Below are 132,168 nucleotides of genomic sequence, written 5' to 3'. Positions count from 1 at the left end.
ATTAGAAAGTATGCAGTTTTAGACAGGCCTCCGGGGGTAGTAGTTGTACATGCTGGGGGCAATGATCTTGGGAAGCACTCCATGAAGGAGCTCATTTGGGATATTCAATTGGATTTCTTGAGGTTGCGGATTGAGTTCCCTGGGCTAGTGGTGGTTTGTTCTGACATCATAGCCAGGACTTGTTGGAAGGGGACCCGGTCGATAGAGAAGGTTAACAAGGCTAGAATAAAGATTAACAGAGAGGTTGGCAGATTTATTGCTAGAAGTGATACGGCATAAGGAGTTTGAGGAGGAGACCTGCTGGTACCTGAGGCAGGACGGGGTACATTTGAATGCAGTTGGCACAGACTTATGGTGCCTTGGACTTCAAGATGGTGTGCAACGAGCCCTGAGAGTTTGGAGGGGCCCCCAGGTGTAAGGTGTCACGTCTGATCGCTGTGGCGGTTGGGGTTTTAGAAGGCAGGAATCCTGGCCATGAAAGACCCTGTTAGTGCTTAGAGGGATTCTCTGTGGTAGGGTCCCTCTTTAAGTGGTATGATGGTTATGGCTCCTGAGACCTGCTGGGTGGCTAGGAACCAAGGTGGTGTGGTTTGTTTTGGAATTATGGTGGTGTACAGGCTATGCCTTCTGAGACCTGCAACCTGGTTGTTAATGTTTAATTTTTTAAGGTTGCAAGTTAAATTAGGGTGTTCATTTTGGGGGGTATATGGATATGTTTGTTTATATAATTTAGGTTGTTCTCTCCTTATATTTTATTGTTGGGTATTTATATGTTATGCTATGGTTATTTATGGTTATGTAATTATTTATTTGGCAAATCAATGGCTGCTTCCCAGCCAATTTAAACGCTGTTGGAGTGCGCAACATGGGTGGCATGACATTAGCACTCATATTCAAACTAGCTGTTGGTGGAACTTGATGGGGGTTGACTCTGAAAAGCCTCTGGGAATGAAAATAACAGAATGATTACAGTGGGAGGTTGATACCAAGCAATGACAAAAGAGATAATATCTCTGTGAGCAGGAAAATTCTGCTAGGTGTGTAAACATCGCTGAAGAAGCCAGGACCAACTAGTCAGCTGAGTCAAAGGACTTGCCCTCAATAAAACAGCACCACCTACTGGAGAATATCAGCGGACACCTGGGAGAAGGTTGTTTCCGGAGTTGGGAGGACACCTGAGTAAGGGGTGGATGCATGGGTGTAGCTGGATGTGGCCAGGGGTCCTGGATATGTATAAAAAGGGACAACAGCCACAAATTGCTCTCCTATATGCCTTTATACATCGAGTGCCTCTTCTCCCAAATCTCCTATTCTCTTATATACATCCTATGCCTCTTAGACCTCTCTTTCTCTTACTTACTCTCATTTTCTGTCAAAGGTGTAGGGTACAGAGGACGGACCCTTTGCGTAAAGTATCATTTTACTTTGTCTGTGTGATTATTATTTAGCTTAATTGGAATAATTGGTGATAACTTGTTAATTCTGTTCTTTGTTAATAAATATCTTGTTATTTAAAATCTATGGGATTATTAAGCTAAAATAGACTTATTGAAGATACTGTCTTTCAAGAAAACAGATAATTTTTCTTACAAACGCAGATGGGAGTCGGTGTGTTTTTGGAGGGGAATGGTTGGTAAGCAGGTTGGGGGAGTGGGGAGGGGGTTAACTGGTTAATGTGTGCAGGGGTATGATGGGCTCGGAGGTCCGAGCTACCCCAGACATGGAGTGAATCATTTCTCGGTCTTTAGGATCAAACATTTCATGCTCAAATTTATTAAGTGAATCACCATTTTTAAAAACTAATTCGGAGAGATTTTCTGTATAATATAAACAGCAGCAATTATTGTTATGACAGAACTTGTACTTCACTCCCTTGTAGTTCCTGAACTTCTTCATACAAGATTTATAAGGAAGATTGTAAGCTCTTCGGGGCAGGGTCCTCTCCTCCTCCTGTGTCACTGTCTGTATCTGTCTGACATATGCAACCCCTATTTAATGTACAGCACTACATAATGTGTTGGCGCTATATAAATCCTGTTTATTATTATTAATATTAAAAATAATAATAATAATGAGTGTGAAATATCTGAAAGAAACTGCAGAAATAGCAGCTGGGAGTTTTCAGTAGTCTACACAAATGTCATATGAATGGAGTAAAATAGTAAAATCCTTGTTCAAGTTCAGCCGTTATAAAAATTTCACATTTTCTATTTTATTGAATAAAAATCTATTGAAATTAAATTGTAAACTAAATAAATTCATTGTCCAAAACACACACTATATATCACTGTATATATATTTGCAATAATGAAAGACACAACAATGAAAGTAAGAGACATTTTATTTGTGTGAATAAAGCTTTTAGAAAGGACTTTAAAGTTATCTCCAATACATTAAACAAAATTAAAAAATGAATAAAAATGCAAGTTCCCTTATTAAAAAAATAATAAACATTTTACCACAGTACATTCATTTAAAGCAAAATAATGTTTAGAAGAAATCACCATCAGTTTTGAGATGTTATAATCATACTTTCCTCTCTCCATTACTTTACCGAATAAAAATCAATCACAGCATAGGTAGTGGCATATTACATAATCTTTGTATATATATATAAATCTAATGTACTTTGGTAAATATTATTTGTCATTCATTGTTTAATTACTTAAGTTATTAACATTTTTTAAATTTGCTTTATTAGAGATGCATTTAAAGTCCATTCTAAAACCTTTTCCCACACATTTATTCCTGGGATATAATGGGATAATCCGCATAAATTATGTGTGAGTGTCAACCAGATCTATAATGATCTAATTAAATATTATGTCTCAAAGAAAAAAAAGTGATGTTAGATGCATTCAAGGAACTGGAGAGAAACATGATCACTGGTCACTGTGTGAAAAGGTAGAATTACTTCTTAGCTTCTGATGAAGGGTCTTCTTTCTAGAGGACAAAGGAAATATATGAAAACACAATACCCAATAAGTAGTGTTTACACAATTAATGATTTAGTGACAATATAGTATTGATGAGTTTTTGTAGTAAGACATAGGTATAAATGAATATAAATATACCGTAGTGTACCTCAAGACATTATGCTAAATGATGGACAAATGGTATCATTAGATGTTAGAGGCTGGGACTGAGGCTTGTGCTGTTTCCATCTACATGTGTGATGCACTTCATTACATTTTATTCAGTTCTTATAATTTGCTGCACAGGTTGTCTGAGTCTATAAAAAAACAAATTATTCGCTTTCTTGGATTATAAAACATTTTTTTTCAAATAACAACAGGTGTAATTTTTCCTAGGTTTGCTCACTGTACACACAGATCACAAAACCTCTTGACTCCATCAGGAAGGAAGCCCTAAACCCCTGGTGATGTTATACTCTATAAGAAAGGGGGGGACACTACAGCATCTACATTACTACTATACAAATCTGTTTTGAGAGGTAAAAAGCAAACCACTCATTGGGCTTCCATTCTCCATACTAACATTTTGACACAGGTGTCCTCTCCACGGTTTTCCTTTTTTGTATGTGAGCTCAGAACTACTATTAACAGATCCAAGCCAGAGAGTGGTGGGGAATCCATAAACTCAAGATGACTGATCTCTTTGGTGAATTCAGTCAGAAGTGCCCAACTCAAAACACTTCCGGCTTTAAACCCTCTTGACTAGGGTAGCTCGGATCCTTGCCCCCTTTCACTCCACACCACTTGACAAAGCTTTCCTTCCCCTCCCAAATTTTTCATTAAACATTTCCCACTTAAAACATTTCCCGCACTTAACTAATTTTTTTTTTTCAACTTTTCCCGCACCCAACGTTCACTATGCCTAACCTCCCAATTCTCTCCACCCTCTCACCAGCCATCCCTCCTCCCTCTCCAAAAAACACAGACACCTGTTTGGGATTGAAATGGCTGGCAAGCAGCTGTTTATTTATTTAACAAATATAAATTCTTTAATTAAACAATAAATAACCATATTAAATAACATACATTACCATAATTGAACATACAAATGTAACATTGTATGTAACCATAATTGAACATACAAATGTAACATTATCATAACATTAACATAACATAACATTAGCATAATAATACACCAATAATATTTCTGAATTGTTAAACATATAAAACTTTCTTTAAACAATTATAACTAAGTCTGTAAATAGTGTTGGTCGAATAGCTCACTATTCGATTCGACAGGTTTTCGATCAAATAGTGAGAAATTCTCCGGATAATCAAATGCCGAATTCGAACACCATTGAAGTCTTTGGTGCGAGAATTCAGGTTTTTTTAAGGGCTGCAAGAGCAATCAGATTGCTCTTGCAGCCCTTTACTAGTTGTATGTGTTGTTGGAGAAAGTTACTCTATCCAAAAACACATAGTACAGCGCTGCAACAGCAATGGCTGTTGCCACACTGTGCTTTTACTATGTTTTCTTAGATTGGATACTATGTTTTCTTGGAATTTCCCTATCCAAAAATACAGGGCACTACAGGTGATGAATGGGGACAAGTCTATCCAAGAATCCAAGATAGAGAAACTCAATCCAAGAATACATAGTAGAAGCACAGCGATTGCTTTTGCGATTGCGACTTTCTCTATCCAACAACACAGGGCACTACAGGTGATGAATAGGGACATTCATCACCTGTAGTGCCTGTACTTTGTAGTTGAACTGCAGATGAGGTAGAATGTACAACTGGAACCTTCTAGATTCCCACCACCAATGTAAACCAGCCTCCTAGTGTCCAGGGTCCTTTTTCCTTTCCTATAACCTTTAATAGCCTATTTCACAAAAAATGTTTTTTTAAGATCCCTCTCCCCTTTTAACAAAAATGCCACAATCACCAATTTCTTGTTAATCCCCGCAACCGACACGTCTCGAGCAAAATCTTGCGCTAACCAAAACAAAAGTAGGTGCACCAACTCCTCTCCTGACCTCCTACCTCCAAACTGCCTGCATAACTGATCCCACTCGCTCCAGACCCCAGCATAAGTATTCCATGTGCGCTCACTCAACGACCGCTGTATCATCTCACTAATTAGTCCAATGCAAGTCCCCACAACTCCTCCGGACAAGGCTCCCCTCGCTGCTTGCTGTCCCACTGAAAACAAGACAGTGTATCAGGCACAACATTTCTAACCCCCGGGATATGTCGCGCAAACAGATAGATGTTATGCTGCAAACATCTCAGCACTAAATGCCTCAACAGCTGCACTGCTGGCCCTGACGTTACAGACAAACTATTGATGGCCTGAACACCTAGGTTATCACAATGAAACCTAACCTTTTTGTTCACCAAATCCTTTCCCCACAGCTCAACCGCCACCACTATGGGGAACAGTTCCAGCACCACCAAGTTCTTTACCAGCTCCGCCTCCACCCACTCTTGAGGCCAGGCCCTTGCACACCATATACCCTGAAAATAGGCACCACAACCTGTAGATCCCGCCGCATCCGTGTAAAACTCCAAATCCACCGCCATGATAGGCCCTTCCAACCATATAGCCTTTCCATTGAATGAACCCAAAAACATTTTCCACACCTTTAAATCCGCATTCACCTCCTTAAACAAGCACACAAAGTGTGACGGCAATTTAACTCCAGCCGTCGCAGCAGCCAACCTTCTACGGATTATCCTACCCATCCTCACCTCCCTACATGCAAAATTCAAATTACCCATCAAAGACTGTACCTCTCTCAAACGCATCTTTTTTCTGTCACAAGCCCCAACCACTTACGTCCTCAGTGCCACCAGCTTGTCCTGCGGCAACCTACTCTCCATAGCAATGGAATCTGACTCAATTCCCAAAAATGTAATTACTGACCCTGGCCCTTTGTTTTTTTCCGCCGCTAGCGGCACTCCAAAATGATCTGCCTCATGCTGCACCATTCCCAACAAAACCCTACAAACCGAACTATCCTTCTTGGGGACCAAGCCAAACGGTGAGACCACCAGGCCGTCTATTGTCGGCACCTCAAAAGGGCTGCTCATCCTCCCTAGCCCCACTCTTTTGCCAATTTCTCTGCCACTACCTCTGGATGCTGTAACACCGTCCTCAAATTTTTGGGTTCCCTTGGAATAACATTCAATTTTTAGGGAATCCAAAACCCTTCTGCAAAACCCTCCTCCAATATCCTAGCCGCCACCCGGTCAGGATACCTACTTAGAAAAGGGCTCATCCTTGCGATGATCACTGGCGTCATTCCGAAGACCAGCGTCTCCCCCCCTCCACAGGCCCAGTGTTTAAAACACCTGGGAACCCCGTGGTTACCTCCACATCTGGATCACTCATGGCGGAAACAGCAGCTCCCACTGAATTTGCACATGCCCTCGTTGAACAATCAGCACACTCCAAAGTTCTTTCCGGCCGGCGATCCAACTCCTTGTGGCCCTACCATGTTCTACCTGGCAGATCTGCTCCTCTGGATCCTGCCTTCCTCACCGCTGCCGGTTTCCGGCCCGCCTCTTCTTCATCACCTGACATGGTGATTTCCCCTTCTGATCTGGGCACTTCTAGTGACGGACCCATTCTCACGTTACTTCCGGGAATCCCAGGTGATGCGTCGTGGCTCCTCCTTGCGTCACTTCCGCTAGCCATCTTGGAATGACACCAGCGGGACGCCTGGAGGACCTCCCAGGGCCCGATCGGCTCCCAATGGCCACCGGAGCCGAAGCCCCAGCTTAGCCGCAGAAGCCCCCCAGCCCTAGAAGCCTCTGTAGCCGCACCCTGAACCAGGCCGGCCAACCCACGCTTCCGGCGGCCACAGCCCCCCTTTTGTTCCTTCCTTTTCTGGTCCCCTGGTGGCCCAACTTCAGGTGAGGCCTCTCCTCTCAAGGCCTTACCTGCTGGAAAGAGGAGACTGCACTCCCTGGCAGCCGCAGCCCCCTCTGAAGAGCTCCGCCGGCGAAGGTGATTCCTCCCTACCCTTTGCCCGACCTGGACCTTACTTTGTTCAGCCTGCAAGATTGAAGGGTCCCTCTGGGGGCTCCCAAAACGGCGCTGAGCTCTGGAAAACGGTTCAGGGCTCAGACGCACCGGAGGCCTATGCCTTTGAGACCGCAGCCCACCTATTCTACCTATTCTACCTGCCTGGGGCTCACTAGCAGCCTCCCTAAAGATTTAGCCACCCTCTCCTGCAACCAGACCTCACCTTGTGAGGCGGCTGCAGCCCTAAGCTGCTCCATCAGAGTGTCAAAAGACGCCATGCTGAGGTCACCTACCTAAAATTTCCTTCCCGCAAAAATTCTGTCCCTCACTTCCAATGTACCCTCTACTCTCCTCCCCTATACTTCTGACCCAGCCTCTACCTAATCCCACTTCTCTCTCCTCAATTTACCATTAACCCCTAACACACCTGCAGGGGGCTGCCCTCCCATCCCAATCATGCGGGCCCTGCTCATAGTCCCAGCTGCTGGCCTCCCTTTAGAATCCCCTCACATCAGGCAGACATGCTGCTGATCAGAAACTGTTTTTTCTTGAGGTAAATGAATATATAAATTATAATTATAGATATATTAAGAAAAACTGGACTCACCAGCAAACATGATGAATAAGGAACATGTACGAGGCATTGTATATCTGGCTGGGGGCCAGGGGGTCATTTGTCTCTCAATTAGGTACTTATAAAATATGATGGACTTGTGGCTCTGAATGCAGTAGTTTATTATTGAGACATCAAACAGATTGGCACCTGCAGTCAGTGACACATGCTGGGCATTATAAAGATACATGCCCCCCATTCAGACCTGTAATCACAGATTCTGGCAGAAGGAGATACTGCAGCACTGATTTCCTTATTAGCTCTGAGATGCCACTCAGCTGATTGCTGAGTCTCACCAAGGTAGCCCATGCTGAAAGATACAAAACGGTGTAATACAATAAGCTGTTTTTTAGGAACACCCACTTTTCAATATCACTGTCATTATCGTGAGCCACCATGGCACACTATGCATGGTAAACATTCTTATACCCATAGGAATCTGTTCTTGCTAAAAAAAGGTGCTAAATGACTGTTTGTTCAAAGACCAAATATTCCCAACTATTCCCTGAGCTAAACTATAAACAACACAGAAACAGCTGTCTGGCATTTGAACTCACAAAGTGCTCAATATTTTCACCCTATGGCCATAATGTGCAATCCTTAATGTGAAGAGCTATTGGGTTCCTGGCGTTCAGGTTGTGGTGATCTTTGGGTACCCTCAAAAATTTACACACCATACCAACAGAGGAAATTTGGAAAAGTAAAAATCATGCCTTAACTGTTTTGTTGTTATTATCTTAGTTTATGTAAAAGTCAGTCTATACCTATACTAATGCTATAAAAGTAAAACTATTCTTTCCAGCCTTGGAGAAATTTAATAAATCAGGCCTATAGAGTAAAAGTCACCATAGTAGAAAGGTTGTACCATCCTCAAGACAATAGCAATGGTAGAATTCACCCATCACAGCATTTGGGGACACCTCGTTTCATGGCCCACACTTTAAACAATGAGATTGCACATGGATGGCCCCATCAATGTTCCGCAACTCTTTCATTGTCAATTTCAGTTTGTTGAATCACTCATTAGATTCTTAAGAGTGTCAAGGTGATGATGAGATTTTCCCATAGCAATCTGTGTCTCGGCCTCTCCCACAAATCATAAAGGAATGTGTCACTCTCTCACATCAGGATGGTTTGTTTACATGATGACATTTTTGTGTATGTGAGGCAATAATCTGGCTTTATATACAGTAAAAGGAGAATTATAAGGAACACAATGCATATCTTACTGCATGATGGGCAGCATGGTGGCTCAGGGGTTAGTACTCCAGCCTTTGCAGCACTAGGTCCTAAGTTCAAATCCCAGCCAGGACATCTGCATGGAGTTTGCAGGTTCTTCCTGTGTCTGTGTGGGTTTCCCCCCCACATCCCAAAAACATGCAGTTAGTTTAATTGGCTTCCCCCTAAATTGACCTTAGACTACATTATCACATATGACTATAGTAGGGACATTGTGAGCCCCTTAGAGTGACAGCTAGTGACATGACCATTGACTTTGTACAGCGCTGCGTAATATGATGGTGCTATATAAATACTGTGTAATAATAATAATGATAAATACCAGCATGTGATTTACTTTGTCAGCAACCACACAATAATGAAAAAAAATGTTGATGAAATGTTCTTTTAACTTTGCAGTATTTTTATGCTGATCTTTGTAGACAGTATAGGACTGTAACGTGTTTGTGATATAGCTGTCTTATTTGTTTCATTTGAAATCATATGTGGCAACCTTTTTGCCTAAATATTTGGGCAGCATTTTGTTTCAAGGGTAGGAAGTTTGCATGACTAGAAATGCCCACATTGGCCCAGGTGTTCTCTGTTTAACTTGATGTGAATATCATTCCCAGTTTGACAAATAGAATGCATCAGTGGAATCTTCGGGTCAATAATTTTAAGCTATTTCTCTGCGGCTCATAAATTAAGATCTGGTCTTCTGAGGAATGCTGGCATGCTTTACTGTTAAAACCGTCAGAATGATCTAAATATCATGCCACAGGTAGATTAGGCTACTTGTTGTCAATATTCAGCACATTATTGTCAATCACGTTGTCAGTAATAGTTGAAGAGCTAAATGTCAACAAATTGTTGATGCAGGTATGTTCTTGGTGTTTCTTAGAATTAAAACTTCAAAGATTGGAGAGAGGCTTGTACATTTTTGTATAAATACGTTCTAAAATGGCTCTGAATGAAATGTGTTTGATTACCAACAGTTTACCATTGACAACCCAAGCTGAATGAATCTGGGGCAATCAGTATTACTGACAATCTGTACCTGCATGTGTAAAAAATAGAAGAATTGGAAAGAAGTTTTTTCTATCCAAAAATTTTTGAACTTTTAACTTTCTTATTTTTTCTGTTGCTGCGGGTGATTTCACCTAACTTCTTGTCCTGGTTGCAGCATTACATTGCATGTTGCTGCTTTCTCCCGTCATTGAAATCAGTAGCATGGAACACTTTAGGCAGGATCTGTTAGAAGATTTTCGGACATAAGAAGTGAGAGGTGACCACTTTGAACTAGACTGGTGTTGTGTAGTTCAGGAAGGGTTTGGGGAGCTTCATTTTTATTATTAACTGCCTTTGCCTGTCAGATGAGAATTATGGTAACCTACAGTGACCTTTATTTATGGTAAGATTTAATATACAAAGTGGCACAGATTAAAAAAAAATGGGAATCTTGGAAAGGCTGTGTGATTACCAGCCTAGGGCAGTCTACAATAACGATAGTATTATTGGTATTGTCAGAGTCAAATTAAAAATATTTATCAAACAAAACTAAGTCTCCTGACCTTGGTTTAGTTATAAAATCAATAAGTTATTCACAGCTTCTATCTACTATTCCTGATCCTGTCTGGAGAGTCCAGAACAAAATATAGCTAACTCAACCATTCCTTCAGTTGTTCAGGCTCCTCTGGTGCACTAAAATAGAATTATCATTTTTTCCAGTGTTACATAGAACCTTTAGCTTTTTTGTACCTTTCTGCCTTGTTTATTTATTGGGTTTCAAACATTGCAGTCATCACAAGTCACTGTTAACTAAGATAGTCTTCATATGTCTAAAAATGATAACAATGTAACATAATATTTTACTCTCAATATTTCTACATTCTCAGTAGAAATAACCAGCCAAATAAATAATAAAAATATCCACAGTTTAAACAAGTGTGTCTTGTTTAAGTGTCAAAGCACTTAAATGTGATCTTAGCAATTTAGTCCCAAAAGAAAGAATTTGAATTTGTGGACAGAAAACGATAGGGCTTAGTACATACTGCACAAAAGCACATACCAGGGTTACAAGTGTACAAGTGGGTTCCATAGCTGTACTAAACAACCATAAAAGTGACAAAACAGGCACATATTGAATAAAAATAGTCTGATTAAAAAACCTGGCTCTTTCTGCCACAGTGACCAGCATTGCTATGGCTGCTCAACTTCCTATTACCCTTACTACCCTACTAAATGGATGGACAAATGGATGGACTCAGTATGGTACAAGTAAGAGCAAGACATGGCACAACAAGGGCAGCTTTTGTTCCTGTTTAGTCACCTGCATTGTTGGTGGTTTCAGGTTGCTATGGAAAAAAATCATGTATTAGCAGCAATAACCTGCAGTTCATAATAGCATCAAAATTAAAGTCTTGAACCCTCAGCTATGACCCAAAATGACAGCTCAGAGACTGAAAGCACCCAACTATAGCTCTTGAATATGTGAGCTCTATCACAAACTGAAACATGTTGCCTTGCTGGGACCTACATTTGTTGGTTCTAACAAATTTACTTCGACTTAAGCATAAGCATCGGTTTATGTTTGCTGTATCACAGAAAGGCTCACCTGTTTGATCTTGGCCAAACAGTAACAGAACCTTTACCATCTATGTTAGCCATAAATAAACATTAACAACTGCTCGGTATGCCAGATATATCACAGGATAAAGCATTCTTCCATCCCCTGCCTTTTTTGTTACTTTTTTTAATACAAAAGTTATATAGTTATAAACATATAAACACAATGTTTTTCACTTTTATTGTTCTCCTCTGCCACTGCTGACAACACAACAAACACTTTTTTTTAGTATACCTGGGAATTTTAAAAATATGTTTTAACTGAGCCATAGACAATCAAATAAACAATATATTGGATTTTATCCACTAAAAGTTTTGTAATTTTACAGTAAGTCTTGTGATCCAAATAACACTCCAAGACAGCCTAGACAAATGCTAAACAAAGACCAAGAATGAGCAAGGGTCAACAATATCTCTTTAAACTTAAAGCAACTTTCATATAAAATTGTGCAGAGTTCTCTTCATAAACAGTTGAAGCCTGGGACCTATTTAGCCTGCATAATAACTATTCAGGAAGGGCCTGCTTTTTATAAAAACTTTGGCAAGGATAATATAAGTCCTGGATGTATTGCAATAATCTATCACTGATATGAGCTAGCTGCAATATAAACAGACCAAAATTAAACACTTAACATACAAAACTGATTTCACTTTCATTTGCCAAAATACACAACACACCTTCAAAGTACATATAAATTACCTTTTTCAATAGCCACCTATTGATAAATGTTTACTCAATCAATATAAAATAAGTAGGAACATGCTGTATTTAATCTATTAAGGTCACTGCAAATCATTTACCATGGCAACAAGACAGAAAAGGGTCATTAGTGACATAGAACATATGTCATAGAGTAATATATATTATAATATAATATATTATATTATATTCTCCTTGTAATCCTGCCAGGACATAGGGAAGGGATATGAGGGGACTGAGAACAATGTCACTGATAGTTCTAGTACAGCACAGAAAGGTAAAACTCAAGCTGAAACTTTATTTTTTACTTTTGGGGAAGCTGTATCAAGTTTTTAACGTCTCGGTTAATCATCTCTTCTGTTTGTCATGGTTACCATTACCACTGGACAGAAAGTAATAGAAAATGCAAATCTTACAGCTGCCAAAAAGCAGGAGGTGTGGGTTCATTTTCCAATGAGGACATCTGTTCTAGTTAGAGATTTAATTTCTCATTTTCTGTCTTTTGGCTGTGGGGGAAATCTTCCCGATAGAGATACAGATAGATGCAAATGTTACAGCTGTCACCAAACAAGAGGTGAGGGAGATTTTCCAATTGGGACAACTGTTCAGGTTAGGAATTAGCTTTAATTTTGCCACTGTAGCCGATTACCAAATGACGTCAGGAACTTAACCTGAGCAGATTCACTTGTTCCTAATCTTGGCAAACATACAGGATATATTGTCAGAACACTCATCATATCAAATCCTAAAATCTAATCACTATGACTGTGGAACTTTATCAAAGAGGTACGTCTCAGGAATCTCCAGAATGTCAGGCATTTCATGCAGAAATTATTACCATAGTTACTGGAGTGCATTATGGTGATAAAGATATCTGAAGATTTTGGCATATTCTCACTTTGTTATATTTCATGGTATTATTAATAATAATAAACAGTATTTATATAGCGCCAACATATTACGTAGTGCTGTACATTAAATAAGGGGTTTCAAGTGGCAGATATTGACAGAGACGTAGGACGAGGAGAGGACCCAGCACTGAAGAGTTTACAGTCTAAAAGGTGGGGGAAGCAGCACAAAATAGACATGTAACTCATTTTCTCAGGAACTGTTTAACTTCACTACGTATCACCAGCTCGGCACAACTTCCTGTTCTCTAAATTATATAGTGAACTGAAACTTTTTTTTATTTAACATGTTTGCAGTAAATCTTTGTGTTCATTCTAATTCACTGGAAAAAAAAAACATTTTAAAGTAAATTCTGAAAAATGACTAGGGAACAACTTATGTTAGGAGATAGCTGTGTGGAAATGTTGTGTAAGTCCATGACTTGCTTATTCATCTTAATCTGCAAAATGAAGATAAGGCCAATGTCCTCAAATAGAGGAGTAAATGTTAGAAAGCTGGAAGCAACAGCAACAATATTCTTCCAGAACACTTACAAGCTTCCTGGCAAACTGAAATGGAAAAAGTTAGCTTTTTGACAATGTAGAAAGAGGAATTTATTAGTGATTTCAGGCGTGTCAGGCTGTTTTCTGTTACTTTCTTGTGGACCTCAGCAGTTTAAAATTGTAAATTGAATGGAGCTCCAGCTATTCTCCAGCTGAATACTGTGAAACTATAAATGCTTTAGAAAACCACTAGATACACCACATGTAAGACAGCTGTTTTAGCCTCTTATATTTCTGTCCACCCAACTCTGAGATTTGCAATGCAAAAAAACAGGATCAGAAAGAAGGAGAGAAATAAATGTCCTGTGAGAGCTCTGTGTGACTGTAACATAAGTGTATAAGCCAATGTGAGAACTACAATTAGAAATGGATTCCAACATCTGGGTGGGATCAAGAAACTCAATGTATAAATCATGTAGAATTTGTAAATATATCGGTCTCTGCACCTTATGTGATAATTCTCTTCTAAACATATGTCCCAGATGATTTTGCTGTAGATGGTATTTGGTTCCTGGTTGGTGATGTAGATCAGAAAAGATGTCATAAGAAAAAAACATTTCAATGGTGGCTATTTATTTTGGTCATACAGAAATAAAACTATCAATGCAATGTGATGGCAAGGTAACAAAAATACATTTTGCAATAACTTATACCAATCAAAAATAAACCATAAGAGACTGGCCACAGACACTGGGAGTCTTATCACATTGGCCTAGACTTACAGTTTTGTTGGTTTACTGTGTTGGCTCATCGCCATGTTCTGCAGTGCAGAGGGCATACTAGTGATGATGAGGATAACAAATCCATCACATGACTGCCTGAAATATACAGGGATTTAGGGTATACTACATAAATTCTTTAATATATAGGACAAGCATATAGGAAGTGGGATATATGGGAAAATTCCAATTAGGCACATGAGATTTTAACAATTTTATATATATATATATATATATATATATATATATATATATTCTGAAATTTTTTGTGTTACTGGGGGTGTGGCGGTGTGTGTCACTAGAGTAGTAAAGGGGTGCACTATGATAACCTATTAGAGTGGGATGAAACTTCTGCCAGTTCGGCACTGTGTAGAGTCTCCAGTGTGTCCATTTCACCTTCCCTTCCCTTTCTCCACTGTCTTACTCTTTTTTCCATAACAGCTGGATTATCTACTCCTTACAAAACGCTGCCTCCACAGTTCAAGAACATACAAGAGGCATTAAAAATAAAAGTTTGCTGTCTATTTAAAGATGTTTACAAGTAAGTAGGGTGATTGATCTGTTCTGCCTTTATTATTTATTTCTTTAACTTTTATAAACACTAAATTGTTAAATATACAGTATATGGAACAAAACATCTGTAAAGCTTTGGTCTCAGAGAATTAATATTATTATTAATATTATTATTATTATTATTATTATTAATAAACAGGATTTATATAGCACCAACAGTTTACGCAGCACTGAAGAATGAACTCTCATTGATTTCCTTTCATTTAATATTATTGAATAAAATGATTTCACAGTTTAAAAATGTCTATTTTCTGAGCAGGAACAGGAATATTTTTCTGTCCAGTAGACGCTTCAAACAAAGACTGACACAGGTCTAAAGTTTGTTTTTAACTTAAGTTTGAATATTTGCCTGATTTCTGTGACATGGTACTTTGTTTAAGGACTAGAACGACCTCTAGTGACAATTTTCTGGTATTACAAACAAGAAAATATAATGGCCTGTCCTTGAAGACAGTTTATAGAAACTTAATTGTGCTATCACTCCATAAATGTCATTGAGAAACATTGAATTTAATTCTTTTTATTGTCTATCCAAAAGCACAATTTCTAGATAATTTTCCTAGATACTTTAGTTATACCACAGTCCATTCTTATATGCAGGATAAGATATGCAGTGCAGGGCATTCTAAATAACCATTCACAATTTTGGTCATGTAATCCTAGGCCTTTAGTTGTGTGATTGGTGCTAGCTGCATTCTAGACATTTCAACAGGAATATTAATATATTGTATTACAATAACATGTATTGTTCCCTTTAAAGGTCTGTTACAAGCCTGGTATACATTTCCCTTTGGTGTCCTAATTCTAGTGTAACTACGTTGTCAGGTTTTTCTATCATCCTGTTTTCTTATGCCCAGGATTAATTTATCAATACCACAATTAGCAGGTGCCTATAGGCAGCAGAGACAATAACTATCTGTAGCAAAACAGCTATTTTATATGTACTTAATAATGGTCACAATATTGTAAATGGGTTAAGGATCAGTAAAACAACAAACGTTCAGTTAAAAGAGGTGATCCCAGCATTGATCTCCAAATGATGGCCTTGGGCAGAGTACTATTATCCCTGGTTAGTTTACCTGACACCAAGGATCTTTTTGGTCATTTGTAAGGCTAACATTCTTCCCACTGGTAAGCAGGCATTCTTCCTACTGACCACCACACAATGTGAATATAATATGCCTAAGAAGATTTATCTGAAATCAATATGGAAACTGATCTGTTTGTAAAAGGTCTAATAATTTATATGTTGATTTTGAGATATGTAGGATGATAAAACCACTATAGGAACATGTATGAAAGTCTGTTTACTGAGTCTAAAAGAATTAATATAAGAAAAATGATATACTTTGCATTGCTATCCCTCATCAAATAGCTACTTTTTTATGTATTTATTTATAAATATATTCTGTGAAGGTAGGTAGTACTTTTTGACAAGAGAGACATTGCATGCCAAAATTACTAACTACCTGGCTCCTGGTGGCTTTCTGTTTAAGCTTGAAACTACACGGTAAATGCGCCATTTAGTTTGTGCTGTGCATACTTGTAGATTATGATAGAAGCTCACCACGAACCAATGAGTTTAGCTCTGCTTTAAAGCAGTAGTGCTGCCCTAGCAAAATTGGGACATTTGGGAATTATGGTAATTGTAGATAAAACAAAAGTACATTTAAAGCTCTTTTTTTTCTTTAACAATGCATCCAAAAGCACAATGTAGATTTGTGGTCATTTTCATATGGCTCCTACATCAGAGCATTCTGTTTATTCTTACATTTCAGATGCTCTTTAATTCTTACTTCTGATAACACCAAATGACATGCAGATATACACAGACATAGGCCAAATATTGCAGAATCATAACCTTTCAGAACCCTGGTGCCCAGTCTGCATCCAGTTCCTATGTGTTTTACAGACCTCAAAACCCAACAGTAGTCAGTTTTTCCTTTATAGGTGCTTACTAAGACCAGTAACAAAAAATTGTTTTTTCTTGAGTATGATTTTTCTGACCTGAACTTCCCCTCCTTGTGTTTCTAGTTTACCCCCCCTATAAGCAAAATAACTTGAGTTTGAGATATAGTTTTGCACTAACATACTTTATTACATGCTGTCCGTATTGTCACGCACAGAGAGACAGGACCACTAGGGGGCACTACAGCTTGCACGGAGGTGGTTGCGGTTTTTGGGCACACCAAGGTGGGCAAAACATGGTACCAAATCACAATGCAAAAGGATAGTCAAGGAAAGCCAGGGTCGAGGCAGACAGCAAACAAGAGAGGTCAGGTCACACACCAGGGGTGAATTGCCAGGGATCCAGGAGACAGACACCAGTGACCCAGGGGCCACTGCGAGCACAGGGAACACAGGAGACACTGGAGGCACAGGTGACACAGGAATATCCACAGACAGACAGGATACTGGAACAGCACAGGGAAGTTGGCTGGGAACCAACAGACTGGACAAAAAGGGTTTAACACAGGAGCTGGACAGAGGAAACACTGGATTAGGCACCAGGGGGACAGGAACTAGCTCAAAGAGCTATGGGCTCGGCACTAGTAAAGACTTGTTGCACGAACACTTAGTGCAGTCCGTGAGCCAGCTAAATAGCCAGGGCTGATCAGCCAGTGAATTGGACATAATTAATAAAGCTTGGAAACAGTGACACGCCCAGTGTCAGAACTGCCCACATGTGCAGGAGAGAGGCATCTGAGGTTTGGAGGGGAAGCAGAAGTGTGACACGTATGATTAATGTAAAAGTGCACATTGTGATTTGTTTGACCAATTTATGTAATTTAATTTCAGTCACGATATTGAAAAAATTGAAGGTGACCAAGATTTTCTTTCACATTTTTTAATTTATTTCTGAGCTGTTTATTCTGTTTTTCTCTTTTGTTTTGTATAATTTTCTCTGATATTTTATAATAAACCTTGTTGTAGGGAAAATTGAATATTGTTGCCGTAATTGATAATGATTGTAAAGGATGACAACAATCTCCAGTTGTATCACTTGTTATGTCTGTATTTTAATTATTTGAACATGTATCTATTACCTGTTGTCTATGACTATCTCCTGTAACATGCCCAGAGTGTCCTACTATCTCTGTTAGCATGTTCATGGACCATGTTTATCTCCGGTCACATGCCCACAGTCTCTGAGCATCTAAGGTAGTATGTCCACAGTCTCCAACAGTTTGTTGCATTATGGTCACCATTATGTGTAGTCCTTTCGTAAATTCAAAGGCCATGCCCTGTATGTAATTTGTTCACCACCACTGCTTTTACACCTTTCCCCTTTATTGTCCCAGATACTTCTGATCTAGCTTATGGAACACTAAAAATGATATTTTTACCCAAAATAATTTTATTGTTGCTGTTGCTTCTGATACAAAAAAAACATCAGTTACGAAAACTTGTACAAAATTATCATATGTGCCTAACAACAAACATAACAACAAATACAGCACACTGTTTGAAATGCAGTAAAAAAATGTATCAGACCACATTGGAAAGATAGAGAAAAAAAATCCCCCCTCCAAAAATAATACTTTTGGCTCAACACAAGACTGGAAAAAAAAAGATTTTCACAATGACATGATTTTCTGTAGCACCGTCTAGAAAACAGTTATATTTCACAACATCTCGTATTTTGCAAAGCTAGCATCTTTTTCAAGTTTATGATTTTATTTTGCCAACAATTACAGTATTCACACATATTATCAAAAAGTGGCTGTTGTTGGGAATTTAAAATACAAAAACAAAAAAAAAAAACAAAAAAACAAAACTAAAACAACATGTATCAAATAAAATATATTTACTACAAGAATATGAAATTACAAAAAAATGATCAACAGTTTACAGTTGTGGTTATATATAAATATTTGTTCTTAAAAAAAAAAGGACGTACAGTGCAGTAACCGAGCCGTTTGAAGCACTGGATAGGTAAAGCACCATTGTGGGATGGATACAGTATAGCGTCAGGTAGTAGTGTGTGTTTTTCATACCATAATCTATATTAGCACCATCCTTTCTGCTAACTTCTCTAAATTTTATTAAAAAGGTAAGGAAGCCGATGTCAGCAAAAGATTATTGACAAATAAAGTCCTTTTTGCAATAGTTGATACTCCTAAAAATAACTTTGTGTTCACGTTTCAGTAAGTAACAAGCCAGTTGGAGCAAGAGGCTCCTAAGTCGATTACGAGTTGTTTTCTGGACCCTGCAATTGTGGGTTAACAAAATCCTTTCCATTTTTAATGTGTACAGTAACCACTGTCAAATGCGAATTACTCAGTTTATGAACAAATCACTGGTACACCATCAATGAACGAAATCTGCTTCAGTCCGGTAATGGAGACCCTATTTGCCCACTGCTGGGTGCTGCGATCTTGCCTCTCACACTGCATAGAGAAGATGAAACTAGACTATTGTACTGTGATAATCACTAATTATGGAGTTGGCATTTATCAGTGGGTGGGGGATTGGTTAGAGATGAAAATGGGGACTTTTCTAATAAAAAAATAAAAACTTGCACAATGGTAGCAGAATGATTGAGTCTGCCTTGATAGCACATGTTGGGACAATTGGGTATATTCGAAATTTGACCAGATTTTAAGGATATCACGTTGCTCACATGCTTGGGTAACCAGATTGTTTATAGGCCGTTCTTTTGAATAATTTGCTTTATTTTGGTGCTATTATCAGACACAAGTTTGTGCTCCATAGAAATTATTTGTCAAGTCCATGCTGGCACAAAAAGCTAAGCAAACAACACTACACTATACTGTATTAAATGTACCACCTCTTTGCATCCTGAGGTAAGAGGCCTACAGTAAATCGATCCAAAAAGGCAATTTTTGTGATGGCTTTGATACGTTTAAATATGGTTTGAATGAACTTGGTAATAATACTTAAAGGGGTTCTTCCTGAACAAGAAAATTGTGTTTAGAGTGTCATTAAATATCTTAAACCTTCAAAGCACTATTTGTATCCATCTATATTAAACATGGAATATATATTCTGCAGTTTATAAATTAACATCACAATGCTATTACCTATCAATTATTTGTTACGTTTTTTTCCATATATAACAAAGCAAGGCTTCTGCATGAAGCATAAGTGATGTGCCTGGTTCATTTGCCTTGCTTGGACAGAAGCAGTGTACTCTGAGTGGTCCCTAGGAGAAAGTTGACTGTTTATTCCTTTTTGGTGGAAGGAATTATTTTAATGGTAAACTACAGTTTGCTGGATAAACAGCATAAAGGCTATGCATGATGAGAATAGAGAGCTAAGGCTGTGAATAAAAACTATTTATATTTGCTCCCATCTCTGGCTGCCTACACCTGCTAGTAGCAGAACACTGTTGTTATTACAGTACAAAGATTCAATTCTTTAAAACAAAAAGATTTTAAAATTACAAAAACATTCATCATAATTATTTAGGAGTTCCAGTGACCACTCTTACAGTTCACTATGTATTATGAACTTCTTTTAGAAGCACCAAATACACAGTATTGTAGCACTCAGGTAAAAAAAGAAAGCTTCTGCTGCAACACTGCTGTTTTCTTAAAGACACTTGTAAGGCACAATTAAGGCACTAGAGTCATTCCTGTCATTGGCATCCTTGTTAGAGCTTTTGGTGAAAATAAAGGAGGGCATTTGAAAAGTTTGCCCTCCATCTGCTTATACATCTGTAGCTTTGATCAGGGCATCCGATGCATCATATCCATTGAACACTTTGCCCGTCTGTCACTCATATCCCTCCCATTTTTACATAACAAAAATTCTATGAAAATAATTCCAAAATACATATGAACATTGGTCACAGCTGAACTCATATTCCACATTTCCCATCAATCTTATGCCTTAGTGCTGAGGTTCTGACACAAAAGCTTGCTAATTAAAGAGAAGACAGAAAAAGACTTTCTCTAGAAATGTAAAGTTCAGATCTTGTGAAGGCCACGTGAAGATTGTTTCTGTTCTTAATAAAGTTGGATCTGAAGTTTCATCTTAAGTGTTTGGCCTATTTCACCATTGAGGTAGTTGAAGTCTTTCTCATCCTCTAATTTCTGCAGTTCCTTCTTGCGGTATAGAGACATGCTGGTAATCTCTAGGTTATATACACCTGGAGTTACCTTTTTACGGCCAAGATGTAAGAAACTTTGACCTTCCTTTTGATGAATACGGAAGTTGTTATCCTCATTACCCTGAGTGATGACATAGCGTACATGGTTCATCAGTGGCTGCACAGCTGGCATTAAATCCATGATATGTTCTTTGCTTGTCAGGTGGGAAATGTTAAAGCTCATCTTTATTGGTTCATCTATGTCAAGGCTAGCCATGCTGTGATTCTACAAAAATCAAAGTTAGAAAAACACATTAATACATGCATAATAATCTAATCAATAAAGAAGCAAAATATCACTACAATAAAGTAGTACAATATGGCATCAAAACCTGATAAAATGTATGATATATGCCCTAATATTTGCTCTTCTTCTTAGGAATTAGATAGTTATTGCAATTATTATCAAACTAACAGCTGGGTCTTAACAATTACACTTATAGAGTGGGGAAAAAGACTTGATCATATGAAATACACCCAAGGTATGTAAATTAGGTTTCTTTTGGTGTACCTGAAAAGCCCATGGTTTATGACCATAACTCTAGAGTTTAAAGTATTAATTTAACCATGCATAATATCTCTGACCTAACTAAGCTTCACAAGGTTAAAATGCCCAGAGGTTTTGGAAACAATCTACTTTTACAGGTACCTTTACTTTTACAAAGGTTCTCTGCCTACATACATCAACATCATTCAGGACTTTTAAAAATCTTTTCTGGAAAGTACCTTCCATAGCAAGCCCTCCACCTTTTTGGTCAGACATGGTTTATCTATCCAATGCACTCCAGAATTTCAACGATTCATAAATGTTAAGCAGAGCTGTCATTGTGCATTAAACTGGTCCTTACACATAGGGTATTATCTAACACTGCAGGTCCAAGAAAGCTTAAGGGGGTTTTCCTAAAATATAGATTTTTACATTATGTCCAAATTTTTTCAGGGAAGATGATGATTTCACATAATCTTACAGCCACTGGAATGTGATATTAGAATTCTGTTTAGTTTTTAGTAAATTAGGGTAAGATTTGTAGTGACAATATTACAGTATACATGCGTTCAGAAATGAGATAGAAAACCACTGCAATATAACTTAAGAGTCTAAGCATGCCATTATACCTTAATATTAAAACTTGAATATCTCTTACCTCATGTTCAGCTGTGGAGTTAGTGCTACGTCGCTGCCTTCCTCTCTTTGGATACCCGTTAATCTTGCACTCGTAGCAATTTTCTGGGGACAAGATGTTTTCCTCATCTTCTTCCACAGGAGCTTGTAGATAAGAGCCCTTGCCAAATCCTAAGCCAGACACACAATGCCTGCAATACAACACATGTATATATCAAGAGAAAGCCACCTGATTAAAACAAAATACAAACTACTTACTGCTACAAAAGGTAAATTGGAACCTCTTTTTTTAGGAAATGCTACTTTTGTGGCCAAAATACTAATTCCCAGCTTTAGTATCCTGTCAAGCCACTAACCTGACTGAGGCAAGCATATCAATAAAGTCAGAACTGCATATCCACTGAATCAATACATTTAATTGAGCGTGTCAACATGACAATCAGGCAACTAGCAATAGCAGCCTCTGTGCTTTTCTATTATTAGCTTTCCTTTAAACCAAATATTAAAAGGTTTTTTGATACAGGTATAGCAGCATGTGTGTATATTTCCCTCATAGTCATAAAGATGACAGCAGAATGTGCAGCAGATTCCTCCTTAATACACAAAGAAAGCTGTGTTGTGTTGGGAACTGCAGTGATGAGCAAATTTATGGGATATGAGTATGTGTTTATTAGTCTGCCAAGGATATGGGTGTGCTCAGTGTGACATCAAACTGCGCCGCTGTGGTCACAACTTGCAAACTTACAAACTTATTTTACATAATCATTTTTGCTGTATTCAGTGTTGAAATATTCTCAATATTTTATTAACATGATTTGGAATTGTACAATGGTTCAGATTAGTCTGGAAGAAAGCTTGGTCACAGGACCTGTCCAACACTGTATTACTTCACAAACTTCACAGATTACAAATTTCTAATAAAATGTAGGAATAGTGTGGAGTTATTTCTGTGGTATCGAGTAGATAACAGCATCTACACTACATTTTAGATAATTATACTTAATGTCAAAGTAAATTTAGGAGTAATAGTTACAAGGCAATCATCCCAATCCACTCATACTTACCCTTGGCCAGCTCGTAAAAATCCTCCAGGGCATCCACAAAGGTAGCCACCATCAGTGTTGTAACAACCGTAGCTACAAGGGCTTCCTCCAGCAGAACATTCATTAACATCCTGACACCCTCCAAACGACTGATCATAATCAAATCCAGAAGGACATATGCACTTGAAACTTCCTAAAGTGTTGTAGCAGGAGGCAGAGCCGCAGGTGGACTGGCTGGAACATTCATTCTCATCTAGAGGCAAAAAATTAGAGGCAATTAAATAATGTCTTTTGGGTGAAATCCTTAGTAAAAAAATGGTGTAACCGTCTGAAGTTTAGACCAATGGCTTGCACTAAATTTCACCTGAATTTCCTAACTAAGATTCTATCTTGGGGAACAGGCAGATGAACAGATGGTCTAACAGTATGCTAATAAATTTGTATTTTATTCTGCAAATTTGCATTTTGTATTCTGCAATAAAATTTGTATACTGTGCATGCATCTTACCTCACCAGCAATATAAAATTGCTGGACAGACTTAGGTTTCAAATACTTCAAAAATATTATTACAATATGTATAGGGTCAATTGAGTAGATTAGTGCAAACATGAACATTATTTCTAAATAAGCTTGGCAAACGTAATTAAAAATGAACAGGTAAGTTTATAAGCCAGGAAAATCAAAACCAATCAAATATGCATGAGCTTAAAAAAATGTCAGGTAAAGGTGCGTTTTCTCATATGTACTCACCAACACACTGGTTCCACTGATAATGCTGAACATAGCCTTGTGGGCAGCCACAGCGATATCCTCCAAGGACGTTCTGGCAGCCGTGTTGACAGCGGTGGTTACCATCACACTCATCCACATCTGAAAAATAATTTGTTACCTGCTGTTTAGCTTTCATTTTCTTCATTATGTCAGCTAGATGAAATTTTTTTTGAAATGTTGTTTTGTAGGGTATCTTCTCTTACCTTCACAATTGCTTCCAGTGTTATCCAGTGTAAATCCTTTCTGGCACTCACAAGTGTAGCTACCGGGGTTGTTCTGGCATGTACCACGGCCACCACACAAAGTTGGTTGAGCACTGCACTCATTGTTATCTGACAATGAATAAAATATCAGTATAATGTATGTCATTTGTAAATATTCTAAATGATCCAAAAAGTATATGTTTTAATACAGATTACATAAAAGGGAAATATGGAGTTTTCTTACCAATGCAAGAGGACTGATGCTGAGTAAAGCCAGGTGGACATTTGCAGTTGAAGCTTCCAATTGTGTTAACACACAGGAATTGGCAGTTGTGCTGCTTGGTGGAACATTCATCCAAATCTGCAAAAGCAGAAAATGCTTTATATTATACTATATGCAAGCTGTACAACTCCACCATAGGTATTTAAAAGTCTAGAAATTTTCGTTTTTAGAAGTGAGTTGGGCCAAAAAAAGATGGTGTATTATTGATGTAGTTTCATTGAGTTATTGCACATCATTGCTTTATCAACCAAACAAAATAATCACTGATCTACTGCACCTTTTCAGGTCTTGCCATCTTCTTGCAAGATGTAGCCTCTTGGACAAGAACACTGGTAGCTGCCCTCAGTATTCTTGCATATAAAGTTGCAAGGTTTAGGAGACTGGGAGCATTCATCCAGATCTGCAAAATAAAGCAAACAAAAATGTATTATATCTCTATATACTTTACATATAACAACATTTTGTATTCTGCAATATAATTTTATGAATTTGTTTCCAATAATTGTAAGATATCTTACCGACACAAGTTGTTCCAGTAATGTCTGTGGTGTAGCCCAAATTGCAATGACAACGGAAGGACCCAATTGTATTTATGCATTGTCCATTTTTGCACAGGTTAGGAAGCACTTTACACTCATCAATATCTAAAACAAATGTACAAAAAAGGTTTTATTCTATAGAAGTCATAAGATTTCCATGATATAATACTTGGACAAAATTTCTTTGCCTTTACCTCTGCCATCTGTAGTGAAGCCAGGGCCATGTGGACACATTTTCTTAAATGCTGCAGTTCCAGGAAGAGGACAGAGTTCACACTGGTTACCCCAGCCTCTTCCTCCATTACAACAGCATTCTGACTTGGTGACCATGTTGCGATTTGTAGATGAAAGTTGGCACATTGTTTGTAGCACTTCAGTGAAACATGAGCCTTGGCGTGTGTCTAAGAACAACAATAAAAAATTGAATTTACCAAATGCTAGGTATAATTTATTTACTAACAAGTCACAAACCACTTTAGTTAAAATGTATTTGAGTTACTTTTTTAGGTTTTATATACTTTTCTTGTAGATCAATCGATATAATTTGATTGTTCCTCTTACACTTACCTACTTTAATTGCTTTTGCTATACCAGTGGATTGGCTGGGGGATTTTCAACTTAGAACAAATAGACCAATACACCATTTTAACAATAAAAAGGAAATCGTATCACTGAATGAAGGCTTCAATGAAGGTATAATTTTACATACTTCCTCCATTCTATTGTTACTCTGTACAAGGTAATATTCTAATTTCAGATTTATGTCTTAAATTGTATGCACTTTTAGAATTCAAGTTAAGAGATATTCATAAAAAAAGCAAAACTCACCAATACATTCTGTTCCAGAGTCGCTAACCTGGAAGCCTTCATTGCAATCACACCTGTAACTTCCAATAGTATTCACACAGCGTCCATTAGGGCAGATTCCAGGCTTTGTACGACATTCATTTTCATCTATTTAAACAGGACAATATAAAGCATTATACTAGTAAAATATTTACAAAAGAAGATAACAAACTGTTATAGCAGCAATAAAACTGACAAAATATATAAAACAAATAGATAAAACTAGATAGATAATATAAGATATAGATAAGAAAACGTGCAGTAAATTCAGTTATTTCCTCTAACTTTACATAGAATATTACAAGTAATTTTAAAGTACAGTATTTTATTCTGTTTTCAATTTTTTTTTTGTCTTTGACTTACCCATGCAACCTTCTCCATCTGGACGTCGCTGCATGCCTGGTGGACAGATACACATGAATGTACCAATCAGGTTCTTGCACATCATTCCTCGGGATTCACAGTCATGTAGACCTTCTGCACATTCATCCAAATCTGCAAAACAAAAAGGGCTACATAAGCTATGGGGTAATACATTTGAAAAATAACTGGCAGAAAACAAAGCAAACAATTGGCTAAATTAACTGGTCTATGGTATTAGTTTTAACACAGATCACCAGGGAAATAATATTAATGAAATTGCCCAGTAAAGTGCCATACCTTTGCACATTCTGCGGTCTTCTCTTAAGGTATATCCAGATGGACATGTGCATTCATAGGATCCAAAAGTGTTTATGCAGCGGAAAGCACACAGAAGTGGGTTTGTGCATTCATTGATATCTAAAAACAATAAATTGTGTAAGATATAAACAAAGTTTCAATGGGTACTTCAACCATCTTCCATAAAAACCAGAGCATTGTAACCATAAGTCTTTGCAAAGGCGTTAAGCATTGTTACAAAGAGTGGCTCTGCTACTTTTTCGAGCCATAGAATAAATAACTGAATCTACTATGAAGTTTAAATTACTGAACAAATACAATTTCATTAATTTGAAACTTTCACTAAGAAACTGAATCTATGACAGTAATTTGTAAATTACAGTCTGTGGCTTTTACACTTATTTAGAAATCACTGAAAATATATGCAACTTAATCAAAATAGCATAGTGATAGGAATGTAAAAAGTGTATTGCATTGTTTCAGTTACTTTACACTATAACTTAATGCTTCTTTATAGTTGTGGCATTACTTTTCTTTATATTTAATCTACACAGCATACCCTCCTAAACAATACAAATCTGTGACCTGCCATGCCTTGATCAACCCATGGCTTGAGCACCAGAACTTGGCTGGTGCTTAAAAACAGGAGCTCTGAAAAACTGGAACCCTTTCAAAACTCCACACTGGTGTTAATGAGTATCATGGGTGTATTTTTTTTTAACTTTAGCTTTCATGACATAAATGGCTATGAGATAGTGGTGGTGGAAGTAAAAGTGAAGTATGCATAACTGGATTTCCCTGCAACTATGATATGGTACTGATTAAAATATCCACAAAAACACAAAATTTTGAATTTTTTTATAATATAATATATATATAAAAAAAGGGGGTATTAGAAATAAGAAATGAAAAGTAAAATTTCTATACTACTCATTTTTATAGTATCCACACATAAAACTGAATAGATTCCTGTTACCTTCACAAGTCATCATTGGCCCTGGTTCGAAACCTTCATCACAAGCACATTCGAATCCTCCAACCACGTTGGAACATGTTCCATTTCCACATGGGTTTCCAATAGAGCACTCATCCGTATCTGCATAAAGCAAAATATATTTTATTTTCCATTGTGCATTCTTGACAAGTATAAACTCTATCCATGAAATCTTGTTTGTTTTACTTACCAACACAGTTAACACCTGTGTAGTCTAGATTGTATCCAAATGGACATTCGCATCGGAAAGAGCCATCCGTGTTAATACAGACTCCATTGACACAAATTCCAGGGTTTTCAGCACATTCATTGACATCTAAAAAGACAAGAGAGAAAAAAATGAGGCTAGAATAAAAGTAGAAAAATGATAACATTCCGCTAATTTATAATTTTTACAGTATGTAAGAAGATTTGTGATATTGTAAAATATTTTACTCCTATACTAGCTCTTTGGGTCACTGACCTTCTCTGGTATCTCCGATGTTAGGGATGGAGCCCAAACCATATGGACAGAGTTCCCGGAAAGCCACTGAACAGAAAAGATAGATAATACATTAATAAATCATAAAAGGTGCAAAGCCAACAGCTCATAAATAACTTATTGCATCAATAAGGCAGATAAAGCAGGTGAGAGCCAAAATAATGGCAATTCAAATGTATAATTTGAATATTAAATCAAATGTGACCAAAACTGGTATAATAATGTACTCAAGGTCTACATTGACTACTGAAAGTATGTTGATTGCCTTTAAATGCACATTTATATGTTTGGCTAAATGAAATACATTGCCAAAAATCACAATAGATTTTTTATATTTCAGTGTTTGTGCAGTACTTACCAGTTCCTTCCTGTGGACAGAGCTCACAAGGATCTCCCCAGCCCTCGCCAGCCATTGTACTGCAGCAGCACTTTGATTTTGTAGTGTTAAAGGCTTTAGGCACTGAGCATTTTCCATTATCAAACTGAGTGAAGCAGAAACTCTGGCGAGTATCTGTTAAAGAAAAGAAATGTATAACCATTACACTCTGTATAAACCTATATCTTTAGTAGTTAAAGTGCATGTATAGCCAAAACTTTTTTTTAGTTTTGAATATAGTAGGGAAAAGTTAAAACCAGTGTTGAGATATTTTGTTCTGTCCGTGTTCCTTTAGCAAATGTTCTGTTCCAAAAACACAATAGGAAGCTAAAGGAAAGTGATGGCGAATTCCCTCCTAGGCTGTTGTCTCATTGATATAAATTGTTAAGTGGACAATTTTAAAATTTTGGAATTCTCTTTCTTGGTGACAGTGGCAACCAGTTCAAAACAGGGGAACAGTTCCCTAATGAGGACAAAAATAGAAACCTGCCATAGTATCTAAACCTTTCCTACTTCATCCAAAACTTAATTTAGTAACACAGAATGTAAAGCAAAAACTAACAACCTATACCTTTTTGTTTTGGGGTGGAATGTTAAAAATAATGTTGTTAGTACATTTTTGCACCTGGAAATGACACCTCTTTTCAAAGTTCTTTTTTTAGTTCTTCATAAAGACTAAAGCTATGTTCTAGAAGCAGAAGGTCTCTGTACACCTGTGCACAGAGCAATGTGCCAGCTGGGTAAAGGGAGGATGGGATTAGGTTGGGAAAAAGGGCTTTGCCATTTCTGCTTACACAAATACTAAGGAAGTGGAGGAATCACCTTAGAAAGAAAGTAGGCACATATAGTAAAAAATATGGGAGAAGGTCACAAGTTACCTGGTGATTACAATTGCTGTTATTTCATGGAGGATAGGAAATATCATTGAACTTGCCTGGAGATTGGCTTTTACTTAATAAACATATAATTTAAAGATACCTGTATATTCTAGTCTTTTATAAATCCTTAAGGTGCAATGCATGTTTGCAAACAGCTACATCTATTATAGAGGATGTAAACTGTGATATGCATCATTCATGTGCAGCTTTATATTACTAATATATTAGTGCAATAATACTTATAATTAATACATTTTGGATTAATGTAAGAACAATTAGCTAGTGGATATTGTGTTTAGTCATGTGATGACCAAAATGTATTTCTTGATTCATATTTGTTTGTTACTGTTAGTATTATCACTCGCTGATATCTATTCCTGTAGCAGTTCTGATATAGCAGCTGTTTTAAACCAAATATTAATACCACATATGCGACATTTTGTTGGTTAGAGATATACTTCTATGAGTATTTATGATTATGTTAATTTATCATCATCTCACCAAAGCAACGACGCCCATTATCAGACAAGACAAATCCTGGTGGACAAACACACTGGAAGCTGCCAGGAGTGTTAGTACAGGTTCCAAAGAGACAGATGTTGGGCTCTTCATCACATTCATTAATATCTGTAAAGAAAAAATATTCATTAGAGTACTTTTCGTGTAAATAAAATCTGTATCTATGTAATGTTACTATTCATAAAATCGGCTGACATAGTTGCCACATTTATGAAGAGTTGCCAGTTTTCAAATGAGGGTTGTGATCATAGTTATATTACTACTAACCACCACTTCTTTATAAACAAACCTATTTATGTTTATTGCCATAAATATCAAGCACATTTAATAAGAACTCTTATTATGTTCTATCTGCAAAACCAACTGGATCAGCAGAATATTGTACACATACCGGAAATGTTTTAGATATTTTTACCAATTGATTACTGATCAGTACATCGAATAGACCAGTATGTCGAGAATAACATTTTCACAGAAGAATATTTTATATTCTTAAGCCAACAGACAAAACACTCCCTAATTTTGACTGTATCTAGCTACAGAATAACCATTAGCTTTAATGGCAGTAGTGATTTCCCCTGAGCTCATATTTCCCCATGCACTACCAAGATATACAGTACAATATTACTTACCAATACAGTTGTCATTCTGTACTGCATAACCTGGAGGGCAGATACAGCGGAAAGATCCTTCCAGATTTTGACATGTGCCTGGAGCGCAGGTACCAGGTAAGCTAACACACTCATTAATATCTAAAAAAGAAAACAGAACATGCTCATAACACTGGTTGAAAATCCCCAGACCCATCAAATTTTTGAAATGGATTATTATTACTGCGATAAAATCTGGGAAAGCATTTGTTTTTATTATGTTTCTGGTTGGATCATTACAATGTGAAAAAATTGTGCAATGTGGTTTTTCATAATATTGTTGCAATGATCTAACCCAACTATGACCTGTTCACTAGTTACTTATTTTAGCACTTACCAACACAATTTTTTCCATCTGGAGTGATTTCATAGCCTTCATGACATAGACACTGGAAGGAGCCAATATTGTTGATGCACTGTCCATTTCGGCATACTTGTCCCACAAGGGAAGAGCATTCATCTATGTCTGTGTGATGAGTCAATCACAAAATGAGCACAATGATTGCAAAGCTATCGCTTTCTACTTGTAACATTAAAACAATATATTAGATAAGAAGAGCACAAAGAAAACATACCCATGCAGTCATTGTTGTGAGTCAGTTCAAAGCCGGGGAAGCAGAGGCAGTTATAAGAGCCCACGGTGTTCTTGCAAGTACCATTGCCGCAAGGCTGGCGATCACACTCATCAATATCTACAATATAATCATAAAGCAAACTTAACATTGTATATTTGATTCTACAAAAGAATTGCTTAACTGCAAAAGACCTTTAGGTTGTTTGAAGTGTAATCACTTACCCATGCACATGGTTTGGTCAGCACTTGCTTTGAATCCATTGTGACATATGCATATGTAGCTTCCTGTTGTGTCCATACATGTTCCATGGCTGCATACATTTGGGATCTCATTACATTCATTTCGGCCTATAAAAGCATATAATTAAGATTTAATTTGTCGAACTGGAACTGTGACCAAGGTCATCATACTATAAACTAAGCTATATATAGACTTACCAACACAGGCTCCACTAGGTGACAGCTTGTATCCACTTGAACATTCACAGCGGTATGAGCCTGGGATGTTAATGCAATCTGCATTTATCTGGCACAGGTTTTCTCCACTGCTGCACTCATCAATATCTGCAAACAGAAGAGCATCACTTAATACAATTTTTGACACATTTACATTGCATAATGTTTGTCCTTTAGCTTGTGTATATGCTCTTTTTGGGCAAAAGTTTAGCACAAAGATAGAATGAAATGCAGTCCTGAGTACCTGAGGGGCTAATCAATTTGTATTTCATTATAAAATAATAAATGTATTATTGTACAGTAGTTTATTGTTTTTCTGATGGAATCAACAAACCTTCACAGATGAGAAGAATGTTATTGTAGCTGAATCCCATAGGACATTCACAGCGGAAGCTTCCAATCTGGTTGATGCAGACTCCATTGGTGCAGATTGCTGGAATTTCACTGCACTCATCAATATCTGAAAAAAATATACATATGTATATATAGATCAGTTGTTATTCTAGCACCATCCATCACAGTCTGAAACATAATTCTAGCAAATGCAGCTGACTTACCCATAGGTTTTCCAGTTCGGATATCAATAATAAAACCGGGTGCCTGGTTTCCACAAAGAACCTGGTATTCGGCTAAATGGAATACAAATATGCAGGTAATGAATATCAAGAGATGTGTAATTTGGATATGTAAAGAAATTAAACTGTGAACACTTGATGTTGTAAGTAGGCTTATAAAAAGTTTAAGGAATACTGAGGACTTACGACTGGCTGGCACAGGACATGGCTCACAAGGTTTGTTCCAGGCTTTACCAATGTTGTAGGAACAGCAGCACATTTTCTTTGTCATGTTGGTGGACAGTTCATTTTCACATGTATCATTGTAGTTACGGTAACACACACTCTTTCTCATATCTGCAATGAAAGGGGGCAGCAGATCATCAGTAGGGTAAGTATGGGTCACATTATTGTTATTTTAGTAAAAGTTTAGGCAATTAGTGTATAAAGCTGGTGACAGTTTATTCAGGGTGGAAATAAATGCAGAGAGTAAATATTTACTGTGTTATAAGAAACATCTAAAATGTTAATTGTCCATAAGCAATAGCCTGAAAGATGTTTATTTTGTCTGGAGTTCCTGAAGAAGACATCAATGCATTTCCTGGTATGTGAATGTATCTAGGCTGTTATTGATAGTGATCATTAGTCACCTCTACAGAGAGGCATGATGCAGAACAAGGTACAGAGAAAGATTGGCTGCAGGATGACCATAACCATGACCATATAAGCATGAAGTCCCAGCAATATAATCCATTGACTGTATATTCAGACAGGATGAGTTTTTCACTAAAATATTCTTAATACGTGTTGTTGATTTTTATTAGATCAGATCTAAGAGCTTTAGAGTGTTAGTGTAACATCTGTCTTTAAACACTGTATAGTCTACTCACAGATAGGTATATACTACATGATTCAATAAAAAAGAATATCAAAGTGTTAAACATCTGCTAACACTTTGCAAATGCTTGCCAATCAACTCATTCCCTAATGAACGTCATTAAGCATTAGTAAGATTTCCAGTTTTTGTGCCCAGCTAAAATAAAACACTTTAGCTTTTTGCTTTTAGCAAAAACACCAGCTCATACTTGTTGTATTCACTTAATTTTTAAATCACCTTGCCAAGTTCAGTATTAATTCCATATTTAATTAGACATTATAATATTAAATTGTGAAAGTTTTAAAGTAGTGGATTTAGGCTTGGACACATTGTTATGGAATACTTCAGGGATATTATTATATATATATATATATTGTACTTAGGAAAAACTTAACACATCAAATGTGATTGTTAGTAACAACACAGAACTTACAAAAAGAAACATTTTCTACATATATTAAAATAAAAAACACATACCCATGCAGTTGTTTCCTCCATTGACTTGCATATACTCTGGTGGGCAAACACAGGTGTAGTTTCCAAGTGTGTTATAACAAGTACCAGGTCCACAGATTCCAATGTGAGCAGAGCACTCATCAATGTCTGAAAAAGGTGAAATATTTCCGATGCAGTAATTAATAAAGGCTGTTAAACTAACATAAAACAATACTCTCCTAATGTTTTTCTTTTTCAGATTGTCTACATGTGAAAGTATTCGAAAAACAGGTTATATTTAGCTTTTAAAATGCATCCATTTCATACCTTCACAAATGCGGGTTTCCTCATTCAGGTAGTAGCCAAGTGGACATTCACACTGGAAACTTCCAAAAGTGTTCACACAGTTGCCACCCTGACACAGGCCTGGGAGTTCCTGGCATTCATCAATATCTTTATGGATAATAACATACATCAAGTGGTTAAAAATGTTATAAATATCCAGCAAAATAGAGCTATAGCACATTGGGCAAAGCATAATTGCAAACAAGGAACATGTTGGCAGTATATATGAATTATTATTTTCCCTACAGCGGTGATTTCCACTTTCTGCTCAGCTCCCTGTAAATGGAAATTCAAACTATACCTAAGTGCTCATGCTGGCAAAAGACATATGACCACAGAAGTACAGAAACACACAGATGACCAAATGTCATCTCGGCATCTGTCTGTATGCTTCCATTTAGTATGAACTGCAAAGTTGTAGAAACCGCATATACAGTGCTAATGGAGCAACAATCAAAAGAAAAGGATTATAGCCCATGAGTATGCTAGCAGTGGGCATGTGGAACAACAACATGTGGAATAACAAAAGCTATTAAGGGGTACTCACCTAATAAGTTTGCATTTCATTTACCAATGCAAAGGTATTAATAAAAATATGCACTTTATGATACATTTGTGAAAGAGACATAATTTGGTAATTGTAATTTATTTTAAAGCATTATTGGATAAAGAATATATTTTGGATAAAAAAATAAATTTTAATCAGTAAAATCTGCTTTTTGAAATGTCCATTAGTTTCTCAAATATAAACCTATATTCTTTAATGCTAAGCTTCAGAACACGGGTTGTTAGAGACAACTATGCAGAATATTGAATCAACAGCTTGTTTGGATTGACATTCCCTGATTAATATGTCACTTTTGCTTATCCAGAATGTTGGCATAAGGGTAGTGTTTCTGCAGCCCCCGTATCATGTGATCCTAGGAAATTACTGCAGCATGGATGATATATAGGGTGCCATGAAGATCAAGCACTATATAATGATGGAGAACAAACAGACCTTCTAGCCAAGCAGAACACAAAAAGCTGGCTTACCTTCTAAAATGACTGTTATAGGATTTGGTCTAAATCCTTCTCCTCCAGGGCAGAGTGTTTTATATTCAGCTGAAACATGATACATAAAAAAACTTTAGTTTGGTGAACTATGATCTGTCTTTTTAAATTGGGAATTAGTTACTTTAGAAACAGCAAACTAAACAGAGTATACTCTTAAAGAACTAAAATGTTAAAAAAAGTTCTTTCACATAAAAATGTACACACTTAAATAAGTCTCAACTTACTAGAGTTGGCAAGAGGGCAGCTTTCACAAGGGTTGCCCCAGGCACGTCCCAGAGAGCAACAGCAAGATGCTCGTGTAACACCAACTCCTATCTCAGCACTGCAGGCAAGGCTGGCATCTCCTCTTGTCAGTGTTTCCAAGTAGCAGTTTCCAACACGAGTATCTGTGGATTGAGGAAAAGAACATAATTCATGATTAAAAGGCATTACATTAATAATCATTTTTGATCACAGAGAACATTCACTTACCAACACAACCAACTCCGGTGGGATTTAATTCAAAGTCCTGTGGGCAGTTGCACAAGTAACTTCCGGGAGTGTTCACACACAGACCATTGATACAGTTCACCGGGTCAGCACATTCATTCACATCTAAAGGTTAGAAACATGGGTTATAATTTAGAAAGTATAAATATATAAGTATAAATATAAATTGTGGTGTAATATAAATTGTTGCTTCTAGTTGTAAATTAAAAAAAAACTGTGGTTTGCCACTCCTAAAAAACTGTTAGGAGTGGCAAACCACACAGTTTTTGACTGCATGTCTGGAATTGGTCTAATATGAAGCAAACAAGACACAAACAATAATCCCGTAGAAGTATTTAGTAATAAGCAGCATGGTAATGGGCAGCACAGTGGCTCAGTGCTTAGCACTCTGGCCTTAGCAGTGCTAGGTCCCAGGTTTGAATCTAGGCTACTGCACTATCTGCATGGAGTTTGCAGGTTCTACCCGTGTCTGTGTGGATTTCCTCCCACATCCGAAAAACATACAGTTAGGTTAATTGGCTTCCTCCCCCAAAAAATTGACCTTACACTACATTAATGACATATGACTATGGTAGGGACATTAGATTGTGAGGCCCTATGAAGAACAGTTAGTGCCATGACTATGGACTTTGTACAGCGCTGCGTAATATGATAGTGCTATATAAATACTGTGTAATAATAATAACAAGATGACTAATGGTTAAACATGCGAAGGACCTAAAGAAGCCAATGTCATTTAAAGATTATTTATTTTGTCCATGCATAGTTTCCACAAAAGTCGCATTGGTTACTCATCCAAAATGCCCACCAAACACACCCAAGATGCTTGAACTGAAAGGGTGTAATCCTCTGTAAAGTGAGTGAAAGGGTGTAATCCTCTGTAAAGTTAGTGAGGCCCAATATGTTGTTACATGTTCGGAGGAATGGTGCCTACAGCAATATCAAATGAAGAATATGCAGCTAAGCTGGCACAGGAAATTTAAAGAATAAAGATTTGTATTCCTTACTCTAGACCATAACTTCAGGACTCTGTGACATGTTGTATTTAATGGGCAAATGCCTTTTTCATGGTAGTTAATTATTTAACTACAAACGGATAATATAAGACATATGAACTTTTGTAAATGATGCCCTTAAAACTTTAGTGTTTTTTGTTTGAGAAATAATATTATATATAATTTATGATAATATCTTACCAGTACAGTTAATATTATATATAATTTATGATAATATCTTACCAGTACAGTTGCCTCCACTTCTGTCAAGCTCATAGCCATCATCACAGACACAGCGGAACATTCCTGGCAGATTCTGGCATGTTCCAAAGACACAAATATTCTGGAATGTGCACTCATCAATATCTAAAATAAATAAGCGGAGAGGAAAGGTAATGAAGTGACTAAAAATGCATTCAAGTGATTGAAAAAGATTTCAGGTTATTCAAAGCTTCATTTCATAAAAAATGCTGTTTAATGGTAAAATGTTAGAATTATAACTTTCCCACACACCTTGACAAGCCCTGCTGTCCTCAGAAGGAGTGAATCCCATTTCACACTCACAGCGGTACCCTCCAGGAGCATTTAGGCAATGGCCATTTTCACACAGGTTTACATTGTCTGCACACTCATCAACATCTGCAAATGAAAGCAAAATCATCAAGCAATGCAAAGATAACATAAATACAAAGTACATTTAGAGCAAATAAGAGCAAGCTATTACAACTGGAATAATAGTATTGGTTAAATAACAATAAGCTATATAGATAGTCTTAAAGGAATAAGTGTTTAATTAACATTATTCTATATAATTTCAATCACTTATTTAGTTTTAGTGGCAGACAAATAGACAAATTAAACATGATATAAAATTAGTTTTCCTGTACCTGAGCAAGTAAAGCCATCTCCATTGAATCCTTCATTGCAGGCACATCTGTAAGAGCCAGGAGTGTTTACACAGTTGGCATTTGCGTTACAGTTGTGGTCCTCTGTAGTACATTCATCCAGATCTAAAACAAACAAAATCATAGTTATTTTAATTTCTTTGAATTGATATGCAAGGACAAATTTAAAGATATATTTCTATTTTTTAATCTTCTAAATGTAAAATATTGCACATGGATTTTTTGATCTAAGCAAATATATTCAGTAGTTAAATAAGGTTGTACAGGGACTTAAAACCACTGGTAATTTATTAAGTTAGGAATAAAAATAAAAAGGGGGTAGAAATTTTAGCAATTTTTTCTTCTTAGGATTACAAGATCTGCTGCTGCCATACACAGCAAAATGGTTTCTTACCTAATGACCTAATTCATATTTTTTGTATTTTCTATTACATAATATATACAGTATATCTAATATAGTAAATCTAATATAATATAGTAAATATATACATTATTGCAAATGTAATCCAGTCTGTTTCATGGCAATCCAGCAAATCAGAAAACCACACCTTTTAAGACCAGTCCCTAAACAGATACTGTATTTATCTTCTTTGCATGACACATGAAATCTGTTTACAACCATTCAACAATAGTGTCTCAAATATAAATGCATAAAAATACTTTACCATTTTAAAACATGCAGTTTACAGGCTTAAAATGTTACCTACCAACACATTTAAGGCCATCTCCAACCCAACCGGGTCGACATTTGCATTTAAAGTTTCCGGGTACATTGATGCAAGATGCATGCACATCACAGTTGTGTGCACCTATTTCACATTCATCGACATCTAAATTAAAAAAATTACGGGAACGTTACGCAGTTGTATAATACATTCAATAAACAAACATTACCTACTTTTAGCTTGAACAACTCCCTGTCATTTTCACAGCCAACATATTAAAGAGACTCTGCCTTTCTGAGCAAAGCTAACTGTCAGGTCTGAGCACTGTCAAGTATGGGGTTCTTAATTCTATGTATGCTCTACCCCAGACCCCATCCAGAGATTACACAAGGATTTTGCCAGATGGACTCTGGCAGGTTAATGGAACAGAGAAAAAAATATCAGATTTATTATCAGGTGGCTTATCCAGCTAACTTGATACTTTTGTACAGGTTCACTTTAAGGGTTTGCAAGTAAAAGGTAAATAATGTCCTAATAAAAACCAGAACTAATTAATAAAATTGGAACTGTTAGACATTGCTTAGATTAACTAGCTGATAATTTATCATATTTTATATATAATAATAAAAAAACAAAAAGCCTAATATGTGCCTGTGTGCATTCTGCTTGCTACTACATGTTGGCTGAAATTAAAGCTCGCTAAAGCAAAGCAGGATAGCATCTACACCTTCATAGGATCCAATGTTTTCAACTTTTGTAACCTAAATAGGTATGGTGTGTGGAGATATTGCCATAAAGGCAAACATTAATATATATATATATATATATATATATATATATATATATATATATATATACAGGTTCACTTTTTTCTTTTTTTAAGACTAATTCTGCTAAGGAATGTAAAAATGGAGAATTTAGAAGTGGATTAGTACAACACACTATAGTGCAATAGATTTTTAAACAATATCGAGGCAGAATTGTCTTGTACCTGTGCATCCTGTGGTTCCCTTCTTCACAAAGTAACCCATCTCACAGTGACAGATGAAAGAACCTTTAGTGTTTTCACACTCTCCGTGCAGGCAGATGTTTGGGTTCAGGTCACACTCATTAACATCTAAAAAGCAGGAAAAAAATGGGAGGTTGATAGTACAACCAAATGAGACCTCCTGTAAACTATTCTACACAATTATCAAATCATACACAAGCAGAAAGTAAAGTAGCTGTAGTGATGGTTTTCTTACCTACACATGTCTTCATGTCTAGAGAAGCCATAAAGCCATCAAAGCACAAGCAACGATACTCTCCTGGGATATTGGTACACTGTCCTCCATCACAAATGTCTGGGTTGTCCTCACATTCATCAATATCTGAAAGGATAAATATAGATTAGTTAAAACATCATATATAAAGATGTTTCATATAAAAGATCACTATTTGTCAGTTAGAACATAAACCAAAATTCTAAATATTAAAATATATTCCTACATTTACAGCAAAATTTCTACTGTCCTACTTATATGTAATGGCTTAGCGGTAGTGAGCAATGCAATATCATTCAGTCTCCAAAATACTTCTGGTTTATAGAAGTAAATGTCATCAGAATATTGAAAGTAAGGATATTTAACCACTGCACCGCATGGTGGGAGCCTATCAGGAAATCTGTAGTAGTTGTGGCAACCGGACTATAACTCAGCTACGTGGTAGAAAACAGCCCTCTTACTAGAATATAGTTAAAGAGAATGTACAGTGTTTTGCATATATTTTCTTTTTGTATTTAATATGGTCAGAAGTAAAGCATAAATCCCTTTGAAAAATGTTTAATTTTAAAGCCATTTTATTTATTATTATTAAATTATTGCAAATTACTATTTCATATATACCTATTTCCTGTAAGCTAATGGTACTCCTTTGTATGCACCTAATACCTGTAAGCTAATGGTGCCCCTTTTTACGTTTAGCAGGGTAATCATGCCAAAAAAAAGCTTTTTGTTTAAGTGTTCCATAGTTTGAATTACACACATTGACTTCCCTACCCCTTCCCCCTGCAGTGTATAGCTCTGTTCAGACTGTGTTGAGTCTAAAAGCAAAAAGCTTCAACCAGGTTTGTTCTAGAAAGGCGTTAGTGCTTGATGGCACCAATACCATGGGTACAATATGTATTAAACATTCATTTTAAAAAAAAAGTTTTTATATAAACAGGAATGAATAAATATAAACTATGTAGAGAAAAAAAGAAGAAGGAATTATACTGTACAAAAGTTACTGAACTATAAAAAGTTTTACCTGCACAGGATCTCATGTCTGGCATCAGTGCATATCCCTCACTACAGCTGCACTCATAACTACCCTCTGAATTGGTACATTGTGTGTCACATCCTCCGTTCATGATGGAACATTCGTCAATGTCTGAAAGAAAAGGAAGTGATATATTTCAGTTACAAACAAGTAATTCTGTTGGAACTTCATTGGAGCCACGCTCCAATGTAATAATGAGAAAGGAGGTAGACAAACCTAATGTAAAAAAAGTTGAGAAAATTTGGCCTAAACATGTTTTATAAAAAAAGAAATATTTTAGAAAGATACTATTTTTGTTCCATGTTTCTGGAACATTTCTGTTCCCTAGAATAGAAAGTACTAAAATGAGGGTCAACATGAAATCACTCATTTTTTAGAAAACATGATTTATTGTGAATTAAAGCCAAAAGGATATCTGACTATTCAGAATGCCAAGGAACATCATGTAAGTCCGGGAGGGATTACAACCCTTCCTAGGATTCAGGAGAAAATGATATGCACAGAATAAGCCCTAACACAACTTTAAAGGGCAGAGATGTAATGTAATGGTGGCTATGACATAATGACATAATGCATGCCTTTTACACATACATCTGCTAGTCAACCACATTATCCAGATTTATTTATCCAGATTCTCATGGGAGTGATACGTCCAATCATAGGCACACAAAATAGTAGCCTGGGGCTGTGACTGTGGATTGGATGCGATACTCTCATTCTATCTTTCACTATCACAAATAGAATAGGACACGTCAGCTGGCCCCAGCCCAGGTTCCTTCGGGGACAGGGGCCCAAAATGCTCACCCCTCCCCTCAGGGATGTATATTGCATACTGCCAAATAGGGAACTGAAAATCTAACTTGCATACAGATGTTTTTAGTTTAGTAGAACTTTTCTGTTCAAGATGTGGTACAATGGCTTTTATTGTGAACACCCTTTAAGGTTATGGAAAGGTAAGTAAAAAACGAGTGAAGGAACCATTTATCATGATGCATGCAATACCCTATTTCTTAGAATCAGATGCTGAATCACCACCAAGAATAATTTGCTACATGTGTATGTCATAGAAACTTGATACATGCTTGTCATATAGACTGCATATAATCATTTGTAAAATACCATAGAAGGAACGCAAGGAGAACACTTAGATTAAACAATGTGTGCTCTGTGCTTCTTTCCAAGGTGTTTATTGAAAGAACTCTTGAATGAGGTCATTTCCTTTGTCCCTATGAATCCCAATATATCTAATTTATTTTACATTTTCAGAAAGAGAAAACTAACTGACTTTTGCAAGAAAAAAGTATGATATATCAATTATAATATACAAATTTCATAATGACACTCTGGCATCAGCAAATTACTCACCCATACAACCCTGTCGGTCAGGTGTTGACTGGAAGCCAGAATCACAAGAACACTGGTATGTTCCAATCATGTTCACACAGCGTCCATTCTTGCACAGGTTATCACTCAAGGAACATTCATTTATATCTGAGGAAAAGGGATTTTAAAGACAATATATTATAACACATATGGCTTTGCGCTCTGACACAATCAGATATACCTTTTTTTGAAGGCAAACTATGATAATAAAGGTAAACATTTCATACCCACACAGGCGTTTCCTTCTGTATTCAGCTCATGACCAGGTGGACATATACATTCGTAGCTGCCATCGGTGTTAATACATGTTCCTCCTCTGCACAACAGTGGGTCTCTTTCACACTCATCAATGTCTGAAAATACATGAACATATTAGTTATATTAATCAATATATTAAATATGTGCTATGATAAATGCAAAAAAGTTATCAATTCCAAAGGTCTTTCTAGTTTTTTTTTTTTAACCTAAAACTTTTAACTTTTAAATTTTAACTGAACTACTAAGGTAAATCATGCAATTTAAAGAAAACTGACGCTTTCAGGAATCTGTAAGTAAGATTTTCAACAATTTGTTTCACCAGGAAGATTTAAACCTATTTATAATATAAGTTTATATAAAATATAGACTTTTCTCTAGATTTTTTTACGCTATTGCAAACTTACAGGCTTTATTTTTTTTTTACAAAAGTAAAAAGTGCAATACTTTTAGTGATAGTATTTATTGATTATTTTAGATATAGGACCCCTATCTAGATACATTGCTGAAAAAAGTAACTAAAGGCAATGGCTTCTCATGTTGAAATGCTTAAAAAAACTCTGAAAGAAACTTATCAGGTCACATTTAGGTTAAAATTCTGGGAAAGAAAAAGCATCATTTTTATACTCACCCATGCAGTTTTTCATCATCATGAAGCCACTCTCATAACCATCAAAGCATTCGCATTCAAAGCTCCCAGGTGTGTTAACACAAGTTCCATGTCCACAAAGATCAGGAGAAATTCGGCATTCATCTATGTCTGTAATGAAAGCAGAAATGATAGAACTTAGTTCCGTTAAAGCTTACAGAGTGGTAATAATGTTGCCACTTGTTTTACAAAGTGATATTTTATTACTTACCGGTACAGTTTCTTTCTTCGGCATCCAAAGCAAAACCACTGTCACAGATACACCTGAAGCTTCCAATGCTGTTACGACATGTTCCATGAGTACAAAGGCTGTTGAAGACCTTACACTCATTCACATCTGTTATAAAAACAAAACAGTATAACTGAGTAAAAAAGCAGTACTGGATTTAATGCAAGTAAGTATTTAAGTACTGGATTTAATGCAAGTAAGTAAGGGGGGGGGGGGGTCCTTGAGCCAATATCTCCCAATTGTCATATTGTCAAAGCTTCTAATTGTCATTTAAGGTGCAAGATAGGATCAGAATAAAGATAGCTTAGTTAAAGTTGTGAATGACTGCAACTATTACCATAAGGTAAAAGATAGGCAAACCTTAGTTTCAATATTCAATGACTAAATGATTTAATTATAAAATCTCTTATCATCTAGTAAAGTGCGTTGATTAAACTTTCAAATAGTCCATATGTACTGGCAACATTGTCAAATAGGTACAGCAGCAGGGTTTGATTGGAATATTTGCAGGCTATTCTAAGTATTTCTATTTTATGGAAATGGGGCAACTGATCCTCGCACCACAGTCCATTTCAATGTTTACCTAAACATAACTGACTGTTTGATAAATGCCAGAGACATCATGCCGACAGCAGAAACTGCCTATACTTATCTTAAATATGAACCTGATGTGATTTAATTCAAAGGACACTGGGGGTCAATTCCTCAAGGTATAAGACATGCATTCTCTACCATAACAATCAGTGCATTAAGCTCTCACTGTGTTTCTCACAATAATCATTTCTGTGGCAAAAAAACATCTGTTACAGAACTGAGCCTACTTCATCTCAAAATTAAAAAAAATGTAAGGATAAACATTACCTTTGTAGAATGGACGGCCAGAAAGAACATCTCCTCTGTTAGCAAAGCCAGGTCCTCTTGGACAGATGTTCTTATATTCGTCACTTCCAGGTTTAGGGCATTCTTCACAGTCAAAACCCCAGGCAGCACCAACAGAGCAGCAGCACATATCCATCCTGTATTTACCAGGTAAAGGAGCTGTACACTCATCCTCATCCCATTTCATGTAGCACTGTTCAGCACGTATATCTGCACAAGACAAAAAACACACTGGTATGCAAAGGATGTACTAATCTAAACATAAACCAAGCTAATTCTCTTTAAATAAAAAAATACATATATTTAAGACCTACATATGTACTGTTGCCAAAAATGATGTACAGTTGCCTATTCAACAATTTCAATGCAATGCACAAGAAATTAATAGGAAAAAGTAACTTGTGACATTTTATAGACTACCATTTTTGGCTTTTATTCATTCTCACTAAACTACATAATGTATGAATTTATCTACAGAATATGTTTTTGCTTTTTGTTCCAGCCTGAAAACATATGTGATATGGGAGTATAAAACTCAATGATGTATCCTAAATGCATATTCTGTCTGGTGGAATTTTGTGATACTGAATGTAAGTTTCAGTTAACTGTCTCTCTGATGTCAATAGGTGGCAAATATAAGTTCATCTTAGCATGACATTGCTTTGGAAAAATGGTTTATGCCAATTGTGTTAAAAAACAACCTTGCATTTATAAAGAAATTTCAAGCATGAATTGAAAAAGTAATCTAAACTGGTTTCTAATGCTGTTCTGGTAAAAAGTCCAACATGCCTTTTGGATACGGTAGTTCTTTGGCTTATATGCTACCTACTCATACTTATACAGACATATTTATATATAATGACTTTTAAAAACTTGCCTACATGTTTAGATTTACCGGTATTTATCTGAATACTTATGACTGCCATGATAAGGGCCACAGTAGGAGAGAAAAGTAGCTCTAGTTTATAGCACCCATCTGCTCATGCTAAAATACATTACCTAGTCTTATCCTGTATTGTAAGCCAAATATGATTATGTACTAGCTCAAATTTGTTGTAGGACCAAACTGCAGAATATACATTCAAATTTAGCTCAAATGAACTTCAATGGCAAAATGCAACAAACTTGCAGGTTCAATCTGATCGCAATCATATGTTAAGAAAACAAATATTATGTAGGTTAAGGAACCTACAGACATGAGATGGGAGTTGCCTGACTGTTTCAATGTGCTGCAATCCAGACCCATATTTACTGCAAGATACTGCAAGTTAGATGTCAATAGCTAATAGACCTGAAAGGGAATAGCAATAATTTTAAGCTGAAATTATTACCATTCTTTCTACCCAAATTTGTAATCAGTAAGCATTTTTAGTAGCACTTTTCTCTCCAGAGCATATATATACTTGGTAAAAACTGTATGTAAAGATTCTGTATGATAATTTTCAAATTTCTATGGGCCACCTTTAAGCAGCCCAATCCTCCCCTCCGAAAAAGCTAATGAATGACTAATTGGCAAGAAATGTATTTCCAGGAAAATTAAATCTATGAAGCATACCACTGTACCAGTTGCCTAATGCAGTAATTTGAATTATATGGTATAAATATTTTGTCTTACCAACACAGGTTCTGCCTGAGCTGTCCAAGATCAGCCCTTCAGGACACTCGCATTTAAAGGAACCAGCAGTATTTACACATCGCCCATTGGGACAAACTCCAGGGAAGACTTCACACTCATTCACATCTTAAAAATAACAATAATAGGTGTATTAATAATAGATTGGATAATGAAAATTTCATATCAATAAATATATACAATACAGTATATCTTCAAAACAACATTGCATTTATAAAGAAATTACAAACTCAATTATACCGTTTTAAACCACAACAAGTATCACTTTGTGTATAGTTTCTAGACTTACCTTCACAAGCAACCCCCTTCTTCCTGGAATATCCTCTTGGACAAGCAGGGTCTATATAAGACAAAGTTCAAAGTTTGTATATTTTAGATGTATATGTGAGTGTGTATTTATATTTATATAGTCATATTATTTGGTTCTTACCAATCTCACAACGCTCACAAGGGCTGCCCCAAGCAGCTCCTAAGGTTGCACAGCATTCTGACTTAAGAGTGGCTCCATTGATGTTCACCTCACATCGACCATCTTGGATGTTTAACCAACAGGTTCCCTTCATGCTGTCTGCATTTTAAAGAGAAGCACATAAAGTTGATGAGAGATAGCATAAAATATTGCATAGACACACTTTAAAAGAATACATTTGGCAAATAAACTGAAATTATTTTAGCACGGGCATTGGGAATACTTGGTTACTCCTTATTTTTTTTATACATAATTGCATTCTAATTTTTTTGATCACAACCATAAACGTCATTAGCAATTCTCTTTTTTGTTGTTGTTGTTGTTGTGTCTACCTGCATGCTCATTCATGGTTTATATATATGTTTGATTCTTGAAAGCAAGGCTTATGTAAGCAGCCCCTCCCTGGTTCCTGGAAAAGTCAAGGAACCCAAATATCATGGGACAATGCTCATGCACAGTGCTGGAGCAAATTCCTGCAAGATTTGGATTCTGCAAAGTTCCCATAATTCTGAAAGACAGCTGAGTGATATCATCTATGCTTACACTAAAGAGATGGAATCTCGGGTTTAAGATTAGTTACACTTCATGTTTAACTGTGCATGTTTTCAATGGGAAGGTGGTCTAAAAGATGACTTACCCTTGATATAAGGTGCATTTTATACTTTTTTTCTTTTCTTTCCAAATCTTCTAATTTTAAAATACAGCTGCAAAGAGCAGCTTATAGAGAGTTTTAGTAAACCCTATAGATAATGCAGCTGTGTGTCTTTATGACCACATGCACTACAAATCATTGTGCAAGGATGGGCAAGATGTCAATACCTAATGAATAAAGAGTCAGATTTTACAAACCTTTGAGACCAAGTTTACACCTTCACTTCTTGAAAGTATTGTGAAGATGTAAATCTACTTTTCACACCAAACTCCTGAAGTTCCCCCAAAAAAGTTCTGTAATGTTTAGATCTAGTAAGTGGCCTGTGGTTAGCCTAGTGTTCAGTAAATGACTTCTAAATTTGTTTGGAGGTGTATATGAAGGCATTATAATCCTAGAATAAAGGATGCATAAAGTGAAAAGCATTTGTGCCATGAAGTACACCTGCGTTTCACAGATAACTTTGCTTCTTCAGGAAAGAAGGGGGGAGAAAAAGGACAGAAATATCTTATTCCTGCAGCACAAACAGCCTCACCTGGAACAGGTAAGGACCCACAAAAGCAGCAGCGTCTTAGCACTTTATTTCTATCAGTAAAGATTGGTTGTCATGTTCACAGTGAACCCAGTACTCTTTCTTCCTATTTAACCTCACACTCTTTCATGGTCCACAATGGACTCTAGTTTTTTTTTTCAATGTTGCCCACCGGGAGTAGCCGGGTCTCCGGAGGAGGGAGGTTAAGTTCAGTGTATTCCTGAAGTGGCTCAGATATAACTTTAAATCCAATAAAGTTATAATTTTTTGATACAAATTTGTTGAGATAGGAATGTTGGCCCTCAAAGTCTCGTTTCTGAACTAACCCTAAGATTCTCCTTTCTTTGTAATTTTTTTTATATATTAAAGCTTACAAGATATTTTAGTGATTGTTTTTTGGTATCATTTTAATGATATGCCGTGCATGTTCATGTTGATACAATTTAACAAGCTTTGCAGTAACAATCTACAGTGAGCAGTATATAAACTATTTCATGTTTATCTGATCAAAGTGAAAAATGAGGTTTTGATGTAGGCATATGCATATTGATAAATATTAACTCCTACAATGATCATTACCATCACTAATATTAAAAAATTATCAAGAAATCTGGCTGTAACAGTAATGGAGACAGTTTTCATAATATAAAGAAAAATGTAAAGGCCATCCAACATTTTGAATAGTCCTATACATAACTGAAGTAAGTCTGTCATCTATTTCCATAAAAACAGTGTGACCTCTAGGAAACCAGAAGAATTTTAATAACACTCACCCACACAAATTGTCCCAGTAGGATCAAGTTTGCTTCCGAATGAACACTCGCATACAAAGGAGCCAGCATTGTTCCTGCAGACCCCATTAACACAGGGGTTGGATGCACATTCATTGATATCTAAAAGTTGGAACAAAATATTTCAGTACAGCTGTAGTGCAGTTCAGCTTCTAGGGAGAAAAACTAAAGTTCTCACAGTAAACTAGCATACACATAAAACAACAAGTGTCAATGTCCATAATGTCTAGGCATTTCTTCTTATTAACCAAACTGGTGCTGAACTGCGTGTGTGTGCTTTACCAGAACTAATTTTTTTATTCTAGCTTATAACAAACACCAGACCTTGTCATTGTTTTTCTATATTTAAGCTACGTACACATGTCCAGCGGTTCTTGCCCGATAATCGTCTCAGGGCTGATATCGGACGAGAATCTGGCGTGTGTACAGTGCCTGTCATCTGTCTCCTGAACGACCATCCTGGTGGATCCACGCACGACGAACGATCCTAATGCAAGGGAAGGCGGAGAGTGCACAGCAGGGAGCTCTATGTCGTTCTCTCTCTCCCCTCTCCATAGAGCAAAACAGTGATGTATGTACATGCATTTTCCAGTCCTTTGTCATTGGAAAGGATCGTGAAGGATCCTTTCCAACGACAATAATTGCACGTGTGTATGTAGTTTTGGATGAGCAAAGATTTATCTATAACATGTATGTATCAGCAGTGCTCAGAAATATTCAATAGGAACCCTTATCGCTCGTTCTTATTCTCCATAAGAACAGCCCATCAAACAGCCAGTCTGCCCCCACAGCGCTGAACACCCACCTTCACAGGTTTCTGATTCGGGTTTGAAGACGTAACCTTTAGGGCAGGTACATGTGTAGCTGCCAGGAGTGTTCCTGCACAGGCCATTGTCGCAAAGCAAGCGGTTCACAGCACATTCATCAACATCTGTAAGAGAATAGCACAGAGGTTGAAACCACAAAATTAAACAGAATACTACTGTAGGGATTATTTAATCTGTCCCTTGTACACCATCGAAGAAAAAAACAATGAAAACAAATATGGAGTGCCAGTTATATAAAAGTTTGCTATGCCATAACCCTATCCAAAAGGTTGCTACCCTATCATCAAGAAAAAACTAATAGTAAATGGGAATAAATAAAACTACACACCTGAAGAAAGTATATTATGCAAATACAGTTTAGAAAAGATTTAAAAAAATGCCTAACATAAATCACTTTCTCATTCCTCCTTATGAAAGTTATAGGTATTTGGTGTAATGCAATATAATGTCCAATCCTAAGTTTGTAATAAAGATTTATATACATTTTTTAATTTCTGATTTAATCAGCATATATCACAAACAGCATATAACTGGGCAGAAATGTTTAGAGATAATAAAGAAAAACAACAAAAAACATGATAACCAACTTACCTACGCAGTTCTTTCCACTGGCATCAGATTCATAGCCCACATTACATATACAGCGATAGCTGCCACGCAAATTTTCACAAATGCCATTGGGACAGATTTCAGAGTTCAGGGCACATTCATTAATATCTGAATTAACAGGCAGAAAAATATATCCATATTTATTTGAATTTATCTTAACATTTTAATGTTCCAACTATCTGTACAACATTTAAAAAAGCAAACGCTCACACTAATATTTTAGATAGATTTTGTATTTCCATGAGTTCAGTAACCCAGCAGAAGCAGCATGTTGCCAGCAGCTGTCTGTTAAAGTGATGTTTTGCCTGAGTGTATCTGTATAATTCCAGAGCAGTCATCATTTGATAAATTAGTTTGCTGCCGGCATAGGGCATGGATTATCAGTGTCTTAGGTAAATATGTCACTGTACATCAGTACTGGAAGAGTTTTTTTGTTATATTATCCTACTGACACTAAGGCTGGGGAAATTCTTTATTACTACACAATACTGATGTACACTGCTGTTAAGACTTACAGGAGATAATATATTAAATATATATTAAATTAAATGGAATAGAAACTGTTCACTTTACAATGTCAAGATTTAGTTAGCTTAGAAAAGAAAAACTACCCATTTGATTGGGTAGTGAAAGTGAACGCAGCTTCATATTATTTACTTTCACCTAGCTAATGGAACAGCTGCTACTCAGTTAGTAAAATAACCCCTTAGACATATGCAAAGGAACAGTAAAGGACAACCACTGTCTAACACTTAGTAGGAAGCAGAGCCTGCATATGTATTGAAATTATATAACTATTCTGATTTAGTCACAAACCAAACACTTATTTTTCAAATATATAAAAATGTGTATGTAAAAATATATGCAAAGGACAATACATTGGCTTTAATAAGAATTACAGAATACAATGTAACGAATTATAAAAAAGTAAAAAAAATATGGTTACGGTAAGTATAAATGATTCTGTAATGAGGCAGAAATTTCAACATGATCCAAAATCAAACACCCACCTCTTCCATCTGCAGTGATTCCAATCCCACTGCTACAAAGAGCCTGGAATTCAGCTGCAAGAAAACAAAGCATTTTGGTAAATGAGGTCATCCTTCTTATGAAATGTTTTTCACTATATCACTTAGAACATAGAGATGTGACTGTGTACAGGTAAAAACATGTTAAAATTATCCAAATGTATAAGTATAATATCAGTAATATGTTATATAACGTATTAGTTTTGGTTGTTGTGCATACTTCACAGTATATTTGCTAGTGTTGTTTCTATTAAAGTACTAAAGGGTTTTCTGGAGGCAAAATTGGATATATAAAGGGCTGACTATAACCAGTAAATTGTTTGACCTGAATGTGTCACATAATAAAGACATTGAATATAAATGAACATCCTATATATAATGAGCAACACAAAGAATAAATAGTTTTACTTATAATTTAATACATCTTGTTTCTGACTGCCATTTTATTTGGTGAATTTGAAATAGTTCTCAATATAAATATTAATTATGTGAAAAGCAGAGAAATAGGTAGTAGTAATTTATTACATTTTACCAGAGTTGTTCGGTAATTATAAAACATAACAGAACAAGTCTAGTTTACAATAAATAACTACTGCTATCTATACCATGACTTTAATTGATGAGAACATTCACAGACAAAGCAGAGAACAGATGCCACCTAAATGTTCAGCTTGATTGTCACAAATGGATCATATACTTACCAGAATTTTTGGCAGGGCAAGGCTGGCAGGGTTCTCCAAATCCATGGTCAGGGTTAGCACAGCAGCATTCTGATTTAGTGACAGCGCCAGGGAATGGGCGGGCACAGGTGCCCTTTTTAATACCTCCATAGCAGGTACTTCGCATGTGGGTATCCACACATACTCGGCCATCAATGCCAATTGTCAGACCACCAAGGCACTCACAACGGAAAGAACCCTCTGTGTTTATGCAGCGTCCATTCATACAGATTCCTGGTGTTTGGCATTCATCCACATCTATAAAAAAAGAAGAAACCCTCTAGCAAATGTGTATTATTACATGAGACAGTTCAAACATTTTTGAAAAGGTGTACCATAGCTGAGCCCAGAACAGGATGACAGCGAGAGAATACATTTATGACAAGACTAAACGTGTTTTATTGTTGGGACATCTGGGAGAAAATCCCCACAGATTGACACTTCTTTGAAACCTGTAACAGTAGCATCTGGGTCAGGGCCAAATTCTTATTTACTTTCTATGAAATTATCCAAAAAAAATTCACATAATCTTGCTGGTACGTGCAGGCTTTCTAAAGTCTTTAAAAATGTTTACCTGGAAACTATTATTTGTATGACCTGAAATTGTGTTTTTTTTTTGTAGTCTGACATGTCTCAGACATACCCCTTTTCAACTGGCATGTCTGTTCTATTAAAGTGGGGTTTTATATTCAATTTTACATACAAAAAAATAACAGAAACAGACTAAGTGCTGCTGCATTAAAAAACAGCATACCAACAAATATGACCAATATGACAAAAATGACAATTTTGAGCTACAAAAACAGACAATTGAGAATGTAAATTCACAAAACATTCACATACTGCTTTTTACATTAAACAGTAAATCTACCTTTTGGTAAAAAATAAGTGCATATTAATTTTATTTAAGAAGCTACAAAACAGAAGAATAAAAGCTTTGCTGTGTTCACTGAAGTAGTAGCTTAGAGCATCTTGAAGCCATCTTGTTAAAAGTGATACCATGTAGTATAGTAGTATATTACAAACAACTCCTTACCCTACTTAAATATGTAACAAGTAAATTTAAATGTATTTTCTTGCAAAAAAAAAAAAAGCTTAATAATTTAGGAAAAATTAGTAAATGTTTTCATTCTCCACTCATGTGAGTAATGGTTGTTAAGAACAACCCCTTTTTTATTTAAAATCATTTACATACTGACCAGTTCATGAGTATGATATCTAACTCTCAGATGATGAAAAACTGTCAGTAATTGTTAAACATTTATTTAGAAGTATCTTAGACGGAAGTAAGTAGACTTACCAACACAGTAGCGTCCATTGGGTGCCAGCACAAAGCCGGGTTTACAGATGCACTTAAAACTGCCATCTTCATTAATGCACATGCCATTCAAGCACATGTTTGTGGTTGCACACTCATCATGATCTGCAAAAAAAGATAACATTAAACTGCTGTGAGGTGCTTAAGAATGTGAAGCTTAGAAAGAGAGTTTACTTTATGATGACCTTATATATGTGAGTACTAAAGACTGATTTGGAAAAAATACATTTTTGATCCCGTTCCTTTGATCTCAGTTTTGGCATCAATAAATACAATTTTACATAGTCATACAAATATATCAGACCTCTGATTAAGGTTTACATTATTGTTGCTTAAAAATTTTTGATCAACTCACCTACACAATTCTTTCCATCAGGAGTAGTCTCAAAGCCAGCGTTACAGATACACTGGAAGCTGCCCTCTGTGTTCACACACCGCCCGTTTCTGCACATCACTCCGTTCATTATACATTCATCAATGTCTAGTAACAATAAATAAGAAATTTAACATATTTTCATGTAAAAATGTTATTTAAGCTGGATAGTATGCAAAAATACTGCTACTAAGGCAGAAAATAAATAATACCAACATGAACAAAATACAACATGGAACACGTTAGTCTAAATAAAATGTTAAGCCACAATAGATAGATCAATGCTATACACTTTTTTAAGTAAACCTATTTTATTTGCGATAAAATAGGTAATAAATGTTACGTACCAATGCATGCTTGTTTGGTGGGATTGCTTTGGAACCCCTCATGGCATCTGCAGTGGTATGATCCTTGAGTGTTCACACAGTCTCCGTGAATACATGGACTGCTGGCACATTCATCTACATCTGTAAATCACAATAGTCTGTTGAAGATCTCAAGTGTATACAAAATTACTTTCATGTAAACTTAAATTTTGACTTCAACTATAAATCTAATTTTTGCTGAATTAAGTGATAGTAGTAGATATGAGAGCAGTACAGAGGAGAACCAGAAGCAGAGCAGAGTAGAGATGAATGCAAAGAAAGCATTGGGACTGTGCAGAAGGGAGAAAGAGAAGACCGAGAACTAAATATATGAGTGTAGATATTAGAGTGGGAGAGCACAGTGGAAATGACAAGACACTAAATAGGAAGACGAAATGGCAGCATGACTATTAATGATATGCTACATAAGTGTGTCCCACTGTCCCACAGATCCCACTGTCTACTTTAGTCCTGGCAATTAATATTGCATATCATATAGAGAAGGGAATGATCAGCTTTGGGTGTAAAGTACTTGAATGGGTTCCCTAAATCCCTAAAATAAATATAGAAAACCTACTCTGCATATAGCATCTATTTTAATCTGACTTAAGTCTGATGGTGTCCATTTTATTGCCTTACCTATACATTCCAGTCGGCTGTCCTGTTTGTAACCCATGTTGCATTCACACCGATAACTATTTGGTGTAGGGATGCAGCGTCCATTTTGGCACAAGTTGGTGAAGTGCTTACAGATATCTCCAGTCTGATTCAATGTAGCGGTTCCTTAAATGTAAAAAAAAGAAATACAAGTTTGTAACGGATTTCAAAACACATTTACAGTTTTCCATAACCATGTTTAAAAGTTACTGCACTATTGTGTGTAGAATAATAAGTAATGTCCAACACCAGTCTGTAGATATCTAGGTAATCTTTACTCATGATTGTTGTATTTATGAGTGCTAGATTGCAGCCAGCGAGTAGTCAGCATATTCTCTGCAGTGATAGCTAAAAGCCACCAGATGGAGCATAGTGATTTAAAACACTAAACAGCCATGTCGAATAGTAATTACACTTGAAATATAGAGATAGTAAAGAACACAACTGTGATACAAGTTATTGAAAAAAATAAAGTCTAGCTTAGAAGTTTATTGTAATTACATGGAAACATATGCTATAAAAGTAAAGGGGAACTTCTGGGTAGAGAAGACATTGTAATGACCTAATGTGATTATGTGATAACTGCTCAATCATGCTATAGCATGGCTTAGAGTAAATGCTTGCTACTGATTATGTTTATTGTAACCACCCACAAATCAAGATGATTAACTTCTCCACAATTCTTACCAATCTCTGTACCCACACTAGGTAAGCCAATAGTTCCTTGCCCATTTGGTCCAACTCCAATCGGACCGTATCCATTAGGTCCAATACCTCCTGGTCCAATTCCACCAGGGCCAACTCCTCCAGGTCCAATACCACCAGGCCCATGAGGATAAGTTCCTGGGTATGAAGGCCCTAAGGGCAGGCTTTCAATGCAAAGTCTTCGGTATTCATCTGTGGATACAAGCAACATTACAAATATGTCTTCAATTTGAGAAAATGTCTAAAATCAACATCCTTTTCCTTTTTAGATAAGGTTTCTAAACTTTGTAAACCATTCCTTTTCGTATGGCTGAAACTTTATTTATTATTTAATACATAGTTACAACATGATTTATTTTTTATGTTAAGATATCAAATTATACACACAAAGAACTAAACAACATATTTCCAGTCTACAGATGTGCATAACAAATCATTTGCTTAACTGGAAGCAATATGTCTCAATGTTAGGATGTTTGAACTTGCAGGTTACATTTCCAATATAATGTGTGTTAACGGGTATAAAACTTATGAAACTACTGGCATTTGAACAAAACTGAATACACTGAGTACTTACCAGACCCCCTGACTGGACACATTTCTGGGGTTTGACCTATGGCCCAGCATCGCCCAGTATCACAGCAGCATTGTCCTTTTGTGTACTGGCCAGGAAGTTCCCCAGCACATCGGCCCCCAATTAAAGCAGAGAAACAGCTGCCAGCCCTCTGATCTGGAAATAAAGACAGGAAATCACAAATAGGCAGCCAACTCAATTTCAGATTTTATCAGGAAATAAACTGGCAGGCAAAAAATGAAGTATTTATAAACTGTACTGTACTCACTATGTGTTGTCTATACAAGGAATGCAAAACAAAGCCAAACAGAACATTTTCTGTTTTTCTTCAGAAAGAATGCAACAAAACCACTCCTTAAATGTAACTCTCAATGGGCTCAATTTACAAAAGCATAATGCAGGTGTTATTTCTATCACTGTATATGTAATTGCTTTGATTTTGAGATATTTAAACTACTGTCAATTCACAAAAATAATTATATGGGTTAACGCTTATTAAATAGCTTTAGGTGATAACTAAGTTTTAATGAGGTGTCCATAAGGGCAGCAGAAAAATAAACTGTTTTAGATGATGATATATTAATTTGAGAGACCTGTGTTCTGGTAACACCCACTAAATATTATTATATGCCGAGGCAAGCACTTGACTTGACTGAATTTTCAACTTTTAGGCAGTTGCAATAATTTAACATATGATTTGCAATTAACCAACCTTACTCTTCGAGGGAAACCTGACATAGAACAGGCATGGAGCTGCTATTGTTTTTTTTGGAAATTCTAGTTCCTAGGCTATCATACTAACTCTTTGGCTTAAATAGGTCAATGAACTTTGAACAAGTATATAAATGACTAGTCACCGATAATTGTTATCTCTGTATAAAGAACATAACATGGAGGGTCAAGATAGGAGCAAAACTATTTACTTGTTCAAGAAAACAGAGATGTTTCCCAAATGACTTCAGAGTATAAAGAGAAACATTATTTACCAATAGGGAGAGCAAAGTTGAGAAGGTGAATTACCGCCCACCCATAACACCTGTGAACCCAGTTTCATGTAATAGGGTAACACTGATTTTCAGGGTATCAAGACTCTTTACTACTGAAGGGTATGGCACAGGGTTATTTTAAGTTTTTTCCAACTAATTAAGTACTTTAGGGAGCTAGGAGCTAAAAGCTTTGACATTTTCTAAAGTGGATCTAGATCATATGTTCCTAAGAAACATAATTTTACTGAGAATATATTATAATCTAAAATCACTCTTCATTAATATAAGGACCAATATTATCCCCATATCTTACAGAAAGCTAGAGTATACATTTCTTTCTAGGAAAAAAGTCAGGATTTAAAGAATTTAATAGGTGTATGGTATGCAGTCCTAATTGGCGTGTCTTTACTTGCCTTCGCTGCCACTAAGTTATGGTATTCTGGGGGAAATGTTAACAGGGACCAGGTGTTTAGGAATGTAAAAAATGTATGCAGACCAATTTAAAGTGTAGTTAAAAATCCAGAATTAACTGTTCAGAAACTATTATCAATAATGTCCATAATCAATGTGGTTCCCCTTTCCAATTTTTGGTCACCCTTTAAAATAGTTGGACATGGATGGTTTCATTTCATACCATGACTTGTATCATTTTTAAAAACTGGCTACATGCTTGTGGTTCTCTTGATGTATTGAATATATTACTCTGCAAGTATTTGAAAAGAACAACTTTCATACTGATCCTGATCTTTTTCTATCGCCAACTGGTATAAAACGTAGCTAACTATCAAACTGACTTGAAAACCCAGCATGAGACACCATTATTATTATTTTTTTCTTGGAGACCATAGTTGTCATTTAGCAAATTCAGATTGGCTTCCTTCATACTGCTCATGTGAGTGCTTCCACCTATCTATTCAACAGGTTATAATCACACTAGTAAAAGACTAAGTTTTTATAGGCCACTGTACAACTTCTTCAGCCAGCCTTTTTTTACTGGCCTCTAGATTTTTAACAATCTTTTTTTTGCAGTTCCAATAGATACCACGCAAGGAAGCTTTCATGAAATATTTGTAATAACAGTAATCTATAATGATAATAATAATAATAATAGGAATAGTAATAATCTAATTATCAATACATTTAGGTTTTACCCAAGATTCACACAACTGTAGTACATGATTCAGTTAGAAAAAAGTAACCCTGGATGAAAGGTCTGTAAATCCTGGATAAAAACATCAATACCAAGTCCTTAGAAATTTATTTTTGCCTTTTCATAAAATGTGTGAACCTTGAGTGAAAACTGACCCCGTAAAGCGGAACTAATTTATTAAAACAAAAACAAAAAAAATTGCACTGCAAGTAAATTGTGTCATTACATGACATTACATTGATTTCTGTCCTGGCCAATCAAGATGGCTGAAGACCTGAACCTGGAAGATGTTGGTGCTGACGATAGAACAATGTGAAATTAGTAAGGTTAGCTTTTATAGAAATCCCCTTTGTAAAATACACTTATGGGGTTCTTTTTTCTACACAAAGGGATGCTTTTAGGTTACAGAGATCTGACACTGTACTTTTCTAACCAGCAGACATCAATTATGTGCACACATTTAAAAAAAATAATCCCCAGCAAGTCTGACTCTTTATTTTCTGTATTTTAACAATAAATTATTACGGGTAAAGGTCAAAATTAATCCAGCTTCCAACCGCTAAGAACATCATCTAACTGCCAGAACAATGACATGTTTTTTAAGTGTAATTGGAAATAATTGCAGTGGGATTTTCTTTTAATTGTTTCTTAGTCACACAGACTAATCAAGTTTTATATTTTTTTCTTGTGTGTTGATTTTTGCTTTAAACAGAATTCTGTTGAAAATCTGAAAGATTGTGCTTTAAACCTCTGATATGTGAGCCACTGATTTACTGATGACTGTGAAGTGCACATGTATTTATTTTCTGAGCTTTTTCTGCATTAGGTGGGCAATTTTTAAAATGTAAAGAAATGTAAAGAGTAGTGTGCATAGTAATTCATCAGCATTCATTTTAACTAAAATAATTTCTGATATAACATTTCCACAGGCAAATGAAAAAGAAGTAAAGTGAAAGAACCCGAGTCCAACTTGAACATCCAATTACATACATGAAAAGATCAAACTAATCATCTAAATATTCTTCTCTCCTCTGAAATATATACTTCTACCACAAATGCATGATGTATAGAGAACCAGTAGGCTGTAATCCGTACTAAATAACCAATGAATATATCCTTATTTAAGGCAGTTTATTACAGAATGGTAATGTTTAGGTGAGTTTGGCCATTATATGAGTTTTAAAAGTTAAGTTGGTGTAAAAGTGTACATGAATTTCAATGGATGAAGAATGGTTTTACCAATAGAAACACTTACCAATGCAGCGAGATCCATCAGAGCTTGTGGTAAACCCTCTAGGACACACGCATACATAGCTTCCAGCTGTATTGGTGCATTCCCCACCATCACACACATTAGGTATTGTACTGCACTCATCAATATCTGTTGGGATAATGGGTAAAATTATACTCTGAAACAGTCAAACCTACATCTCTTACATGTTCATAATAAAAGGCATATGGTGATGATCATCAGCACAATTCTGTACAATGGGATTCCTGCCAGTGTTTCACAAAGAAGTTAGTCTTATCCAAGGCCAATACCAATAACAGAACACTCACTGGCAGCAAAAGGGTTAGCTGTGAGATCAGACACTCAGACAAACTTTTGTGTGTAAGGCAGACGTGTTTTATGGTCGTCTAGTATGGATACCACCTTCTGTTTCCTAGATCAACCCAGTTCTGAATAGCAGCCAAAGTCATTAAGCTGTTCATAGGCTCTTCCCATCAAATGGGAAAAGCAGTTTTCAGTAGCCAGAACTGATGGTTATGTGGATCAGTGTAGGAAACAAGATTGAAGTGATGTCATATTATCTAGAAAAAATATGTATGACTTTAATATGAAATTGCACGAGAGGCCAAAGAGAGCCACCGAAAGAAGTGTTATTGGATAAACAGAAGTATGCAAATATGGGTGCTTTAAGTAAGTGTACAGTACAGTAATAAAATCAGTGGCACATAAAAAGAAACTGATAAAAAGTAGTACTTGATTTTTATTTTTATAAAGTGAGAGAGTAAAATATGTCTATTTAAATATAGTGAACAATTCTAAATCATTATTTGATCCACTTTAGAAATACGGTCAAGTTTTATGTTTTTATATAGTAGTCTATAGACTGTCCACTTGGCAAAATAAGACAATACTATAAATACCGGTACTATAAAGCTTGGTACATAAAGTGAAGTTCTGGTAACAACAGCAAACCAGTATTCAGAAATCATGCATTTATATTCCTTTACATGCCTTTGGGTATTCTTTGCAAAGTGAATTTCTGCCCTAGAAACTTTTAAATCAACTGCAATATAATTTTTTGTACTACTTTATGATATCATGTATTAACAAGTTAATGTGTGTGACATCTTCACAAGGACAAGGTGGAAAAAAAATTTGTTATGCACATGATTGGATGATTATAATGAAGACTTTGGGTTTATCCAATGTTATTTCTTGAAACATTTGGAACATCTATTGTATGTGTTCACTTAAGTCATTGTCAGGCAAGATTTGTCAGATGAAGCTATATGAATTGCCAAATCCATAATGTACGTATGAAAATCCATGCCTTATAAAAAGTAGAATAGGGTGGCTGTTTTGGGGTCATATGTAAATTCCAGTTTTTGTTGCAGTGAATTACCTAGTTATTTTTTCAGTTAATTGGTGTTACTGAGGTTTTTTAGTGTGATCAACAGCAAAGTTTGATAAGGTTCATCTAGTGACTGCACATATATTTTGTAATCATTACAAAGCATGACAATACAGTACAGCTGTCTGTCATTAAAGTACTCGAGTATAGAATACTGCTGAATATCTTCTTTTTTTAACACCCCCTTCAGGCACATTTCTGAAGTAGAGAATATATGTTACTTGTCACGTAGGACATACGGCTGATGTAGGAAACAAATATATTCTGTTTCTAGGATGTCATCTAAATAAACTCTTAAATGATATGTGGAGAATATTTTCATCATTAAAACATTGGCATTCCTTGTAAACAATGTAATATGCAAAGTAACAACTGCTGACAGCTGCACTCACACAATGCTATAATGTGCAAAAAGAAAAAGACCACAACAGTAAACTTTGTAAGTGTCAACAGACTATTCACACCACACATCATTTTTTACCTTCACACTTCTGGGAGGTCTCGCTCTGTTTGTGTCCAGCTGGACATTTACACTCATAGGAACCAACCGTGTTAATGCAGGTGCCACCATGGCACAGACCAGGTATAGCTTGACATTCATCAACATCTGTTAAAGAATAGAGACATTTTGTAATGTTATGTTGTCATGGCAGTGGTTACTAAAAATCTTTATTTTAAGATAAGAAAAGAATAACATTATTTTACCAATACAAAAGAAGTGAGAGAGAAAGACCCTGAAGCACTACTTCTCTTAGCAGGTTTTAGTAAAACCTTTCAACATCAATCATTATTTCGCTTTTCAAAAAAATGTTTATTAGTCAAGTGTTTCCTTATGCCTGTGAATACTTTTGAACAAGCCATTAGGCCCAGTGGGAATTGTTCATATTTTGCCTGCTGGCATGTGGGCGATATGGAAAACTGGAGACAGATGTGTCTACAGTTCTTCACATCAGCAAGCATAATCTAAACATTTTTTATTGGGCATAATGCTGAAATGTTGTGTCTATGTGAAAATTCCACAGTCAGCTGCAGATAACTGTATGCAAGTGTAGACATACCCCATGGCAAGGGGGAAAATGAAAATATTTTAAGTGATAAAATATGAATGAATATTTGCCTATTAATCCTAAACAGGCCAGGTGCTGATGTTGTATGACCTGCAGTTGGCATTCCAATCATCCCAAAGGTGCTCAGTAGGGATGAGGATAAGGCTCTATACAGGTAACCTAAAATACCCAAACACTACACACATCATAACTTTATGGACCTAGATTTGTGAAGGATAACACCTTCATGCTAGAAGAAAAAGGAACTTCTCTAAACTGTTGTCAATAGGTTTGAAGTCTACAAATATTCAACATCTTTCTTGACGTGGATGTCCAGATACCTATGTAGTGTATAACTGAATATAAAACCATGAACAATATATTATAGTGACCATTTGTACCTGCCTTGGGGTACACTATTACTTAAACTAAAATGTAGGAAAAAATAGCAAAGGTCGTTTTTACAGTTACCTCCCATAAAATAGTTAGATGAATCAAAAGGTGGTATTAAAATTGTTAATAGTTATTGAATATATATTCACATAAATATGAAATTAGGCTAACATGAACAGTTGTTCCAACCTTAAAGAATTTTGTTACTGTATTGCAAATTTAACATGCAAGTCTTTTCAAAATAATTCCAGCTGACAAAAACAGAAACAAATAAAGATAAAAGAAACCTTCACAAAATTGCTGACCTTTAGAAAGAAAAATACCATGCAGTGACATTTTAGCAAAGCCTTGGAGGGTTTGCTAGTTATATGGTTTTTGTAAAGGAACTGAGTACATAATCAAGTACATTGAGACACAAGCCTGAAACAACCTTCCAAGGCAGTCAAGAATGTATCTTGCAATAGCAGAAAATAAAGCAAAAAAATCCCAAAAAATTGAAAAATAAGGCACTTTAGTTTTCCTTCCAAAGATGCAATTGTAAAATCTCTACATAGGATCTGAGCATAGGCTCATTTGGAACAGTTGAATATAACCAGATGTGGAGAACAGCAGTAGGATTAAGCTCTGGATTACAACTTCCATGAAACGTATGCTGCTTGGTGTACAAAGGTCTCTCTGTTTATAGCATTCTCCTCCAAAAAATGAGAGGTATTATTGTCCGAGGTTTGGGGGTATCTGTCCAAGGTTTTCTTTATTGTCTGAGTTCAAGTCATTTCCATTTTATTACCAAGTGTCAGTATATTGATCATTGGTACACTAGGACAATGTTTATCTCTTGTCAAGACAGACCAATCAGGGTCCGCACCATGACTCCTGCTAGCTGTGCGCAGGTCAAAATGTTTTAAATATAATTTTAAAATTAAAAAAAAAGTTATTTTTAAATCAATTAACCAGTTCTGTTTTGGTTTGGTGTCAACAAAGACTGTATTTATTATAGAAATGTGTGGCTCGCTTTTTGTAAGGGCCAGAGTAGGCAAAAGTCACATGGCCAATTTAGTTGCAGCAAAGATCTTTTTTTTAGATTTCCCACTTAGAAAGTCATAGTATTTTCTAGGGAATCAAAATAATTAGCAATTTGTAACTTTACTTATATGGGGTTTACTACAAATTGCTAGGCGCGGCTTTAAATCAATATCATTTCATTGTAACTAATAATTCTAGCGATTACATCGCAAGCTACCATTTGCTACCAGAACAGTGATTAATCACTGCTCCAAAATCACTTTTGGGGCATGGCCCTATTGGTGAACCACAGTGACATTATTTTTTCTTTGAACTGACGTTGGAAAATGTATTAGTGTGATATGGCTGCTACCTTGATGATCATGAACGCATAAAGCTTTAGCATATAGGATGTATAGGAAGGAAGCCTTATTATGCCCTTGAAGTGGACCATTATATCGGCACTGCATCAAGCAAAAAAAAAGATGGTACCCTGGGATTTTTTACCCCTTAAGTTTGTCCTTCAATAGCTTTTTCAAATTGGAAACCAACTGTTGTGCTTTGCCAAATGTAAAAGCTGCTATGTCCGAGCACATTACCGAACTACATCACTTAGCAATTCTATCTGTCTATACCAAACTGCATGGAATTTAAGAGAAAACCTGGACCCCCAAATGCCGGAAGACATAACTGTTAACAACTGGTTGTTTCCATTCTGATTGAAAGTGTTTCTGAGCCACTCAGACTGGAATGCCCATTTGTGAATTGCAGATATGTAAACTTGTAAAATAGTTTTGGCAGCAGCAGAACCTTTAGCATAAACATAAAGGGGCCTGTGAAGCAGGAAGGGCTGTGACAATGTTTCTGTACCAAAAGTCAGGACACACAATAAAGCTCTGCACACAGTAACACAAAATTGCACTTTCAAACATTAGCAGATTTTCTTTACATAAAATGTTACAAATTTGTGATGGGTAATCTTGTGATCTGTAACTTGTTGCATTATATATAACCTTACCATGATTCTTTGCTGGCCCTAACCACTTCCAGAACCTTCCTAGATTCCTGTGTAAGTTTTCACTTTCTAAAAGTAAAAACTTGGATTCTGGCCTGGTGATGGGCAACAGTTAGTGAATTTCGGGCAAGGTGGAAAGGTCACGTGTTTCCCCATACATGGGAACACTGAGAATGCTGGTAAATGCAGGGAAGGTAAGCCCACAGATAACAACTGTATTACACTACTTTTTATTCAGCCTAGATTTACATTTCCAAAGTCAAAGGAGGTAAATTTGACTATCATTTGACTATCTGGCAATCATCATTATAATGTATAGAACACAATGACTGAGTACTTTATACTTTTACCTCATTATAGGTCATTTTGTTTCTTTTTGGCCTTGCAGAGACTGCACACAGAGTATCTAAGCTGCCTCCTTTGGGTTAATTCGAACAACTGAGAGATTTTAGGTGCAGCCCAACAGAGTCAAACATCTTTTCCAAGCTTTTGATTATTGACCGAATCCTGCCACCCAGTAGGTGCGGGAAGGAGAATTCTAAACAAAACTCAATTTACCTTGATTAGTACAGCAATTAGCTACGTACTTTTTCAAGGCATCCTAAATGTCTGCAATTTCACATGGATCTGCTTAACTTTACAAAAGAACGAAAAAGACCCTGTTCTGTTCAGCCAATTATAGTTAACCCATCTGGTACTATTCTGTTTTTCTATGCTTTTATGACAACCTTTTCTATAGTTTTGCATAACTTTTGCAGTCACCCTTGAAAAGTCAATCAAAAAAGGACCCTTACACTGCAAAATATGTGTTACAACTGCCTAGCACATTGTAAAGCTTCACTGCCTTATTTAAATGAGGTATCTGAAAGAAAAAATGGACCACCAAGGAAAATATACTGAAATAAGAGTTAGACACTGGATACTGTATGTAGTTTGGTAAAGTTTTGTAGGTATTTACCTTGGCAGGCTCCAGTGCGGATATTTGGAATAAACCCTCTGCGGCATGGGTGGGGTTGAGCAGGACACATTTCACATGGATGACCCCAGGCACGGCCAATGGTGGCACAGCACAATGTCTTTGTACACACAATTCCACTGAGCTGGCCCTGACACATCTGGTTGCTGATTTGTGTGAAACAAGGCCCGGTCCGGTAATCTAGGAGAACAACAACACTGTTATGGCTGGCCAAAGAAAACAAAACCCCAACCACACACATTGTTACACAGTCACCTAAAATAAACCTTTAAACAGATGGAATAGGGATAAACACTGATTACTACTTAGTATTCACCAGTGCTTTCTGAAACCACCTGATATTAAAATGCCTTGATCATGATTGAAATATGAGTGTTGCCATTACTGCATCTCCTAAAAATGCTGCTTCCTTGTCTGTAATTAGCCTTTGATACTAAACAAACATACAATAAGGTAAGTCAGATTTTTTTATCCCTATTCTTTTTAAGCATACCATGTTTGCAAAGATACCCAGGTTCTCCCGTAATAGTCTTTTTTCTCCTGTCTTGGAGAGCTTTAACAAATCAGGCCCAATATGTCCTGCATATCCATAGCATATAATCATGTGCCCAGCATGTCCCTGGCAGTGTTCAATATTCCAATCTTCTGTGGAGGAGTATTCTTTGTGGTCAAAAACTTCTACATAGTAAAGTAATCCATTTGTTCATTTTATTCTTAGCAGGAAACGTTTTCACTAGCTGGACATGCAGTTAGCAGTGTTCCTTTGCTGAGCATGGTCCTTTTGTAAAGTACTAAACATGTTTCTGTAAAAATGTTCTTTGCATGTGCAAAGAATCAACAAACAGAGCAGCAAATCCTCGGCAGTCATCTTTTATGATTACCATGTTCATAGTGGTGTCCCTCTTGTGCTAGGTATGATTGCAGTACAGTAAACCATAGCATGTGCATGGATCTATAGCAGTCAGCAATTTCTTGTCAAACTAAACAGCATGGTCAGTGTGGATCTAGTAATCAATATCTTGTGGCAGTATACCCTTGGCAGTAATCTCTCATGATTACCCTGTTCATAGTGGTGTCCTTGTTGTGTTGGGTATTATTGCAGCACAGTAATTCTTACCATATGTATTGCAAAATGATCTACTGATTGTGTGTCTACCCAAGTAATCAGCATGTTCCTAGATGGGTACTTTGTGTTCTATACATATCACTGCCTATCCCTTTTATATGGACTACATATCTATAGCAAAGTACTCCATGTTTTCAGCATGGCCATGGACATGCCTCTTAGATGCACAGCCAGTGTAAAGAGCATCAACTTATGTGTTTTTTTTTTTCATCATTTATACTGTAAGCCATATTAACTGTTGCCTACAGATAAAGTCATGTATATGAGCAGTAAGTATCATTGGACACTAAAATGTTAGACAATGTAAAGCAAACTCAGAACTGAGTAACTGTCCACTTCAGCATGCCATTAAGCCACTGACGTCCTAATTTAACGATACTAAAAACATTTAAATTTTAATTAAATATATAATTTTAGACCCAGTGAAATAATACTTTTTCTGCAATAATACAGTTTCTGCAATGCAGTAATTATTTGTTGGTGGTAAGGGCCAGCAGGGTGCTGTACATATTTCCTTATAATCAGGAAGCTGTGGTAATGTGGTAACTAAAACAACTGAAATTAAATAAATGAAAGAGCAGTCCAGAGACAGTAAGGCAGAAAATGATATTCTAAAATATACTGAACATTGCAGTCAACCCTGGTGACTTTTTGCATTTTTGTATAACAGATCCTAAATTAACTTCAAAGTGGAATTTTTATGCTTATAAAGAATGATAGTGTAAAACAGGGGTGCCCAATCTACAGCCTGCGGGCCACATCCGGGCTGCAGTGCTGTCAGATCTGGCCCTCACCTCATTCCCTTTCTGCTCGTAGTCTTGCAGGGGATGGGGCGCTCGCATCTTCCATATTTCTCTATCGGGATCGTGCTGCTAGGAGAAGGAGCTGCTCCCTGCCCACCTTGTACTGTGAGATAATCCGAGTGGCAGCATTAGAGCTGTGTCCGTGTTCATGTTTCTGCCATTATCCCCAGGGGACCCTAAGAGCTGCTACTAAACCAAATTTAAGCCCCCTAAACATAACAAGCTGCCAGATACGGGGTCACAAGCATAAACTTTTAACAATCAGGGATATTTTCACATTAAGAGGGGCTATTTCCAGACCAGCATCCCTAAATTGAGTATGAAAATTGTGGACCCCCTTGGGCCACTCTCATGGCATTAAACATTAGGGTACTGTCAATTGTCCGTGCACTGTGGTGCCCCTTAAAGTTCACCAAACTTTAAGGCTGTGTTCAAGTTGGTGGTGAGGTTACAGTGTGGTTACTGTATGACTTAAAGCCAACTTTTGTGCAGTTGCAATTGGGAACATCTTTTTTGCATTATCCTGTGCCAATTTAAGGTGTGAAAACATTTAAAACATTTGAAAACATTATTTTAATGGGGCCTGCTCATGTGTGTGCTACACTTTGCATATTGTGGCAAAAAGTTTCTTATTTCCAGTCTGGGAATCAAAAACCTCAATGCAAAAATGTACCTCTGCTTTCAGTGGAGGAAATAACAAGACAGACAAAAGAGAGGATAAATGCACTGTAAAAAAACATGGAGGCCATAAAAAACTTAATACAGTGCATGACACTTACTAAAATGCCCAAAAATAGATAAATCTTAATATGAAAAGATAACACAGAAAAATTAAGAATGAAAGTATACCCTAATTAATTGGGCCTGATTAATATAATTCATTGTACGGTTTAAACATGAATGTATACCTAGGAAAAAAGGTCCTAAATGTAATTAAAGGAACGAAAAACTACAAAAATGTTTGTTCGTGACAGGGATCAAGTTTATAGAGAAAAAAAGATGCTTGTCCATTTACCATTATAAATATGCTGAAAGTGCTTTTGCAACATCTCCGTAACTGGCAAAAGGAAATTAAAATGCTTGCAATGTACATAAATCTTACACATCAAATAAAGCTGACAGCCAAATATGGTCTTGGTTTTTGAAGTAGAATTTGAAGTAAACAACGATTATCTTCCATCACGTCCTACATTATTGCTCCTCCTAATTCCAACACTTTATACAACTCATGGACACAAGCCAACAAAAACATCACTAATTTAATGAAAAGGAAAAGAAATAAATGCAAGTAAAAGGCATGTCTCATATATGATTTTTATTTTGCTTAAATCAAGGGAAAGGAATTTTAAGTGGCTGTTAGACATTTCGTTTGTCATATGTCTAGTAATGCAGTTCCTCTTCTCTCATAAGAACTTCACGGAAAGGAATTAGTCTAAGCAGGAAAAGCCCTGGAGAAAACTGATGGGGGTTTGTTGCGCTTTCCTGATATCAGTTCACCAGGGTAACAATTCCCATGGCTGTATTAATTGCCGGTAAAATATCCCAGATGTGGCAGAAAAGAAGTCCCCTTATAGCAGTACAACCCCCTTCCTGTATTAAACTTGTCTCTGTGCAGAGTTCATGGTATGGGGAAACTACAATGCAGAAATGTCCAGCAGAGATCGGGTTCTTATGGCATGTGCAGACTACTACAGCTGGGCTTTTTCAAGTTATGAAATGCAACTAAAATTTTTTCATGACAACCAAACAGTTATGCTGCCCATACATAAAGACAGTTTGTCATACAAATGTCTTTGGTGAATTATATGACTGGAGATTTCTGACCGAAACAGAAAAGCATTTAGGACTGTTACCAAAGGTAACAGGTAGCTCAATAGCCTGGAATATTTATTCTGAATGCACATGAATAAGTACAGGAGAGGATCCAGTACTATTGTGCAAGACTGAAGGTAAGGATGGAGTTCATATTCAAGTATTTGCAACCGTGACTTTGACTCCTTATAAGCCTGCAGCAGGTCTGCCTTCAGCAGGTTAAGTCTTTTAACTTTGTGAATAATCTATTTCTGCTGCTTGTTGGGAGTAGTTTCAGCAAATATTGTGTTAAAGAAAGAGACAGCCCCAAGAGAGGGCTTTTTTCGTACCTTATGCAGTGAGTGACAGTATAAAGTGGGGTGGGTTAAGAAGAATGGATAAATATATGGGGATGACAATGTAGAGGGGAGTTAAGCCATGTGGGAATAGCTAGGTAAACCTGTGTGGCTAGGCCTAACCCAGCCATGGCCTTTGACCATGTTCCCTGAGGTCTGCTATGGGGCCCATCATTTGGTATTTTTTTCAGGAACATTGAAAGTTGTGCATCAGATTTGGGCCACCTTGGTAAAAATTATTATACTGGACTTGGGGTGTTTGAGTTGGGTCTCTGCATGAGGTAGTCTAATATCAGTATATGTCTATCGTTCCTCACAAGAAGTTTTTAGGGATGTTGGAATTTGGAAATCTAGAGAGCTTCCCATCCATCCGTGTAAGATTACTATTTTCTGGGTGCAGCCTTTTCCTTTCTCCCATACTCCAGAATAGTTAATAAAACTCCTAGGTGTTAGGAAGTGACTAAGCCCGTTTTGATCCTTATACCACTGTTAAGATACACCCACAGACTACTAAGGCTTTTGGATTAGCATGGTGACAACAAATTCATTACAAAATAAAAGCTGTAACACCTTTGATGTAACATACACTGGTCATTTCCCATTAGTATGAAAAAATTCTTTCTGTATGTACTACATGTCAGAGGTGTTTCTATAGGCACCAATCAACTTCATGACAGCTGGAAGGAACTTTATGAAGTGTAGCCTGCCATTGATTAAAATCAGACTCACAGTTACTTGAGTTGGGTATGACATAAGAGCAATTATCCACATCTTTGTTCTGGTGTGTAAAATAAATACACTAAGGGCTATTTACATTATACAGGGGCAGATCAATCAGCATTAATGACTCTCCAGCAATAGCAAAGTAAAATTCATCTGTTACTGATCTTTCATGGTTTTTTCCTTGTGAATAAACATTTCAGTTTGTTTTAGGAAAAAAGAAAGATTTTGGTGTACAGAAATTTCTCTGATCATCAGTGCTCAGCTGCGTTTTGCCTAGGTCTAGAGAGAAACAGAAAAATGAACAGTGCTAGAGAAGTAGGGCATCTATTCTCTGCCATGTAGGCTTGTACTCTTTTTTTCTCATGAAATAAGTTTTGACAAAAATATCTATTTTTTGAGGGAGTTCTTTGATCCCTGAAAAGTGTTGGATTTGTGCTCTTTGATGAAATTTGTAAAATCTTACAAACTAATCTGGTTTTCTTTACCTTTCTGTAAAGGCATGGGGTGACCCTTTGTCAGGAGTAGCCATACCAGAGCCAGGAGACTTTAAAGATGCTATTACTGTCTTATGAATGTAGAGTAGAGAATATTGAAATTCCAAACTTTGATACTTTGTCCACAGCCAATATTTTATTGCTGATCGTGTTCTTTTAATGCTATGCTAAATAAGCTCTTCGGGGCAGGGTCCTCTCCTCCTCCCGTGTCACTGTCTGTCATTTGCAACCCCTATTTACATACGTAATATGTTGGCGCTATATAAATCCTGTTTATTATTAATATTAATAATAATAATAATAATATTTTGTGAAATACACAACTAGCATAGAAGCATATATTCAATGCTTCTGCTTTGGAACCCTACATTATTACATTCAAAGATTGGAAGAACTGGTCTAACTCCAGACACAGATCAGTTTGAATGTAAAAGTCTACTTATAAAGCAAACCATTTGTTGAGATCCACGTTTTTGTACTATGAATGTTTATGATAGATGTCAAAGTGATAAAGTACAAGTTGTGAAGATCCACGACTGTACATATGTATTTGAATATATTTATGTGTATCACAGTAGTAATAGATTAGTGCATTGTAAATATGTATAGCTAGCAATGTAATCATTTACATACAATCCGTCATTTTCTATATACAAACTATTCATCATACATATTTCAAACATAGCTTGTTCTAAAGTGCTTTAGATAATCTATCAAAAAATATTCATACGCTATGCATCTTTTACTTTGTTCATATTGTGGTTGATGTACCAATAGGACTATCTATTATACACTAATTTAAGATCAATGTTACAAAATGTTAAAGCATTACCTACTTTAAAAGCTCAATTATAAAATGCTAATGAGTAATAATTACAATTAAATAAATTAGCCGGGATCTGGCTGAGGTTCTATCTATCTATCTATCTATCTATCTATCTATCTATCTATCTCTCTATCTCTATATGCTAAAAAGACATACAGTATTTGTTCACATTTAGTTATCACATACTATAAAATTTTGTAAAATATGGTGATGCATCAGTGCTCTGTGGTATAATTGGTGGCTCACACTAGCATGTAAGTGATACCATCCTGTGGCCCGAGCACTGTTTTGATATGTTTTGCTTGGCTAGGCAGTTCTTATATATACACAGCTGGTGAGCTTGTTTCATCTCCCAGAACGGGCTCAAAGACATTCTCTAGGGGTTTGTAAATTTATAAAAACTCCTTACTTTCAGCTTATTACCCCAGAGTCTGAAATAAATCTAAAATGTGTGCCTGAATGCGTGCAAATGAACTAAATCTTTTTCTGTATCCGTAGACTCACTTTAAAACTCTTTTCTATAAAAAATTACAAAAATGCTACAAAATGTTTTCTTAACTCCACTTTTAAAATTTTTATTTATTTATTTATTTTTTTTTTATAAAATGTTAAAAAAATGTTACAAAAAGTTTTAACTCCACTTTTAAAAACAAGAAGATTTATGGTTTGCTTTGTTTCCTCTAGATCCTCTACATACTGTATATATTTGTGCAGCAGTGCTCTCCCTTTCTGTGCCCCAAGGTATGATGTCAGAGAAGGGGAATTTCTGTCGCCATACTATACTAAGCAAGGCCAATCAGGGATCCCAGAAACAAATTGCTGCAAGTTAGTGAAGCCATATTTGCTTTTTGCCACCATTAGGTTTGTAATCTTAAAACAGTTTGCAGACATGGCAATCTTTTTTCATGAACCTTTCATAGACTTATGCATTTTTTCCACAGTATATGAATATAAAATGACTTAAGATAAGGGATGTTTAAAAAAAACCTTAACAAAAAGTTTGCTGATACCTTCCACAATGTTGTACACATAATAATGTTTATTTCTTTCAATGACTGTGTTTAGGTAAAAGTAGTGAGATTTTTAACACACATATGGTTTGAAATGTTCCTCCCGAGATGAGAAAGACAAACCTCAGACCACTGACTAATCAATTTCCTGAGCACCGGAAGGTCAGCTGGTGGTGTCCACATGCCTTCCTACAGGGGCTTTTTAAATGTTTTTTTTTTCACTCATCCTGATGACAAAACCACATTACAACTTCTTCCCTGTGTAGGGGTTGTGGTTGTGAAAGGAGGGGACATACTTTTTCACAGCGGTATTTGTGAAAACACTACAAAAACACACATTGTTTCATCTGTGTACATATGTACTGTAAGCTTTCCTTGGCTCATTTTCAAACAGTGCTTTTGTGTAATGAATTGCTATGGCTTGACATCTGCTTGTTGTACCCACCCTACCCTGCAAAATTCCCCTACTTTAAAGCAGAGAAAGTTGTCTATAAACCCTTTAAGTCCCAGCTCATGGATGTGTAAAGCTTTAAAATAATAAGACTGTGCCTGTTTTAGTTAGTATTAGTAGTTAGATGCTAAAATCATATTTTAGAAACTGTACATCGAGAAAAACAGAGAACTTCTTTGGCTTTCAAACTGTTATATACTGCTTCAATGTAAAAAGTTGTAAAAAAGTGGTGCAAAGACCAAAGGGGATAGGCAAAGTGATAAATCCCACTGCACGAGGTGGCTAATGTACTTTAAGGACTTTATGTATATGATGGGTGGTCTTTACTGACCAAGAAATATAAAAATCCAAACTATCACTGTAATCTTTTTGAATGTCTTGTGATTCCGCACAGGAATGGTGGTATGTGCTAAGAAAGGTTTAATTGGAAAACAAAAAAAATTCCATACAGAGTACAAATATTACAAGTTTGATGACAATAATATGGTTTCATACAAAGCAGGGTCAAACAGAGGACGCTGAATTATATAAAGAACACTATGATGAATGAGAAAAATATTATAGCAATATCTTATCTGACTTGCAAAATTTATGGCATTCCTCCCATTGTATGGGGTTTGTAAAATTCTTATTTTTAGCAACCAAAAAATCTAGTTACACAGCCAAAGTAAAATATGTTTCCACAAGACAGATATAATTCTTAGCCTTAAAACTTCTTGATTTCTGGGAAGTCTTTGTTAATTGGTGTTATGCTACGGGGCACAGGGCAACTAGGGGGTGCTTGGCCTTCACAGAGGTGGTGTGAGCCCTAAGAAGGGCCAAGGCGCAGAGTCTAAGCAGTTACCGGGTTTTATCCAGAGCCTCTGATGGTGAGGATGTTGTGCCACTGGTTACTGCCAGGTTGCGGTCCTTGGGCACACCTGGTTGTGGTCTGTGGTCAATATGAAACACGGTACCAAATCACAAAGCAGAAGGATAGTCAAGGAAGGCCGGGGTCGAGGCAGGCAGCAAGCAAGAGAGGTCAGGTCACACGCCAGGGGTAAATTACAAGGGATACAGGAGACAGACACCAGTGACACAGGGGCCACTGCAGACACAGGGAACACAGAAGACACTGGAAGCAACAGGTGACACAGGAATATCCACAGACAGACAGGAACACTAGAACAGCACAGGGAAGTTGGCTGGGAACCAACAGACTGGACAACGAGGGGTTAACTCAGGAGCTGGATAGAGAAAGCACTGAATTAGCCAATTGGTGTAGAGGAACTAGCTCAACAGAACAAGGGGCTCGGCACCAGTGGCGACACCTTGCATGAACGCTGAGTGCTGTGTGTGAGCTAGCTAAAGAGCCGGGGATAGTTAAGAGGCTATTTCCTGATTGGCCAGGGAGTTGCACGAAGCTTAGAAATATTGGAAATGAAGGCACGCCCAGAGTCAGAACTACCTGCATGCGCAAAAGAGAGATGCTTGTGCTTTAGAGGGGAAGAGGTAAGTGTGACAATTGGTAGGTAAGGGCATTCTGAACAGTAAGCAGAACTAATGAAGATTACTGCAATGGAAACCTCCGTCAAAAACTAAAAATGTAGAACTAGGCTAAAGTATAAAATCACATATGTGATGAAGGCTGCCCAGAACAGCTGAGCACTTTGTTTGAAGAACAGAACAAAATGTAAATAATTGTTGATTCTGCCAGAGGAACCATTGGATACGGGTATCATGGATGCCATTTTGATAAAGTGACAATGTTTTTCCTACTGGAAAAAAATAAATTGTTGTCGCCTTTGCTTCTGCTTTAGTGGAAGTCTCTCTGATAAAGTAGAAGCCAGGTATGTGTTCTGTTTCCCACCTATTCTATTCCAAACTAAAATTAGGAGTTTTGCATGACATGTTTAAGAAAGGGGTGAATTACACAGATAATGCCAGTTTATCCCTTGTTTTAGAGGATTTTTACTAAGTTAACAGTGTACATGAAGAGTAAGTTTTGTTGCCACTGGAGGAAACCTTACACGTCTCAACCAGATCCTTAGACTATACTCTGCCTGAATGCAAAAGTCACTGAAAACAAAGAATGGTCAAAATCCATAAAAAGTAAAACTCCTAAAATGTCATGACATATTTCGCACAGTAAGCACCTAATCCACAAATGTAATTCTCTATGTCTATTTTCTCTCTACTGTTCGATTAACATCTGGCACAATGACATCCGTTTCTGAGATGCAAGTAAATAAGAGCCTGCACCGGCCTTTTCACTGCAGTTTGACAACTTATATACCACAAAAGCTGTGAGCACTACATTGTGTGTTTACAGGTCAATAATCAAGGCACATCCAGGCAGGTCTGCTTGTAATTTGATAGTTATTTGCATTACTTTGTAATTACCTTTAGCAGAAAAAGCTGCTAGCACAGGCCTTATTTTGATTTGTGAAGTAGTAAAGGTTCTTTAGCGGTATACATTTCCGGGTAGATCTTATTGCAAGCAATCCACCATCACCACCAACACCTTTGAATATTTTGCCATTATGAGACAGGATAGTAAACTACTTACAACATCAAAACTACATTTTTTTTACCTTAAATTGAAAATCTGTCATGCAGCACTCCATTTTGCCTGGTACCATCACAGAACTATAGACACAGCTGTGTCTACAAGATTCATGTGTATTTACGCATGCTGAGAGCCATTAGGAGGGCATTGTGTAGTGTTTAATACATAAACACAGATGTGTCTTTGGTTCCTTTGTGGCAATAGGAATCACTTGGATATTTCTCATTGAGCACAGCAAACAGATTGGGCCCCCAAACATGCATTCATTTAAAAAAAAATATGTTTTAAACTTGACTGATTTTCCATTTTTGCAATGGCAGGTTAACATTTAGTCTGTTTTGGAAATGTTGTCTTTTGAACTGGATTAACCTGAAATAGGATGTCCCATCTTTTCTTCTATTAGGAATATTTTGCATGTTTATGTGGAGTGAAAGCCAGCCAAATTACAACAGTTGCATGCTGCAGCATTTTTCTGCACAAGCAGAATGCATAAACATTAGAAAATGCAGAGATATGTTTATACCTTTGGAGAATGGAAATGGAAGCATGTCCTGCAGCCATTCAAGCAAATTCAGATGCAATCTTTCAAAATGCAAAAACATCTACAATTCATATGAACCAATGTATTGTGGTCCAAATGAGCTTTAATTCAGCAGTAGATAAATATAACATTGCTATAAAATATATCAGTTAATAAAAACTGCTTTTAAATTGTATACACATTTATAAGAAGAAGAAATAGTCCTTGATTTTGCCCAGATATGTATTTAATATTTGGTGTACAATAAAAAAAATCTCTTACCTCTTTCACACTGAGGTCCTGTAAAACCATAAACACAAGCACATCTGTTGGGTCCAATGCAACGTCCTCCGTTCTGACAACCATTTTCACAGATTGCTTTAAAGACAAAAGAAGTTGTTAATAAGTTTGCAAAATGAATGGAATCAGTTAATCTTCAAACTTTCCAATTATTAACAATGAAATATAAGCTAAACACAAACCAGATGTGCTCAGAAAATGTTCATCATTTATTAGTGTAAGCATACCATGCATTTACCAAGCATTTGTGACTCGTATGGAGGAATGAAGGCTAAATACAAACCAAGCTCAGAAGCTTTATTGAGAAAGGGGTATATCAAGGGAGCTATGAAGTGGAGGCAGAGATAGCAAACACAGGAAACACCAGAAATGACTAAAACACACTACACATAATTATAGTCTCCTTTACACATGCTGGCTATACATGAGCCTTTCTGTTTAGAGAAAGGGGGTCGAGTTATTCATTCTTTTTTTGGTTCTTGTGACTGCTGACCAGGGCCAAAGGCTATGCCCTAGATCAGGGGTTGACAAAACTTTTTTGACTACTAGGCCATTTCAGGAGGTCAAGAAGGCACACTAGGCAAGAAGAAACAAGGTGTCCATGGAAAAGTTTTTTCCAACCATGACTGCAAGTGAGCAGCCTCAGTCGTCCGCTCATCCACGGTGTAGTCTCTGTACGTGTGCTTGGCATCGAAATGCCCCTTGACATTCGACTGCTAGAAAGTGCTGTTGGTGTCGTTGCACACTAAACACAGGGATTTGTTCCTGCATTGGACGAAGAATAATTCGTCAGTCTATTCAGGGTTGCTTCTGCTCTGAAGGCATAGTAGTTGGGGTAACTGTGCAGGAACTCGATGATATTGATGATATTGCGGGAACTGGCAATAATGCGACAATTCAATTAGGCCAGATCCAACAATATATTACTAGGAGGGGTGTTAGGGCGAACTGGAATACTGGCAAGGTCGTATCTGGCCTAAAGATCGGAGTTTGCCTACCTCTGCCCTAGATGAAAGATTGTTCATAATTACTGGCAGCAAACCTTCAACGGTTTAGCCTAACAGTTTGCCATTTTGAGTTTGTGAATTTTAGAGGTTCCATAAAGTCATGGCAGAACTGAATATGAACCTCATTCCTGTTGTCTGGCTGTCTTGCCTACTCAACAGCCTAAGGCAAATCCAAAGCCGATTCTATTGTTTAGATCTGTATGATACTGAGAAGGATAAACAGTGTATTTATTGCTAATTTTGTTTGTGTTGCGGGCAATTTTTCCTTTTTATTTGTTTGGTGATCGCTGTCGCTAGGTCTGAAAGTAAGGAAAAAAGGCCCTATTTTGAGTTGACCCCAAATCAAAATAGAGAGGATATATTCCAGTAGTGATATCAGTCCTAATACCTGCGTCACAGTCTTAAGTGTCTGTGTAAGAGGGCATTTCTTTCACTTTGATGTCTGTTTTTTTTATTTTCTTTCTAATTTTGTTTTGGGTCAATAATGAAGCCAGACAAATGAAGGCATCAAGTATCCCTACATATATGTCGGAGATGGTCTCTCCTTTTCTAAAGTAATCTAATCTTATAAATTGGAAGGACAGAGAACACTCACTGTAAAAAAAACTATAAAATTTCTAAAACAATGTGATACAGTGCCATGGTGTTTTATTGTTTCCTTTTTATTTAGTGCTGCAAAATAAAGCAAAACAAAAGGAGAAGCTTCTAAGAATGGGGAGATTTAAGATTAAAGAGAAATCATTTTTTAAGCTATAACATCTAATAAATAAAAAGCACATAATATTTCTCTTGATAATATTTATTTGTAAAATAAAAAAAAATTAAATATTTTGTGTCATTTACTGCTTTGTAAATTCCAAGGGTGCTAGGGTAATTAGGACACACAGCAATTAATTCTTGTGCTTTGTACCATGTATGTTCTCAATTATCACATCCCTATTTTGTCAAACAACACTGGACAATTTCCTAATCTGTCTGTATGTGGGAAATAAAACATTTAGTAATGTCTCTGGTCATGGGAAATTGGTATGGAAATTTTCCCAGCCCTTCCCGTCTCTTGGTCATGAGAAATTTCTCTCTTTTCTATTATTTTGTGGTGTTTTCTAACAAATGGTTTCCATTCTATAAGGATTCCAAATTTGACAACACCCCAAGAAAGAAATGCCAAGATGAACCTAAAAAAGCACAGTGAACGAGACAGACTTGGACAGCCTGACAGTATGAAGATGAGGATTAATTGAATGCCTGAAGCTGGCAGCCCTCCAAAGCTATGAGGACCTAGCTCAAATTCCCCAGAGCATCATATGTCTAGTCAATTGAAAGCTGTAAAACATTATGCTAAGGTATAAAATAATAAAAACCTAAATTATGCTAGAGAAACAAAGAATGTCAGTTTATTTAAGCTTGTGTGCTATAGAAATATGAGATGAAATAAGATCTAAGGAATGTGCAGTGATCCAGTGAACTGGAAACAGGTGCATAAACAATGAATTTATCAACCACACGTGTACATTACTTCATTCCCTAGAAACAGCTTTAATTACTAGGTGCTACACTTTCTCACTTAAAATGTCCGGGTAATACATGGAAGTTGTTAAGAACTGTTGGGGTCCAGTGTACAAGAATTAAAAGAAAGGAAAAGGATGCATTGTTCACAGCAACCAAGAGACATTAGAAAAGTAAAAAATATTTTAGGTTCCTAGTGTAACCATAGGCAAATAGAAGATGGCATATATGGTAAAGTCTAAACCTTACTCTTAGTTAGCACTTTCTAAGTAGGTATAGGCAAATGTGACCTGGTTCAGTCTGTTTCGGGTTCAGCAAACATTCTTGGAAGTTCATCACACTTGATGTTGGAATCATCCCACTGTGTACCTTAACAGCCAGCTCCCATTTGCTGTTTTCCCTCACCCACCACATTAATATCATCAAAGGGGTTGGAAAGATAAACATTGGATGGGAGCAATTTTTTAGGGTGAGCAGTGAGCAGCATTGCCATTGGCTGGTTGTTGTCACGGGGCTGTTCATGATAAGGAGGATGTGTACTTCCAAAACTCAAGTGCAGTACACCACAACTACATGTTGTGGTGTGCTGTGTTGCCTAATACGGTTAAGCTATGTTTTTTGTGTGTCCTGGTGAATTGATAACCCATTCAAATAACGGTGTAAATGACCCATAAAGAATAAATATTTTTCCATTCCAACATTGCAGACCATGTGAGCCCTCTGTAAGAGGTATGAATATAAAGGGGGCAATCAGGTGATCACGATAATGCAGAACAGCCGGGGCCACATTTGTTTTTTTTTCTTTCCCTTGCCCAGCTAGCTTGTGTTTGAGGGGCAAATATGGGAGGGCTGCCATGATCGTAATGGAGGGTCAAAAGTGAGAACCATCATGGTTTGGCCAGAACAACCCTTTTCCAAGCACTTTTATGTATTAAAATGATAATATTACAGCCATAATAGCAGCACAAATCCTATAAATTCCACTCTTGCAAGAACACTCGCCCTGCTAACAGCACTATTGTCAAACATGTATAAAATTGATGGCAATTTATAAAATTAATGGCAAACAGATGCTACTTTTTTGAATGATCACTTTTCATGAACAAACTGGTAATCATATAAATTGCTGCCAGATTTACGTGTTATTACATATTATAGACTATATGTGTTGCTTTTTTGAACACTTTGATCACCACTTTTGATGCTATTACTTCTTTTATTTGCCACAGTGGGACACATTTGCCACTTTCAAATATGACAACCCGTATTCAAGGGAATAGAGATTCTGCCACTTTAGCATTAATCAGATCAAAGCATTGATTGCCACTGTTGAAAATCAGATCATCCTTTTACAATTTTGACCTAATAAATGTGGTAATCAAGTTAAAGTAAATAGGGAATAAAGAAGTTATAAACTGTAATCAGATCGCCTCTCCTTTATAAATATTCTGTGTAAGAAAAAAAACACACATTTGAAGATAGAAATGACTGCGCATGTGCAAAGGACTGTCTTTTTTGTAATAATTTCTTTTCATCAGGTCATAAAAGTCATAAAACAAAATCAAATGTTCTGAGTATAAAACAACAAAAGGTGCATTTAGTCCTTACGTTGTCCACAATGAGTCCCAGTGTATCCTTTTTGACAAGAACATGAGTCCTCATTGCAAGATCCTCCATTCATGCAGCGCACGTTACAGTTCATAACTGTTAAAAGAAAAAGTGATACTTAATAAAAAAAAGTAGCTAATACAATTAAAGAAAACACAATATATAATATTTAATCAGTTCTAGAATTTGCATTTCAATAAAATTTGTTCACATGTTTCTAAAGAATTTGAAGTAACCACCATCAGAATAATAAACTATCCCTTTCTCCTGATTCTGCATTAGGACTACAGGAAAATATGAGCTACTGATTATATGTATTAGCGTTCCATTACACCATGTTCTAATTTAAATAGCTAATGGCCCCTCGTGTTCCTGTCTGAAGGAACAAGAAAGAATATGTGTCCCAGGCTTTTGGCGATAACTTTTTTTTCTTTTTGACTTATGTGTTGTTTTTTTACTAAAAACTCCTACTCTTAGATGACTGTTATGTACTTCAGAGACAGCCAAGACGCAGGGGGCTACACACATAAATTCCATTACTATATCAGTTACAAAGAAGTGATAGGAATTGTCCTTACGTCCAGAAATTCTCTAAGTAAAGAGAGTTATAAAAAAACATAATGTTTTGGCCCCAAGCGAAGGATCTTGTTAAAGGCCACAGACTGGAGCATGTTATTCTTTTATTGCTTTTGTTACATTTTACTTTTCATTTGTTTAACTGAAAAACATGCTCAAGAAATACAAATCTGTCAAGTGACAAATGGCTTGTAGATTTTGATACTGATCTGCATTTTTCACACATTGGTGATCCCAAACTGACTTCAGTGATCATGTTTCATACTGAGGGGTTTATTACAAAGCACAAGATACTATTCAACCTCCTCAAATTGGTCCTCCTCAAACATGGCCTCGTGAATATATATCAACAGTCCTTCCATTCATACAAGCTGTTTCTTTTGTAATATCAAGTTCCATTCTCCAGAAAAAGTGGACCTAGAGTCCAAGAAATAAGTACTGGTTTATGAGATGCAGGGAAATTATTTTTTTGGATAACAATGGCTGGATATATTTGCTTAGACATATGTACCTCGTATGGATCAAAGGACTTTTGATATACTTACCAAGGCCATGTTGTTGTTAATGTACCAGTATGAGGAGGCTAACCTGCAATATCTATATTGTTACACTTTTACGTTTATGTTTTAAAGCTTTGGGGATTCATGCCATTGAAGTAACACTTTTCTATTATAATTCATTGTTGGATATTATTCAGTTTGAGATGTGGCGTTTATTGAAAAATACTGATGCATTCACTAGTCTGAATTTGTGAGTTTTTAGGTAAATATTATATATTAGCATTTCAATATTTCAGTTTGCAATAGTCCACATTCAACTCTTGAGTCTGAAGTTCCTTTCTCAAAATGTAAAATCACTCAGAGCACTAAGCACATTTGGAAAGCACATCACCAATGGCTGTGGTAAGGCCATACTGCTGCTATTTAAATAGACCCCTAAGTCTTTGTTGTCTGGGGTAATAACTTGCAGTTCTCTATAATCTGTTTCTTAAGTATACACATTACTAAACTAACTCTATTGCCTATGGCTACAAGTGTCACATAGATACAATTTTGTGTAGCCACCATTAGAATAAACATGTTTAAAACAATCCAAGAAAATAAGATTTTTAGCGGCAGACTGAGAATTTGATTGTCTGTGTATGAAGTATATTGGTTTGAACTGTTTTTTTTATGTGTGGCTAAACCATAACACAATGGCTGTTTTTTCTTTTAATGTGGTTTCTTGGTATTGTTTTAGGTTATTTTAGGGCTGTGAGTGTCTGAGAATATTTCACTGAGGGCACACAAACTTTTTTTGTTTTTGTTGGTTTTGTAATTACAGAAACCATAGTTGGCACTTGGAGTGTGCACACTGCATTCAGAGCCTAAATACCATGAAAAGGAATAAAAGTGTAAACTGAAACACATAAACCATACAACATTTTGATGTATTGTAAAAAAATGTATATTTTTTCTGGGACCTTATTTTTGAAACATTATGTAGTCGACCTTGGTCTAGCATTTTGCCCTAACCATTCCTCGTATAAAAGTGGCTAACTTAGAACCTATGTAATAGACCTATGTGGTTAGTTGATTGTATAGAATATATTTATAACTATCCACAATACTATACAAATATATAGAGCAAAATATATAATAATCAAACAGAAGGAGTCCTTCACACTTATAATGCATATATGCATCATGCCATTCCTGAACATATATGGTTTTAAAGAAAAATGAGAGAACAGAGGGGGCTATCTCTTTTTAATCACACATTTCATATAGTGATACTTCCTTCTCTTTTTGATATTATGTTGGGGTTTCCAATTTTTGAAATTAGTATTATCACCTTTTGTTACATCATTGTATTGTAATTTCTGTATGGGTAAAATGTCATGTTATTCTATTATCCAGTCTTACTTCGGAAGCATCATAATAATGTGAGGGCGAAACGCATTGGGTAATAATACTAAACTATTTTCTCTTTCAATTGATCTTCAAAAAACTTAGGGGCTAGCTATTCACTACTTTGAATGAGGCTAGGGATTACCCAACACTGTAATATACAAAATGTTTAGCCTTTATATATTTACATGCTGATGATACCCCAAATGTTTCCAAAGAGACTTTTAATCCTAAAATGACAAAGCGTATAGCTAAAGAACTTTCCTGATCAATCCTAAAATGCTATACAAACAGCTATCCTAACACACAGTGGTCTAGTATATTCTGCCATGGGCACCACAGAAAATCTCTGAAGTCCATCTACTGCGGGAGTATGTACAACTCCACAGGAAGTTACATCTACATGATGAGTCTAATGCCAGGAGGGAAAACATCTACAAAGTAGGGGGAAACTGATTTTTTTTTTTTCCCAACAAAAAAGTTGTACCTACAACAGGATACAAAACTACAGTATTTTAATGTTTCTAACACCCTAAACATCATTTTTTAACATAAAAATGCAGTTGAAACACCATAAAAATATAGATTTGACAAAAACAGAGAACACATAGAATAAAATAATAGGAGTTTAGGAATAACTGTTTATTAACAGTTGCAACGCCCAATAATTAAAAAAAAAAAAGTTTTGTCCTAATCTTACCTATCCTATATATCTTCTCTCTGGTGTGTTCCCTCACAGACGCTATGATCATCTGTCTTTCTGCCACGTAGAATGACAACTAGTGTAATTCAACCAATGTGAGTGCAGGCTGTGATACGTCATCACACCAGTTTGGTGCATACATGTCTCAGTGAGCACCCAGATTAAAAGCATGTGAAAGGGTGTTTTTTTCTTTAAGAATAGTTGAAAGGCTTGTTATCCTAAAGTGCAGATTGGGTTTATTGATCACTGAAACTATTTTGGGTCAAAAGTTAAAAGAGCATTTTAATCAGCATTGTGTATAGCTCATGTTTATTTCACAATGACTGATTTGCAATTAAGCTACACTACAATATAAAACTTGCACTCCTCTGTCTAGCCAGTAAGGGGGACTATTGTAATTTGTTTTAAATACAGACAGGGCCCTTTGTTTCATATATTTGCAAACATCTGTTGAACATGCACATAAGGGATTTATGCAGTCTGTCTTTTGCCAAGGAGAAAAATTATACTAAAGTATGATGCATATATTTCAAAATCTGAGCCTTGCAAAGGGCAGCTTAAGACTTCAGGATAGTAATAGGTATGATCTTTAGTTATCTAAGGTAAGAACTAGAAAGTAGTATATTTAACACATTAGACCAAGGCTGCGTTTACAACTTTGGGAGGACAAAGTAGTTCTGTGCGTCTCCAAGACTACTGAACTGCTCACTGACCCCCCCATTTATTGTCAATGGGCTGTCACTCCGCAAATCCACCGCCAGTCTGAACATAGCTTAGTTGTCAAATAATAAAGTGAAATGTTTCTTTAAATCAATCGTAAAGTAAGAAAAAGTCATTTTTCAATGAATGAAAGGTAAAATATTCTCAAGAGAACATGTCTTTAAAGTAATTTGCTGATATTTTGAGTTAATTGCTATCCTAAAATTAAGCTATAGCCTTGAACACACATTTTTAAACCTGCCTCCTTCCTTAAATGTTTTTTTTACATGTGTAAAGTTTCATTCATGACTTTTCATTCAATGAATCTAAAAACATTTAGGGGAAAAAATTTGTAGACTAGGAAACTTTGTGGTAGAAATAAGCTAATGGATGTTTTCTTACCAATAACATTAAATTTAAGAAAAAAAAAACACAAGTCCTTGTGTTTCCCTCCCCTCCCATTTAAGAAATTCTGGTCCTCCTGGTCCTAGGAGCTTTGGAATTGCATTTTCCTGGCTACACTTTAACTTTGATTTACAGAACAACAACATGTTTTTATTCTACTTTGGACACTTTCCCACAGATAGGCCCCATCCTGACATCCCCCTGCAATTTTGGTGACAGTACCATGTTCAGGGCCTAAATTTTGTGAAAATCAGGGGCACAATTTTACAAAAATCACTTGAGCATTACTACTGGACAAGTAGAGATAAAATGGAGCTATGCATTTAACTATCTGGAGAGTTTCCTACATATGTAAAAAGTAGTTAATGCACACCAGATGAAAAGGCTCTGTTCCAAGAATGGGGAGAAGCCCTCAATATGGATCCCTCAGGAGATACTCCTTTGTAGGGGGGACTCAATGGAGTTTAGTGGTGTAGAAAAACCATGTTCTACTTATAGGAAATAGGAACTCCCAGGTTCAATTGTCAGTGGAAAAAGTACAAAAGGTTTATAAGGATAAGAGAAAAAAAGATCCCAGGAGTCTGTGAACAGGTTGTTGGTTCAGCTGCAGCTCAATACTTTCCCTAGGACTAAAATAATCTCTTTCTTTTTATATGTTCCAAAAAATACATATATATTAAAAACGCTGGATGGTGTAGGTGGAAACATTTGAAGCCAAACTTTTCTTGAATCATTGTGAATACATCCAACAATCTGAATGCATTAACTCCATGACTGCTCTAATACCAGCCGTAGATGTAAGAACAGACGTAGGAATAAAATATAACTGTAATAGCTTTCACATTTCCTTTGATATAATTGACATGGAAAATGGAAAATTTCAGATTTAGTTTCATGCTGAAAATAGTAAATCATTTAAGGTGTATTCTTACCTTATATATTGTATACTGTTAATACTTGGTGAGCAGTATTCATTATCTATTTTACTGCACTACCCTTGTTTGTTGTTAATAAACTAAAAACTACATATACTGAAAATGTTTTGCTTTTGCAGTAGAGAAATTGTGACTACATATTTCTAAGAGCGACAAACAAAATATCACAATTGTTAATTAGGGGAAATGTTGGCCTGTACATGCAAAAAATTCTAGTAACTGTATCTGTTTCCCTGTCTTAGAAAATCAACTTTTTTGGTACAGACCTTTGTGACATGTAAACCAAATGTTCCATTTAGTAATACGAGGCCGTTTTTTTCTTTCTTTTTGATCAGGGGATGCCAATAAACTGCCAAAATTAATAAATGGTACAATGTCTAAAAAGCTATTATTTTTACACAAAATTTACTTAAGCTCCAAGTAACTTGTCTTCATTGATTGTACATAACCCAAGCATGATATGAAGCTGGTATGTAAAGAAATCAGGAAAGACATTGATTCCAACCCTCACTTCACTATCTGAGACTATATATGGGGTTTTCCTTAAAAGGCAACAAAGCACCCAAGGATTTGTCTGTCCTTGAGATGCCAGGTCTCTCCACCTTCTGTAGCCATTAAAGGACAGGCTTGATTTCTCTGTGGCATTTTTTGTTTATTTTATATGATGGTGTGGGAAGTGGAGTCAAACTTCTCCAGCCAAAGTTAAAAAAAAGGGTTTTGGCAATGATTGACAAAGCCAAGAAACCTGGTAGAGACTTTTGAGCAGTGTTTATCCCACTAGACCCCATTTATAAGTGATATAAACATTTTGGACACACTTTTAATGGTGACAGGGAAGGGTTGCACATCAAGAGTTTATATTTATAGAATGAGTTTATGCTGTTCACTTAGCAAAAAAAAATCACTTTGCAAAGAATATTTCACTTTATGAGATGAAGCTCTGCTGACCTCAACTATCCAATTGTGTACAAGAAAAATCATGCTCATTACATTTCTTTACATTTGATTAGATATTTTTTGCAAAGATAATTTTTAACACATTCAGTATGTGAATTAGATTCGTACTAGTGGAATTGTACTGTGACCTTTGCCGCCCATGGGGGACCTACTGTCAAACACTACCAGGGGGCATTAACAAGCTGTACCTGTTACACTTTTTAGCAGTTGCAAGCTGCACCAGTTCAAGTCTTTGGAGGGGTCAGGGGCAGCAAACCTCCCATAAATGCTACATGTTTATCTACATTTGGAAGCGAAACAGTATGTAGTGTGCAAATAGATGTGCGGCAATGCAGTGGACTTCTACTGCCTGTCAAATGAAGGATAATAAATGGACCCATTTTTTGAAAAAGGTTTTAAGCTGTAACACTAAAACTGAACCTAGTCTAAACCCTAAAAGTATGATAGGTATAACATATGTTTCTATGATACCTGTGAATCTAGCTGTTTTAATATACACCCATCTACATGGGTTTTGTAATCTGAACATTTATTTATAACTGAAATGGGCACATATTGTTTAATGGCTTTGGTTTTTTGCAGTTGAACAAATACGAACTCTATACTTTTACTTACGAATTCCCTTATTTTCTTTTTTAAACAATGTTAGAAATCCAATGCCAAGTTGCTATGTTCTTACATAAATACTGAGTAACTATGGATGTACGTGGCAAAACTTAGTGGAACACCTACTGAATTTATAACAAACAGGGCATTATGAAACATGAACCACAAATTGACAGATTGTTCTCTTCATAACAGTTTTACCCTGGTTATTGAAATTAAGCTTTTTTCCTATAAAATAACATGTAGAACAAATGTGTAAAGATCATGTGTATGTAGATATCGGTAAAGACTAGGTTTTTAGAATCTGTAAAATAGCATAGAAATTTTATATATACTTTTTTACTCATAAGTTCATTTTCCTGGTATACTTGTGGTTATGTAAACCAGGTCAGGTATGATATTATGAATTACAGTGTGAAGCTGGCTTTTGCATAAAGTTCCTACAGTAGACATAAATCCTAAAACTCAAGGATCTGTAAAGCCAAAATGATCACCCAAAATGATCATTAGGCCCAGGCAATATCTAGTGTTTTTACATGTGTCTCCTGACATTGGACCTGAGTTCCTAAAGCTCTCCAAGGCTGGAGAGTATACACTTTTATCAGGTAACCTGGGTGATCCAGCAAACCTGGAATGGATCTTGTCCAGAATTGAAAACATTTTCTAACAAATAGCAAATTACTTTCAAGAAATACATTCCAGGTTTGCTGGATTACTCAGCTTCAATTTTGAAAGTGTATCCTCTCCAGCCTTGGAGGGCTTTAATAAATCAGGCCCATTGTGTGGGAGGTTATTAGTGATCTTCCCTGTTGAATCTCTGATGACTGGTAACAGCCAATTAGCAATTGGCAATTAGCCCAGTAACCTGAGGGTAAAGAAATTGTCTGCTTGTTAAAATTACTGATGATTTTTTCAGGCGGGTGTAGTTGAAAATCTTTACCTAGCACAAGTCAGGATAGGGAAACAGAAAATGTAATATGTTATAGTATTATGATGTTTGATATCACAGCATATAATATTTTATCTCATTTATGTCTAGATTTTATGACTCGTTGTGCCTATAAATGACATATTGGTTTATACAGCTGAATAAAATGGTCAGTAGAAACTTTACAAAAGGCCTCCTATACGCTTACATTAATTGGTACATAGGAAGAAGTAGATTGTAATAATTTGAAACTTGACACTTTAAACTAACAGGACCACTCCAGACAAAGGAATGGCTATTTTGCCTTTGTAGAGAGTTAAATTCTTCCCAGCTTAGAAATTTTAGTGATTTCCCCTTGATATCCAAGAAATACAAATTAGCTAAATCCCTACTGCTTTACTTTCTAACATTCCTGATAGTACATGGGGGACCCTTTTCTCTGAATCCAGCCTAGAGGCACGCTCAGCGTTTCCTGGAGGCTCCTATTGCCCAGTGCCAAAAGAAACACTCATTTAATTAGTGCAGCCTGAAGACTGAGCCCAGACTGAGAGAGAAAAAAAATACTTTCACAAAACAAGATTCAATTAAAAGTTTTAAGATACCATTTATAATGCTGCAGTAGTTTGTTTTCAAGTGGGAATATGTGAAAATAAACTTTTTAGAAGAAAGCACAAATTATAATTCCTGAAATGTGCAGCAACAAATTTATTACAGATGTTTATGTGGAATATTATAATTTTATTTTAGTTATACACATTGAATTATATTCTGAATCAACTATGTCCATAGGGTTTTATACCTGGGATATGTTTATTTTCCAAGTGGTTGAACGTGATGGACTTTTTTCAACCTGACTTACTATTTAACTATGTTGTTGTGTTTGAAGGATCAATACAGCATGATTTAAAAAGTTAGTAGTTTATATCAAACACAGTTTTACCTCATCACATTCAGATCAATTCTAGCAGTGTTTGTCCAACAAAAGAACATGTCTGACAAAAGCAAAATTTGTCCCGCAATAAATCCCCCCTCCTTGAATTCCCAAATAAAAATGATAGATAGAAATGATAGGTAATTTTTTTGGATATCCCAATATTAACTAGTTAGCATGGGATACAGGAAAAGTATGTTGTTTATTAAGCCAGGCTGAAAAGATCTATGTTCTTGTTATGCATGTGGGAGGTCATTGTCTTTGGCAGAGGTGCGCCTGAAATTGTATACCAAGCTATGCACCTCGCTGTATGTTCTGAAAAACCCAGCAAACACACATGTACATTTTTTGGGGGGCAGAAGAGACAAAGTATGTCTTTGCTGAAGTAAAGAGCTGTTGGTCCACAGGGTTTTTCTTTTCAATATACGATCTGCTAGAAAGTACAGATTGGTACATGAGACCCATCAGACTGGAAGCCATTTCTTGGCTTGAGCAAGCCTAATATGGTCCGAGGACACCAGACTCCAGAAGTCATTCAAAGCATTTATTTTACCCAGCTGCAGTTACATTGCTGTTGCATTCTGCTGTCTTCTTTTGGAGTAAGGAGTAATGCAATTTCCTTATTCTAAAGCATGGGTCTGAAACTCTTGTATTGAATGTATATCGCCAGTATTTCATATTGTCTGTGACAGGTCACCAAAATCTCAGATCTGCTGACGTGATTGTTATTAAAAATGAACACTGAACCACCACTAAACAAAAATAAACGTGTGTTTCAGACCCCTCATCCACCAAATGAAACATTGTGGGACTACCCACCTTCTAAAGAGATACATGGGTTATATAGCCTCTCTTTTTCTCTCTACTGTATATGCCTCTCTTTCTTCATCTCTATATTTGACATCAGCATGATTTTGTGTTGAATGGAATGAAAAGTTGAGATAGGGGTCCAATCATCAGATATTTGCCCTAGGATTGCATTTTTTTCTGAGAGTGGAAGGGTACTTAAATTTTTATACTTTTGTCTCTTTTACTCACCTGCACCAGCCCCACAAGTGGGAGACAGTTGTCCGTTGGAACATGTACACATGTTTGGCCGTGAACAAAATCCATCTCCACATGAATTCCGACAGATCGCTGTGTCAAAAAAGGTTATACATATTAATTAATATTATGACATAGACATAGGAATTACAGATTATTTGCATTACATTTAAAATGATAGATTTGTTTCATGGATAAACATTTTTAAACACGGATTCATATAGATTTATTGGGAAAAATAAATTACTTTTGAGCTCAAACTTTTGTCCTTTTTTATTTTAGGGGTAATATTTAAATTTCCTTTTAGTTATTAGGAAGATTTCTTTTGAAACACAACAGAAGGTATGTAAAAAAATAACAAAGTGAGGACAATTTCCCGTCCTATTTCAGTGACAACTATAATATTTTAGATTTTCTATCACCTTCTTTCTTTGTGACAATTGTACATAGGACAAACAAAGAGGGTGACTTTGCCTAGTGGTGACAGGAACAGTAATAAAACTATTAAATTTAATGAGTGGTGTGATGGATCACTGGACCTGGGGGTAGGTGAGGAGTAACTGGCTAAGATATTTCTACGCTCAAGCGAAAAAAGTTGATTTAGATGTACTTGATTTTTAAACCTTTTACGTAATAAAGCTATCATTATTGTGAACATGCAGACCCATGTATGCTTGTCATTTTAAAATAGTTATATGTGGGTTTGAGGAGCCCCTATATCCCAGGCCCACACTTTACAAGAGCTGCATTTTTATGTAAAGCTATGTCCCAGGCGTTCATCCATGCAACATTAGAAGTTGTACTTGCCCTTTGTAGAACATTGGTCCAAGGGCACTCAAGGCCTACAGAGAAACATTATATCTTATTTACTTTTCTATAGGCATCTTCATGAAGTGTACCTTCATTTGTGTTCACTTGATAACATTTTCATGAAACCGTGTTTTAATTTAAAATATTAAAACATCATTATAATATCATGAAATAATTTGAAATGGGCAGCTTATCCAAAAAAAATCCACAACCATCTTCAAAATTAAAGGATTTTTCATTGATGTGTGGTCAAAAATGTAATATAGTCACAAATTAGTGGGCAGTAAAGCAAAAAGTAATTTCTAAGGCGGACAATACCAGGTTTTGTGGTAAAGGGTGCACATACTTGTTCCATAGTAAGCTATTACATCTATTTTTTATTTGTATTGACAAAAAAAGCAAAAAGGTAAATTATCCCCTATGTTTTTGTGTTTTAAATATGTCACCATAATTTAAAGGAAAATGTGGTTGTTAAAATATTTGGGAAAAATCAACTTTTTGGGTTGTACTAATCTTTTCACATGGCTGTATTGGATATGTTATAGGGGAAATCTAGAAATGTTCATTTTGACTTGCTTTAAGCAAATAATGTGGTGTACTCAGATAACTGATCTCACATTCTTTAATTCAATAGTTTGGATGATGTTTCACTCAATAATATTCTAAAAGTGTCATTTAAATTAGGATTAAAGCAAGGAAAATTTGGATTGTGAAATAGGTCAAACTGGCTATAAGATTGGTTGCACTTTATCATTCTATTTGACGTAAGCATGTTCAAAAAGTAGATACATATGCTGTCTTATTCTCTTGGGAATAGAGAACTATTTTACCACCTGCAAAGGCTGAGCACAGGAAATCATCCCCACGGCAAAATGCAGACACAATTCCCATATAGGGCCTTAGTCTAGAAAAACATATTCATATTGTACATTTATAACCCCGCTTGGGGGAAGAGAATGGGTTTTAGCTTCGCTGACCTGAAATGCTACAATATTACAATATTATATGAATTATTTCAGGTTCCTCTTGTTTATTAAAATAGATTCTATTTTTTCCATTGATATAAAATGCAACTATTCCTTTACAATATATATTTTGTAAGCAAAAAAAGGTATAAAAAGATGTACTAAATACCAAGGGTTACAGGTTTCAGTTGTGCAAATACTGTTGAGATTTTTTTTATAATCATAAAAGTAAAACACACTTACGAACAATGCACTGGTTTCCTCCTGGTAATGTTTTCCACCCTGGGCAACAGTAGGAATGGAACCGAGATCCACAAACATTTGGCCTGAAAAGAAAATTGTTTTAAGTTTACAAGCTTTACACTGGTATTCATATTTTACACAATGTAATCTTTCCAAAAGATAAGGAAAACATTATTCACACAGCCATACAAACTAGGCTTTACAATGCTGTCACCTCCAGACATGAACGTGTGATCTGATTAATACAGAAAGAGGGTTAGTACTGGTGCCCTGGCACAGAATCCTCTTCATCATGCCAGAAGCAAACCAGTAGCTGTGTTTTATATCACTACACTGTAAAGTGCTGTAAGGGCAAAGGATGTCCTGCCAACATCATGACATCATAAAGACCTAAGTCAGCAGATAACACTTCCAAAACTCTAAGCACGAATGTCTGCATCTGCTCACCATGCACTTCTACTTGACGGTTTATGCCCAGCAGGAGATGGAAACTTTTCAAGGATATGCAAAGTTATGTCTTAAGTATTAAATATGTTTAGGGATTTCCACAAAATCAAAACTAGTTTCATATCGTTTTGTATCAGCAATGCTTTATTTATTGAACAAATATTTAGTTGAATTTCCAACTAGAAGAATGATAGGGATTCTTGAACCAGTGGATTGATATTTTGCAAGCTAACTAAAGTGTGATAACCATCAGTTCATAATATACATGTTTTTTTTATAGTATAAAGTCTTTTATATACCTAAGAATTGTTGAACTTAACACTATTGATTTAATTTAGTTGGTATGGCGGTATCATAAACTTCAGAGATATTGGAACAAGGCCAGTAATTCTACTCACAAGAGTGTTTCATTACTAGGGTATGGTCTGGCAAAAAGGCTTTTTTACCAACAGAATTATGGCTTGGTGAAATAAGTGTTTTGGCAGTAGGAATAAATCACCAGTAATGGATGGCTCTTGCTAAGTGTATTTGCACATTTATACCATCCTATACAATCAAAGGTACACATGGAAGTGTGCGGATTCTGGTGTAATGTCTACTTGCTCTTTCTCAAAAAACTCAGTCATAGTAAATATTCTAAATTATTCATATTAATAATATTAATAAACAGTATTTATTTAGCCAACATAATATGCAGCGCTGCTCATCAAATAGGGATTTTGTACCTTAGTTTGGCTGCACAGATTTCGAACCAAACTGAGGAAAACAAGCAACAACCATCACATTTAACTTAACAAAGAACATTTAACCGCCACCATTTGCATAACCTCTAGCATTTTATAAATAGCTTTTGACTTATTTTGTGAATGTTACAAAAGGTGCACAAAACTAATAAACAAGCACTTTCTTTAAGGAATCAATATGCAAATGTTTACTAAATATTTTCAATAATGACATCAAATATTTCTGTTCAAATAAATCAGACCCTAAGTAGAATACAATCAAATAAAAGAAAGTACATTTTAATTATTACAATAAAGAACATTGTGCTACACTAAAATGTACACAAAGGCACAAACAAAATTGCAATAATTCAATTTTAAAAATTATTTAAATATATTAAAAATCAAAACTTTGTTTTAGATAACATACAGCAATTTTAAAATCCATAATAACTTTTCCTTGCCTTTATGATTTGACTGCAATTAAGCTTTATTCCGTATACCAGTAAACTACAAATTTTTATTTGTGCACATATGCGCAATTATTTAAAAAGATATTGCATATAAATAGCATCAAACACAGAAAAAGCTTCTTGATCATTCTCAAAACAGCTACAAACATTATATGTATAAACCTTTTAGGTTGACTAATCATATGCTATCTGTATTACAATATTATACTAGTAATACATGATACATTCAAAATGAAAATACGAAAGAAAACACATGGAAGCGCATTTCAAAAATTCCAGGGGAAGCTGGCTAAAAGGGGATTTTCATTACTTTAAATACATTTTTTTTCAGTTCCTGTTGTGTCTCTGGAAAAAAATGAGGGGATTCTTACCAATGTGAATTGGTAAGTGTTTTTTAAGAAAATGTTTAAAACGAGATAGTAATGAAATCTTTAATTTACTCAAGAGTTTGTGCATATATTGCATTTTTTTACAAATATTTTTTATTTTTATGTCTTTTTTATTTTATTATGTATGTGTTGTCATCCATGTTTTTATGAATTGAATAGAATCTGTTTCATTTGGAGGGAGACATAATAGCAAGTTTCATATGAATTAAAAAGTGTAATGTAGATCTAAGATTCCCTTGAAGAATTAAACTTGGTTACCCAGCTCATGACTTCTACATGATATATATTAAGGGTCAACATCAGAATTTCCAAACTATATAAAGCCTAATATTGGAGCCTATTTGAAACACTAGATTAGAAAGTGATGTGATCTAGTGTATTCATGGAGGTGTTTTAACCAAAACAAACTCAACAAAAGACAACACATAACAATTCCTGTACTGTTCTATTTGTGACCATGCATACCTACGTATATAAGTTATCATTGTTGCACAACCAAAAATGGAATTGGTGTTTAAGGCCCAAAGACTCCATTGTTTAGGGGCCCTAGAAAAGCCAATGCTACTATGTCAAAATACCATATTCCTGCAATATTTTAATTAAACATTTGAGTAGTCCGGCGTTTAAATGATCTGGCTATCATAACATCCTATATTTTGGAAATTTTGAATTGTCTTTAGCATCAAAAGGGTGCAGTGGAGTACAAGCTTTAGCACTTACCAGCCAACAGAAAAATTATGAAATTTAAAAGGACAATGCTAAATCAGTGGTAAAGATTAAAAACGGGCAATCTAAACCATTGAAAGTCCTGACATATTTCAGGAATTGCACTGCCCTCCTCTTTCTTAGATGACCTACTATTGGTGCTTCCTTTTAAAGAACAGCATCAATAGCAGGGGATATGGTTAAAGTGGACCTAAACTCAACATTTTTACTTTACAAAGAAGAGTAGTCAACTCTTCTAAATAAAATAACAATTTTGTTTTTTTTGTTTATTTTACGTGGAAAAAAAAAAAAAGGGGGGGGCAGCACTGCCCGTTCAAGTCTTGATCATCAAGACTAAATGGGTGCGCAGAGCCCCCCAGCACGCTTCTCGGGAAGATCTGGCTTCTCCAAGATCGGGCATGTGCTAAAGAGGCATTTTTTTCATAACATGCGCAGTGAGATCGGCTCTCTTTTTTTTCCTCTTAACAGCGGCTACGTCTCCCGCTCTTGCACCAGCGCAGTGCAAGATCAGATGACATAGCAGGAAAACAAGAGGATGACAGAAGAGAAGACAGGAAATGGCGGCCTGGTTATATTCTTTATACTGGCCATATTGTAAAATGCGGCTGTGTATACTTTTCCACACCACCTTTTGATACTTAAGCAGTAATTGGTCATTGGAGTTTCATCCTATTTAGAAAACAGTTTACAAGATATCTGGGGTTTACCACAGACAATACTCTATACTAACTTTGTAGGACATCCACTAAAAATGATATTATAGAACACTGATTACCCAATAAAAAGTGTACAGTGTAATAGCCCAACTCATTACTTTTAATGTTTTGGATTTCATATTACGCTTTTGGCATTGTGTTTTTTTAAAACGTTTTCCAAGGCTTTTTGATCAAATGACATACACTGATAAAAGGATTGAACCTATATACATAAAAAAAAACCTTTTTTTTTGATACTGGCAAAAACTGTAAATAGGTCACAAAAAATGATTTGCTTTAAATGATCCACCTTATGACTAAGGATACAAAAATAGATGTGTAGCTAATAACACATTAGATTTTTAATATAGGCTGGATAATGTCACATCTGGTGGCCATTACAGAAATGAAGCTTGTGGTGATTTTCTTTGAAAGTATTTAATCTACCAGGAGAATATCGAGCTGAAATCCATTCTCATGAGCTCACATATTTGTAATCTTTAAGGCTTTATAAACTAGGGTCATGGAAAGAGTAAAATAAATAGTGCTCTGCTAGCCCTTAACTCCCAAAGGTTTGTTGCACAATGGGGCCCAGGAGCAGAAGTAACATTTATAATACTGAAATTAGCAGTCTGTTACATGTTTTGTAAATGATAGACATTTACAAATTAAAGCCCAACTGAGCTTCCACTTTAAATCTGTTAAATGCATTCCAGGTGCATCAAAACAAAGGTTTGCAAAACCATACAGTTTCTTTTTCTTATTCTAATTAACCACATCCTGAGCAGGAAAGCCCATCCCCTGCCATAATGCATAGATTCATGAACTCTATATAGAAGCAGTGGACTCTCTGCAACGGTCAGACGTGCCTCCTGCTGAGTTAGAACCAAACCTATCCACTTATCAGGAAACTGATTTCAGAGCTATAGGTCTGACTTAGCTAGGAGTGTGTTATACTTCTAGAAAGATCAGTGAACCCAAAATGTGTTTGGATGAAAATTCAGTCAGGCTTTGATGTTTTTAGGTTGATAAATATACCAACATCAATGCTCTGTAGACATAATTTTTTGTTACATAATTGCAGAATATAATGATACAACTATAACACAGCTTTGTTTTATTTTTTTTATTTGCACTTTGCTTTGTACATCTTGATATACCCCCTGAAAACAAGAAGACTTTTTTATATCTGTTCTACCTTGGATTCAAAAAAATCCAACACTAACTATGTTAACAGAAAACATCATGATCACTGATTCACAGACCTGAAATGCACAATATACCATTGTGTGCTAAATTGTTTTTCCAAGTAAGCCTATTTCTTTATTGGCCCACCATGAAAGTCCTTTGTAGATGACACTGGAAAATATTTTAAGACCACCAAGATATTTTTACATTACTGAGAGGAAAGAAAAGGTAATCACTGGTAATTTTGGATGTATTTTACAATGGTCTAGATTTTGTCTTTGTACGTTTGTAGTTGCTGTTATCTGTTGCTACTGATACTGTCCCAATGCCTCTGTGACCTGTCTTTACCCTTACTTTTTTTTTAGTCATTTATCTTAAAAAAAAAAAAAGATGCAATAATTTTAAAATAGTCACAAAAGCCCAACATGTTTTTTAAAAAGGATATCCTTATATAAATAAAACATTTAACTAGATTTTATCTTAAAATAATATTTTCTTATAGAATAAGATTTTCTGCCATGCTCAAATGAACTGATATGTACATGTGCATTTTGGAATTGATGTGATGATTGCCTACATTTTCTTACATTCTTACAAATTTAACGGCATGCTATCCTGATGGTAATAAGTCAAGAGATGCTGTTCTGAGAAAGTTGATGGAAAAAACATCTAAATGTGGCTTTTTTTTTCTTTGAAGTTATTGTGTTGAAACATTCTACAAAGAGGCAGGAGGGCATAATACTGTGCTTCAAAGGCTCACGGGGTGTTGATCTTTCACCCACATCTCCATAGACCCTTAAATCAGAGCTGCACATCTGTGTACCAACATCCATTCGACCCACACAAGATAAACCACCTAATGACTTTAGTGAATTCCACATATTTTCATTACAAACATCCTGCTGTTCGGGAAAATGTTTTGTCCTGCTGATGGTATCCATTGGTTCCATCCCTTTATTTAATATCAAATTACTGTGCTATTGTAAAATACAGATCATGCTCTGGTACAGTATATTCTATCAGTTTAACAGAATTGTAACCATTGTTCATGCAAAATCAGAAGAGAAGGGAACTTTTCCACTAATATAACTCTTTACGGGATGTTGCTTAAAAACGACATTGTGACGAGCTAGTCAACTGGCCCATAAACTGACAACTGCTAAAGCCATATCAATAAAAATAAACCGTGAACAGCACATTTTGTTGAGAATAATGCAGCTTTTGGTGGTATAGACAGTGGGAACAGTGCACTTGAACTCAGAAAGTGGAGATGTGCCATCATATGGTACATGTACAAATATTGTGTCCAATCAGTAACCTGGCAGATTTACCTTTCACCTGATTTCCCTTTCCTCCTGAAAATAAGCAGTACACTTCTGGTGACAGCATTTGTGGTGTGAGATCTTGTATGGAACACTCAGTATGACTGCTAATCTCATGTGATTTAGGAATGTTATTACTCTGCTGCTCACTATTCCATTTGCTTTTGAGAAAGCTATAGCTAAAGACACACAGTCCAAGGTCTTTCTTCTACCTGAAATTCTTTTAAATGAGCCTGTATATTTCTAAAGTAGGTCAAAGCAATATATCCATAAATCCAGCTTCATTGTAACTTATACTTCCCTTCACTCTCTGCCATTTTGGTTGATGTCAGATAAGATGAGAACTCCAATGTGGTCCTAGTCATAGCTTACACTGGGCTGACAATTCTATTCCTGACCCATGTAAAAGTGTGGGTGCCATTTTGGCTTACTACCAGAAGGCAGCAGGAAGGATAAGATAGGGAGTTACACAGGTTATGCACAGGTACTAGTTATTTCTCTTTGCTCTTGAAGATGAAGAAAAAGAAGTGAGAGTGAAAGAAATGTATGCATAAAAAACTGCAAAAGCTGACATCAAGTGACCTATTTTTTTCCCTGAATAGGTATAAAAATAGGTCACCTATTCATTATCATATCTATCAATCCACAAAGACAAAAAAAAAAAGTTAATAAAGGTTAGCATCTCATAAGTATTTATGTTTTTTACATTTTTACATTGTTGTTATAGCATAACTATATAGTGTAGGGACATAAAATTACAAATCTATTGCTTTTGAATATTTCATATTGGTTTTTCTAACAAAACATCAGGATTGGTAGGATTCAGTCACTTCCATTGTATGATCAATTGAAAGAAGAGTCCTGTGTCCCGTGAGTCCTGTAATACTGTGCATTTGAAAATTGTCAAAATGTTTGTAGAAAATTAAAATAATTTCCAATGTGTTTTTTTTACATTTACAGATTCAATTTCAGAAAAATGATGGCTCGAAACTACGAGATTTGACTAAAAATGTTATAGATTATATTAATTTTCTAATATATTGTAATCTTTCCTTGTTAGGCATGGTATTGGAATACCTAAAAAAGATCCATTGTTCTGCAAAAATGTTTTGCTAATCATGTCCCAAATGCTTCCCTGTGCTTTGAAGTTAGTGAGCAAGCCTGGACGAGTTCGACATTCATGCCCACGAGCAATAGGAGAAGAGGGCCAGACACAGCTGTTTCACACAGACCCTTAATTTCCACTGAGAAACCTATGTGTGTTGATATTCATAAATGCTCGGAAAGTCCTTAGTCACATAAGTATCACCAATTACTAGAAATTACATTTTTTATGTCTCACTGTAAAAGGAAGAAGGGAAGCTTCACAGTAACCACAATTGTTTGTGGTCTTGTGGAATGTTGTACAGATCCCAACTTCAAATAACCGTCTTTGCAAAATGAAGACTTTGAGCAGAGAAGAAAAAGAAACAGTATAGGCTAGGACCATTAACAAAAGACCAAGAATTTCCACCATCTATTTCTGCCATCTTCCTCTAGCATTAACAGAGCAGATTTAGATTTTCTGAGTCTCCCCATTAACATGGATTTGATAATTTTAATCTTCAATAGATTATTATTTGTCCTTTAACAGAACAACCATGCAGTTTATTCTGCAATGAAATGCCGCAAAGTTGTCACTCTGTGGACAGGGTAGCCTTAGATGGAAAGTTAGTTAATGCTTTTAATTCAGTTACATCAACAGTATTAACAGTAATAACCACATACTGTTACCAGAATACAATATTTTTCGCTATAGTTGTAACTTACCTTGATCTGCAAGCCTTCATTAACTTATCTCTTTGATCAAGGCTAGACTAAGTAAAAACAGCTCTGGCATATGAAGCTAGCCTACAGTTAGATATATGACAAAGCTTTGCCAAGTCTGTTGAAGCAAGAATGTTTGATACAACTGCCAACTCAGTATGGGTCCCAAGTGCAAAATGTGTATGAGATATTAAGGGATTTTATTAAAACTACTTGGACTGAGCTTGAACAATACATAGAAGTATATCTCAACTTGAAAATGCAACCCAACACCAGACTTCACATGAATCTGCATTTAATACATTCCTATTTATGGAATTCATTAAAAAAAAGTCAAATAGAAGGAGCATCCAGATACCTGCATATTCTGCATATTAGTGTATATCATAATATATTATTGCATATATCCAAGATACTGTGGGTTCAAAGATATAGACAAACTATTTTTCCTGTACCGTCGGTTCAGCTTTACATTTTCCGTGTAGAAAGATTGGCCATGTAGGAGATTAAGATCCTATGTAGTCTCCATAATTATCAACAACACATAGTAATAAGAATACATATTTTAAAGCTCAAGCTATCAAACCTTCTCTCCATAAATGTCATAAAACTTTCTTCTTCTGGGAGCATCCAAGTAATTTTTAAACTAGCCAAGTTCCTGCATCCTTTACCATCATACCATTAATGTTGTTGTGGGGGAAGGAGTGTAAGAAAATACTATCACTAAAGTGGTAGCTTAAGCCTTCTGGGGCTGATGACACGATGGAAACTCCAAGCAGCTATCAAAGGAATATTTACACATGGGACGTTTTACAGGTAAATAACATGCCTAAAATATGTTGAAAGCACAAATTTTCATATATTTATGAATGAATTTTCATAGATAATAATGTGCTGGCAACCTCGACCTAGAAGACTCTCACGAGGGAATGTTTGAGGGAATGTCGGGTTTCCTGTTTTACAAATAGAGCCCAATATGTGTCTAATGCTACCTCTTTCTGTAAAGTAAATTTTATTATGTAAATAAAGGCATCTGTTTGCTAATACATCAGTTTGGTAAAATATTATTTCCTCTGTGCCTTTTAGTAATGCAAACAAATGCATAGAATAATATAAAAAGCATATGCCATTATTTCAGAGCTTTTCAGCTCTTTTGGAAATTTCGGAGAATTGCCTTAAAAAAAATATAAAGCCTGAACAGCATGACATAATTCCATTAATAGGAGGCAGCTGCAGTCATGCAGATATACCATACACAGTATGTCGTACTGCTTTATAATTTAATATGGAAAGAGCTGCAATTAGGAGTGCACATTGCAAAATGTTACAATATTCATAGACATTTAGATGCTCACTCATGGGCTTTATTAACATAGCATGTATTCCCAGTCTAAGTGTAAATGGTCCTTAGGTCCCAATGACTTAATAATTACAACAAGTAAAATTCCATTTCCACAATGGTCACCTGCTTTCTGCTCTTGCTCATTGTCCCAATACACAAATATGGACCTCTAAAAACCTTTAGGTTTTTTTTTGTCTTTAATTAACTTCCCACTACAAATATATGCCCTTCTTTGTAGATAAGAGCAAAAACTGTACATATGTTATTTACCATGAGACAAGCAGATATTACTTTGCTGTGGGCTCCTAATTATGGAAAAGTCACTAGATTTGTTTTAAATGATGAAAGAAAATAGCTACCATTAACACAACACATGTTCCAGTGCTCAGGCAGGCAATGCATAAACTGCACAGAATAAATTTACAATACATGAACTTCAGTCCCTACTCGGGGACCCTTTCTCCATGACATGATAAAGACTTTGAGGCATTAAACGACATTTCATTTACCCAATGCACACAGGATCTATCAGGACATGTCAGTCTGCTCTGTAGCTGATAAGTCTCATTATACAATTAAAAGATTTTACAGCTATTGCACGTCTAGCAATTTTTAGTTTAAAGGTTATAATAAAAAAATAATCATTTTGTATGTGTTTTAAAAAACCAAGGCATGAGGCATGCTTCTGGTTGTGTACTTACTTTTAAATAAGACTAAAAGTTACCAGCAAAACTGGCTTCCAAAAAACAAATCAGAGATAATAACAAGAACTCCAGGTAAAAGTCTCAATGCGAAAACATTTACCTGCACCAAATACAGCATCATCTGGGATTAACATTTTCATAAAGTATAAGAAATAAACAATAAACTATTAGTCTGAGAATGCTATTTAAAATGTTGTAAAGGTTGAAGCTGGGACAGTTAATGACTATGGACTTTGTAAAGAGCTGCATAATATGTAGGCACTATAATAAAGTTATTAATAATTTGAATAATTTTATTTCATTTCCGAAAACTTCATTTTATTTCATTTCTGAAAAGGAGCTATGAATGGCAAACGAATGTGGAAAAGGCCATGTCCTCCTCCTCATTGTCTGTCTAATATGCAGGTTTGTCATTTGCAACCCCTATTTAATGGATAGCACAGAGCAATATGTTGGCCTTTTAAAAAAAAAAAAAAACCCTAAGAATAATAATTAATGCTCACTAAATGAAAATTTTGAATGCAAATTGTGTATGCACCTGTAAAACTGGGCTGTTCTTGTGGAATTAGTCAGTTCATGTGTTGTCATAAAACAAGAACAGGCTGGGCTGGGAATAGGCAACATCAATTGGACTTATTTAGGCCATCAAATCAAGGTTATGTATAGACAAGTAAAATCGTTGGACTAAAAGTGAATATTGGAGAAAAATTTGTTTGTGTTTTCTGTATATTTTATTAAGCTATCTATCTTGTTAGATTGGGAATTGAGTTCAGTTGTTCCATAACAGCAATGGAAAAGTAAAAAAGCCTCCATGCCGAAAAACACATCTGACATACCAGAGTTATTGGTAGATTCTCAAGGGAAGTATCTAGAGTTAGTGAAATAATCTTCCTATATGGCATCCATTGTAATTCTTTGAATTCTTTTTTGATATGTCATTTTTTTATTATAATGTGTCTGGTCTAATAAAAATAAGGGTTGGTCAAACCATGATGTGTGTCAGAACACTGAAAATGCACCAAAATGATAAACCACATCAGAGGCCAGAATTCACATGGGAAGGTTTTTGTGAAGTAAGCTGGATCTTAACATAAATACATCAATTCAGCAATGCTTCTCGAGTTCTTTGCACAATTCCCTGGAAGTCTTTGATGTCCAAAACCAAGTAAAACAGCAAATTTCTGATAATTTACTGAATGTGCAGTTTCTAGTAAGAACAGAGCTGGGTGCTGTACAACATAAACACTGTCCAACTGCAGATTCTACATTGGCAAACAGAATCTGACAAGAAAGGCTTGGGAACATTTGGAGGTCGTGAATGTGCGAACTAGACACTAGTCTATGTCTGAATGCTGACTAACAAGTTGAAAAGTTTATTGCAGACTGCAGAGTGTCAGACATAGAAGTTATATTCTCTGCAATAAGTGATAATAAATGGCAATTAGATCTGAAACCTTTTTGTATATCAGTAAACTTGGACCAATCATCTGGAAATAGGTACAGTAAATCTATTTGTGAACGCACATAGGCTCTGATTCATTAAGTTTCAGAAGGATTTATGCATCCTAAATGTTAAATTCACAGTCCTACAACAAGCAAGCTGTAAACAATATATTTATTCTGCATTAGTAACAGTATTGTCTGAAGTCAGAATTATAGCCAGAATAATAGCATTTGATAACAGCAGCCTCTATTAATTACACATGAGAGTATACCTTTATGTGCAATTTACTATGCTGTAAGGTGATAGTTTTATTGTAAATTAATAATAATATTATAATATAATACTATAATAATATTGATAGCAGATATGTGGTCATTTCATGCAGAGCCACTCTTCAACTGTACAAATCACCAAACAAGTGAAGGTAGAGATGGTTGAATATTTCTTAAACAATAAACAGAATTCTGACTGCTTCAAATATCCTCTACACCCTCTACTTGCCCGGGTATAGACTTCATAATCTATCATTATCTTTTTCCCAGAGGTCATTTCCACTTTTTGGCTCTTGTATTCTTTATTGCTGGTGGGTGTGCCCTGGTTAGACTTTAGCTCAGTCTGGCCGTTTGCCAATGGGCATCCAGCATTGTTTTATCCGTTACCCTTTTCCATACTGATTAAAAATCTATACTATTGCTTTCACATGAACCACTCGATGCAGATCATCACTTGCTTCCTCCAGAGGTTGCTAGGTATTCCTTGAACTGTGGTTGATTAATTTTCCATTTGATGATGTCCACATTGTTCTGGGGCCAACACCACTTGGTGCAACCAGTTGTATGACTAATTATGCTTTTACTTGTTTATAAAGATGGTAATCTAACCATCACTGTAAGGGGCCTTTCTTTCCACTGGCCGCCAATTTTCCCACATGCTCCTAATAAAGTGAATCTGTGATTCTGCCCATCCACATTGCACATTTGTAGTACCGGTACAATCAGTAACTGATTGGACATAAAATTGGACTGTCAACGCCCAGCATATGGGTTGGTAAATCTATGAGGAGCTCGTACAGAAATTATCAAACTGAAAACTGTGTGACATGCTTACTTCTTAGTAAATAGATTATAGGGTTTTCTTCTGGTAAATGTAGTGGAAATCTACAGCTGGTCACAGTACGTTGTAAAAAAATCCTCCAAGCATGTAGTAAAAAAACGAAAGCTGTGGATTGTGGAGCCCCCAATAAGCCTTCTGTTTGTTTACTCACATTGCTGGGTGGCCTTTTCATCTATACAAATAATTATCCTTTAGTGCCTAACAAATAACAACATTGTTACTTTCTATTCACAAAGCCTCTGTGTCCCATCTGCCCCCTCATCACTGCAGTTTCCTGTAATGCTAGACAGAATGGCTTTTAGTTTTAAAAAAAGACTTTAACCATCATCAATCAGCTCAAAAGAAAAAGTGTAATTCTAACATGGTATTTCAGCTTTCTCAGGTATCAGTTTGTAAATTTCTTGGACAGTGTTCATAACAAAGTAAGTACTAAAGTGATAAAAAGTAAAAGTGGTGAAGAAATAACATTTTGTTCGATATTACCCCATGTAGGGCTACATACATGGATAAAGGTGGTTGCACCATAATTATTACAAACAGCCCCAGGGGCCACAGAGGGTTAGAATAATGTGATGTCTATTAGCTATTCTCTCTTTTACCTTGTCTGAGTTTCCCTCAATGAAAATGTGCACAGCTTGTGTGATCTTGAAATGGGTCAATAACCACTTCATTTAGGTGTTCTCCTGGGTTGTACTCAATTCTTTTCAATGTCTTTGTTTATATAGAAACTCTGCACTTGAGTGGAGAAAGGGAAAATACCAGAGGACATCCTGCCTAAATGTGCCATTGATAGTGGATGTTGCTAAAATGTTTTCACCATTGTTAATCCAATAAAATATTTATCTTTAACAGTTTTTTTATGATGAAGTCTTAGCAGTATTTAGTAAATACTGAGGGTAAATTCAGAAATTATTATGAAAATAACTTTAATATTTAGAAATGACATTTTCTCATCATGTAACTGGTCAGTTCTAAAAACCAGCTATATTTCCCAAGGAAAAAGATTTCTAGTACATGTACTCAAATTCCAAGACTTTCTATAAAGACCACCCAGACTGCTGTTTTTAAATAAATGATGTTCCAAAACCAACATTAATATGGTTATATCCTCTGTTTAGAATAAAAGGAAATGGATCACCTTCCATCCACTTCTTCCTGACAACATTTCAGGACGATGAATGGCGGGGGTAGGGGGTGTAGTAATTTGTGGATTTCCCATTTACTAAATACTTTCTTTTCAAAAGTGGATCATTGCCTTTGCACAGTATATCTAATACATAGGTTTAAATCTCTCTATCTTATTAAAGCTATATATTATGGATTAAATGACAATCTTTTATGTTCTAGTGGAAGTTCATCTATAAAAGCTTTTCCTCTGATAAAGCCAGAGAGCAGAGTGAAGGATAAAATATAGCTATATTTCCATCCTTTGTTACAGCTTAGTTTATTTAATACTTTAAGTGTCTCCTATTGTTGCAGAGTGACATATCTAATCTCACTCCATTATGTAAGCAACAAGATAGTCTCATTGTTTGACTGCTTCCCATAAATGTAATATTGCTACAAACTGTGGAAGTGAGGATGGAAACTAAACGTACAATGTATTACAAATAAATCTATATGCCTATATAATAAAAAATAAAATTACAAGTTTTTTTCAATGTATAAAAAATGAGCACTACGCCATGTAAAAATTAATTTGCACTCACTCTTTTTTGAAAAGTATCCTTACCATTAATGCCAGTTCTGAATTAGATTTGAAGGTCTTGTTTTTATTCTTCACAGTACTAACTAAAGAATTTTTTACAATTATTAGCTAATACCTTAGAGTGTTAGCTATGGCTTCTTACAATATAAACTTTGGTTGAGATACATATTTGTCTCAATGTACTGATTAGGAACTTTTAGTGAACCATCAATTGGCCTGCTAATCAACATTGCCTCATCGAAATCTACAATGTCATTATGGAAGACCAACTCCATTTAGTATACTGCGTTACCTTTTAGTAATATATATAATAGGCAATGATCTGACCCTCCACTACTTTCATGCCAACTAACACTGGGAGGAATGAAAAGGATCTTGGGAGGCAGAATCTAGATTTGATTTTTCCATACCAGAATTGCCAACCACGCAAGGACGTAGTTGTATCTTTTATATTTCTGTGTTACCAGCAATCCGGACTTTTCTACTATTGTATATTCAGTGTAACTAGACTAATGCCCGCACCATTGTGATTTCATGTGTTATTTGCAACTTTCTCATTTTGTTCTCAAGTTTTAGGGTCATCATACTGGTTACAAGTTGCCCAAAAGTTTCTATTTACCAAATCTATATAATAAAAGGCCCTACATAAACTATGCAATACATTTAAGCAGATAGGTAACTGCACATGTATTTTATAACTGCAAGCAGTGATAAGGTCACTTTAGGTACTGTAGTTTGTAAATTGTAAATTGCTCTATAGGACAAATTGATGCTTTAAATCAATAATAAACCTAAAAATGAATCATGTTTTCAGGTACTAACATCTTAGCGGTACTAAGATACAAAGTTTGTATTATCTAAGTGATATTACATAAAATGTGGTTCAGCATTTTAGGTCAGAATCCCAAGGCCAAACCTAAAAGCGGTCAAATTTATAAAATAAAGGAAGAACTTTAGAATCACATTTACTTTGACAAATAATTGGGCAGGAATTTATAAGCCTACGGGTTTTTCCTATGATCAGAGGACAGGAGCATCTGGTCATGCTTGACAGTCCCCCGGAGAGACATCAGTTAAAGAAAAATTAATAGTCTAGAGGCTAGTAAGAGGGGGCCCCTCCCTGTGACACATTGTGGGATAAAAGAATGAGTGGAAAGTGGGCGAAGTGATCACCTTACAAGCAATCTTCTTCCACCTCTTAGAAGTTCAACATAACCATCCCAATAGTCTTTTTATAATTAAATCATAATTTTTTTCTCCACGGGTGTAATTGTATGGGTTCTCCAGAGACATACGGTTACATCAACAATATGATAAAGTGATAAGTCAAAAGTATTTCTAGAAAAATTTAATATTTCAAATATCAAACAACTGAGTAACTGATTTAGCAAAGGTGGGAAATTATACATTAGGTTAATACCAGGTAATTACACATACCCACTGTGATAAAAAAAATGTGGTTGTTTATGCATATTTTAATAATAGTTTAGAACTACTTTAATTTGTAAAAGGTATTTCTCCGATTCCAGCTTAAAACTTATTTTTCTATTGCACTAAAAAAAAGTACAGTGTTGTCATCTATTTCCTTAAGCATATATCAGGTAAACTTTTATACATGTTGATGTTAATTTGTGTACTGTGGCTTTTTGCTGTCAGTTTCAACAGAATGGTTTGGCTGATGACTGGCTGCAGTACAATAAAAGCATTGACATTCTTAGATCTTAAACACACCCAGGACCCAACAGAAGGCACTGGAAAGTCTACCAATATATGGAACTCAACATTGTACATTCAACAATAGCTTCTTTGTAAGCCTAGTTAGACGTTTGCTTTGTAGAATGAGACTCATGGTGAGACAACATTTCTTTAAGTGTAAACCAATATTTAAAATTGCAAAGCAATCCAAGAAAGCTGCTTTTCTGTTAAAAGGCAGTGAAAGAAATAGACCACTTTATCCCACTACCCCACCCAGCCTGATGTTCAGCAGATACATTTTTATACACATGTAACTCTTTCCAGGTGTGATGACCGCATACAGCAGGACTGTTTTAACAGCCTCGCTGGGGATCACCATGCTTATGGAACAAAAATCTTTTGGCATGGTTGCTGGAAACTGCAATGCATTTGTGTGATTTTTTTTTTTAACACCAGAGTCTGCAAAGAACAGACAAGGCTTTAAAAGGTGTAGACCTAACTGCCCTCTGTAGTCTTGTGATGTAATGAGAGTCCTATATTTCGTAAGTTTTATTTCTGAAGCGGAAATTTAGACGCAAGTGTGACATAGAGTCTCATACCAAAGATGTCCCTTGGATGCAAAAACAACTGTAAAAAAAGTTTTAAAAATTGGTAGATTTGGAGTTTAATAGTATACTTATTTCTGTTTTAATAATTATTAGCTTAGCTTAGCCAATTTATGAATCGTACTAAGGATGTAGCTACAAACATAACCCTTGTGCAAACAAACTCACAAAGTTGTAGTTAACTTGGAATATATTTGCTTACTTCTGCAAGTTTTACATAAACCCATCAATGGTAAGAGAAGCACAAGGAACACACCACAAGGAAGTGGATATGCAGGGTATTGAGTGGCCATTACTTGTAATGCAAAGGTAATGGAAAACTGGTAAGAAAAACAGTTGTGCTTTGGTTGTTCTTTGTGAATTGAACTATTGTATTCTTTGGACCCCATGTAGTTATATAATACTGTCATTCTTAAATTTTAATGCAAACTCTAATTCCTTCAATTAACCAATGTTTGGACCATCAGAACATGGTTTTACACAGCATATTCTTGTGTAAAAGTGTATAAATGTTAACATGTCTGGTTGTTAGTATTGGAGAATTCACAATTAGTGTTATCAACATTTCCATGTAATAGACTATTTCTTGTAAGAGAACTCCAGATACCACGTTTTGTCTGTGTTTTTTTACTCTATCAGTAACTATCGAAACACTATTGGACAATTGTGCTGTATACTCGCACATACTTTGTATTTCCGCTGTGTTAGTAACCAAAAGTTTGTAATCTTTCCAAAAATGATATAATTTATATTTTTACACACATAGGCGTAAGCAGATACCCATACCATTTAATAAATTCCAGCAGATGTATATATATTTCATATAAGAAAAGCTAACACATATCTGACTTTTTGTTGGACCTGGGGTAGAACCCCACACAAATGGCCTGATTTAATAAAGCTCCCAAAGGCTGGAGAGGATAAACTTTGATCAGTGAAGCTGGGTGATCCAGCAAACCTGAAATGGATCTGGTCCAGGATTCAAAACATTTGCTAGCAAATAGCAATTTACTTTAAATAAATTCATTCCAGGTTTTCTGGATAACCCAGCTTCACTGGTGAAAGTGTTTATACTCTCCAACTTTGGAGAGCTTTAACAAATCAGGACCAATTAGTTCATGGACGAAGTCAATTTTTAACACTGTGAATCTTTACATTATATAGCAGGTATCTACTAGGTTCAACATATATTATGGTAATGGTTCTTTCTCTTTCCCTCAACATTAGACAACAGACTTAGGACACTCTTTTTACACTTAAGTATGGTACCTGCACTTCTCTAGCTTCATCAAATAATATTCAAATACCACAGGACATGGGAGATGGATTTCCGGCAGATTACCAAGTGTGTTTCAGTGACATGCTTTCAAGGTTGCTGGCGGACGTTTACATTAGGTTCAGATAGATGGTTGATTTGCCACAAAGTTGCTGCAACCAGGAACCAAACTGCAGCTGCTGGGCACTTTGGAGCCACTGCAGGTGGTTTTTACAGATATTTTCTAGGCTTTACAAAAAAGGCCTGATTGTTTTCCAGGGCTGCATGTGCCTTGCACGAGAATAAGAGAAGTATAGGAATGAAGGATATATAATTTATGTGTTTTTTTTCACAAACATTCCTAAAACACCTTTCAAATTCTAAGGCGTTTGGAAAGCAATTTACATTCATGTCTATAGAAGCAATTGAGCAGAAACATTTTGGTGCTACCTGAAAACTGCACTGCCTGATAAATGTCTGCAAAAAAATAAAATAAAAAAACCTTTTAACCACCTTCATTCCTTTCCATTATAATGAAAGGGCTTGTAGGTTTCCTAAGCAATGACATGCTTTCTTAACCATCCATCTGAACATCAGCCTGGAGCTGTCAATTACTAAAGCTTAAGTTTTCTTTCATGTAATCCTGCCAGCAATTATGTCATATAACAATTTTTTGGTGTTTGCAAACAGCAATGAGCACAGGAAGGTGATAGGCTGAGCATGCCATACAGCCTTACAGTGGAATTATATAAGTAATAAAATATCAAGGGCAGAGGTTAAGATTATTCTAAATTACCTGATATTCACTAGTTTTGTTTAATTTCCTATTCTAGATTTTTTTAGAACAGGGAATAAGTAAAAAAAAAATGCATCATACCCTCTTAGTGTGTCTTGTCCTCTTCTTCTTACTCTTAGGGCTTGTCTGTCTTCATAGCCTGCAAACCTGTCCACCTGATGGTCACCAAGTTCCACCTGGCCTTGGGCTTGCTCCACATACCATAGTGCTGTACATCCCAGCATGAACTTGGCTAGCCATACCACCCCCATGATGGTAGGGGTTATGGAATTGCTTTAGATTATGTACTCTCCCGAGCTGCTTGTGAGTGTGATTAGGGTAAAGGAAGGTTGAAAGTAGTCCTTAACATAGAGATCTCCAGTCCTGTCGCACTCTTGCAGAGGCTGTGGTGAAGTAAAAGAAACATAAAATCTTAATATTATCTCAAAATGGCAATACATAGAGAAAAATGGTATACATAGAGAAAAAACAATGATTTTGTAAAACATAGGTACAGATGTGCCCTACTGTTATAATTTCTATCATCATTTGTAGGAACTGGAGGTGCAAGTTTAAAAACTAAAAATGCCAATTATACATTTAATAAAACATGATCAAATGTATTACTGAGTAAAACTTCAGGCCGTTCATGTAGTTGTCCGGTAAATCCATGACACTAGCATTCAGACTGGGAATGACAGGAATAGCTTTGTTAGCCAATCAGAGTTGATACCATTGCACAGTCTGTGAATCTGATAAATGGGGCTTGCTAATAGGAGGAGAGGATCTAAATCACTGTCCAATGGTAGGCTTGCCCAGGGAACACAGCCTAGACTGCAGAGAAGAAAAAAATGGTTGTAAAGTGTCTGGCAAATGTATCTGGGTAAGAAAACTGGACAAACAAATTTCCCTTGTTTCCAATGACACATATTTCTAACTAAAACTCAAGCTACTGTTTTAAATAATGTATTTTGACAATTAAAGCTGTCTTTTAGGCAGTGCAACTATGTTAAACTTTAAATTAAGCCAGAGATGGTTGCAATGACTGTTCAACTATAGTATAAAACTGGAAGCTCCAACCTCCGCAGAGCAGTCACTGGTCCTCTAATTCTAAAGGGAGCTTAGTTGCAAGTCTCCAGTTGCAAGGATGTTAGACTGTTTGACTTCATCCCCATTTATTAGCGTACAGTGAAGGTACTAAGGTATTTCAGATTATTTGAAAGGAGATGTTACACAATATGTATATTTTACCCTGATTCCACACATAATACTACAGCTGTTTTCCTGGTTGTAAGTCAGCTAAAGGAAGCATTCCCATGGAAGAGTTGACATATCCTTGACAAATAGTTCTAAGTTTGTGGTGCATCAAGAATGTTTGTAAACAGTAAAAAAAGTAGTACTATTTGAAACAAAAAATAACAAAATTGCATATTATGTTTAAATTTACACTGGTGATGGGGTTGTAGTGAATTTTCCACTTCCTCATGCCAGGAACCGCTGCCTCTTGGGGAGATGCTACATGGAGTATGTAGCCTTATTCACTATGGAACCCCAATAAAGAATGAATGGGGGAAGCAGTGAGTGGTACTAGTACTACTCACTGCTGCCCGCTGTCATCTTGGGCAGACACTCGTGACACTCGGGCAGACACAGTGTCTTGAAAAGTGCCAGCCATGGGGGCCATGCTAAATCATGTGATGTAGAGGCAGGTGTGAATATGCCCGAATTATTTTTCTGAAAAAATAGCAGCCAAAGCACACAGGTGAGGTCTAAAACACCATCCCACCGTACAAAACAAAAATAAATTGGAAGAATATGAAATATTTGTTCATTTTCCATTGCAACGATTACCATTCCAATAATTTAAAGTTCAGTAAGGTCAGATTATATATAGGATTGTGAGCCAAACAATAGAGTCAACCAGATTTTATTTAAATGCCACGTATATATACCTCCCAGCTTTTATGGATGGGGATGAGGGACTTGCTCATAGTATGTATTTAAAAGACACACCCCTCTCACACCTCCATTTTGTGGATCATAAATAATGAATAAAAAGTGTTTCCTTTAAGTTAACTTAACACTTTTTGTTAGATAAATCATACATTTTATAGAAGTGTGTATGTGTGTATATATATATATATATATATATATATATATATATATATATATAAAGAGAGAAAACTGAGGGAAAAGAAGAAAAGATGGACAAAGGCACTTAAATATGAAGAGGGTCAGTCCCTCTAAATCAGGGACAGGTGGGAGGTATGTAAGTAAAGGTAAATTTTGGGCTCAGGATAAAAATGCATGGTGTGTCTACTTGTCCATTTAGCACTATATAAATTTAAAAGGATTGATTGGGTGCTGACATGCAACTTTGATAACTTTTATGATATGTCTTCATGTGTAAGATAACACATTCCACTACCAGGTAGTCTTCAGTGATATGTTGGCCAGCATGAGAGCACGAAACAGCATATCTATCAAACATCCTCAATAAAATGGTAATGTTTACTTGTCAGGATGGAAATAAGGGATCTGCTACCACCAAGCCTTTACAAGTGGTAAAGTGAGGGATGCACGAAGAAGTGCAAAGCAGGGGGGGAAGAGGAATTATATATATCTTCTTATCTCATTATGTTGTAGTTATATAGTGCCAATATCTTATGCAGCGCTACAGGGCCCTGTTCATGTCACTAATTGCCCCTCAAACTGGCTCACAATCTAATGTCCCTACCATGGTGACATGTCACTAACGCAGTCCAAGGCCAATTTTTTGGGGGAAGCCAATCAACTTGACTGCATGTTTTGGGATGTGGGAGAAAACCTGAAGGAAACTAACACAAAGACAGTTAGAATTTACAAACTCCACTACTGTAGATAGTGTCCTGGTCATGATTTGGCCATGGGACCCAAATGTTGCAAATTTGTTAGTTGCTGAACCAATAGGTTTTGGAGTGGCCTTGGCAGTCCCCTAAAATGAATGTTACTAAAGAATATTTCTGAACTAGAACGGCTCACCAAGGGAACCTTAATTGTACTATAGCCAAAATGTTGACTTACTTATGAATATAAAATCTCCATCAAGTTATTGAAAGGTTGAACCTTTTCAGCAAGAACACATACCGCCATAAAAAGGGACAGAGGTAACCACTACCAACTTTTAGTATCTGAAGCCAAAAAGAAGTTTGTGTGCATATTCTAATTTCATTTTTTCCCAGACTGTTAGGTTCAGCAAAATAACAATATCTTACATAAACTGTTTTATGTTTATTTTTGTTCTCCGTAGAGTTTTAAATAACATATTTTACTAATAACTATTAAAAAAATCTTTAAAACTTGGGGTGTCCAAACTTTACACACAACCATATTGATAATAAAATATCATTAACTACAGTGAAATATATTCAAAACCCCCTACTTTGTCTTTATGACTTGTCAACACTGATTTAAAATAACAGTTACATTCAATATACCTGTGGATTTCCACCCAGAGCTCTTCCTCTGTACAAGAAATTACATCATCATGGTCATTTTATACCCAATTTTTCTAGTAAAAAGGGTAATATATGATCTAAACCAGTGGTCGCCAACCTTTTCGGTCCCGCGGACCACTAAAATTACTGGCTTTGGATCACGCATGCGTAGAGAGTCGGGTGTCACGCAAAGGGGGAGAAACCCCATAGTGACCTCATGACGCCATAACCCTGCCCACTCTCCCATCGCAAATCTGAGCTTAGGATGTAAAAGTGGGAGGGTTGTGTCCAGACACAACCCACCCACTTCCCTGAGCCAGGGATTTGTATGGGAGACATTGTCCGTGGCTCTGGCTGGTGCGCCCTAGGGTCCCTCTCCTGACTCTCCACGGGGGGGAGGCACTGGCCAGAAATATGGACCACCAAAATTTTCACGCAGACCACCGGTTGGCAACCGCTGATCTAGACTTTAGGGCTTATCGACAAATATGCAAGTGGAAATACAAAAGCTTACTGAAATGCCCCAACTACCAACATTGGTAGAAGCCATCAACAGGTACTGCCATTTTGATTCTCCCCTGATCTGACTTAGTTATGCAAATACTGACTGTCTCAAAGTTTCTACTTGCATAAGCAAATTCGACATGTGACAATGTTAGTGCTGGGTATTGTACTGTGAGATAGAATTAAAATGAAGGGAATTTTAGAATAGCTCTGATATTTGTGTATGGGGCACAATTCAGAAGTAAACGTACGTACTGAGAGTTTAAGGTGATTTTAGTAAGCTGAAAAGTTTGCTTAAAATAAAGTTTTATTATTTTAGCTATCGTGAAATATTTCAGAGAGACTAACAATCCCACTAAATGAGACCTATTTAAAGTGGTTCGTACAAAAGGCGATGTAATGGGTGATAACTGGTTTATGTGGACAGAATGGTACCTTGCCTTTGGAAAAAACTGGCAAATGCTTGTATTTTTTGCAGATGTTAGATGACCCTGTGAAGTTCGGCTATGTCACACATAAATACTAACAGACTTTCCATATTGTTACGCATTATTACTAAATCCTGGTTGCAGTGACATATAATCGATTTTTTCCTGGCAAGAAAACAGGCACATTTGTCTGCTAACCTCACAACTTTTAAAATGTATTATAAATGGCTTTACCTGTAACAAACTGAATGAAATAGTTCCAGAAATATGAATGCCAGCTCCCTTTGGGGCTTGGCAAATGGTCTCGGCACATTGAATATTACTGTGGAATTTATTGGTGAGATATTACTAATCAAATATGTAAGTAAGATGCAAAATGTAATTCTATGGCTGCCTTAATAGCCACACTAAGTAGTAAAAGCAACCAATGTATATTCAATACCAGTGTTTAACCACTACCTAGTTAGGAGCTTTGCACTTTTAACTATATAACTAACTATAACTTTTATAAATGTTGAATATTTTTACAATTACAGACAGATGTTTTTCTTCATAATTAACATAAATTCCATCAGTTAGCTCCAAGGGAGCCTACAGCTGCAGGACGGCCCAGTCTTCCACTTGCTAGCAACATCCCTTTGCTGCCATCTCATGGAACGCGCCCTTTTTAAAAAAAATACTCTCTCATTCAAACAATGGTTCATAAGCATAACCCCCATAGAATTATTATTACTTTTTTGAGTTGTCTACATAATATTATGGTCCTATGCAAAGTTTATAGGTGGTTTGTCTGATACGATTACATAAGCTACTAGTGTAAATGCAGAAAGTTTTTATAGCTTTATGCAACTGCTCACTAAATCTATATAAAATATATACTATAATAATAATAATATAAAATATACTGCTATAGGCATAAAGTAATAACATAAGAAACCGGTCTGTATTAGGATCAAAGTTCATAAACATAAAGCTAACCAAGAAAGCATATATATGTCAAACTACATTGTGTGAGCGCTAGTCCATTAAATACATTAAATAAACACAAAACTGATCTGACTGATAAAGCAATTATTATTGTTAGTCCTACCACCCCCCACAACCCCCAAAAAACACTAAAGTTTTCAATTAGGCAAACCTCAAAAGAGACTATAAAGCATTAAAAAAAAGTTCAAACATTTATTTCAAAACCATTGCTCCAAAAGTACAAATTCTCCTACGCCAGGGAAAAAGCCAAAGACTGAAAGAGGTGAAAAATCATGACTTTCACTAAGGAGCGAGACACAAGCAGAACTTTACCTTGATTGTCTAACTCAACTAATAATACTGCTGACACTGCACAATTCTGTTTAGAGTTCACTGCAGATGACAAACTGTTCTACAACAATAAGGCTGTGCAGGACCAAATTGCTTCTACAGGCAGAAAAGACACACACATTGAGATGGAGACATTATCCTATTGTTCCCTGCACACCCTTAAACTGCCAAGGAATGCAGAGTGATAGCAACAACCAGCTCGCTTCTGCAGACAGCACATCTGGAATCTAACAATTGCACTTTTCTTTTTCTTTTCAATTAAATTCCTAAGCTGCAGAGACACTGCAATAACCAGATATATTTTTTTTAAATTAAGTGTTCATTTAGTAACTTTCAAAATAACAACCACAAAAAACTATAATTGCAACATGAAAAATAAAATAGTTAAAAAAAGTTTGAAAGAAAACTCTGGATACAATGTTAGTATGTCATGGCCAGATATAGATAGGTATATACCTTCAGGTTCTGGAGAGTGGTAAAGTGCCCAGAGCTTCTTTTGTTTAGTGGAGACTGGACAGAAGAGAAAGGAGTAAAGATGTGTTCCCTGGGAGGAAAGAAAGGTAGTGCTTCACCCAAATTGGGCAGGAGGAGTGTCTTGTGGTGGGTGCAGAAAGAAGTACAGCCTCCCACATTCTTCATCCAAAAGTTTCTAACTTGAAGTAGAGGGTGTGGGGAGCCAGAAAGGGAAGGGAGGGGGCAGGGACTGAGAGCTGTATACTTTATCACCTAGAAGAGTCAGACTATACTCATTAGAGATAAATCCCCAGAGCTTTCCCCTTCATCCAGTTCAGTATTCACATTCCAAATCATTTTCCAGTTCTCAGGCATCGGTGTAATTGATTTTTTTCCTGTTTATTAAAAGAAATTGTTGCATAGCCTTTCCGCAACCGATTGATGCAATTAAATGTAAAACTGTACAGCACTCAATAATCACTTGAGTTAAACTATGTACACATGCTAGAAAAATATCGCACAAGGTGATCTAAAACAAAAATCAAACGTGTACAGCTGACCCCCAATATAGAAGGGGACACAGCGGAATATCTTCTGCTCATCCTCCCCTCTACATAGAACAGAATGGCACTGTGTATGCACTGCTTGTTCCTTCCACTGTCACTGGAAATAGTCTCGAAAAAATTATTAAATTTATGGATTCTTGTTATTATGGTTAGTGTACTTTTTGTTCTCAAGATACATAAACAAAACAAGTCCTTAGATAAAGCGAGAGCTGTAAAGAAATAAGTAATGAATCTGTTGATTGGAAATAATTTTTGTGGAATAAGACCAAACAATAATTATTCTGATTATAATCCACTTCACACAATCAGATGCAAAAGGATTTATTCAATTAGCAGTATGTGGCTGAAATTCTTAAAGCAAAAATCAATAACCCATAGCAACAAATCAAAAGTTTAATGCACTTTAATAAAGCTAAATCAGTAGATGGCAAATCCTAATTACTTTGTGTGCAGTCTTTTTTGTTCTCAAGATGTAATTGGATATATTAGGGCCTATTACTAAATGCAAAGTGCAGTAACCCAAAGAAATCAATCAGAAATCACATCAATTTATTGCAATTAGATCCAATCAAAATGGAGTCTTATTACTGTGGTACTGTTCTACATTTCTACTTTTTGTACTAAAGACTCCAATAAAAACACATTGCAGTCATATTCAGTGTAAGATGGGTGCTATGATGTAGGATGTTCATTGGTAATAAATGTTGCACTTTTTATAGTTAAAAAGCTGTGTGTTGAAAAGGACTTTTGCATCCTTCCTTAAGGCTTGCAAATCTGCCTTTTGCTTCTCTGGTCAATTTAAATGGACTTCTTAAAAAATCAAAGCAACTTAGCTGAAATGCATGTCAGCACACATTAAAGTGACGTGCTGAACTCATGCATTCTAATGTGAACAGCTCCTAAGATTTCAATATGATTCCAAAAGATTATATGGACTTCATTCATAATGTCACAAGACAATTTCTAGGAGTTCAACAACTGATATACAACAAGCATTAAAAAAATGTTTTAGTTCATCACTAGAAAATGTGTGTCTGTTAATGGAATGGGCAAAATACCGAAGTGTACTTCAGGTGCAGTGGTGGCAAGTGTAAGAATTGGTGTTGAGTGCAGTAGTAGCAATTGCAGAAGAAAAAACCTTCATTTTGGGATTTATGAAAAGGATGCTGATATGTGGAATCTGGTGAGAAGTACATGGGTGCAGAGGAATACATTTGAATATTGCTGTTAGGGAAGAAGTACGTGGCTGCATTCAGGGGAGAAATGCATGGGTGCAGTGGTGTTGAATGGGGAAGTGCAAGAGGAAAATTGTGTAGGTGCAATGATGGTAAATAAAGGGGCATGCAGTTGAAAGGTACTCAGATGAAACATTTAGTGGGAAACTGGCCAGGCGCATCGGCACTTGATGCACTTGTGCAAGTGCACGGGGAGAAGTGCAACAGCATTCAATTGAGAATTGAAAATTACAATCATTCTTTTCACTGGCCAATGTGTGTCTATACATGTGGTAAATTTGGATTCATATGCAGTTTATATGAAGCAAAGAACTTAGCGTTTAGGTGTAAATATAGCAGATAACACAGCAGAATGTTGAGGTTCAGTAGTGGGGTGAAGGTATTCCAGAAACTAGTTCTCTGGTATTAGGACATTAGTCACTATTCTCTATAAAATTAAATTATATAGTTTTCGACTGATAATAATGTTCATACGGAAATGGTATTTTCAAATTTACCGATACCCACTAAATGATGGATATATTAGAAGCATTGCCTATACTATCGTTTATTTACATAGGTGCACAGATCTTTGTGATGCTAGGGATGAAATGCCTCCTAAAATTAGTGGATTCTGTTTTTGTTTAATTTTGTCATGCTTGTGTCATAGTTGACAGGCCACTTATAGAACTCTTTGATTCATGGAGTTGTCAGTGTTGACAGTTAAGCATCTAAAAACATCTTTAAATGGAATTGCAACAGCTGTACTGCTCTGTAATGTAACCTAGAGTAGTTTGGTGGTCAATGGTCATGTATAGCCACATGTAACCAATTCATAAGATTAGTTAGTATAGGGGTATCGTGGGTGACAATCACAAGCAATTATGGGCTATAGAAAGTCACTTTTGAGGGATGTTGTCATTCTCTTTACTATGTGGAAAGGATAATGTCTTTTTATTACTTTTGAAAAATTTGGCAGATAACATTATATTGAGCCCTGGTAGTTTATTAAACTTAATGAAAAATCTCTTTATAAAACTAGTAACCAGGTCAGCCCAATTAAAAAAATCACATTTAGGAAATGACAGCTTGGAGTAGGACCTACAGTAAAAGTTATATGAAAAATTATATGAATGCCTTGTATCATTATAAAACCAGATCATTTGACTATATGTTCTGTAAAGAGGTTCAATGCATTCTTCTTTTTCAAGCTCAATATAAAAACATTAGTACCCTTTTCATATTATGCCCTAATTCTGATCCTAATAACAATTATTCTTTCATATTTTCTCACATAGCTCTTGTTCTAGGACTGACTATAAAAAATTGAGAGAAAGTTGATTAGCTGAGTTGTAAATTTTCAGATTAATCAACATTAAAGTTTTTTTTATCAAGCAGTTCAAAGTAAAATATGTAGGAATGTATGATGTATCAAGTGAAACAAACTGTAGCAATTAATCATATCCCATTTGCCTGGAGTCAGACTGGGAACATGTATTCCTATTAATTAAAATAAGGCACTGAACTTTAAATAATACAGCCAAATGTGCAAGCTTGAAACTAGAAAAAATACATGCTATGCATGGTAGACTGGCAACAATTAGCAATTTAGTTTTTTCAGTAAATTAGGTATTTCCAATTTGTGAACTGTTTTTTTAGATTCATTATTGTAGAAAGATTACCTATCCCAGTTTAGACCACTACCTATATACACCAAAGGGTCAATAGAGGTTTTCACGATTCCTCAAAATTCATACATTTTTTACATTGTATTTAATTAGAAAATGTATGCTCAATGAGAAAAAGTTAATTTATACAGTTTAATCCATTATGAAAAATGTAAAATATATGTAAAGGTGGAGGGGTAAATCTTGGGTGAAAACAATGACAACACTTAAAAAATAGGCTGCTTGATAAGACTATAGTGTAAACTTCCTTCTATATCAGAGTTTACATTGAGTGAAATCCTTGTTCACATAAGCTAAGATTCAGATTGGAAAGCAAAAAAGAGGCCATGCAATGACCACATCTGCAAATGCAACTGTCATATAACTACATTGATTGTTTACTATTCAACCACATATGAATTGGTTTAATTTTTATCCTTAAAAAGTACACACAACAAAAAGTTACAGTTAATGTAATTAGAATAACTAAATGAGTGAATAAAAGTCAAGTAACTGGGAAATTAAGTGCATAAATATGAAGCTGTCACAGGGATAGACACAAGCTGTTCTAAGCTGCTTGAGAAGTTTTCTCCAAGAACCCTACAAGAACCAAGAACTTTAAACTTGGGTTTATTAGTGTGACAATATCAGAATTGGATCTTTGAATATGCCCCATTTGTGACAGCACCATGTTTACAGTCAACCAAGGTGAAATAAGGCTAGGGCTTAGTCTATCCGCAAACAGAGGCTAGGGTAGGTAAAGTTTTAATACAAGCAGACAGGTGAGACTGAGGAAACTGTGGATTGGGTACAGGAGGTACAAGTCTGGTTGCAGCTCATTGATCAAAAATTATCTATCAGTGCTTCCCTCTGGATTTTAAAGAAAATTCCAGTTTAGAAGGCATATCTCCTTTTCGAATTAAAGCTACTATTTTAATCTAAAAAAAACAGTCTTCAAGAGGTTGTAGATCTCAAGATCTTATATTTTATAAGATCTATTTAACAAGCTAGTCTTCTGCAAACTTTTAGGGCACCCAACACAGGTAATATTGTTTTATCTTTCTATATGTTAGGGAAATCCAATATTCATTGATGATGCCAATGATTATTGGAAGCATATCCAAACACATAAGATTGACACCCAATTCACCACTGGTAGGAATGCCTACCTAGGTTCATAGACCCATAAGCTTCTATATTTCTATACTTGCAATACCATTCTACCCGATGGACATCTGAGCTGTATTATGTGTTTTCCTTTTCTATGTGAACTGTGCAAATAACTGATACTATTTAGGTCTTCTCTCAGTGGTGAATTTGCACAACTGTTGTTTACAAATGCCTAGGAATGCCTTCCTGTGTTGATTTTGAAAGTGTTTATAGGTAATGTGATTTAACAATATAGCTCATGTGTTCCTCACATATTTGTCAACCAGAGGACAGTTAAAAACCACTTGTATTGGGTGAAGAATGTAAACATTACTGTCTCATACTGAAAAGTATTGAAAGCCCTGTTCAACCCTTGTAACTTTTCTTTTAGCCTTTTAGATTTACTAGAAGCTCTAGTGGCTAATTAGGTTAATAGAAAATGGTGTGTATTTCTGTAGAAAATGTAAGTATTAATGCTGCTAAATAAAGTGAAATAACAGTTAAAGTTATCCCTGACATTATACTGCTTATTGCACCAGATGATCCTACTGACAGTAAATCCTAAATGTCAACAAATTTGTGTTAGCCCATCTTGCTTCTTTCAACAGAGAAAACTGAAATACAAACAGACTGCCTTGAGAAAATAGTGATGAATTAGGGATTACAGCTACAACTTTAGTTTATTGTTTGTTAGTAAAGCTCTATACATTATTATAACAAATAAGCGTTAAAAGGGAAAGGTACTTGTGAAATCCATTGTTAAAAGGTTGAAAGAGCTAACAGTTTGAATAATGTGACACACAAGACAAAATTATATTATTATATAATTTCAGGTTAGAAAACAGATAAATATTAAGTAGACAAAAATGTGTTTTTATTTATAAAACCTATGTGCTTTCCATGCAGATGCCTAAGTAATATTTATGGGTAAAAAATTCTGTGTACGAACTGTGTAATATGTGCAGTTGTTTAAATACCAAACAGGCAGTACAGTTAAAATCGTATAGTTTAGAGAAGTTACTAAACTGCAGCAAATTGTGGGCAGTTTCGGCAATACTTTTTTTGCCCATACTATAGGCTAACCCTGGACATTCTACAAGGTCTCTTCTACCCCCTGTTCGCCCCAGTTGTTGATTGTTTGTCTGCCCTCCAATTCCCCTTACCTTGTTGTACTATTTCATTTAGTCTTATTGTTTTTAATACATTTTCCTAATACCTTTGTTATACTATAGCTATAAAGGTGTGTGTAGCACCACCATTGCCTTTGTAAGCCAAAAATAAATATGTCAAATAAAAAAATACTTCTCTTGGAACCTAAGTCATAGTAATATTCACTAGGTTTATAATATGGTGAATATTATTAATATTGTGACAACTTCTCTTGGTGGAACTACACGTGATTACCCAGGGAATATTAATGAAGCAATAGATAACTAATTCTCTCTTTAGTTGCCACTTGTTTTGCCGAAGATATAAAGCACATTTGCCACCCACATGTTTGCCATATCATATTATATTCACCACTATTTGCTGCACATCTGGATTTCCTATTCTTCAATGGAAAATCCAGATCTCAGGAATGTTTGAAACATTTAATGCAGTCCTCAAAGTCTCCAGGTCCAATCCTTTTAAATCCTCCTAATGACATTCAGTGATCAGAGATAAAATGAAAATAAAGTTATCAATGGCTTGCTATGGAGGACCTACACGCATGTTGTTCTAATGCATATTGCACACATTAGAGATCCCATCGAAAGCTTTGCTAACACTTTGTTCCTGCCATTATGGGTGAAGAGCTGCAAGGTAGGTAGGAAACTGTGCCAAGATCTGCATATTACTCATTTTTTTTTATAAACGTAATAGTAAAAAGTAACAGAAAGGAACTGGATCAAAACACACTTAGTTTAATATTTACTGTCACGGTGATCCTCATTGATCCTATTTCACTAGCGACTTTGTCTGATTAAAGCAAAAATGGCAAAAATATTATCTAGCATTATGTATACTTGTGTTTTTTGGCTTCAGTTTTAGTCCATGGTCATGCTTAGCACATCATATACAATAAATAAATATATACATTGTTATATTTTTATCTCCCTTGTCAAACATAGTGGCTGGTGTAGATATGGAACAGATAAGCCAAATCGAATTGCTTATGAGGTTTTATTAGAACAGCTTATTGTTAGAGGGTGGCAGTAATAAATAAACTATTCATAAAATTAAAAATGATTCTTGGATGCTACATTTTCTATTTACATTTGATCCTAGCCTATACTAATGAACTACTTTTTTTTATACTATTACAGTCTTGAGTTTGGAGATGTAAGCTTGGAACCTGCATATATAGAAGGATTCCAGGAATGCCATGTTTGATATTTCTATTCATGCATTTGAAGATGTTTGCAGAAGTCTTTATCAGTCATCAGGCAAGAAATGTGAACTAGAAGATGGCTGAGGATCCCAACACAGCTTTCAAAGGAAAGAGGTCAAAAGGATGCATTTGCAAACTTTCCTGGACTGTAGTATACAAACGTCCAATGAGTACTTCTTATAGGTGCTCTGGGCTCTCAGATTAAAGCATTAAAGTTCCACTTGGTCAGACAAGGCTTTATTGCAGGAAGGGACAGGCAATATCCCTCAATCACTTGAGCTGTCAAAATCATGCATGGGCTACTCATGATTGGTCGCCAGGATACTGGGCACATCCTGCTTTCCCCTGCACTTAGGTCATTTAAGGACAGGACAATCAAGGTGGCTAAAGATCGCAAGGAAGAGAAAATGGTGGCTCCCTGTGATGAAAATGGGACAGCTGAGATCACAGGTTTTAGTTCCACTTTACATTCAGTTTACTAACCTAAAGGTTTGAAATCTGCAGTTTACCACAACTAATTGTATTAGGCATGGTGCACAGCAGGCAGCAGAGGTGTCTTTAATATTTCAGTCTATTCATAGCAGAAATGAAATCTCATAAAAGGAACTCTGTACTAAAAAAAATATATGAATAGTACAGACATCCATCCTGAAAATACCGGTTACCTGAATGTTATACTGATTTGTTGGCTTCAATGACCTGGAAAAAGTAGCCCTCATTTTTTAGGAGGTCACCTGTTAAAAACATAATCAGTGAAGGTTCTAGCTTTAAGCTTTTGGGAGCTCAAGGAGAACACAATAAATGGCTACTTACAGGAATGTTGTGCACAAATTGTACCCTAACAAAAACTGTGTGTGCCCATAAAAAAAGCCTAATATTGGATGTGGTTTAACAAGACATGGTTAAATACAGTTTACACAGTGAACACAACTGTGTAACACAACTTCTTGTAACAAAGTTAAATTGCCACAGAAATAATTTTATTGATATACATAATCCTTGGGACGAAATATTATTTTAAAATAGTGTGGAATAGGCAGCCTACAGCATAGAGTACAGAATTAGGTGGTGTGGAATATGGAATGTGCACATGTGGTACAATGAGGTGATATGGAATGTGGAATATACAGCACAGTGTACAGAATAAAGATGGAGAATTCAAAGTTCATAGTGCAGTATACAGAATAAGGTAGTGGAAAAAAGAGAATGCAATATGCAGTAATAAATAATATGTATTGTGTGTAAAAACCCTTTAAAAGTAACTACTTTTTACCATAGGCCTATGGACAAACAGTTTTGAAAGTTAGATAATATCGAGTACATTTTTTTTTACATGGAGGTGCAGAAACGGACTTTCCATGCTTCACAATCCACTCCCACCACCCTCGGAATTGTGTGCGGGGTCTGAGAGAAACCACATTTGCTTTGCTATCTTTATCCTTATGCTACTGGCTGGCTGCTTGTCCTAAAAATGATGTGTCACCTATTTTGTGGTCTGTAGAGGCTGTTGGGGGATTGGAATCTGCCAGGCAGTACTAGCTGCTGCAAAAGCCAATAACACATCAACAAAAGTGTGGGTAACAAATGTCAGGGTGCCCCTATGACTGCAGGGTTCAGAAGAGTGATAGTGATGCACCTGCTTGTGTCTTTCTATTATTTTCTTATTTAATTAGGTAGTCCTGTATTTGAAGTGTTCGGTAGATTCTCAAAAACATCTGACAAAGACCAAAAGCAGCACTATTGAGTAGTACAGGTATAGGTGGTTTGGGACCTAAAATGTATAAACAGACAGAACCACCACCAGATGTTTCTAGGACCCATATTTGGTAAACTTTCTGCAGCCCCTTCTCCATATCTAAAAATGTCAGCATTTCAATAGTCAATTTGAGGGCCTTGGTTAATCAGCAAAGGAGCCAGGTGCAAATGGAGGCTGACCCTCCATTCGCTAGCCTAGATCCAGCAACTGTACCTGGCTTCCTTGGTGGATAGCCAGGTGCATATGGAAGGTCTGAGCTAATCATGCAAAGTAACTGGATGCATGTGTTACAGCAGGGCATCCAAGTGAAAATGGACCATAACCCTCTCCCCCCCCCCCCCCACACACACTTTAATTTAACTACCTTGATGGCTAGCCTAGATCCAACACTTGCACCTTGCTCCCTTGGTGGCTAGCCAGGTGCATACGGAGGGTCTGAGCTAAACTAGCAATAGAGCCTGTCCTTTCACTTGCACCTGTCTCCCTTGTGAGCTAGCCCAGACTCAACCCACTACTTTCACCTGGCAGCAAAAAGTATGTGTAGCTACTTAGCACTGAATATTGGGTGTGGTTTAAAGGAGTACAGTTAACTAACCCCCCAGTGCATACCTCAGTGACAGCCCCCTAATATAGACCTCCGTAACACATTCCCATTGAAAACCCTAAATACCAGATCTCTATTGCAGACCTCAGTAAAAGACACTCTTATCAGACCTTAGTAATAGACCCTCAAGGCAGACCACAATAACAGATCCTAATTGCAGTCTTAAGTAACAGACCCCATCTCAGACTTCAGCAACTGACTTCTTTTGCAGACCTCAGTTACAGAACCTATTGTACACCTTAGTCACATACCTTTCTTTCAGACCTCAACATGCCCCAATTTTAGATCTCAGTAACAAACAACCATTGCAAATATTAGTTACAGACCCCCATTTTAGACCCCAGTGACAGATCCCCATTTCAAACCTCAGTGACAGACTTCACTGAGTCGCAGACCCCCAAGGAGACCTCAATCACAGACCCCCCCCCCCCAGGGGGACCTTAGTCAGTGATCCCCAGGCAGACTAGTATACCCACCTTTTCTCCTTTAAGTTTTTTCTGCCTCTCACCTCATCACAGTCATTGAAGACAAATTCCTCTGTGATTGGCTAGTTGATGGGAAGGGAAAACATCACATGACCGGAAATCTTCCCTACTTTCCTCTTTCTGCTTTCACATACCAACATTGGGTGCTGGGACAACTCAAACATTAGTTGGGAACAGTAGAGTAGTACTGGTTGTGGCTGACTGATGACAGTCCCGTGACTAGAGCTCCAATATCAATTAAAACCACAATATTTTTTATAAACTGTGACAAATTTGTAGGATATCAAAATATGGTGCAGAATGCCTCTGGTGAAATATGAGCCAAAGCTACTATGGGGTTACTAGAGTGGGAAGTTTTGTTTTATATTCTCTGCAACCATATTCAAGGGATTCTCTTACATTAGTTTTCGCTATAACTATGAAAATTTCAAAACGTTACAACTGAAACAGGACAACTGTCTGAAGTGAAATCATCCCTCACTTTTGAAGTTTCCTCAACATCTTGCAGGAAAGCAAGTGAAGGAAAAGCATCTTAGTGAGAAAAAAAAACAATAAAAAGCCCAGGAGATGGTCTAACCTTCCCAATATGGGCCGATCCTACATTGGACTCCTTTGTAAATGCAGAGGAAAGAGTGGGTGTCACAGCTGCTAGCAAATCAGTGATTGTAGGTTACAAAATTTTAAATGTTTATGAATTTTGGGGAAGCAGAGATCATTCAGGCATCTATTGAATATGCAAATCTAAAGCATGGCTGTCTTTAAAAACTGACAAGTATTTGGTTATAACCATTTAGCTTCACAGTCTAAAAGGCCCATAGCTGACTTTTTTAAACAAACCAAAAGCACGCTTTTTTTAATGTTGAGAACAGTAATGGAAGAATATTTACACCCATACCAAACTGATTTAGTGCAGTAGGAGACAGCTGCAACTGTGCTTTAGAATGTGAAATATCTTATATAAACAATGGCTGGCTTTCTATGAATTCTTTTTATCATTAATTCCATCCAGCTGATTCACCCAAACGATTTCATAGGTTGTAATGTTTATAACATTTTACAGTGTGCCATATATCTTTGTTCTTAATAGACAGTATTCACAGATTTTGTTTATGAGCTCATTTTATAGATGTGCGAGTTGGTATGCAACATGCGTGAGTTATTTAACTCAAAGCTATGCCTGAGATAAATCCTGCAATTACTCGGACATGATTTCATTGTTTACCTTCCTTATTCGCAATGTATGAATGCACAAATAGGATCACTTATAATAAATATTGTTTCCTTCTGTTGAGATTGTGGTTGATAGAAATAGGCAAACTGCAATGTAAAACTGAATGTGATGCTTAAATTGCCAGCTTTAAGCTCTGAAAACTGTATAGAAATGCACATGTTAGTTCACTTATTTCATGTATTTGTACATCCTGTTACACAAAGTTTTACAGAGAACATTTTACTAGCCCCTACCAAATAGCCTAATATATCATACCTTCTAAGGGTTACAGAAGCAATCACAGAATCTAAGATCTAATAAGACAGGGGACTTGAGCTACGTACACACGTCCAATGGTTCTCGCCCGATAATCGTCTCGGGGCCGATATCAGACGAGAATCTGGCATGTGTACAGCGCCCATCATCCATCGCCCGAACTGTCCTGGCGGATCCACAGACAATGGTAATCAACATTTGTATGACCCACATTACGATCGATAATGCAAGGAAAGGTGGGGAGCATGCAGTGGGGTGCCGCTCCATCGTTCTCCCGCACCCCTCTACATAGAAGAATGGAATGGTGCTTCATGCAGTCCTTAGTTATTGGTAAAGATCTTTCACGACAATAATTGCACGTGTGTATGCAGCTTTAGCAGTGTTGTTTTTAAGTGCTGGAAAAAAACAAAGGCCACCCACTCAATCATTGGTATAACATAAAAACCTCTGCAATTTTAATTAGATTAGAAGGGGTTCTTTACCCCTTCAGGGAAAATCAACATGTTGGCTTTACCTTCCCCTACCCAAGATTACATGCTCACTTTCTTTTCTCTTTCCCTGATGCTCTGCTCATCAGGAACATGTTCCCTTTGGTGCACCTTTGTTTTTTATTATCCAAGTAATGTCAAAAACATTGCTATGTTTAGAGTATTTTCAATTAACTGAATATTGGGGAAATGTTGGAGAAAATGGCCCTGATTTATTAAAGCTCTCCAAAGCTGGAGAGGATACACTTTTTGCTAGCAAATGGTTTAAATCCTGGACCAGAACCACATCCAGCAAACCATTCCAGGTTTTCTGGATGACCCAACTTCACTGATGAAAGTGTATCTTCTCCAGCCTTGGAGAGCTTTAACCTCTCTAGCGGTAACCCCGAGTGTGACTCGGGGTAGAAAAAAAGTTTCTGAAAGCGGTAACCCAGAATCACACTCGGTATAGGTAAACCTATGGGAAGTAATAGTAAATACAGCCTTACCTGATCCTCCAGCATCCCGCGACATCCAAAAATAATTTATTTTTAAATATATAGATTTTTTAATTTATTCAATTTATTATTTTTACATGATTTTGTGTTTTAAACTTTATTATACTCATACTATTATATTATATTGTAAAATAAATTTTCATGAAAAACAATGTACCACTTTCAGACATATAAAACGGTAAAGAAATGAACTGCTAGGGAGGTTAATAAATCAGGCCCAAAGACTTGAAAGCAGATTCAAATGAAGTCTCTTTTCTTTGAAATAACACAACATTTTGAGGAAAACTCAAATCTGCATTAAAAATCAGAATATCTGACAAAATAGAAATTGGCAAATTTTCACTCATTTCTAATCAGGAGATTCACAAACGGCTTGCAGGGGTCAGGAATATATACAGTTAGTCCATAACTATTTGAACAGAGACCACTTTTTTAATTTTGGTTCTGTACATTACCACAATTAATTTTAAATGAAACAACTGCAAATTTTCAGCTTTAATTCAGTGGGTTGAACAAAAAGATTGTATAAAAATGTAAGGAACTAAAGCCTTTTTTTTTACACAATCATTGCATTTGAGGGGCTCAAAAGTAATTGGACAATTGACTTAAAAACCTGGACGTCCATGGAAGACAACAGTGGTGGATGATCGCAAAATAAGTTCCATGGTGAAGAGAAACCCTTTCACAACCAAGTGAACAACACTCTCCAGGAAGTAGGCCTATCGATATCCAAGTCTACCATGAAGAGAAAACTGCATGAAAGTAAATACAGAGGGTGCACTGCAAGGTACAAGCCACTCATAAGCCTCAAGAATAGAAAGGCTAGATTGGACTTTGCTCAAAAACATCTAAAAAAGCCAGCACAGTTCTGGAAAAACATTCTTTGGACAGATGAAACCAAGATCCACCTTTACCAACAGCGCTGCGTAATATGTTGGCGCTATATAAATCCTGTTTAATAATAATAATAATAATAATAATAATAATAATAATTTCATGATCATGATCTGTCCCTATACAATATATAAGCTCCAAATTCGCCATCATCTTCCTTTTTTCAGGAAGTGTCCAACTGGGTAGCTCAAGACCCCACCCCTTATAAAATAATAGGGGGCGATTTCAGTTCTGTCATGGTGCACTCTGAGGATAGAAGTTCTGATGCAGGTGGGTGCAGGGTTGGGCCCGCACCTCACTCGGTGCTGTCAGATTTTGTTCATGCTATGTCTCTAAATGATGTTTGGCTACAGTATCATCCTTTGGAGAGACAGTATACATTACATATATTGTTTCTCAAGTTCATGTGGCCCAAGCTTGCTCGGACTATCTGTTTTGCACAGATGCCATTATGAATAGAATTGAATCACCAGAGATACACACCATGGCGATTTCAGATCACTCTCCTATCTCTATTTTATTAAGAGATCAATACCCCAAAGGGGATTATATACCCTGGCGCTTTCCCTCTTATTTGGTCAAGGACCCTGAATTCCAGGGAGTATTGACATCCGCATGGCTGGAATATGTCTAATACAATGCAGCTCATAGAAATGACCCGATACTATTCTGGGAAGTGGGTAAGGCCTACCTGACAGGAAAAATTATCTCCTTTATGTCTAAAAGGAAAAAGGCGACTTTATCTCACTTTTTATCAGCTCAACAGGAGTTCTGAACTGCGCAACAGGCGCTAACAGACAATCCCACCCCGAGTACTAAACAAACATGGCATGAATCCAAACGTAAATTTGACTCATGGTTCTATCAATATGAACAGCTGAAGTGCAAGTATAGATCTTTGGAATTTCATAAATATGGTAATAAATCAGGCAAAATGTTAGCCAACTTGGTACGTACTGGCTATAAGCCAACGTATATTCCCAAACTGCGCTCACTCAAAATCTGTATTCTTCTCCAGAGACTAATGTCCAGGCTGGGACAGCATTCTTATCGGAAGTTGAATTACCACACTTGCAACAAGCTGACATAGATGCCCTAAATGCCCCCATTACTAAAGAACAGATTATGATGACAATTAATTGTTTAAAAAATGGAAAAGCCCCAGGTCCTGACGGTTTCACCACTGAGTTTTACAAATTTCTGGGGGATAAGGTGGTTGATGATCTTCATGCTTTTTATTCTACCCTTTGGGATAAGGGTTAGGGATAAGTATTTTCAATCTGGTCAGGAAGCATATATAAAGCTCCTGCTGAAAAAAGATAAAAATCCCTGTGACCTAGAGTCATACAGCCCCATTTCTTTGGTGAATATAGACGCAAAAGTTTTGTCCAAAATTCTGGCCGATAGACTGCTAAATTATTGCCTTCTCTTATCTCCCCTTCACAAGTGGGCTTTGTTCAAGGTAGAGCAGCGGTAACTAATATCAGAAAAGTATTGGTGGCTCTGGAGAATGCAAAACGACACCCTGACCTAGATTTGGCTATAATTGCGATAGGTGCGCAAAAAGCTTTTGATACTGTGAACATACCATGGCTTTTTAAGGTACTCAAACATCTTGGATTTAGGGGCTCCTTCCTTAAATTATTGGAGGCCATGTACGCATCTCCAAAAGCTAATATACACACACCTGGATATTTGTCCAATCCCATTGCCCTACATAGAGGGACCAGACAGGGATGTCCTTTGTCCCCCCTCCTGTTCAATCTCGCTCTGGAGCCGCTGGTTGGATACTTAGACAGTACCCCCTTTTTACACGGCATTACGGTGCAAGATAGCGAACTGCGAACTGCTTTTTTCGCAGATGATATCTTGATTTTCACCTCTGACCCCAGCAGTGATAGCAATACTATTCAAACAGTGTTCCACACTTACGAGTTTTTCTTAAAAAACTTAAGTTTTTCGGGGTTGAAAATAAACTTTGAAAAAAGTGAGATATTGTCCTTGGCCAGATCTACTGAGGCTGTTGAAAAATGGAGGGCACATGTACCATTTAAAGTGGCGCCGCACTCTATAGTATATCTACGCCTTCGTATTGGACGGTTGCCATCTTCCTTGTATACCTTAAATTACCCTCCCTTGATAACCAAAATACAAAGGGAATTAAAAGTGTGGGAAAATTTGCCATTATCATTTCTAGGTCGCTGCCACTTGGTAAAGATGATGTCTTTCTCAAAATTACTCTATCCTATGCAGACATTACCCCTTTTACTGACGCATACTGATATTAATGCTCTTAATAGAGCTTTTACGAAATTCATATGGGCTGGTAAATGCCCAAGAATCTCACTGATGAAATTGTACTTGCTCAAAACCGAGGGGGGCGTGGGCTTTCCAAATATTAGACTTTACAATCTGGCCTGCTTGACCAGACATGTTGTAGACTGGCTCAAGGGGACGTCCTGTTATTCCAATGTACCTCTGGAGAGTGCTATGTCTCACCCTTGGGACCTCTGTGCTCTATTACATTGCAAGTTTTCTATGCTTCCAGTTCTTTTACGACACAATATATTAATTAGAGATACAGTGGTTGCATAGAAAGTTACTAGACAACGGTTTAAACTACCAGTTCGTCTGTCCCAGTATCTGCCCATTTGTGGCAACCCTCAGTTTCCCCAGGCACAGGAGCACGCAGCATTTAAACTATGGAAACGGAAGGGTCTAAAATGTTTTAGAGATCTCTTCCGACAGGAAGATCTGGCCAAGCTATCCCTAACGGATTTACAGGTCAAGTATGATATTCCTCGATGGGCACTTCATCCATTGTAGGGCTATGTCCTATTTTAAATCATTGGTATTACACTATGCTGACTTACTTTGTCCCAATGATTTTGACAAGCTCCTGTCGCTGTCTCCTCCAAATATCTCTAATATACGTGCCTACCTTCTGCCTACTTTTATTAAACCTTTGTCGGTTTCCAATGTGAAAATGTGGCAGAAAGATTTTCCGGATCCAGACATAGTGGATTCTGCCATACAGGGTTATCTAACGGTTAGGAAAAGTATTGTGAATGAGGTTTGGAGGGAATCCCAATTCATGATATTACACAGAGCTTATAAGGTATTTAGACCTTCCACATCAGACCCACAACCACAGCTATGGCATTTTCAATGTCCCAAATGCAATTGTACTAAAGCTTCCTTATCACACCGTCTATGGTTCTGCCCTATTATTACCAATTACTGGCAACAAATCTTAATGTTGATATCAAATGTTACTGGCCATCATATTCCCAATACACCTTCCCTGCTCCTGTTTGGTTCTTGGGAAGGTGTAAGCTCAGACAATATGTCACGTTCTATGCAGCGATGGACTAATGTTTGCCTTTTAGCAGCCAGACGAGTGATTATGCATAACTGGATTCAACCTCTTCCACCAACTTCGGAACAAGTCATCGTTTCACTTAAAGTTTTGTTTCATAGAGAAATGTTGGATTCTCAACTGCAAGGTGATGACTGTATAACTCGTTTTTGGCAACAGTGGTACCAATTTATGCTCTATGCCTTTACAAACTCAGAAAGTACATCGATCCTTCAACCGTTTCAATACTCCACGTGGTATATCACAAATATGACTGGCCGATAGTCCTCATGTTCTGTTGCAAGTTTAAATTTACATACTCCTGACTATGTAGGTGTTATACCTATTACTGCTTCACTCTTTGCTTGCAGAGTGCAGTGGTCAGGATTGCTTCCTTGTCTGTGTCTTCCCCACAAAAATCCCTCCCTAACTCACAGCTAAAATTCCTTCTACCC

The 132,168-nt window shown here is 36.2% G+C and overlaps 1 protein-coding gene across 1 annotated transcript; it reads right to left on the bottom strand.

Moving 5' to 3' along the window:
* Positions 1-18,184: 18,184 nt before the first annotated feature.
* On the bottom strand, positions 18,185-115,272 carry LOC140326541 (fibrillin-2-like). The gene is made up of 65 exons (XM_072405220.1): positions 115,182-115,272; positions 109,103-109,404; positions 90,592-90,674; positions 88,568-88,666; positions 78,901-78,996; positions 74,762-74,857; positions 63,814-64,011; positions 59,881-60,006; positions 58,013-58,138; positions 54,625-54,777; positions 54,030-54,239; positions 53,325-53,468; positions 52,668-52,787; positions 52,303-52,428; positions 51,930-52,052; positions 50,612-50,887; positions 49,893-49,946; positions 48,865-48,990; positions 48,252-48,377; positions 47,429-47,548; positions 45,436-45,573; positions 45,295-45,345; positions 44,988-45,113; positions 43,355-43,582; positions 42,476-42,601; positions 42,247-42,375; positions 41,588-41,713; positions 41,343-41,468; positions 39,966-40,088; positions 38,924-39,049; positions 38,671-38,796; positions 37,722-37,844; positions 36,997-37,119; positions 36,623-36,748; positions 36,353-36,475; positions 35,097-35,219; positions 34,850-35,011; positions 34,605-34,673; positions 33,552-33,677; positions 33,267-33,392; positions 32,120-32,269; positions 31,916-31,987; positions 31,693-31,818; positions 31,341-31,466; positions 31,125-31,250; positions 30,904-31,020; positions 30,666-30,794; positions 30,311-30,430; positions 29,661-29,786; positions 28,264-28,416; positions 27,888-27,953; positions 27,615-27,740; positions 27,407-27,526; positions 26,431-26,550; positions 26,134-26,265; positions 25,753-25,878; positions 25,119-25,325; positions 24,904-25,029; positions 24,663-24,785; positions 24,347-24,463; positions 24,103-24,231; positions 23,879-23,998; positions 23,149-23,380; positions 22,107-22,275; positions 18,185-21,187 (listed from the first exon to the last, which is right to left on the bottom strand). The coding sequence occupies exons 2-59, from the start codon at positions 109,270-109,272 to the stop codon at positions 24,667-24,669; spliced, it is 7,485 nt and encodes a 2,494-aa protein (XP_072261321.1). The 5' UTR covers positions 109,273-109,404; positions 115,182-115,272; the 3' UTR covers positions 18,185-21,187; positions 22,107-22,275; positions 23,149-23,380; positions 23,879-23,998; positions 24,103-24,231; positions 24,347-24,463; positions 24,663-24,666.
* Between the last annotated feature and the right edge of the window lie 16,896 nt (positions 115,273-132,168).

The sequence above is a fragment of the Pyxicephalus adspersus genome, chromosome 3 (genome assembly GCF_032062135.1).
Source record: "Pyxicephalus adspersus chromosome 3, UCB_Pads_2.0, whole genome shotgun sequence".
NCBI lineage: Eukaryota > Metazoa > Chordata > Amphibia > Anura > Pyxicephalidae > Pyxicephalus > Pyxicephalus adspersus.
Note: the sequence above shows the minus strand (reverse complement) of the source record. Positions and strands in the feature narration are given on the sequence as shown.

Excerpts from the sequence above, each read along its gene's own strand:
- LOC140326541 (XM_072405220.1), bottom strand. The coding sequence starts at position 109,272 with ATGGGGGTGGTATGGCTAGCCAAGTTCATGCTGGGATGTACAGCACTA. Across the intron at positions 54,240-54,624 it reads GTGTCCAGTCAGGGGGTCTG|ATGAATACCGAAGACTTTGC; the intron begins GTAAGTACTCAG and ends TTGTATCCACAG. Across the intron at positions 42,376-42,475 it reads CGAAGAAAGAAACTGTACCG|ACATAGATGAATGCCGAATT; the intron begins GTAAGTAATAAA and ends CTTTCATTACAG.